The sequence below is a fragment of the Haematobia irritans genome, chromosome 1 (assembly GCF_050003625.1).
Source record: "Haematobia irritans isolate KBUSLIRL chromosome 1, ASM5000362v1, whole genome shotgun sequence".
Lineage (NCBI taxonomy): Eukaryota > Metazoa > Arthropoda > Insecta > Diptera > Muscidae > Haematobia > Haematobia irritans.
Genome location: NC_134397.1, coordinates 163,129,148 through 163,273,326, shown reverse-complemented (window position 1 = coordinate 163,273,326; position 144,179 = coordinate 163,129,148). Strand labels below are relative to the sequence as shown.

General features: G+C 35.3%; 1 protein-coding gene across 1 annotated transcript; it reads left to right on the top strand.

Annotated features, from left to right (window-relative positions):
* The first annotated feature begins 77,921 nt into the window (after positions 1-77,921).
* LOC142232956 (uncharacterized) lies at positions 77,922-117,912 on the top strand. Its single transcript, XM_075303684.1, has 4 exons — positions 77,922-79,311; positions 79,401-83,143; positions 101,692-101,865; positions 117,904-117,912. Exons 1-4 carry the CDS (start codon positions 77,922-77,924, stop codon positions 117,910-117,912), a joined length of 5,316 nt encoding a protein of 1,771 aa, XP_075159799.1.
* The last annotated feature ends 26,267 nt before the right edge of the window (positions 117,913-144,179 follow it).

Genomic DNA, 144,179 nt, shown 5'->3' with positions numbered 1-144,179 from the left:
CATTTTGACGAAATTTTCTATAAAAAACAACTTTAAAAAAATGTTCTGTCAATATTCCACATATGTTATGTATATGGCCTTAAAATAAAATTAAAAAAAAAAACAAGTGTATACGGCCGTAAGTTCGGCCAGGCCGAAACTTATGTACCCTCCATCATGGATTGCGTAGAAACTTCTTCTAAACACTGCCATCCACAATCGAATTACTTAAGTTGCGGTAACGCTTGCCGATGGCAAGGTATCTTACAACCTCCTAACACCATCTTCTAAATTGTATGTAAGTCCATACGTGGTATATATTAAATCAAAAAAGATCGATCCAATACGTATATAATTCAGTTTGACAAAATAGACATACAATTTTGACAAAATTTTCTACAGAAATACAATTTTAATAAAATTGTCTATAGAATAAAATTTTCACAAAATTTTCTATAGAAATAAAAATTTTCCCAAAATTTTCTATAGAAAGAAAATGTTCACAAAATTTCTACAAAAATAAAATTTTGACAAAAATTTCTATAGAAATAAACTTTTGACAAAATTTTCTATAGAAATAAAATCTTGGTAGATTATTTTTGGATTGAGTAGCAACCATGATTATGAACCGAATAAAATTTGAAAAAAAATTCTATAGAAATAAAATTTTGACAAAATTTTCTATAGAAATAAAATTTTGGTAGATTATTTTTGGCTCTAGTGGCAACCATGATTATGAACCGATATGGACCATTTTGTGTTTGATTGGACCTATTTTGGTATGGTTGTTAGTGACCATATACTTACACCACGTTCCTAATTTGAACCGGATCGAATGAATTTTGCTCCTCCAAGAGGCTCCGTAGGTCAAATCTGGAGAACGTTTTATATGGGGGCTATATATAATTATAGACCGATATGGACCAATTCTGGCACGGTTGTTAAATATCATATACTAACACCATGTTCCAAATTACAACCGGATTGGATGAAATTTGCTTCTCTTGGAGACTTCGCAAGCCAAATCTGGGGATCGGTTTATATGGGGGCTATATATAATTATGAACCGATGTGGACAAATTTTGCATGGTTGTTAGAGACCATATACCAACATCATGTACCAAATTTCAGCCTGATCGGATGAAATTTGCTTCTCTTTGAGGCTCCGCAAGCCAAATCTGAGGATCGGTTTATATGGGGGCTATTATAATTATAGACCGATGTGGACCAATTTTTGCATGATTGTTAGAGACCATATACCAACACCATGTACCAAATTTCAGCCTGATCGGATGAAATTTGCTTCTCTTTGAGGCTCCGCAAGCCAAATCTGGGGATCGGTTTATATGGGGGCTATATATAATTATAGACCGATGTGGACCAATTTTTGCGTGATTGTTAGAGACCATATACCAACACCATGTACCAAATTTCAGCCTGATCGGATGAAATTTGCTTCTCTTTGAGGCTCCGCAAGCCAAATCTGGGGATCGGTTTATATGGGGGCTATATATAATTATAGACCGATGTGGACCAATTTTTGCATGATTGTTAGAGACCATATACCAACACCATGTACCAAATTTCATCCGGATTGGATGAAATATGCTTCTCTTAGAGGCTCCACAAGCCAAATCTGGGAATCGGTTTATATGGGGGCTATATATAATTAAAAACCGATATGGACCAATTTTTGCATGGTTGTTGGAGACCATATACCAACACCATGTACCAAATTTCAGCCGGATCGGATGAAATTTACTTCTCTTTTAGGCTTCGCAAGCCAAATCTGGGGATCGGTTTATAAGGGGGCTATATATAATTATGGACCGATGTGGACCAATTTTTGCATGGTTGTTAGAGACCATATACCAACACCATGTACCAAATTTCAGCCGGATCGGATGAAATTTACTTCTCTTTTAGGCTTCGCAAGCCAAATCTGTGGATCGGTTTATATGGGGGCTATATATAATTACGGACCGATGTGGACCAATTTTTGCATGGTTGTTAGAGACCATATACCAACACCATATACCAAATTTCAGCCGGATCGGATGAAATATGCTTCTGTTAGAGGCTCCACAAGCCAAATCTGAGGGTCCCTTTATATGGGGGCTATACGTAAAAGTGGACCGATATGGCCCATTTTCAATACCATCCGACCTACATCGATAACAACTACTTGTGCCAAGTTTCAAGTCGATAGCTTGTTTCGTTCGGAAGTTAGCGTGATTTCAACAGACGGACGGACGGACGGACGGACGGACGGACATGCTTAGATCGACTCAGAATTTCACCACGACCCAGAATATATATACTTTATGGGGTCTTAGAGCAATATTTCGATGTGTTACAAACGGAATGACAAAGTTAATATACCCCCATCCTATGATGGAGGGTATAAAAATAATTTCAATTGTTCGAAATATTTCAAATAAATTGATATGGGCATTAAAGTGGATCGATCCAGCCCATCTGCTAGTCTAACATTCTAGGAAACATAAAAAGATAGCCGTAATTGGAAGTTGATTTTCATTTACAATCATGCTGTACATTGATCGAATGAATAACGCAATGGAAACTAATTTGCGTAAAAACTTGCTTAGTTACAAAAATGTGAAGTGTTTTAAAAAATTTGGTTTAGCCGGAGTCAGAGTCGAGCAAAATGTTTACGACTCCGACTCCAGCAAAATCTTCAGACTCCGACTCCGGCTCCGGCTCCGGCTCCATAGCTCTGCCCTTGACTGTATGAGTTAATGAATACATGCAGCCAAGCAAGAAAAGAATAAACAAAGTCAAATTTGGTTGTTGATGAGTATAAATAAGAGCTAAGTAGCCCAGTGGATAGTGTGTTTAGTTAGAAAACTGATGGTACGCGGTTCGATCCTCCGTCCGGACAAAAGGTAAAATTTTATAAAATGATAAAAATAAAATCTAATAAATGGTTCTAAAGGACTTCTACTACAGAAGAGTAAGTGGTTTGTACTTAATATAATATCGATGCCTCCATTCCAAAGTACGCTAAGTATAACAAGTAAGTAAAGTCTAAAGTCGGGCGGGGCCGACTATATTATATCCTTCACCACTATGAAGACCAATATTTGTGTAACCATCTCAACTACTTCAAGTTTGCTGGGAGCTATATAACGATTTGCATTTCCAGATACAAATACTGATAATGGAGACAATTTTTGTACTTCTACAAAATTTCTAGAATTAAAATTTAAAACGGCTAACGTCCTGGGATGAAACAATATGGGAAATATAAAGCGAGAGAAATTTTAATGCAATTGTACAAAAGAGCATTTATGATTTATAAGGCGATACATATGTATTCGAGGTATAGGACAATTTGAGTAATATTTACAATTTGTGCTACTCACCAGTGGCGATTTTACAAGGATATTGGTTAGATCTCGCCAAGATATGTGGTCAAGTGTGGGTTGTGATATATTATTTGGTCAAGTCGGGCGACTTGGAGCCTTATTTAAAACTCAACCGTTCTGTGGAAAGACTGGCATTACAGTGTGTAGGATGTGACTAAGATATGGGGAAATCATCACAGAATTTTGTGTAAAGTCTGGGAATTTTAGCCATATTTGTATAAACCGGAAAAACGAATATATGGAGGCTTTATCTAAATCTGAACCAAATTAGATCAAACTTGACACACTTAAATATTATATTAAATATATTCTCTGTGGAAACTATCCATTCAATTGCAAGAAAATTCCATTGAAAATGGGTCTAAAATATAGAATAGTCTACCATATTTCCCCAACTCTGGTGTACATATATATGGGAGCTATATATAATCTGAACCGATTTTGACTAAATTTGAAATGCATAGTTAGAATAATAATTCTGCTGTCTCTGCAAAATTTCACGTAAATTGGAGTATAACTTTGGCCCCCGTAGTCATATGAGTGTAAACCGGGCGAAAGATATATATGGGAGCTATATCTAAATCTGAACCGATTTTAACAAAATTTGGCACACATAACGAAAAGTATGTCTCGTGCAAAATTTGAAGCAAGTCAGTTCAAAACTCTGGCTTTTGAGGCCATATAAGTGCAAAGCGGACGAAAGATATATATGGGAGCTATATCTAAATCTGAACTGATTTGGCTGATATTTTGCAAATTTTTCGAGACTCATAAAATATTCGGATGTACGGAATGTGAAGCAAATCGGTTGATAAACACGCCAATTATGACAAGATCGGGGATAAATATATATGACAGCTATATCTAAATCTGAACCGATTTTTTCCAAAATCAATAGTGATTGTCCTTGTCCCAAAAAACGCCACTATGCCAAATTTGAGGACGATCGGACTTAAACTGCGACTTGTACTATGTGGAATTATATATAAATATATCTAATTCTGTCCCACCATATCTGGGTAAATCTGCTTAGATCTAAAGTAGCCAATTTTCAGATCTATTCATATCGAATTAGATCCTCCAATTTTTACACATTTTTATACAACAAAAATAATATTAAAAACTTGTAAAATCATATCCAATTTCATTGTCTCATTTAAAAATGTATCAAGCTAAATAAAATTTATGTCAAAGATTTTAATTGTATGTGACTCTATTCATGGATGAATAATTTTCTCGAACAAATGCAATATGTTCTCAATCGAGGTCAAATTGAACGGAAGTCCATAATGTGATGTTAACAATGAGCTATGTGACAACGAAAGCCTGGTAAATGCTGGGAAAAAATACGTGATTCAACAGCACAACAGTTGAACACTTTGCGTGTTGACTTGAATATGTTTGCATATATGTTCACTTATTGTAATTATATCATATACACAGTGAGAAAATATATTTGTGAGTTCAAGGATTTATTTGGTCTAGGATACAGTCCCATTTTCGCACAAGTCCAAAACGTTTTTCAGCGGTGGAATATCCCTTCTCAGTAATGCTGAGAACATTTCTGAGTGTTTCCAGGTTTCTCAGTAATTTCATCTCAATGTAAAACATATTCAAACAACTTTATAATTTAAAATATTTTAGTGATAGTTTTTTTCTGTGTACTCAAATATGCTACTGGGGAAGGTTATTTCGTCACATACATTGAAGTACAATGTACAATGTATGTGCGACAGTGTTTGCCAGTCAATATGTCTCCCACCGTCGCTTTCTATTGCAGATAATAAATAAAAAACGGAAACGGATGTAGCGCCATTGTACGAATGAATATACCCACACACGGGCACATAAACCTTTGCCTTTGTCTCTCCGTAATGCATATTTATTCTCTGCACCCATAAGCAAAAGCATTCAAAAAAAAAAAAAAATGCGTTAAACATAATTTAGTTCAACACAAGGGAAATTTGCTGCTTGGTCCACAATTAAATTTCTATACATAAACAGCTATAACATACGAGTAAATTCAATGCGATAGATACATTAAAAAAAAAAGTATTGACCCAACACTAGAGAGAAACTGGGAGTGTTGCATCGCGTTCAAGACGTAGAGTATATACAGAATTAATCTTAGAAAGTCATCCTTATTATACCCTCCACCATTGGATGGAGGGTATATTAACTTTGTCATTCCGTGGTGAAATTCTGAGTCGATCTGAACATGTCCGTCCGTCCGTCTGTTGAAATCACGCTAACTTCCGAACGAAACAAGCTATCGACTTAAACTTGGCACAAGTAGTTGTTATTGATGTAGGTCAGATGGTATTGCAAATGGATCATATCGGTCTACTCTTACGTATAGCCCCCATATAAACGAACCCCCAGATTTGGCTTGTGGAGCCTCTAAGAGTAGCATATTTCATCCGATCTGGCTGAAATTTGGTACATGGTGTTAGTATATGGTCTCTAACAAACACGCAAGAATTGGTCCATATCGGTCCATAATTATATATAGCCGATCCCCAGACTTGGTTTGCGGAGCCTCCAAGAGAAGCAAATTTCATCCGATCCGTTTGAAATTTGGTACGTGGTGTTAGTATATGGTGTCTAACAACCATGCAACAATTGGTGCATATCGGGCCATAAGTATATATAGCCCCCATATAAACCGATCCCCAGATTTGACCTCCGGAGCATCTAAGAGAAGCAAATTTCATTGGATCCGTTTGAAATTTGGTACGTGGTGTTAGTATATGGTCTCTAACAACAATGCAAGAATTGGTCCATATCGGTCCATAATTATATAAAGCCCCATATAAACCGATCCCCAGATTTGAAGACCGGAGCCTCTTAGAGGAGCAAAATTCATCCGATCCGTTTGAAATTTGGTACGTGGTGTTAGTATATGGTCTCTAACAATCATGCAAAAATTGGTCTATATCGGCCCATAATTATATATAGCCCCCATATAAACCGATCCCCAGATTTGACCTCCGGAATCTCTTGGAGGAGCAAAATTCATCCGATTCTAACAACTATGCAAAAATTTGTCCAAATTTCTATAGAAAATTTTGTCACAATTTTATTTCTATAGAAAATTTTGTAAAAATTTTATTTCTATAGAAAATTTTGTCAAAATTTTATTTCTATAGAAAACTTTGTAAAAATTTTATTTTTATAGAAAATCTTGTCAAAATTTTACTTCTATAGAAACTTTTGTTAAAATTTTATTTCTATAGAAAAATTTGTCAAACTTAATTATATACGCATTTAATCGGCCTTTTTATACCCTCCAGCATAGGATGGGGGTATATTAACTTTGTCATTCCGTTTGTAACACATCGAAATATTGCTCCAAGACCCCATAAAGTATATATATATATATATATATTCTGGGTCGTGGTGAAATTCTGAGTCGATCTGAACATGTCCGTCCGTCCGTCCATCCGTCCGTCTGTTGAAATCACGATAACTTCCGAACGAAACGAAAAATGTAGGTCGGATGGTATTTCAAATGGGCCATATCGGTCCACTTTTACGTATAGCCCCCATATAAACGGACCCCCAAATTTGGCTTGCGATTGCTCTAAGAGAAGCAAATTTCATCCGATCCGGCTGAAATTTGGAACATGGTGTTAGTATATGGTTTCTAAAAACCGTGCAAAAATTGGTCCGCATCGGTCCACTTTTACGTATAGCCCCCATATAAACGGACCTCCTAATTTGGCTTGCGGAGCCTCAAAGAGAATCAAATTTCATCCGATACGGCTGAAATTTGGTAGATGGTATAAGTATATGGTCCTTAACAACCATGCAAAAATTGATCCATATCGGTCCATAATTATATATAGCCCCCATATAAACCGATCCCCAGATTTGAACTCCGGAGCCTCGTAGAGGAGCAAAATTCATCCGATCCGGTTGAAATTTGGTACGTGGTGTTAGTATATGGTCTCTAACAACCGTGCAAAAATTGGTTCATATCGGTCCATAAATATATATAGCCCCCATATAAACCGATTCCCAGATTTGGTTTGCAGATCCTCTAAGAGAAGCAAATTCATCCGATCCGGCTGAAATTTGGTACATGGTATTAGTATATAGTCTCTAAGAACCATTCAAAAATTGGTCCATATCAGTCCATAATTATATATAGCCCCTATATAAACCGATCCCCAGATTCGTACTCCGGCGCCACTTGGACGAGCAAAATTCATTCGCTTCGGTTGATGTTTGCAACGTGGTGTTAATATATGGCCGCCAATAACCATGCCAAAATTGGTCCATATCGGTTCATAATCATGCTTGCCACTCGAGCAAAAATAATCTAGCAAAATTTTATTTCTATAGAAAATGTTGTCAAAATTTTATTTCTATGGAAAATTTTGTCGAAATTTTATTCCTATAAGAAATTTTGTCAAATTTTATTTCTATAGAAAATTTTGTTAAAATCGTATTTCTATAGAAAATATTGTCAAAATTTTAATACTATAGAGAATGTTGTCAAAATTTTATTTTGTCAAAATTTTATTTCTATAGAAAATTTTGTCGAACTTAATTATATACGTATTTAATCGGCCATTTTAAGTTTAGTATATACCACGTATGAACTACGTAGTATATATAACGGTATTAGGAAGTTTTAAGATACCTTGTCATCGGCAAAAGTTACCGCAACCCAATTAATTCGATTGTGGATGACAGTCTTCAGTAGAAGTTTCTACGCAATCCATGGTGGAGGGTACATAAGCTTCGGCCTGGCCGAACTTACGGCCGTATATGCTTTTTTTTACAACAGGTTGGCTGATAATTTCCCGGTCTGACACATAGATGGCGTCGCTAGTATTAAATGCAAATTATTTTTATAAAGTACCAACCTTCAAATGATTCGTGTCAAAATTTGACGTCTGTAAGTCAGTTTGTGAGATAGAGCGTCTTTTGTTAAAAAAAAGGAATTTCGTGTTTTAATAAAATACTGTTTTCTGAAGGGGAAAAATACTGTGGAAGCAAAAACTTGGCTTGATAATGAGTTTCCGGACTCTGCACCAGGGAAATCAACAATAATTGATTGGTATGCAAAATTCAAGCGTGGTGAAATGAGCACGGATGACGGTGAACGCAGTGGACGCCCGAAAGAGTGGTTACCGACGAAAACATCAAAAAAATCCACAAAATGATTTTGAATGACCGTAAAATGAAGTTGATCGAGATAGCAGAGACCTTAAAGATATCAAACGAACGTGTTGGTCATATCATTCATCAATATTTGGATATGCGGAAGCTCTATGCAAAATGGGTGCCGCGCGAGCTCTCATTTGACCAAAAACAACAACGTGTTGATGATTCTGAGCGGTGTTTGCAGCTGTTAACTCGTAATACACCCGAGTTTTTCCGTCGATATGTGACAATGGATGAAACATGGCTCCATCACTACACTCCTGAGTCCAATCGACAGTCGGCTGAGTGGACAGCGACCGGTGAACCGTCTCCGAAGCGTGGAAAGGCTCAAAAGTCCGCTGGCAAAGTAATGGCCTCTGTTTTTTGGGATGCGCATGGAATAATTTTTATCGATTATCTTGAGAAGGGAAAACCCACCAACAGTGACTATTATATGGCGTTATTGGAGCGTTTGAAGGTCGAAATCGCGGCAAAACGGCCCCATATGAAGAAGAAAAAAGTGTTGTTCCACCAAGACAACGCACCGTGCCACAAGTCATTGAGAACGATGGCAAAAATTCATGAATTGGGCTTCGAATTGCTTCCCCACCCATCGTATTCTCCAGATCTGGCCCCAGCGACTTTTTCTTGTTCTCAGACCTCAAAAGGATGCTCGCAGGGAAAGAAATTGGCTGCAATGTAGAGGTGATCGCCGAAACTGAGGCCTATTTTGAGGCAAAACCGAAGGAGTACTACCAAATTGGTATCAAAAAATTGGAAGGTCGTTACAATCGTTGTATCGCTCTTGAAGGGAACTATGTTGAATAATAAAAACGAATTTTGACAAAAAAAAAATGTGTTTTTCTTTGTTAAACCGGGGACTTATCGGCCAACCTGTTAGACTAACGTCATCCTTCCTCGTTTTGACTACGGCTTAGGGTTAGCAAAAATGAGAACCAAAATTTATTTTCTTATTCAATTTGTTTTTAATTAGTACAAAACAAAAGTTCATATATTGGTTAAATTAGTATAATTTAAATTGATTATTTGCCAATCGACTAAAATGCATTTTAGATCGAAAATGAGATTATACGTCGTCATTTTGACGAAGGATGACTGTCAAGGGTTAAGATCGGTCTGGTCGCCATAGCGTGTTACTTGCAAATTTATAGAATTTCAGGTGGATTTAATGACAGATACTTTTTGAATGACAGCCAAAATATGGAAAGATATATAAAATCTTCGGCACACATCTTTGTGAACTTGTCATAGGACGGATGTACACCATTTCAACAGCCGACACACTGAATTCAATATTTTGGATGTAAATTAAAAATTCTGTGATATTTTGTCAAATAAATAATTTTTATAGTTTTTTATAATTTTTAATGGATTCTTACGCTTGTCTGAAACGTTTGACCTCAAATATTTTCAAAAATTCACAATTTTTTCAGATTGGATTTAGCAGTTTTTTCTACAAAATTTAAATAATTTGTACCATTTTATGAATTCTCAAACTGTTTTTAACCAATTTGAAACAAAAAAGTTAAAATTACCCATTAAAAGTATGCAAAAAAAAAAAACAAGTTATAAACATGTATATACGGCCGTAAGTTCGGCCAGACCGAAGCTTATGTACCCTCCACCATGGCTTAAAGGTTTTATAGAAATAAAATTTTGATAAAATTAAATTTTGACAACATTTTCTATACAATTAAAATTTGTAAAAAAAATTTTCTATAGAAATAAAATTTGGATAAAATTTTCTATAGAAATAAAATTCTGACAAAATTGTCTATAGAAATAAAATTTTGACAAAATTTTCTATAGAAATAAAATTTTGACAAAATGTTCTACAGAAATAAAATTTTGACAAAATTTTCTATAGAAATAAAATTTTGACAAAATTTTCTATAGAAATAACATTTTGACAATGTTTTCTATAAAAATAAAATTTTGGTAGATTATTTTTGGCTCGAGTGGCAACCATGATTATGAACTGATAAGGACCAATTTTTGTGTGATTGGGATCGCCTATATATAACTATAGACCGATATGGACCAATTTTGGCATGGTTATTAGCGGCCTTATACTAACACCACGTTGCAAATTTCAACCGGATCGGATGAATTTTGCTGCTCTAAGAGGCTCCGGAGATCAAATCTGGGGAACGGTTTATATGGGGGCTATATATACTTATGGACCGATATGGACCAATTCTTGCGTGTTTGTTGGACACCTAGAATGTGGTCTCCAACAAACACGCAAGAACACCACGTTCCAAATTTCAACCGGATCGGATGAATTTTGCTCCTCCAAGAAGCTCCTCCAAGAAGCGGAGGACAAATCTGGGGATCGATTTATATGGGGGCTATATATAATTATTGACCGATATGGACCAATCCTTGCATGGTTGTTAGAGACCATATACTAACACCACGTACAAAATTTCAACCCGATCGGATGAATTTTGCTCCTCTAAGAGGCTCCGGAGGTCAAATCTTGGGATTGGCTTATATGGGGGCTATATATAATTATGGACCGATATGGACCAATTTTGGCGTGGTTGTTAGAGACAATATACTAACACCACGGACCAAATTTCAATCGGACCGGATGACTTTTGCTCCTCTAAGAGGCTCCGGAGGTCAAATCTGGGGATCGGTTTATATGGGGCTATATATATTTGTGGGCCGATGTGGACCAATTTTTGCATGGTCATTAGAGAACATATACCAACACCATGTACCAAATTTCCGATATGGCCCATTTTCAATACCATCCGACCTACATCAATAACAACTAATTGTGCCAAGTTTCAAGTCGATAGCTTGTTTCTTTCGGAAGTTAGCGTGATTTCAACAGACGGACGGACATGCTCAGATCGACTCAGAATTTCACCACGACCCACGATATATATACTTTATGGGGTCTTAGAACAATATTTCGATGTGTTACAAACGGAATGACAAAGTTAATATACCCCCTTCCTATGGTGGAGGGTATAAAAATTGAATGAAAAGAACTTCCTGTGTAGTTAAAATAAAGAACACCATTGGGAGTACATCAGCTGGAAGTGCTTTTAAAGTTGTGCCTTTGGAAGAACTTCCAATTTTTTTTGTTGGGTGGACGGGTAATCTTGTAGGTAATCCTAATCAAAAAGTAATAACCACTCATAGATTAGCATTGCACCGGATTACATTTACATACATTTGTCCTAGGAGGGCAAACGTATGTATCTTCGACCATGATATAAGTTGTAATCATTTATTCGTAGATATACCAAAGATTGAAAAATAACCACTTATGGTCTCAGGTAACCAAATCTCGAAAATAATTACTTCTCCCACCGATTACAATGGATCAAAATATGACGACTAATTAACTCATTGCAATGCTTTAAGTTGAATACAACATGAATATGTACGAATATTGCAGAAAATATAATATATTCATCTAAATTAATTTCGATTCGTGAATTGCTTTATAATATTAGGTATTAAATAAATCATATATTTAATATATAATATGGTAAGGTAGTTAGTTTAAAACACATATTTGTTAAGAATATTCCTTTACTACTGGTAATGCAAATGGTAATGAGATGTTTTAATCTCAATTCACCAATGAATTATGTACAATCTTTTTGTGGGTTACCAAAATAAAATCGACAATTATCCTTTGGTCACTCGTCTTCATGTGAAACAACAAATTAATCAAAGGATATGCAACATTATGGATACCTGTAACCATGTTTCAGGTATTGACTATGACAACTAAGTATCTGCATGGTCCTCGTATGTATTAATATTTAGACTTGCGGTGCAATTAACGATCAAACCGCATTGTGGTTTTGTACAAACATTTTCGCTTGATTTCTACTGAATTTGAATTGTGTCTGTGTGTGTAATCATGTAAAAGGGAGTGAGAGAGCGAGAGAGTTTGTGTAAAACAATTAATAAATTTTAAGTGATTTCCATTGTTAGTGGTTATCTATTGTTATAAACTGCGTTAATGGAACTATTGTTGTCCGAACATGAACACATTCGCCACTTTATCGATACACACAAAATCCAAAAAGTTTACAAAACCACCACATGTTTGGTCAAACTAGTGTATGGGTGAACATTAGGGTTTTGGTTTGATTTTATTTTTATTTTCTCCATAACCTCAGATATTGCTTAAAAGAATTCACTAAAATTTACGAGAAAACAACACAGACAAAATAATTTACACCAGAGTAAAGTAAAGCATTAGTTTTTAAACTGAGTATGTGGACCATTTTTGTCGCAAAGTTATTGTTTTTCCCCAAACATATACGTGATTGTCACAATCAGTTGTGGCAAATATGTTACATGTTCTTCGTGAAAAAGTAATATTATGCTTTTGAAACATGTTTGAGGTAATCAAAGTCCACGCTCTGGGTATAATCGCACCATCCACAATTTTTAACAACCAAAACTTTTTCTTTCGGAATTAACGAAATTAATTGATCGAATTACTTTTTTAATTGAAATGTCTTCAATCACGAAAATGATGGTATCAATCATTGGTTATAAAAATTTCTTGATTAAAAATTTAATTGATTTTATTACCAAATTACAGTTATTTTTTAATTGATTCGATTAAAAATTTTATTGATATTTTCTGCAAAACTCAATTAATTTTTTAATTGAAAAAGCTTCCATCAACTTTTTTATTTGATATTCATTATTGAACTGCAATTATTATTCGATATGGGTTTTATATGGGATGTTGATAGAATCAATAAATACAGAGTATTTATTGATTCTCTCAACATTTAGCCCATTTATTTGTGGATGGGCTAAATGATTGAAAATTTTTCATTAAAAAATTAAATAATACAATTAACTTTGTAATCAATGTAGGAAGACTTAATCAGTTAAAAAAGATTCATTTTCTTTTAATTTTTAATAAAATAATTGATTTAAAAAAAAACGAGTATATATATGGCCGTAAGTTCGGCCAGGCCGAATCTTATGTACATGGATTGCATAGAAACTTGTACTAAAGACTATCATCCACAATCGAATTACTTGGGTTGCGGTAACACTTGCTGAGGTATCTTAAAACTTCTTAACACTGCGATCTCAATTGTAAGTTATTCCATACGGGGTATATATTAAACAAAAAAAAAAAAAAACGATTAAATACGTATATAATTCAGTTTGACAAATATTTTTTAGAAATAAAATTTTGACAAAAATTTCTATAACAATAAAATTTTGACAAAATTTTCTATAGAAAAAAAATCTTGACAAAATTTTGTATAGTAATAAAATTTTGACAAATTTTTCTATAGGAATGAAATTTTAACAACATTTTGACAAAATTGTCTATAGAAATAAAATTTTGGCAAAATTTTCTATAGCAACAAAATTTTGACAAAATTTTCTATAGAAATAAAATCTTGACAAAATTTTGTATAGTAATAAAATTTTGACAAATTTTTCTATAGAAATGAAATTTTGGAAAACTTTCTATAGCAATAAAATTTTGACAAAATTGTCTACAGAAATATAATTTTGACACAATTTTATTTTGACCAAATTTTCTATAGAAATAAAATTTTGACAAAATTTTCTATAGCAATAAAATTTTGACAAAATTTTCTATAGAAATAAAATTTTGGTAGATTATTTTTGGGGATCGACTATATATAACAATGTACCAAATTTCACCACGTACAAAATTTCAACCAGATTGGATGAATTTTGCTCCTCCAAGAGCTCCGGAGGTCAAATCTGGGGATCGGTTTAAATGGGGGCTACATAGAATTATGGACCGCTATGGACCAATTCTTGTATGGTTGTTAGAGACCATATACTAATACCACGTACCAAATTTCAACTGAATCAGATGAATTTTGGTCTTCCAAGAGGTTCCGGAGGTCAAATCTGGGATCGGATGAAATTTGCTTCTTTTAGAGGCTTCGCAAGACAAATCGGGGGATCGGTTTAAATGTTGCTATTTTCAAAAAATTTATGAATTTTAAGCTTTTTTTGGTCGAAAATGGGGTTAAGTTGCATGGATGGTGTAAAAGAACAAATGGTCCGATTTTAGCCAAGTTAAACATTTTGATAGTGGTTTTTGAAGCAAACCCATAAAAAAATAAATTTGAGCAAATTAAAATTTGCCAATTTTTAAAATTTTTGGGTTTTTTCTACCCAAAAAGGATAATTTACAAAAGACGCCAAAAAAAATTATATCTCTCTCAATTTTGTTCTCACACTATTTTGTGGGTTTATTATAGCCCAGCGGGAAAATTGCGAAGTACCGCAAAAATCATGCCTTCTTAACCCATGATTTTGGGATCCTTAACACCTTCCCATATGCCTTCTCCTATCATGCATGCTAAAATGCCTTGCACTTCCTTTCTAAAAAATGCCCGCAAACATTATTCTGTGCCTTCTTTGGGAATTGGAAAAAGAAGGACCTACATTGTTGTTATAAGAACGAAAATTCAGTTTTTTATATAATCATCAAACAAACATTTGTATCAATATTTTTAACAGGACACGGTTTTAAACCGATTTGAGCATGTAATGCGCTATTCTCATCCATTTGCCAGAAATTTGGAAATTAGTATCCCTCCCCGCCTTCCAGTGTATTTAAAATATAATATATTTTTATACCCTCCACCACAGGAACAAAAAAGCAGTAAAAAGTGAAGTTTTGTATTCGAAACAGCGTTTCTGGCGATGTCTTAAAATTTACGTATTTTTGGGATTAAGTTGGACCTATAGTTAGTTGTAGATCAATTTACCCACATATTTTCCATTGGTTTTACTGTATACGTTTGTTTTGATCGTGATATTTTTATTTGTCTTCTATATTGGTTGTTGTTATTATTATACAGTTTTGTAATGTTTGTTGTTGTGAGAGCATACACACAGAAAAATTTATTTTACTTCAAATCTTTTGACCTTTCCTTAAGGATTTCGTTATTGAATCTGAGATATTGTTTTTTATACCCTCCACCATATTAACTTTGTCATTCCGTTTGTAACACATCGAAATATTGCTCTAAGACCCCATAAAGTATATATATTCTGGGTCGTGGTGACATTCTGAGTCGATCTGAGCATGTCCGTCCGTCCGTCCGTCTGTTCAAATCACGCTAGCTTCCGAACGAAACATGCTATCGACTTGAAACTTGGCACAAGTAGTATTGATGTAGGTTGGATGGTATTGCAAATGGTATTGCAATAGCCCCCATATAAACAGACCCCCAAATTTGGCTTGCGAGGCCTCTAAGAGAAGCAAATTTCATCCGATCCGGCTGAAATTTGGTACATGGTGTTAGTATATAGTCTCTAACAACCATGCAAAAATTGGTCCATATCAGTCCATAATTATATATAGCCCCCATATAAACCGATCCCCAGATTTGGCTTGCGGGGCCTCTAAGAGAAGCAAATTTCATCCGATCCGGCTGAAATTTGGTACATAGTGTTAGTATATGGTCTCTAACAACCATGCAAAAATTGGTTTACATCGGTCCATAATTATATATAGCCCCCATATAAACCGATCCCCCGATTTGGCTTGCGGAGCCTCTAAAAGAAGCAAATTTCATTCGATCCGGCTGAAATTTGGTACATGGTGTTAGTATATGGTCTCTAACAACCATGCAAAAATTTGTCTATATCGGTCCATAATTATATATAGCCCCCATATAAACCGATCACCAGATTTGACCTCCGGAGCCTCTTGGAAGACCAAAATTCATCTGATTCAGTTGAAATTCGGTACGTGATGTTAATATATGGCCTCAAACACCTATGCATAAATTGGTCGATATCGGTTCATAATTATATATAGGCCCCATATAAACCGATCCCCAGATTTGACCTCCGGAGCACCTTGGAAGACCAAATTCTTCCCATTCGGTTGAAATTTGGTACGTGATGTTAGTATAGGGTATCCAACAACCATGCAGGAATTGGTTCCTATCAGTCCATAATAATATATAGCTCCCATATAAACCGATCCCCAGATTTGTCCCCCGGTGCCTTTTGGAGAAGCAAAATTCATCCCATCTGGATGAAATTTGGTACGTGGTGGTAGTATATGATATTTAACAACCATGTGAGTTGAAATTTGTGGATGACAGTCTTTCGTAGAAGTTTCTACGCAATCCATGGTGGAGGGTACATAAGATTCGGCCTGGCCGAACTTACGGCCGTACATACTTGTTTTAATATAAAGTCACTTTTTTGGAAGCTAACTACCTATAGATCTAGGCTCTGTGAATTTAAAGCTAGGATACAGGTCTCATTTATTGAATTTTCGTTCACGATTTGCGATATATCAACACAAGTAATAAAGCTATAAATAAATGTCGAATAAAAATCCAAATTGTAAAATACACATTAATGCAACAAATGTTTTCTTATTTTCAAATAAATTTTTAACCAAAAATGCAAAATCTTCTAAATAAGTATTAGCCCATTTTGAAGTTTTTTTATCTTTAATACAAGGGTTCAATATCACAGTTAAGTAAAAGATTATTCACTTAAATTATTTTATTTCTTCTTTATATTAAGTGAAATTGGCCTTACTTTTAGGTCCTATTTGATAGAGGCACGAACATTTCAAAGACTCGTGTACTAAATTTAAATAAAATAGATTTTAATTTAAGATTATGAACTTTTTTCAATTATTTTTTGTTTGTATATGTGCAGTTTTATCTCTACATGGTTACTATAGTTTGTTCTCCCTTGCTTTTGAAAAATGAAATTTAAAAAAAAAATTAAAAAGTATAGCACTTATTGTATTACATATCAGTCACCCTGTACATATGGGGAGGTATATATAACTCCGATCAGGTTTGAACTAAATATAGTAAAAGTGCTTGCCACTCAAAAAAAATGTTTGTTCAAAATTTCAAAAAATTAGCTGAGTAATATGGGATATAAACTCAAATCGGACGATTATATATACGGGCACTATATATATACCTGGCACGATCTCTTTGAAAATTGACAGAGATACTACTATTAACAAGAGCAAACGTTTTGCCAAATTTCATGTAAATCGGGTGTTCCCTTGAATTAATACCAGTTTGGGGATCAAATACCCCACTGTGCGACGGGATACTTTGTACCAGTAGCTACTATTTATGTAGGTCGGATGGTATTGCAAATGAGCTATATCGGACCACATTTAGGCGTAGCCCACGACCCTCTTGGAGGAGACAATTTTATCACATCCGGTGGAAATTTGATACGTGGCCTGTAACAACCAGGCAAAAATTAGTCCAAACCGATCCCCCGATTTTATTTCCTGCGCTTTCTGGAGGTGAAAAATTCATTCGATCCAGTTGAAATGTGATACGTGGTGTTAGTAACTGGCCTCTAACAACGATGCAAAAGTGGCCCATATCGTTCCAAACATATATGTAGCCTCCATAAAAAGCAATTTCCATTATTTATTTATTATTTAATTTATTATAAATAATTACAAATTACAACAAACTTATTTATACGGGCACTAGCAACTAGAGGTTATCGGCCTAAGCAATTTCCATATTTGGTTTCCTGCGCTTCTGCAGGGACATATTTCATACGATCCAATCGAAATTGGAAATTTTTATGTTAACCGACCAAGATTTAGCTTATATAGGTATTTAATCTACCTCCATGTACATGAAGGAAATGTTAAGAGGTTTTAAGATACCTTGTCTTTAGTATAACTTTCTTCGTAATACATGGTGGATGGCCCATAACACTCGGCCTGCCTGACATTACGGTCGTATTTACTTATTTTTATACTGCGGTTAAATAAATAAACATAAATCTTTCTAAATAATTAATAATTAAATTAATAATAACAAAAATCTATAACTTTGCCTATGGTAGAATCTGTTCGAACCCACCAATGATCCCATACTCATTCTTTGTTGGCTGCCAAGCTATTAATTTGCTTATGTCTAGTTACTCCTAACTTTGGCCTTCTAGAAGACATTCTCTGTAACATATAAAAGATCCGATACCCATTATACGTTCACTTCCAACAGAAGGGAACGGGGAATGACCTCACGTGTAGCTTAACTTTACCTTTTGGCGCCCACATCACATAAATGTGTCGTAGGCCAGTGGATGAGTGTAGGACTACCAATAACGAGGACCCCGGTTCAAATCCCGACGGAGCAGAAAAATAAAAATACACTTCAGGTAATATTAAAATCACAAAAATAAGATAAACTGTATAGGAAAAGTAAGTCAAATTAAATTCTAACGTAAACGGTATGAGGGCAAATGTTCAGTTCATAGACAACCTTGCCTTCAAAATATTTATTTTTACACGCTTTCTTTTATGCCTTCCTGTCCAGGCCTTTTTGAGGGCCTTCTTGGGAAGGCATGATTTTTGTACTAAGTATGAAGGCCTGATAACATGGCATCGACGACACCACCTCTAGAAGGCATACGAATAGAAGCGAGAGGCAAGGCCTTGGTCTCCAATCCAATCCAATGTTATTTTGAAATGAACACGTAATGCAGCGCCCAGGCCTTATAGCTACCCGGACAGCACTTCCATCATCGATTCCACGTCGCTTCCATTTCCCGCTGGGAGAGTATATTATTGAATAACAAGTATATACGGCCGTAAGTTCGGCCAGGCCGAAGCTTATTTACCCTCCACCATGGATTGCGTAGAAACTTCTACTGAAGACTGTCATCCACAATAGAATTACTTGGGTTGCAGTAACACTTGCCGATGGCAAGGTATCTTAAAACTTGCTAACACCGTAATATATACCACATAGTCCATACGTGGTATATATTAAACTAAAAAGGCCGATTAAATACGTATATAATTAAGTTTAAAGTTTCTATAGAACTTTGACAAAATAAAATTTTGACAACATTTTCTATAGAAGTAAAATTTTGACAACATTTTCTATAGAAGTAAAATTTGGAAAAAATTTTCTATAGAAATAAAATTTGGAAAAAAATTTCTATAGAAATAAAATGTTTTAAAAATATTTTTGAGTGTTGTTGACCTATTTTATGTTTATTCTGATTATTAATTTTGTTCGGCTTGAGGTCATAGAAACAATCGATTATTGATTTGTTTTAATATTTATTTCCAATATTTCGGTTAGTGCCACTAACCATCTTCTGGGATTTTGTATCTACATAAATTACAAAAATTAAATTACTTTTTAATGTTCACAAATCACAATATTATTTTAGATATGTGGTGCTGTTCGTTCTGCAAGTCACCGTACACTAAGCTTCGTTTGTGTCGATGCTTGTTTATGATGTGTCGATACATTCTCGCACATTCTTCCGTGTCTTTTTTGAAATTCATTCTCTTGTCAGGAGAGAGATCTATTATATTAAGCATCTCAAGAGTGTATCTACGCCTATGATTATTCTCTTGAGCAAGTATCTCGACGTCTGTGAAGTTGGGCTTGTGTCCTGTTGTTGCACAGTGAGCTGCAAGTGCTGTTTTTTTTGCTCTACTGATTTGTCTACAGCTTTAAGGTCTGATTGTAGTGCCAACATATGCCATTGGGCATATGTTGGACTTGTCTCCATTACATTTAATTTTGTACACTATATTACTCCTGTCCTCATTCTTTATTTTTGACTTTGTGTTGCTGAATAATTCCTTTGCTGTTCTCGATGTGCGTGAAGCAATTTGAATCTTGTCCTTGTTATATACGTCCGATTTGAAAAAACGCTCTGAGAATCCTTCAACGTAAGTCATGGGTTTGTATGACTTATCCTTATAACGGTCCGGCTCTTCAATAGTCTTAGTTTTAATGTTTTCGTCAAGTGTTTTATTTTTAACACGATTTATTAGTCTGCTTATTATTCTATTTGGAAAATCGTTTGTGGTCAATATTTGTCTTATCTTTATTTCATTCTCCTTGTGGAATTCCGCATCACTTATTCTTAAGATTCGATCTATAAAATTGATTGCTGTCATATGGATTATACTTTTATTGTGTTTTGAATTATAATTTATTAGTCGTCCAGTTGCTGTTGGTTTTTGATACCAATTCAGCCTCAAACAGTTATCATCTCTCAGTATGTTACAGTCTAAATATGGTAGCTTGTTAACCTTCTCTAACTCCATTGTAAATTGTATTTGACTGTGGAATGAGTTTAATGCGTCAAGAGTACTTTCCACGTCGGTTTTCTTTACTATCGCAAATATGTCGTCCACATATTTTGTTATAATTCGAGGTTTCGGTATCTTGCTTAAGGACACGTCTAGTAGCTCTTCCATGATGATGTCAGCAATTATTGGAGATGCTGGAGATCCCATTGGCATTCCTTTTAATTGTTCATATGTCTTATCTTCATATTTGAAGTACCTACTGTCTTTGATACAAAATAGTGCTAGTTCCTTGAAAATATCACGAGGTATTTTTGTATGATTTTTGATTAAGTCCCATTTCTTCTCAATCATTGCAATGGCTAGGTTTACCGGGAAACAGTGATACAACATCAAACGATATCAGGATTTCATCATCTGTTAGCCTTACATTCTTAATCTTCGTTTTAAAGTCAATCGCGTCTTTTACATTGTATTTTGAATCTTTGGTGACGTTCTTTAAGATACTAGATATATATCTGCACATCTTATACGATGGTGCATTGATCGATGAGCAAATTGGTCTCAATGGTGTTCCTTCCTTGTGTACCTTCGGAAGGCCGTAAATCCTTGGGGCTATAGCAGTTTTACTCGTCAATTTATTCTTTTCCTCGATTTTGACAAAATTTTCTATAGAAATAAAATTTTGACAAAATTTTCTATAGAAATAAAATTTTGACAAAATTTTCTATAGAAATAAAGTTTTGACAAAATTTCCTATAGAAATAACATTTTGGCAATGTTTTCTATAAAAATAAAATTTTGGTAAATTATTTTTGGCTCGAGTGGCAACCATGATTATGAACCGATATGGACCAATTTTTGTGTGATTGGGGATCGGCTATATATAACTATAGACCGATACGGACCAATTTTCGCATGGTTGTTAGCGGCCTTATACTAGCACCACGTTGCAAATTTCACCCGGATCGGATGAATTTTGCTCCTCCAAGAGGCTCCGGAGATCAAATCTGGGGAACGGTTTATATGGGGGCTATATATAATTATGGACCGATATGGACCAATTCTTGCGTGTTTCTTAGAGACCACATTCTAACACCATGTTCCAAATTTCAACCGGATCGGATGAATTTTGCTCCTCCAAGAGGCTCCGGAGGACAAATCTGGGGATCGATTTATATAGGGGCTATATATAATTATGGACCGATATGGACCAATTCTTGCATGGTTGTTAGAGACCATATACTAACACCACTTACCAAATTTCAACTGAATCCGATGAAATTTGCTTCTCTTAGAGGCTCCGAAAGTCAAATCTGGGAATCGGCTTATATGGGGGCTATATATAATTATGGACCGATGTGAACCAATTTTTGCATGGTTATTAGAGACCATATACTTACGCAATGTACCAAATTTCAACTGAATCAGATGAATTTTGGTCTTCCAAGAGGCTCCGGAGGTCAAATATGGTGATCGTTTTATATGGGGGCTATATGTAATTATGGACCGATATGAACCAATTTTTGCATGGTTGTTAGAGACCATATACTAACTCCATATACCAAATTTCAGCCGGATCGGATGAAATTTGCTTCTCTTAGAGCAATCGCAAGCCAAATTTGAGGGTCCGTTTATATGGGGGCTATACGTAAAAGTGGACCGATATGGCTCATTTGCAATACCATCCGACCTACATCAATAACAACTGCTAGTGCCAAGTTTCAAATCGATAGCTTGTTTCGTTCGGAATTTAGCGTGATTTCAACAGACGGAAGGACGGACGGACATGCTCAGATCGACTCAGAATTTCACCACGACCTAAAATATATATACTTTATGGGGTCTTAGAGCAATATTTCGATGTGTTACAAACGGAATGACAAAGTTAATATACCCCCATCCTATGGTAGAGGGTATAAAAAATAAAATTCCCTTCTTTTATAAGAACGAAGGGATTTTTGATGAACGAGTTTTTATCATGTATTGCGTACCATGCTAATTTTATTTGGTTTGAATTTCATGTCTTGTTTGTTTTGTTTTATAATTGTCGTGAGTTTTCTATTCAAAACATACAATTTTCCTAATTTTGAAAAAGTAGCGTCTTTTTGGACTTGTTTCAAAAAAATATATCTACGAATTTAATTTCTTTTTTGAGTAACCGACATTTTGCTATTTGCAATCAGTCCCTTCACAGTTTCGCTTTCCTACCATGCCTCCTTCCAGTTTTGTCCATTCGTTGTATAGGATCGAATCACTATCGGACGTAGCTAGATCGACTCAGAATTTCACCACGACCCAGAGTATATATACTTTATGGGATCTTGGAGCAATACTTAGATGTGTTACAAACGGAATGACAAAGCTAATATACCTCCCATCCTAGCGTATAAAAACTGAAACTTTTTAGAAAAAAGGGTGTCCCCATGTGGGGACATTGGCCAGAATAAAATCATTTTCTTTCACCTTTGGTATATAATTGTGGACCGATATGGACCAATTTATGCATGGTGTTTAAGGGCATATATTAACAACAAGTACCAAATTTCAACTGCCGCGGATGAAATTTGCTGTTCCAAGAGGCCCGCCATACAAATCTGGGGGCAACTACTTGTGCAAGTTACAAGTCGATAGCTGGTTTCGTTCCACTCAAAATTTCTCTACGACCCAGAATATATATGTTACTCTATGGGGTCTGAGCTATGGCAAAGTTTGTATACCCCCTCATCATATGGTGTACGAATTGTGTATCAAAATAGTTTTTGCCTTCCCTAATAAACGTAGAGAAATATGTAAACAGTATGTGTGTGCATAAATTACAACATTTCCGTTAATTGTTTTTAAATTTGTTTAATTACTGAAAATTACAGTTTTGCGGCTACGCGAATTTATATTTGTATGAGTCTGTATGAATAATTGAATAAATTGATACAATATACGGCAACAAACTGCATCATGATGTTTTTTGCTGTTGTTGTTGTTGAGATTTTTCATTTTATTCTCCTTCGGGACAATATTTACATTTACAATTGTGTGAGTGAGTGTGTGTGTGTTTGTAATCTAGTGTTTGTATGAGCTACAAAGCCATCAGTTAATTCTCTTTTTTCTTTACATAAAACTTCCGGTTTGCTTGATTTCCGCCCACTCAAAACTTGTGATGTGAAAAAATAGTGTTTTTAACTAGTATTGTTTGTTCATCAAATATCAGGACCAGCAGCAGGAGCTTGCAACAGCAGCAGCAACATCATCAGTAGTAGTTGTAGTTGCATCATCATCTATAAAACCTGAAAAAGTGTTAAGTAAACGTACACCGGCACCGAAGCAAAGGAACAATGAATGGTCAACGTGAAACGAGTGAAGTACGTAAACCCTTAAAATATGAACGTGTCTAAAATACCTTAAGCTAAGGGCAGTTACTCATCTGACTAATCCTTAATAAATCAACAAGGATCCATTTGTGCAAAAATAAGCACGAAAGCAAAAACAAAAACAAACTGGGGTAGGGAGGACAAAAGGGATAACACAGACACAAAAACAAAAACACAATGTTGAAGGAGTACCCGTTCGACATAAAGTGCCGAAGTATATTTTATGTTTTTCCTTCCATTCTTGTTTGTGACCTGCAAAACACCAGGTCTGTACTTAGGAGCTAGCAAGCGTAGTATATTAGCCAGAGGGAAATAAATGACAAAATAACTAAGCAAATAATATTGGCAGGATCAACCGGCTTTTGTGCACCCTCTTGACAGTAATGAGCTATGAAAATCTATACTATAGACTAACACTGGCCAAATATTTGACAGAAATCAAAAGAAGTCAAACCAACAAATATATTAATCTCATATTGGATATATTACATTACAATAAGAACATTTTCCGCAAATAGTATCTAAATATTTCCAAAGTGCTCCAAGAAAAATTTATGACACTCATTTTAGGCAAAAGCTTGTCTGGTTCCAAAGATTTTGTATTTACATTAATGATTTTGTTATTGGTCCTGAGCCAGAATTGTATTAGTGTAATAACAAACCGAAATCAAACAAGTTAATACGGGCGAAAGTTCGACCACCCCAAATCTTATTTACCCAAGACCATGGATTGCATACAAAATTCTACTAAAGACTGTCATCCGCAATCGTATTACTGGGGATGTGGTTGCCGATATTCCAAGAGGCTCCGGAAGCACGGTTGCCACATTTGGTCGAATTCTACCAAAAATGGCCAAATTTTTACTGTTTGGTAGATTGGTAGAATTCTTGCACGCAAAGAAAAAACACGTGTGGAAAACGTGTACCGAAAACATTTTTCTGTTGTTAGACTTTTTTGAATTCCTTCAAAAATTTTAAACTTTTATAACCAAAAAAATCGTTTGTTACAAAATTTTTATTTTTTCAATAAAAACAAGTACATACATTAGATAGGGTCACGGCCTAGGTTAGGTTAAAGTGGCAGCCCGATTAAATTTCAGGCTCACTTAGACTATTCAGTCCATTGTGATACCATATTTAACTAAAAGTACCTATTACATATGGGCACTTCTATTCTTAACCACTGAACCTTCTCTATTATTTATTTTTGTGGAACCAACCAGGTTGCTCCAAAAAATTTACAAACTGCTTAAGTTAACGTTTTCCAGGTCAGCCAGTAATCTAAAGCTATATGCTCCTAAAATTCGCTTACGCCTTACACAAAAAGCAGGACACTCACACAAGAGGTGTTTAATTGATTCCTTTTCCTCCACGTCATGACAGCTTATCCACGTCATGACAGCTTATACACTACAATAGCCTATCAGGTAGCGACCCGTTATAGCAGATATTAGGAGTGCTATCTGACGCCTTGAGAACACTAGCATATCTAGTGTGCGGTTTAAGTTTAAATGGGGCCATATTTGCTTGGTGTCGTTACAACCCTTGCAATTTTCCCATCGAATATTGGCCATCATAACAGCCTTCTCAAGCAGTAAGAGCTTGCAGGTGGCCAGAGGCATACCAACAGATTCTAGTTCCCCTGGAATATGTAAGGTAGTTCCTAGCCTTGCTAACACATCTGCTTCACAGTTCCCCGGTATGTTCCTATGACCAGGCACCCATATTAGGTGAATATTGTACTGCTCAGCCATCTCGTTGAGAGATTTGCGGCAGTCTATGGCCGTTTTTGAGTTAAGGAACACAGAGTCCAAGGATTTTATTGCAGGTTGACTGTCTGAGTATATATTAATGCCAATATTTGTTGGAACATTACTTCTCAGCCAATTCACCACCTCTCTTATTGCCAATATTTCAGCCTGAAAAACACTACAGTGATTAGGTAATCTTTTCGCTATTCGAATTTCCAGATCTTTAGAATATACTCCGAACCCCACTTGTCCATTCAATTTGGAGCCATCAGTATAGAAATCTATATATCTTTTATTCCCCGGGGTCTGTGTACACCACGCCTCACTGTTGGGAATTAGAGTTTCAAACTTTTTGTCGAAAAGTGGTTTTGCCAGGGTGTAATCCACTACGTTAGGCACATCTGGCATTACTTTGAGGACCGAACTATGACCGTACATTTTTTCCGACCACAGCGATAGCTCGCGCAACCGCACAGCCGTTGTTGCAGCTGACTGTTTGGCCAAAATGTCTAAAGGCAATAGATGTAGCATGACATTAAGGGAGTCTGTTCCTGTCTTACTAAATGCGCCTGAGATACATAAGCTCGCCATACGCTGAACTTTATCTAAACAAGTCGGTTTCTGAAGTGCCGGCCACCAGACTACAACACCATATAGCATTATAGGTCTAACCACTGCCGTGTATAGTCAACGTTACGTCCAAAACCTCTTGTCTGTTCCTGGTGACGAAGGTTGGTGCATCTCCCTTATTGCAAACTACCAGGTTAGTACGCAAAATAAACTCTATTAGCGACTCTCCCCTTGCATTAGTATCACTACTTCCCCAAATACTATGATGTGCATTTGCATCGCATCCCATAATGAGTTTTGTCTTTGTTTTTAGTGACTCCTCAACTAAGGTCTTAACGGCACAGGGTGGCATCTCCCTATCATGTCCCATGTAGACCGAAGATACCCAATATTTGCATGTGGATATCTCTAGACTGGCTACGACAGTGTCTGCATTGCTCAATGAAGGAAGCAGAAACAAGTTTAGTTCGTTTTTAGCAATTAAACATGCTCGATTTATATCGTTACCGGTATTATGCAAAAGTTTGAAACCCGGAGTGCTTAATTCACAGATCTTGTTCTTATATATGTATGGTTCTTGAATAAGAACTATATCTATGTCTCCTTTCATCAGGAGAACTTTTAAGGCAGCACAAGCGGCCTTACAATGGTGAAGATTTATCTGGAGGAACCGTAGAACCATCCAAATTTTCAACCACCGTCACATCAGCCGCTTCAATTGAGTCATCAAGGGCTTCCTCTTCACAGATCTCGGTGACTCTCGCAACAATCCGCGGTTCAGCTTTGGTGAGGCTTGAGCCTGTAGAAACTTTCCGCCTATGATTTTCGCCATAGTCTGCAGGTTTTATGTCTCCTTCGGCTTCGCTAGGAGATTTTTTCACTGCTGACTCTACCAGAGGCTTGTCCGTTTCGGTATCCTTTGGCTGATCGCTTTTGTATACCTTCATATGGATATCATGAAAGCCATAACTTACGCGTCCTTGGGTCTGGGCTAGATGTGGCAGCGACTCTATATTTAATATAAACACCGCATGTCGTCTTGGTCCATCCACCTCATCCAAACGACCAACCTTCCAATCGGCAGTTGGAAGATCTGGGTTACATTCTTTTAGTCTCTCTAGTATTGACTCAGGATCAGGAGGGTTTGCCGGTATCCATGCATGTGCTCTAGGTTTAGCCGGTATGTCTTTTTTATCGACTAACTCCAAAGCGGCTCTTTCCCAAACTTCACCAATTAGCATCAATGCAGCTTTAAAGCAATCCATAGACCTCTGGTCTGCAAAAGCTATTAACTTATATCGTCCTTGATACCATCCAGCATCTTGCTGTCGAGGACTTGGTCCGGGAAACTTTTTTCGCACCTCTGAGTAGACACCAGACATCGCGTTCTCAATTTCCCCCCATTTTTGCCTTGGAATCATACCGTCCAATGCTCCTTTATTAATAATAGCCATCACAAGGCTGTCTTTTGCAACTGAGGCAAACGATCTTTGATCCCGTTTAGAGGATGGTAGCTCATCCGGTGATCGTTCCCTTTTTCCAGCTTCAAGAATTCCTTGAGCCCATTTTAAGGAATCGCTTTGCTTAGCCGACAACGTGCTTGGGTCGACTGATCCTAATTTCTTTAGGATAAACAAAGCATTTATTCGTTCCTTGAATCTCTTTCGAGAGGGATTGCTTTGCTTAGCCGACAACGTGCTTGGGTCGACTGATCCTAATTTCTTTAGGATAAACAAAGCATTTATTCGTTCCTTGAATCTCTTTCGAGAGGGATTGCCTCCTTTTGATGTCGTCACCTTAGAAAAGGTTCGACTTGCCAAAGTGTCACCGCCAGTCGACCCGTCTACAGGTCGACTAATTGGGCCTGACTCTTGGTCGCTGCCCAAATTTATAACTTCAGTCGTTACCCGTCCACTGGGCCCTGAAGTTAGCAACGCAGTGGATGACTTTGAATTTCGCTGCATGGTGGTTTATTATTTCCACCACACGTGAAATTCGTAATAAGTACTTATTACGATGAAATACTCCGCTATTAGAGAACACGTCCGTTCAGTTCGACTGTTGAATAAGGGAAAAAAATTGATGCGGCCACCCCCCAGTTTTGTAGCATATTCGAAGACAATTTCAGAACACCAAAACTTTTTTTTCGTGCACCCTACGACCCCCCGAAATACAATTTATTGTGCTGTGTTGTCATTTGACATCCGATCGAAAAGAAACGCATATCGTTGTTCGTGGTTGATCAGGGGCTATATTTCGTCCATTGGTCATTTTTGACTTCGACGTCAAATTTGATTTTTAATTTTTTTATTTCACTTCGTATATGATGCCCATTTCTGATAACCATTATAGAAAATTTGAAACTATTGCTTTGGAAGAATTCACTTATATTCATAAACAAAAAAGTTACAGAGATTTTAAAAAGTCAATAGGTCACAAAAATATGGAGCGAAAGTGATTGTTAGAATTTTAAAACAGTAGGCTCTCAAATTGTTCTAGCAAAAACACATGCACTTTGCATAACGCAGAAAATGCCGTAGTGCAAACAACGAGTATGTATACAAAGGTACCGTTAGAAATTTACAGATAAACAGGTTTTGTGTTCTAAATGCCTTATAAATTAATTTCGTAGATATGAATAACGATGTGTAGGGTGACCTATTGACTTTTTAAAATCTCTGTAACTTTTTGTTTATAAATATAAGTAAATACTTCAAAAGCAAAAGTTTCATATTTTGTTAAGATCTTTATAATGGTTATCAGAAATGGGCATCTTAAGGGTATACGAAGCGAAATAAAAAAATTAAAAATCAAATTTGAAGTCGGAGTCAAAAATGACCAATGCACAAAATATATCCCCCGATCAACCACAAACAACGATATGCGTTTCTTTTCGATCGGACTTCAAATGACGACACAGCACAATAAATTCTATTTCGGGGGGTCGTAGGGTGCAAGAAAAAAAGTTTTTTGTGTTCTGAAATTGTCTTCGAATATCCTACAAAACTGGGGGTGACCGCATCAACTTTTTTTCGTGACCCTATCTAATATACATACGGCCGTAAGTTCGGCCTGGCCGAATCTTATGTACCCCCCACCATGGATTGCATAGAAACTTATACTAAAGACTGTCATCCACAATCGAATTACTTGGTCTGCGTTCTCAATTGTAATTTAGTCCATACGGGGTATATATTAAACAAAAAAGGCCGATTAAATACGTAAATAATTCACTTTGACAAAATTTTCTATAGAAATAAAGTTTTGACAAAACTTTCTGAAGAAATAAAGTTTTGACAAAACTTTCTGTAGAAATAAAATTTTGACAAAATTTTCTATAGTAATAACATTTTGACAAAATTTTCTATGGTAATAAAATTTTGACAAAATTTTCTATAGTAATAAAATTTTGACAAAATTTTCTATACAAATAAAATTTCGGTAGATTATTTTTGGGAATCGGCTATATATAACTATGGACCAATTTATATAACTGTGGACCTATATAGTTACAGCATGTACAAAATTTCTGCCGGATCGGATGAGATTTGCTTCTCTTAGAGGCTCCGCAAGCCAAATCTGGGGATCGGTTTATATGGGGGCTATATATGATTATGGTCCGATGTGGACCAATTTTTGCATATTTGTTAAAGACCATATACTAATACCATGTACCAAATTTCAGCCGGATGGGATGAAATTTGCTTCTCTTAGAGGCTCCGCAAGCCAAATCGGGGGATCGGTTTATATGGGGGCTATATATGATTATGGTCCGATGTGGACCAATTTTTTCATATTTGTTAAAGATCATATACTAGTACCAAATTTCAGCCGGATCGGATGAGATTTGCTTCTCTCAGAGGCTCCGCAAGCCACACGCAAAAAAATAATTCTTTTCTCCCAAACGAAATTTTAGACAAACAAAGTTCGTTTCTCATTTGCTTTTCGCTGTAAGTAAGTGTATTTGGGAGAAAAGTATATACTTTTTGTGATAAACGTTTATTCTTTTCTAGGATGTAAAAACAATTTCATAAGGACAAAGTAAAAAAAAAACATTGTTTTCTTGCTAATTACATTTTCCCTCACATCTTTCTCACATCCACGATGTTTTTTTAGTTCTTAACACCTTTTCCTGTAATACCAACAATGTAGAAGAAATTATACGATTTTATAAATTTTTAAAATTTTTTTACCTTTCGCCTGGACGGAGAATCGAACCGCGGACCATGCACTTTGTAAGCCAACACACTAACCACTGAGCTATGTACCTGTTGTGGTCATCAATAGATAAATTTCCATATAAGTTATATTTATATAGCATAGCTTGCGGCGCCCACGAACCGTATAAACGAAGTTTATTTAACAGAAACAAACATTTAGTTTGGCACGGTGGAGCAGTGGTTGCTACGTCCGACTTGCATGCCAAGGGTCGTGGGTTCGATCCCTGCTTCGACCAAAGTTTTTTTGTTTTTGTTTTTTTTTTACATATATTTTTTTACATATATTGTTTCAAAAATAACTTTTTTTATTGAAAAAAAAAAAAATTTTGTAACAAACGAATTTTTTTGGTGATAAAAGTTTGAAATTTTCGAAGCAATTCAAAAAACTCTAACAAAAGAAAAACGTTTTCGGTACACGTTTTCCAAACGTTTTTTTTTTTCTTTGTGTGCAAATCTGAGCGTCTGTTTTAATGGGGGCTATACGTAAAAGTGGTCCGATATGGCCCATTTACAATATCATCCGACCTACATCAATAGCAACTACTTGTGCGAAGTTTCAAGTCGATAGCTTGTTTCGTTCGGAAGTTAGCGTGATTTCAACAGACGGACGGACGGAAATGCTTATATCGACTCATAATTTCACCACGACCCAGAATATATATACTTTATGGGGTCTTAGAGCAATATTTCGATGTGTTACAAACGGAATGGTGGAGGGTATAAAAAAATGTTTTCAATAAAATTTCTTTATAAGACTATAAGGGTACACAGAAAAAAAAATTCACGAAAAATTTTCCAATTAAAATCTTAATTGAGTTTTAAAAAATATTCAATTAAAAATTTAATTGATTCAACAAATTTTTTAATTGAAATAAGAATCAATCACACAAATTAATAGTATCAATTAAATATTTAATTGGATCAATTAATTTTTTTAATTGACTGTCAATTAATTTTTTAATTGATACTATCATTTCTGTGATTGAAGACATTTCAATTAAAAAATTAATTGGATCAATCAATTTCGTGATTGAATCAGAAACAAATTTTTTTGTGTGTGTGGTCACACTAGACAAATATTTGACCACAATGAGTGTCAAACATTTTTCCAGAATCATTTTCCAAATATCTTGATACGGTTTTTGGAAAATAATCCCATCATGATGTTATATATCTAATATGAGCTAAATATGTTTTCTGGTTTGGCTGTGGCGACGGATTCTTTTTTGATTAGTGTCAAATATTTGCCCAGTGTGACCATAGCTTAACATAAATTTACACGTTGCACATATAATGTTTTTACGGGGGTAGGTTAGGTTAGGTGGCAGCCCGATGCATCAGGCCCACTTAGACTATTCAGTCCATTGTGATACGACATTGGTGAACTTCTCTCTCATCGCTGAGTGCTGGCCGATTCCATGTTAAGCTCAATGACAAGGGACCTACTTTTTATAGCCGAGTCCGAACGGCGTTCCACATTGCAGTAAAACCACTTGGAGAAGCTTTGAAACCCTCACCAGCATTACTCAGGTGGGATAATCCACCGCTGAAAAACTTTTTGGTGTTAGGTCGAAGCAGGAACCTACGACCTTGTGTATGCAAGGCGGGCATGCTAACCATTGCACCACGGTGGCTCCCTTTACGGGGGTACATAGTGGTGCAGGGTATAATATAGTCGGCCCGCCCGACTTTAGACTTTCCTTACTTGTTTTTAATTAATTCGATGATTGATACTATAATTTTCGTAATTTCAATTAAAAAATTAACTTGCAGGATTAAATTCGTAATTGAAACCAAAAAATTTACTGTGTTTATAAATACATGCAATAAACAAAGCCTCTTTGTTGTATTGGCATGCTATGGTATTTTTATTTATTGTCTAAGTCTAAGCCAGAATTTTGTAGACATGAACTGCAAGTAAGTCTACAATAAACCTGCAGCTGAGTAAGTTGTTACTAATACCTTCCTCAACTTCGCATAAATAGTCTTTGTGTCTCCAGGAAAAATTCTTATATGCGACCGTTGCTGGAGGTTATTGAAGATTCATTGTGGCCAAAACTTTCTGCGTATACACTGCACTTGCTTATTTAATTTCGTCAAATTAAATTATACGAAAATTTCCTAACTTTTAAACTTCACAAAAGCATTCCTTGAATGGGCCATTCAAACAACACATTCCCATTATGTAGAATGTAGGGCACAATGGAAAACAATGAAAGGGTAATGGAAGGGCATCATTGGCAAACAACGACAACAACAAGAAGAAGAACACAAAATCCTCGTCTAAGATTTTGTCATTGCACCGCAAGATAAATGAGCCAAGTTAAGGTGCAACAAACAGCCGCCCTCTATTGCCTTGTGTACACCCCTCCTCCTTAAATATGGACCAAATACTGGACAATATGAAATCGTCCGTGTCGTTCGTTACCTGCCCTCAACTCTGTCGACAATTGTTACCTTTACTAAAGCTGAAGGCGACATTCTAAGAGTGACTAAAGACCAAATGTATTAAGGGACCAGCAGAGTAGATTTTTTCATCATCGTCATTGCCATCTTCTTGTGGAGCGTTATTTTTGCTGTGACGTTGTTGACAATATATCCTCCAGTTTGGTTTTTGGTAGGTGGGTTAATGATGGCTCATGTCTGAAATTGTAAAACTGCTGTTAGATGGGTGGATATTTGCTGTTACAATGCAAACGGGGCGACAGCAACAAAGTTGTTGAAAAATGGTAGCAACATTTTACAAAGTATACCAAAATCTGAGATTAACAACAGAAACTCATAGTCAAACAGCAGAGTATTCAGTTGAAACTAAAGGACATGCTGTTGCTGCTCCGATGGCCACTTTGGTACTGGTAATGATGGCTTTGTTGTTCTCATTCTTATTTTCAAATTTTTTTTTTTTTATGTGGGATGCACAGGATTTACTTACCAGAGGTATCATTTCTGAGGCATTTTAGTTAGGAGGCCTTAAGTAAAGGGTGATTTGTTAAGAGCTTGATAACTTTTTTTTTTAAAAAAACGCATAAAATTTGCAAAATCTCATCGGTTCTTTATTTGAAACGTTAGATTGGTCCATGACATTTACTTTTTGAAGATAATTTCATTTAAATGTTGACCGCGGCTGCGTCTTAGGTGGTCCATTCGGAAAGTCCAATTTTGGGCAACTTTTTCGAGCATTTCGGCCGGAATAGCCCGAATTTCTTCGGAAATGTTGTCTTCCAAAGCTGGAATAGTTGCTGGCTTATTTCTGTAGACTTTAGACTTGACGTAGCCCCACAAAAAATAGTCTAAAGGCGTCAAATCGCATGATCTTGGTGGCCAACTTACCGGTCCATTTCTTGAGATGAATTGTTCTCCGAAGTTTTCCCTCAAAATGGCCATAGAATCGCGAGCTGTGTGGCATGTAGCGCCATCTTGTTGAAACCACATGTCAACCAAGTTCAGTTCTTCCATTTTTGGCAACAAAAAGTTTGTTAGCATCGAACGATAGCGATCGCCATTCACCGTAACGTTGCGTCCAACAGCATCTTTGAAAAAATACGGTCCAATGATTCCACCAGCGTACAAACCACACCAAACAGTGCATTTTTCGGGATGCATGGGCAGTTCTTGAACGGCTTCTGGTTGCTCTTCACTCCAAATGCGGCAATTTTGCTTATTTACGTAGCCATTCAACCAGAAATGAGCCTCATCGCTGAACAAAATTTGTCGATAAAAAAGCGGATTTTCTGCCAACTTTTCTAGGGCCCATTCACTGAAAATTCGACGTTGTGGCTCGTTAGTAAGTCTATTCATGATGAAATGTCAAAGCATACTGAGCATCTTTCTCTTTGACACCATGTCTGAAATCCCACGTGATCTGTCAAATACTAATGCATGAAAATCCTAACCTCAAAAGAATCACCCTTTAGATGTGGCAGTCCAATATTTCAGGCTCTCTTAGGTTATTCAGTCCATTGTGATACCACAGTGGTGGTCTTCTCTCTTTTCCGTGAGTGCTGCCCGACCTTCTTTTATAGCCGAGTCCGAACGGTGGTTGCACAGAAGGTTTGAAACTCCTAGTAATGCTGGTGACATTACTGAAAGGGCTAATCCGCCACTGAAAAACATTTTGTGGTTGGTCGATGTTTTATCGATGCACTGTTGTTGAGTTAATCCACCTCGAAAGTTGTAAAAAATAATCACACGAAAATGTTCACAATTTAATTCCATTGTTGGTGAGATGAATCCTTTATGTTGATGTAGCAGGTTGGCTGATAAGTCCCCGGTCTAACAAAGAAAAACACATTTTTCCGTCAAAATTCGTTTTTATTATTCAACATAGTTCCCTTCAAGAGCGATACAACGATTATAACGACCTTCCAATTTTTTGATACCATTTTGGTAGTACTCCTTCGGTTTTGCCTCAAAATAGGCCTCAGTTTCGGCGATCACCTCTTCATTGCTGCCAATTTTTTTCCCTGCGAGCATCCTTTTGAGGTCTGAGAACAAGAAAAGGTCGCTGGGGGCCAGATCTAGAGAATACGGTCGGTGGGGAAGCAATTCATAAATTTTTGCCAACGTTCTCAATGACTTGTGGCACGGTGCGTTGTCTTGGTGGAACAACACTTTTTCTTCTTCATATGGGGCCGTTTTGCCGCGATTTCGACCTTCAAACGCTTCAATAACGCCATATAATAGTCACTATTGATGGTTTTTCCCTTCTCAAGATAATCGATCGTAAAAATTATTCCATGCGCATCCCAAAAAACAGAGGCCATCACTTTGCCAGCGGACTTTTGAGTCTTTCCACGCTTCGGAGACGGTTCACCGGTCGCTGTCCACTCAGCCGACTGTCGATTGGACTCAGGAGTGTAGTGATGGAGCCATGTTTCATCCATTGTCACATATCGACGGAAAAACTCGGGTGTATTACGAGTTAACAGCTGCAAACACCGCTCAGAATCATCAACACGTTGTTGTTTTTGGTCAAATGTGAGATCGCGCGGCACCCATTTTGCACAGAGCTTCCGCATATCCAAATATTGATGAATGATATGACCAACACGTTCCTCTGATATCTTTAAGGCCTCTGCTATCTCGATCAACTTCATTTTACGGTCATTCAAAATCATTTTGTTGATTTTTTTGATGTTTTCGTCGGTAACCACCTCTTTCGGGCGTCCACTGTGTTCTCCGTCCTACGTGCTCATTTCACCACGCTTGCATTTTGCATACCAATCATCCGGAAACTCATTATCAAGTTTTTGCCACCGTATTTTTTCCCTTCAGAAAACAGTATTTTATCAAAACACGAAATTACCATGCAAAAATTGGTCCATATCGGTTCATAATTATATATAGCTCCCATATAAACCGATCTCCAGATTTGAACTCCGAAGCCTCTTAGAGGAGCAAAATTCATCCGATCCCCAATCACACAAAAATTGGTCCATATCTGTTCATAATCATGCTTGCCACTCGAGCAAAAATAATCTAGTAAAATTTTATTTCTATAGAAAATTTTGTCAAAATTTTAATTCTATAGAGATATTGTCAAGATTTTAAATCTTTTGAAAATTTTGTAAAAATGTTATTTCTATAGAAAATTTTGTCAAAATGTGAATTCTATAGAAAATTTTGTTAAAATCGTATTTCTATAGAAAATTTTGTCCAAATTTTACTTCTATAGAAAATGTTGTCAAAGTTTTATTTTTCAAAATTTTATTTCTATAGAAAATTTTGTCAAACTTAATTATATAGGTATTTAATGGGCCATTTTAAGTTTAATATATACCACGTATGGACAAGTGTCATCGGCAAAAGTTACCGCAACCCAAGTATTTCGATTGTGGATGACAGTCTCCAGTAGAAGTTTCTACGCAATCCATGGTGGAGGGTACATAAGCTTCGGCCTGGCCGAACTTACGGCCGTATATACTTGTTTTCCATTTTTTTCACAATAACAAAAGTTGCTTCACAAAAGACGCTCTATCTCACAAACCAATTTATTTACAGACGTCAAATTTTGGCACGAATCATTTGAAGGTTGGTACTATATAAAAGTAATATGCATTTAATACTAGCGACGCCATCTATGTGTCAGACCGGGGACTTATCAGCCAACCTGTTATTCTGGGTCGTGGTGAAATTTTGAGTCGATCTGAGCATGTCCGTCCGTCTGTTGAAATCACGCTAACTTCCGAACGAATCAAGCTATGGACTTGAAACTTGGCACAAGTAGTTGTTATTGATGTAGGTCGGATGGTATTGCAAATAGGCCATATCAGTCCACTTTTACGTATAGCCCCCATATAAACGGACCCCCAAATTTGGCTTGCGGAGCCTCTAAGAGAAGCAAATTTCATCCGATCCGGCTGAAATTTTGTACATGATGTAAGTATATGGTCTCTAACTACCATGCAAAAATTGGTCCACAGGGGTCCATAATTATGTATAGCCCCCATATAAACCGATCCCCAGATTTGGTTTGCGGAGCCTCTAAGAGAAGCAAATTTCATCCGATCTGGCTGAAACTTGGTACATGGTGTTAGTATATGGCCTCTAACTACCACGCAAAAATTGGTCCACATCGGTTCATAATTATATATAGTCCCCATATAAACCGATCACCAGATTTGACCTCCGGAGCCTCTTGGAAGACCAAAATTCATCTGATTCAGTTGAAATTTGGTACGTGGTGCTAATATATGCCCTCAAACACCCATGCAAAAATTGGTCCACATCGGTCGATAATTATATATATGCCCCATATAAACCGATCCCCAGATTTGACCTCCGGAGCCCCTTGGAAGAGCAAAATTCATCCGATTCGGTTGAAATTTGGGTCGTGATGTTAGTATATGGTATCCAACAACCATGTATGAATTGGTTCATATCAGCCCATAATTATATATAGCCCCCATATAAACCGATCCCCAGATTTGACCTCCGGTGCCTTTTGGAAGAGCAAAATTCATCCGATCTGGTTGAAATTTGGTACGTGGGGGTAGTATATGATATTTGACAACCATGCTGGAATTGGTTCATATCAGTCCGTAATCATATATAGCCCTCATATAAACCGATCCCGAGATTTGGTTTTGGAGCCTCTTGGAGGAGAAAATTTCATCCGAGTCAGTTGAAATTTGGTACATTGTGCTAGTATATGGTCGTTAACAACCATGCCTAACTAGGTCCATATCGGTCCATATAGTTATATATAGCCCTCAGATAAATCGATCCCCAATCACGCAAAAATTGGTCCATATCAAGTTCATAATTGTATATAGCCCCCATATAAGCGACCCCCATATTTGAATTCTGGCTCTCTACGTATCGTGCAAAAAGTCCATATCGATTCGTAATTATTTGTAGACTTACCTATACATAACTTTTTTGTCTAATATATACCACGTATGGACTAACTCACAATTTAGAAAACGATGTTAAGAAGTTTTAAGATACCACAACCCAAGTAATTCGATTGTGGATGACAGTTTTTTGTAGAAGTTCTACGTCTTACATTTGAGAAGACGGTGTTAAGAAGTTTAAAGATACCTTTCCATCTGCAAATGTTACCGCGACCCAAATAATTCGATTGTGGATGACAGTCTTTAGTACAAGTTGCAAGTATGCTATCCATGGTGGAGGGTACATAAGATTCGGCCTGGCCGAACTTACGGCCGTATATGCTTGTTTCGATTAAAATTTCAATTGGAAGATATAGGTGTTATTTTCGTTCAATTAAAAGTTCATCAATTAGCTTAGTGCTTGAAGACAAAATTTATTTTTGTATTTTGTGTATAATGGTCGTTTTTTTAAGTATACCAATATTTCAAACAATTTCAATTTTAAACAAATCAAATTTGTAATATTTGTTTCGTCATTGAACTAGTAATATTTCTTTTTTTTTCTTTTTTCAGGAAACATCATTGCTAGTTTCAAATACTGAAGGTAGGTCTTTTCTGCAAAACATATAATATTTGAATTTTTCTAAGAATTTAAAAACCATCGATAAAATTTAAAAAAAAAACGATTTTTAATTGTTAGAAAACACATGATGAAAAAGCGATAGGAAACAATTTGAGCCTTGGATCTAGATTCTTGTGCCCATATGATTCCTCTTTTCGCAAATGGTCAATTGTTTCGCTTTCCTCTAGGTGCATTACTGATTATGATAATGTGTGTGTGTGTGTGTCTGTGTGTTAGTATCTTCTCAAGTCATGCACCAACCAACTATATATGAGTTTGTTTTTCCAGAGATCCTGGCTACAACATCCTTAGAATACAAGAGAGCTTCGCATATACAGTTACAAGAACATTAACGTTGTTTACACTCATGCCACTGCAAGGACATTATCCGGTTTAAGGATATACGAATGACCGAGCAATGACAATCATCCAACTCATGATTTTTCTGTGGACAGCACAGTGGAATTAAGAACAACATAAATGCAATTGAAATTATACAAAAAAAAAAATTAGAAATAAAATTTTGCAAGAATTTTCTATAGAAATAAAATCTTGTAAAATATTTCTATAGAAATAAAAATTTGACAAAACGTTCTTTGGAAATAAAATGTTGACAACATTTTTTCTAGATATAAAATTTTGACATTCTCTATAAAAATAGAACTTTGACAAAACTTTCTATTGAAACAAAATTTTGCCAAAATTTCTATAGTAATAAAAATTTGTAAAAATTTGTTATAGAAATAAAATAAAGCAAAAATTTACTATAGAAATTAAATCTTTACAAATTTTTCTATGGAAATAAAATTTTGACAAAATTTTCTATAGAAATCAAATCTTTACAAAATTTTCAATAGAAATAAAATTTTGACAAAATTTTCAATAGAAATAAAATTTTGACAAAATTTTCTATAAAAATAAAACCTTGACAAAATTTTCTATAGAAATAAAATTTTGACAAAATTTTCTATAGCAATAAAATTTTGACAAAATTTTCTATAGAAATAAAATTTTGACAAAATTTTCTTAGAAATAAAATTTTGACAAAATTTTCTAAAGAAATAAAATTTTGAAAAAATTTTCTATAGAAATAAAATTTTGACAAATTTTTTTATAGAAATAAAATTTTGCCAAAAGTTTCTATAGAAATGAAATTAGGACAAAATTTTCTATAAAAATAAAATTAGAACAAAATTTTCTATAGAAATAACATTTTGACAAAATTTTCTATAGAAATAAAATTTTGACAAAATTTTCTATAGAAATAAAATTTTGACAAAATTTTGTATAGAAATAAAATTTTGACAACATTTTGTATAGAAATAAAATTTTGACAAAATTTTGTATAGAAATAAAATTTTGACAAAATTTTGTATAGAAATAAAATTTTGACAAAATTTTGTATAGAAATAAAATTTTGACAAAATTTTGTATAAAAATAAAATTTTGACAAAATTTTCTACAGAAGTAAAATTTTGACAAAATTTACTATAGAAGTACAATTTTGACAAAATTTTCTATAGAAGTAAAATTTTGACAAAATTATCTATAGAAATAAAATTTTTGACGAAATTTTCTATAGATATAAAATTTTGACAAAATTTTCTATATAAATAACATTTTGACAAAATTTTCTATAGAAATAAAATTGTGACAAAATTTTCTATAGGAATAAAATGTTGACAAAATTTTCTATAGAAATAAAATTTTGACAAACTTTCTATAGTAATAAAAATTTGCAAACATTTGTTATAGAAATAAAATTAAGGAAAAATTTGCTATAGAAATTAAATCTTTACAAAATTTTCTATAGAAATAAAATCTTTACAAAATTTTCAATAGAAATAAAATTTTGACAAAATTTTCTATAGAAATAAAACCTTGACAAAATTTTCTATAGAAATAAAATTTTGACAAAATTTTCTATATTGACAAAATTTTGTATAGAAATAAAATTTTGACAAAATTTTCTATAGAAATAAAATTTTGACAAAATTTTCTATAGAAATAAAATTTTGACAAAATTTTCTACAGAAATAAAATTTTGACAAAATTTTCTATAGAAATAAAATTTTGCCAAACTTTCTATAGTAATAAAAATTTGCAAACATTTGTTATAGAAATAAAATTAAGCAAAAATTTACTATAGAAATTAAATCTTTACAAAATTTTCGATAGAAATAAAATTTTGACAAAATTTTCCTTAGAAATAAAATTATGACAAAATTTTCTATAGAAATAAAATTTTGACAAAATTTTCTATAGAAAAAAAATTTTGACAAAATTTTCTATAGAAATAAAATTTTGACAAAATTTTCTATAGAAATAAAATTTTGACAAAATTTTCTATAGAAATAAAATTTTGCCAAAATTTCTCTAGTAATAAAAATTTGCAAACATTTGTTATAGAAATAAAATTAAGCAAAAATTTACTATAGAAATTAAATCTTTACAAAATTTTCTATAGATATAGAAATTTTTTATATAGAAATAAAATTTTGACAAACTTTTCTATAGAAATAAAATATTGACAAAATTTTCTATAGAAATAAAATTTTGACAAAATTTTCTATAGAAATAAAATTTTGACAAAATTTTCTATAGAAATAAAATTTTGACAAAATTCTATAGAAATAAAATTTTGCCGAAATTTTCTATAGAAATAAAATTATGACAAAATGTTTTATAAAGGGTGATTCTTTTGAGGTTAGGATTTTCATGCATTAGTATTTGACAGATCACGTGGGATTTCAGACATGGTGTCAAAGAGAAAGATGCTCAGTATGCTTTGACATTTCATCATGAATAGACTTACTAACGAGCCACAACGTCGAATTTTCAGTGAATGGGCCCTAGAAAAGTTGGCAGAAAATCCGCTTTTTTATCGACAAATTTTGTTCAGCGATGAGGCTCATTTCTGGTTGAATGGCTACGTAAATAAGCAAAATTGCCGCATTTGGAGTGAAGAGCAACCAGAAGCCGTTCAAGAACTGCCCATGCATCCCGAAAAATGCACTGTTTGGTGTGGTTTGTACGCTGGTGGAATCATTGGACCGTATTTTTTCAAAGATGCTGTTGGACGCAACGTTACGGTGAATGGCGATCGCTATCGTTCGATGCTAACAAACTTTTTGTTGCCAAAAATGGAAGAACTGAACTTGGTTGACATGTGGTTTCAACAAGATGGCGCTACATGCCACACAGCTCGCGATTCTATGGCCATTTTGAGGGAAAACTTCGGAGAACAATTCATCTCAAGAAATGGACCGGTAAGTTGGCCACCAAGATCATGCGATTTGACGCCTTTAGACTATTTTTTGTGGGGCTACGTCAAGTCTAAAGTCTACAGAAATAAGCCAGCAACTATTCCAGCTTTGGAAGACAACATTTCCGAAGAAATTCGGGCTATTCCGGCCGAAATGCTCGAAAAAGTTGCCCAAAATTGGACTTTCCGAATGGACCATCTAAGACGCAGCCGCGGTCAACATTTAAATGAAATTATCTTCAAAAAGTAAATGTCATGGACCAATCTAACGTTTCAAATAAAGAACCGATGAGATTTTGCAAATTTTATGCGTTTTTTTTTAAAAAAAATTTATCAAGCTCTTAACAAATCACCCTTTAGAAATAAAATTTTCTATAAAAATAAAGCTTTCACAAAATTTTCTATAGAAATGAAGTTTTGACAACATTTTCTAAAGAAATAAAAATTTGCACAACATTTTTATAGAAATGAAATTATGCAAGATTTACTATAGAAATAAAATCTTTACAAAATTTTCTATAGAAATAACCTTTTTACACAATTTTCTATAGAAATAAAATTAAACAAAAATTTATTACAGAAATACAATTTGGCAAAAAATTCTATAGAAATAAAATTTTGCCGAAATTTTCTATAGAAATTAAAAAATTTTTATAGAAATGAAATTATGCAAAATTTACGATAGAAATAAAATCTTTACAAAATTTTCTATAGAAATAAACTTTTTACACAATTTTTTATAGAAATAAAATTAAACAAAAATTTATTACAGAAATACAATTTTGCAAAAAATTCTATAGAAATAAAATTTTGCCGAAATTTTCTATAGAAATTAAGATTTCACAAAATTTTCTATAGAAATAAAATTATACAAAAATTTACTATAGAAATAAAATTTTGCAAAAAATACTATTGAAGTAAAATTTTACAAAAATATTCTATAGAAATACAATATTTCAAAAAATTTCTATAGAAATAAAGTTTTGTAAAAATTTTCAATTGACAAAGTTTTCTATAGGAATAAAATTTTGACAAAATTTTCTATAGAAATAAAATTTTGATAAAATTTTCTATAAAAATAAAATTTTGACAAAATTTTCTATGGAATTCTCCTTTATCACTGTGGCATAATGCAGATGATGCACTCCACTGTGGGGCACCTCGACAATTCATTCCAAAGTACTTTTACCAAAAGCGAAAAGAACTGCAAAGGCGAACCAGCATGATACGTGCAAAGGACACAAACAAAGCATACAACTTAACGACACTAAAAGCAAATCTGGTTATCGTCTTTTTACGCTTGCTCTGTTAGTCCCAAAGAGCCAGGCAACAACACATCCACTTACGATGCATCAAAGACTATGCGTATGTGTGTGTGAGAGAGTTTTGTTTCAAAAAGGACTTCAAACGAACCAAGTAACCAAACAACCTTCATATCTTTCACCTTCCATTATGACTTTTACTGTTGTTTGTTGCCATTGTGGAGGAGCACATACCGAATTCTCGGGCTAAAGGTTATTCTAAACTAAAAGAATTAAGTTTTTCTTCATTACCAAAAAAAAAAACAAAAAGGATTCTCTATTTGAAGTTAAAACAATAACATCCAATAACAAAGGACAAAAACTAAAGAAAGTTGAACCAAGTGGGTGGGGCGTGCTCCTCATAGAAGTGGGACAAGGTTATCGATATCATAGGTAATGAACTTTGATTCATGGATTTGTATGTGACAATGAGTTGGCTAAATCGTGATTATACAAAACGTGTAAAACAGGGATATTATCCTTAAACGAATATGTCAAGGACATTAAATTGGACAACATGCAGTTTCAATAAAGCACAGACTATGAACGATAGCTGGAGGGAACCATTAAATCGAGTTTACGAGTCTTTTAAACTTAAACATGGGAAATTGTGCTTGTTTATTGTGATGATTACCATAAAAAAAGGATTAAACACGTACACCCCAACGACATCGAAATATTCGACTATCTTCTTGGATTTACACGAAAGGCAATGGGGAAGCTTCCCCTCAGGATTGTTCTGCAAGTTACTTTTCGCCTTACAGGTGGAAAACTATGAACGCAATTTGTTACCATGCAAGCAAAGGAAATCTTTCTTATTTGCAAGAAGAAATGTTTGACATCCAAATAAATCTTTTATTATAAATTGTCATGTAGTATTCTATTGAATGATCAAATGGCATGAAAGCCCACTAAAATAAGTTTAAAAATTTGCCACAAATTCGCCAAGATTTTCCTATCACTTGTTGCTAAAAATTGCGAGTTGTTTAAAAGCAAATGATTATGTTAAAAATTTTGAGGAAATTCTAAAAATTACCTACAGAAAATTTTAACAAAATTTTCTACAGAAATAAGATTTTGACAAACTTTTCTACAGAAATAAAATTTTGACAAAATTTTCTATAGGAATAAAATTTTGACAAAAATTTCTATAAGAATTAACATGTGACCTACTTTTCTATAGAAATAAAAATTTAAAAAAAATTTCTATAGGAATAAAATTTTGACAAAAATCTCTATAGAAACAAAATTTGGACAAAATTTTCTATTGAAATAAAATTTCATACAGAAATAAAATTGGGACAAAATTTTCTATAGAAATAAAACTTGGACAAAAATTTGTACAGAAATAAAATTTGAACAAAATTTTCTACAGAAATAAAATATGGACAAATTTATCTATAGACATAAAATTTGTACAAAATTGTCTATATGTTAGAAACAAAATTTGAACAAATTATCTATAGAAATCAAATTTTGACAAAATTTGTTATAGACATTTTTTAACTAAACTTTTTATATAAAAACAATTTTGACCAAATTTTCTATACAAACAAAATGTTGACAACATTTTCTATAGAAATAAAATTTACAGAAAAAATATTTGAACAAATGTTTTTCTATAAAACTAAAATTTGGCAAAATCTTCATTAGAAATAAAATGTTGACCAAATTTTCTATAGAAATCAAATGTGGATCAAATTTTCTATAGAAACAAAATTTCCTACATAAATAAAGTTAGCATAAAAGTTTCTACAGAAATAAAATTTTGACAAAATTTTCTATAAAAAGAAAGAGTTGACTAAATTGTCTATACAAACAAACTTCAGACTAAATTTTCAATAGAAATAAAATTTTGACCAAATTTTTTATAGAAATAAAATTTGGACAAAATTTTCTTAAGAAATAAAATTTTGACATAATTTTCTATAGAAATAAAATTTTGACAAAATTTTATACAGAAATAAAATTTGGACAAAATTTTATATAGAAATAAAATTTTGACAAAATGTTTGTATAGAAATAAAATTTTGACAAGATTTTCTATAGAAATAAAATTTTGCAAGATTTTCTATAGAAATAAAATTTTGACAAAATTTTCTATAGAAATAAAATTTTGACAAAATTTTCCATAGAAATAAAATTTGGACAAAATTCTCTATAGAAATAAAAATTCCTATAGAAATAAAATTCGGAAAAAATTTCGGTGAAATTTTCTATATGAAAAAAATTATGAGCAATTTTTCTATAGAAATAAAATATTGCCCAAATTTGCTATAGAAATAAAATTTTGGCAAAATTTCCTATAGAAATAAACTTTTGGCAAATTTTCTATAGAAATTTCCTACAGAAATAAAAATTTAACAAAATTTTCAATAGAAATAAAATTTTGCACAAATTTTTAAAAATAAAATTTTGCAAAAATTTTAAAAATAAAATTTTGCAAAAATTTTCCATAGAGATGAGGTTTTGCAAAAATTTTCTATAAAAATGAAATTTTGCAAAAATTTTCTACAAAAATTAAATTTTGCAAAAATTTTCTATAAAGATGAAATTTTGCAAACATTTTCTATAGAAATAAATTTTTGATCAAAAACTTCAATAAAACTTGTTTACCAAATAAAATTTTTTCATGTAAAGGGTGGTTAAAATTTCAAGGGCCGATGTTGATTTTGAATAAAACACAAACTATTTAGGAAATTATTGTAATTTTATTTTATTATGATATATTGGTATTAGTCAATTATGTATGGAACAAAATATCGGCCAAATGGGCGCGCCGACCACGGTGGCACACCTTCATCCGATTGTCCAAATTTTCGATTACGCTGAGGCATAATGGAGGTTTTTTGCCGTTAATGCGCCGAATTATCTCATCCTTTAGCTCTTGAATTGTTGCTGGCTTATCGACGTACACCTTTTCTTTCAAATAACCCCAAAGAAAAAACTCCAACGGTGTCAAATCACATGATCTTGGCGGCCAATTGACATCGCCATTACGTGAGATAACACGGCCATTGAATTTGTTGCGCAAAAGAGCCATTGTTTCGTTAGATGTGTGGCAAGTGGCACCGTCCTGCTGAAACCACATATCGTCCACATCCATATCTTCCAATTCGGGCCATAAAAAGTTCGTTATCATCTCACGATAGCGAACACCATTCACAGTAACTGCCTGACCGGCCTCATTTTGGAAAAAATACGGCCCGATGATGCCGCCAGCCTATAAACCGCACCAAACAGTCACTCTTTGTGGGTGCATTGGTTTTTCGACAATCACTCTTGGATTCTCATTCGCCCAAATGCGGCAATTCTGTTAATTGACGAATCCACTGAGGTGAAAATGTGCCTCATCACTGAAGATGATTTTCTTCGAAAATTGATTATCCACTGTTGCCATTTCTTGGAACCATTCTGCCCATTCACGATGTCCATGGTTCAAATTGAGTAAGTCTGAAGTAGAGACATGTCAAATAAAATTCGGAAAAAATTGGCGTTTAGGTGTTGTTCACATTCAACATCGGCCCTTACAATTTAACCACCCTTTACATTTGATGAGATGTGACTTTTTTATGTGATCAGCTGAATTCGAAAAAAAAATTATGGAACAGGTTTTGAAATATCCGGTTATTTTTAGTTTTTTCGCTCTTTTTTTCACTAAACAAATTATATCTCGAGTTAGGAATGTCCGCTTATATCGTTCTTGAAACTGTTCCATAAATTTTTTTAAACATTTTTTTTCGAATTCAGCAGATCAAAATCCATAAGAAAGTCAACTCTCATCAAATGTACATTTTCAGTGTAACTAACATACACTAGTAATAAATAAAATTTTGCAAAAAATTTTAGAAATAAAATTTTGCAAAAATTTTCTATAATAATGAAATTTTGCAAAAATTTTCCAAAAAAAAATTAAATTTTGCAAAAATTTTCTATTAAAATTAAATTTTGTTCAAAAACTTCCACACTGTGGAACAGGGTATTATAAGTTAGTGCATATATTTGCAACACCCAGAAGGAGACGAGATAGACACATGGTGTCTTTGGCAATAATGCTCAGGGTGGGTCCCTGAGTCGATCTAGCCATGTCCGTCTGTCTGTGAACACATTTTTGTGATCAAAGTCTAGGTCGAAGTTTACGTCTAATCGCCTTCAAATTTGGCACAAGTTCCTGTTTTGGGTCAGAATAGAACCCTATTGATTTTGGAAGAAATTTGGATATAGCTCCCATATATATCTTTCGGCCGATATGCACTTATATGGACCCAGAAGCCAGAGTTTTACTCTGATTTGTTTGAAATTTTGCACAAACATAACACGTGGTCGTATAGTCAAGTAATTGAAATCGGTTCAGATTTAGCTATAGCTAAACCTAACCTAACCTAGCAATAGCTCCCATATATATCTTTCGCCCGATATGGATTTATGTGGCCCCAGAAGCCAGAGTTTTACCCTAATTTGCTTGAAATTTTGCACCAGGAGAACAATAAGTACTCAGTACTCAGGTGTGCCAAATTTGATTGAAATTGGTTCAGATTGAGATATAGCTTTCATATATATCTTTCGCCCGATATGGACTTTTATGGCCGCAGAAGCCAGAGTTATACCCTAATTTGCTTGAAATTTTCCACTAGGAATACAATTAGTAGTTTTGTCAAGTGTGCTAAATTTTATTGAAATCGGTTCGGATTTAGATATAGCTCCCATATATATCTTTCGCCGATTTTCCGTCATATGACCACAGAGGTCAAAGTTGTTGTCCGATTTACGTGAAATTTTGCACAGGGAGTAGAATTAAAATACTAAATATGCATGTCAAGTTTATATATATTTCCGATTTGGGCAAAAATTTCGCCCGATTTTCCGTCATTTGACCACAGAGGTCAAAGTTGTTGTCCGATTTACGTGAAATTTTGCACAGGGAGTAGAATTAAAATACTAAGTATGCATGTCAAGTTTATATATATTTCCGATTTGGGCAAAAATGATCAAAATACCCACATTTTCCTTATAAAATCGCCACTGCTATGATGAAAACATGTAAAAGTGACTCAAATTTTCCTTTATTTCTAACACATATCTATCGACCGATAAATGCTTCTTCTTTAGACTTTCCTTACTTGTTTTTTTCGATTTGGTAGATTTTTGGTAAAATTTTCTTTAAATTTTGGTAGAATATTTTTGGCACAAGTTCAAGTCGTGTATTCTACCCATATTATCCCCATCGTAAAAACATATATAAGGGCTATATCTAAATTTTAACATATATGAGAAAGATATATCTAAATATGAACCGATTTTATGGCAATTTTAGCACACTTGAAGACACTATCAATTGTGTACTTCTTGTGCAAAATTTTAAGCAAATCAGAATAAAATTCTAGATCATGGGCCCATATAAGTTCATAACGGACGAAAAATATATATGGGAGCTATATCTATAAAATAGGGTTCTATTCTGACCCCCAATTATATGTGTGCCAAATTTGGAGTCGATTGGATAATTGGACAAAAACAGCGACCTAGATTTGATTCCAAAACTGTGTTCACAGACAGATGGACGAACGGACAGTCGTACATGATTAGATCAATTCAAAGGCCAGTCTAAGCAATATTGTCAAAGACACCATCTATCTATCTCGTATCTTTCAGAGTGTTGCCAATATGCACAGAAAAAAATTTCCGTAGTTAAACTAACGCTAAATTTAACTTATTTTTATTGGAAAAAATTTATTTGCTTGTATTTTGAATTTTATTATTTTTATCGAAATTTTCCACAGCATAATGAAATCTTACTTTTTTTAAGTATGTCTCAAAAATTTTATGAACTAAACGTGTGCATAAAGTTCAATGGCCGTACACATAAGTTGAATATGAACTAAAGCAAAAGAAGATTTTCGTACGATTTCCAAAAATAGTAAGAATGAACTACTTTATGGTTAAAACGGTCATGATTTGGCGCCAATGATTTTCTTCTTTACTTTTAGTTAATTTTTATACCCTGCGCCACACTGTGGAACAGGGTATTATAAGTTAGTGCACCCAGAAGGAGACGAGATAGACACATGGTGTCTTTGGCAAAAATGCTCAGGTTGGCCTCCTGAGTCGATATAGCCATGTCCGTCTATCCGTGAACACATTTTTGCAATCAAAGTCTAGGTCGCAGTTTTAGTCCAATCGACTTCAAATTTGGCACAAGTATGTGTTTTGGCTCAGAATAGAACCCAATTGATTTTTGAAGAAATCGGTTCAGATTTAGATATAGCTCCCATATATATCTTTCGCCCGATATGGACTTATATGGCCCCAGAAGCCAGAGTTTTACCCTAACTTGGTTGAAATTTTGCACCAAGAGAACAATCAGTACTATAGTTAGGTATGCCAAATTTTATTGAAATCGGTTCAGATTTAGATATAGCTCCCATATATATCGTTCGCCCGATTTACACTCATATGACCACAGTGGCCAATCTTTTACTCCGGTTTAATTGAAATTTTACACAGGGAGTAGAATTAGCATTGTAGCTATGCGTGCCAAATTTGTTTGAAATCGGTTCAGATTTAGATATAGCTCCCATATATAGCTTTCGCCCGATTTACACTCAAATGAAAACAGTGGCCAATCTTTTACTCCGATTTAATTGAAATTTTGCACAGGGAGTAGAATTAGCATTGTAGCCATGCGTGCCAAATTTGGTTGAAATCGGTTCAGATTTAGATATAGAAACTATATAAATGTTTTTCTGATTTCTACAAAAATGGTCAAAATACCAACATTTTCCTTGTAAAATCGCCACTGCTTAGTCGAAAAGTTGTAAAAATGACTCTAATTTTCCTAAACTTCTAATGCATATATATCGAGCGATAAATCATAAATAAACTTTTGCGAAGTTTCCTTAAAATTGCTTCAGATTTAAATGTTTCCCCTATTTATACCCTTCACCACTACTGTGGTACAGGGTATAATAAGTTTGTGCATTTGTATGTAACGCCAAGAAGGAGTAATCATAGACCAACCTTTTAGTATACGGATCGGCTTAGAATTAAATTCTGAGTCGATGTAGCGATGTCCGTCTGTCTGTCTGTTGATGTATTTTTGTGTGCAAAGTACAGCTCGCAGTTTTAGTCCGATTGTCCTAAAATTTGGTATAGGGTTCTGTTTCGGCTCAAAGACGATCCCTATTGATTTTGGAAAAATCGGTTCAGATTTAGATATAGCTGCCATATATATTTTTCACCGATCTGGTCATAATTGGCGTGTATATCAACCGATCTTCCTCAAATTCCGTACATCCGAATATTTTATGAGTCTCGAAAAACTTGCAAAATATCAGCAAAATCGGTTCAGATTTAGATATAGCTCCCATATATAGCTTTCGCCCGATTTACACTCATTTGCCCACAGAGGCCAATTTTTTGCTCCGATTTAGTTGACATTTTGCATAGGGAGTAGAATTAGCGTTGTAACTATGCGCGCCAAATTTGCTTGAAATCGGTTCAGATTTGGATATATCTCCCATATAAAGCTTTCGCCCGATTTACACTCATATGACCACAGAGGCCAATTTTTAACTCCGATTTAGTTGAAATTTTGCACAGGGAGTAGAATTAGCATTGTAGCTATGCGTGCCAAATTTGGTTGAAATCGGTTCAGATTTAGATATAGCTCCCATATATATGTTTTTCTGATTTCGACAAAAATGGTCAAAATACCAACATTTTACTAGTAAAATCGCCACTGCTTAGTCGAAAAGTTGTAAAAATGACTCTAATTTTCCTAAACTTCTAATACATATATATCGAGCGATAAATCATAAATAAACTTTTTCGAAGTTTCCTTAAAATTGCTTCAGATTTAAACGTTTCCCATATTTTTTTACTAACATTGTGTTCCACCCTAGTGCATTAGCCGACTTAAATTTTGAGTCTATAGATTTTCTAGATGTCTATCAAATTCTGTCCAGATCGAGTGATATTCAAATGTATGTATTTGGGACAAACCTTTATATATGGCCCCCAACACATTTGACGGATGTGATATGGTATCGAAACTTTAAATCTACAAAGTGGTGCAGGGTATAATATAGTCGGCCCCTCCCGACTTTAGACTTTCCTTACTTGTTTCTTCTATGAGATGATGTAATTTCGTGAACTGCAGTTAAAAAGTACATCAGGGCATTACAATTTCTTTTTTTTACAACGCTTTGTGGAAATCTCAAAATACGGAGTAAAATTTTGTTCAATTTTCGTGCGAGGTAGTTCATTCTTCCTAAAAACAGTTCACTTTTAATTCGGTGTGTGAACTATCTTAAAATACCTAATTTATAATTATACTCATCTTGGCTAAAATATTTTCCTACGACTGTGAAATCGTTCCGTAAGGACTCAGGCATAAATGTGGCCCCTTCGTCAGTGTTCAGTAAAACCGTAATATACAATATTGTTGACTAATAGCGGTCATCGGGAAATTTTATATGTTCGCCCCCGAAGATGAGCGCAATCACCTTATTGCATTCTTCGAATATGACTAGGGCAATCATGCTGCTTCTCTATATGATTCTTTCCAACATATATGTCCCTACTCCAATGAACAATTCTACATGTCATATAATTCAATGCAAAAACTCCTTCTACATTAGATGCATTAACACAAAATTGGAACCGACGTAACTAATAAGAAGCACATGTCTTTGTGTCGAAGACCGTAAAGCCTTTTGAAGACTACGAGAAACCCTTCAATCGTCCAGGCATATGTTTTGCCTTGCGACTTAGGCTTAACATTGGAAAAAGAAGACATGCAAAAGGTTTGCTTAGAATTTATATAACGAGTTATACCGTCCATACAACAACAACACAAAAACTCTAGCAATCAAAGTCATTTTACATTGTTGTGAATTGAAGTTTGTTTTTATGACTTCATATTACTTAAGTTCTTGGGCGAGCTCAAAAAAAAAAACGGACGGACCAAAATGAAATCCAAAGTGTAAAACGTGCAATATGGGTTAAGAAGAAAGCTAGTTCACATTTATACTTGCTGTTTAATAAATGCAGAAGGGTGGATTGAAAATTTGCGAACTTGCTATAATTAAAGTCTTATTCAAATCGCGTTATATTAAGGGCGGTTGATATACAGTGGGGAACAAAAAAGAGTGTATGTTTCTGCTTATTGCAATCTGTATTAAATAGAAAATGTGTGGTTAGGCCCACAAGGAGTCGACTGTTGATGACTAGAAATAAGTTATATGGTCAGATGAACTAAAAATAAATCGCTTTCCATCCGATGCAAAAGAACATTACAGGTAATGAACTCAGAATATTGCTGGTAATAACCTGGTAACGACAAAGTCTCCAAAAACACCACGTCAATCAAATCGTTAAACATGGAGGGGAAAGCCTTATGGTAAGGGGATGGTGGCACATTTGGCCGCTGGTTAATAATAAGGCTTCATGTCTGTGAACACATTTTTGTAATCAACGTCTAAGTCGCAGTTTTCGTCCAACTGACTTCAAGTTCAAGCACAAGTGTTTGTTTTGGCTCAGAATAGAAAACTATTGATTTTGGAAAAACTCGGTTCAAGTTTATATATAGGTCTTTTACCAGATATGCACTTATATAGACCCAGAAACCATAATTTTACAACTTCCATATATACAGTGGGAAGCAAAACCAAGTGCATGTTTACCACTTTCGAGTATGCTTTATATGCCTAATAAAAAACGTCAATTGGGTCCAATGGCTACAAATTAACAGGTTCACACAAAAAAATTTTTTTCTGATTCAATCACGAAATTAATTGATCCAATTAATTTTTTAATTGAAATGTCTTCAATCACGAAAATGATAGTATCAATCACAGTTTTAATTGGGCATAGAAAAAATCTTGATTAAAAAATTAATTGATTTCATTACCAAATTTCAATTAATTTTTTAATTGATTCAATTAAAAATTTAATTGATGTTGATTGCAAAACTCAATCAATTTATTAATTAAAAAAAGGTAACTATTTTCAATTACCTTTTGAATTGGCTTAGAATTTTTATTTTGATAAACAATTGATTGTTTGAAAAAAAAATTTAATTAAAAATTTAAAAAAATGTTAATCACTTTTTTAACTGACTTAGTCTTCCGAATATGATTAAAAGTTTATTGTATCAATTAACTTTTTAATTAAAAATTTTAAAATTTTCAATCATTGACTTAATTAACTTAATGTTTCTATTGGCTGATTAGTCCCCGGGCTAACAAAGAAAACGCATTTTTTTTGTCTTGGTGGAACAACACTTTTTTATACCCTCCACCATAGGATGGGGGTATATTAACTTTGTCATTCCGTTTGTAACACATCGAAATATTGCTCTAAGACCTCATAAAGTATATATATTCTGGGTCGTGGTGAAATTCTGAGTCGATCTGAGCATGTCCGTCCGTCCGTCTGTGGAAATCACGCTAACGAAACAAGCTATCGACTTGAAACTTGGCACAAGTAGTTGTTATTGATATAGGTCGGATGGTATTGCAAATGGGCCATATCGGTCCACTTTTACGTATTGCCCCCATATAAACGGATCCCCAAATTTGGCTTGCGATTGCTCTAAGAGAAGCAAATTTCATCCGATCCGGCTGAAATTTGGAACATGGTCCCTAATATGGTCCCTAACAACCATGCAAAAATTGGTCCATAATTACATATAGCCCCCATATAAAATGATCCCCCAATTTGGCTTGCGGAGCCTCTAAGAGAACCAAATTTCATCCGATCCGGCAGAAATTTGGTACATGGTGTTGGTATATGTTCTCTAATGACCATGCAAAAATTGGTCCACATTGGCCCATAATTATATATAGCCCCCATATAAATCGATCCCCAGATTTGTCCTCCGTAGCCTCTTGGAGGAGCAAAATTCACCCGATCCGTTTGAAATTTGTAAAATGGTGTTAGAATGTGGTCTCTAACAAACACTCAAGAATTGGTCCATATCGGTCCATAATTACATAAAGCCCCCATATAAACCGTTCCCAGATTTGATCTCCGGAGCCTCTTGGAGGAGCAAAATTCATCCGGTTAAAATTTGCAACGTGGTGTTAGTATAAGGCCGCTAATAACCATGCCAAAATTGGTCCATATAGGTCTATAGTTATATATAGCCGATCCCAAACCACACAAAAATTGGTCCATATCGGTTCATAATCATGGTTGCCACTCGAGCCAAAAATAATCTACAAAAATTTTATTTTTATAGAAAACATTGTCAAAATATTATTTCTATAGAAATTTTTGTCAAAATTTTATTTCTATAGAAAATTTTGTCAAAATTTTATTTCTTTAGAAAATTTTGTCAAAATTTTATTTCTATAGAAAATTTTCTCAAAATTTTATTTCTATAGCAAATTTTCTCAAAATTTTATTTCTATAGAACATTTTTTCCAAATTGTAGTTCTTTAGAATTTTTTTTCCAAATTTTACTGCTATAGAAAATGTTGTCAACATTTTATTTCTATAGAAACTTTAAACTTAATTATATACGTATTTAGTCGGCCTTTTTATACCCTCCACCATTAACTTTGTCATTCCGTTTGTAGCACATCGAAATATTGATCTAAGACCCCATAAAGTATATATATTCTTGGTCGTGGTGAAATTCTGAGTCAATCTGAGCATGTCCGTGCGTCCGTCCGTCTGTTGAAATCACGCTAACTTCCGAACGAAAAAAGCAATCGACTTGAAACTTGGCACAAGCATTTGTTATTGCTGTAGGTCAGATGGTATTGCAAATGGGTCATATCGGTCCACTTTTACGTATAGCCCCCATATAAACGTACCCCCACATTTGGCTTGCCGATCCTCTAAGAGAAGCAAATTTCATCCGATCCGGCTGAAATTTGGTACATAGTGTTGGTATATGGTATCTAACAACCACGCAAAAATTGGTCCACATCGGTACATAATTATATATAGCCCCCATATACACCGATCCCCCGATTTGGCTTGCGGAGCCTCTATCCGGCTGAAATTTGGTACATGATGTTAGTATATGGTCTCTAACAACCATGCAAAAATTGGTCCATATCGGTCCATAATTATATAAAGCCCCCATATAAACCCATTCCCAGATTTGGCTTGCGGAGCCTCTAAGAGAAGCAAATTTCATCCGATCCGGCTGAAATTTGGTACATGGTGTTGGTATATGGTCGTTAACAACTATGCACACAATGGACTGAATAGTCTAAGTGAGCCTGAATGTTAATCGGGCTGCCACTTTAACCTAACAACTATGAAAAATTGGTCCACATCGGTCAATAATTATATATAGCCCCCATATAAACCGATCCCCCGATTTGGTTTGCGGAGCCTCTAAGAGAAGCAAATTTCATCCGATCCGGCATGGTACATGGTGTTAGTATATGGTCTCTAATGACCATGCAAAAATTGGTCCAAATCGGTCCATAATTATATATAGCCCCCATATAAACCAATCCCCAGATTTGACCTCCGGAGCCCCTTGGAAGAGCAAAATTTATCCGATTCGGTTGAAATTTGGTACGTGATGTTAGTATATGGTATCCAATAACAATGCAGGAATTTGTTCAGATCAGACCACAATTATATATAGCCCCCATATAAACCCATCCGCAGATTTGACCTCCTGTGCCTTTTGGAGAAGCAAAATTCATCCGATTTGGTTGAAATTTGGTACGTGGTGGTAGTATATGATATCCAACAACCATGCATGAATTGGTTCATATCAGTCCATAATTATATATAGGCCCCCATTTGACCTCCGGTGCCTTGTGGAGAAGCAAGGTTCATCCGATCTGATTGAAATTTGGTACGTGGTTTTACTATATGATATTTAACAACCATGCCAAAAGTGGTCCATATCAGTCCATATATATCAGTTGAAATTTGGTACATTGTGTTAGTATATGGTCGTTAACACTTGTTATACCCTGCGCCACACTGTGGAACAGGGTATTGTAAGTTAGTTCATATGTTTGTAATACGGCGTTCTCACCAATCATGTTTTGGAGTTTGAAATGTTTTCCCTTTATAAGCATTTCAAAACGAGTCGTTTTCCCCATATAGAAATCATGTCCAAAACACAAGTTTTCTTCAAAATCACGTCAATTTTAGAATGTGAACCCACCTAATTTGGAATATACCTCTAATAACATACCCTTTTCAAATAAATATGTCAAAATATTGAAATATTTTTTTAAAGAAAAAGGAATAAACAAAGGCTTTGAAGAACATGGACATGTGAAAATAACTTGAAAATTTTTTCCCTTTGCGCTCGCGGTAAGTATTTGAAGATATATTGCATATATGTGAATTTCGAGTAAATGTGAATTTCTAGTTTCCATGGTAACTGTCAATCTAAAACATCTAAAGTCGGTGTGAACGGTGAAATGTTTTGGAAAAACGAATGAGGAAAACGGCTCAGTGGGAACATAGCATAACACCCAGAAGGAGACGAGATAGTATCTTTGGCAATAATGCTAAGGGTGGGTCCCTGAGTCGATATAACCATGTCCGTCTGTCCGTCCGTCCGTCTGTCTGTGAACACATTTTTGTGATCAAAGTCTAGGTCGCAAATTTGGCACATGTTCCTAATTTGGGTTAGAATAGAAACCTATTGATTTTGGAAGAAATCGGTTCAGATTTAGATATAGCTCCAATATATATCTTTCTCCCGATATGCACTAATATGGACCCAGCAGCCAGAGTTTTATACCGATTTGCTTGAAATTTTGTACAAACATAGCACTTAGTCGTATAGTCAAGTGTGCAAAATTTGAATGAAATCGGTTCAGATTTAGATATATCTCCCATATATATCTTTCGCCCGATATGGACTTATGTGGCCCCAGAAGCTAGATTTTTGGCCGAATTTGGATGAAATTTTTCACTAGGACTACAATTAGTAGTATAGTCAAGTGTGCAAATTTTGATTGAAATCGGTTCAGATTTAGATATAGCTCCCATATATATTTTTCGCCCGATTTTTTTGATTTCGACAAAAATGGCCAAAATACCAACATTTTCCTTGTCAAATCACCACTGCATAGTCGAAAAGTTATAAAAATTACTCTAATTTTCCTAAACTTCTAATACATATATATATATCGAGCGATAAATCATAAATAAACTTTTACGAAGTTTCCTTAAATTTGCTTCAGATTTAAATGTTTCCCATACTTTTTTACTAAAATTGTGTTCCACCCTAGTGCATTAGCCAGCTTAAATTTTGAGTCTATAGATTTTGTAAAAGTCTATCAAATTCTGTCCAAATCGAGTGATATTTGAATGTATGTAATTGGGGACAAACCTTTATATATAGCGCCCAACACATTTGACGGATGTGATATGGTATCGAAAATTTAGATCTACAAAGTGGTGCAGGGTATAATATAGTCGGTCCCGCCTGACTTTAGACGGTCCTTACTTCTTTTTAATTAAAAAATTAGCATTTTAATCAAACTCGGAAGACCAAGAAAAAAAGGTGATAGATTTTTTTTAATTTTTAATTAAAACTTTATTGCAAACAATCAATCTCTTAATCAAGCTAAAAACACAAAGCCAGTTAAGAAAGTAATTGAAAGTAGTTAAGTTTTTAATTAAAAAATTTATTGAGTTTTGCAATCAACATCAATTATATTTTTAATTGAATCAATTAAAATATTAATTGAAATTTACTCATGACATCAATTAATTTTTTAATCAAGTATTTTTTATGCCCAATTAAAACTGTGATTGATACCATCATTTTTGTGATTGAAGACATTTCAATTAAAACAAGTATATACGGCCGTAAGCTTATGTACCCTCCATCATGGATTGCGTAGAAACTTCTACTGAAGACTGTCATCCACAATCGAATTACTTGGGTTGCGGTAACACTTGCCGATGGCAAGGTATCTTACAACTTCCTAATACCGTAATATATAAAGGGTGATTTGTTAAGAGCTTGATAACTTTAAAAAAAAAAAAAACGCATAAAATTTGCAAAATCTCATCGGTTCTTTATTTGAAACGTTAGATTGGTCCATGACATTTACTTTTTGAAGATAATTTCATTTAAATGTTGACCGCGGCTGCGTCTTAGGTGGTCCATTCGGAAAGTCCAATTTTGGGCAACTTTTTCGAGCATTTCGGCCGGAATAGCCCGAATTTCTTCGGAAATGTTGTCTTCCAAAGCTGGAATAGTTGCTGGCTTATTTCTGTAGACTTTAGACTTGACGTAGCCCCACAAAAAATAGTCTAAATAAATAGTCTTGGTGGCCAACTTACCGGTCCATTTCTTGAGATGAATTGTTCTCCGAAGTTTTCCCTCAAAATGGCCATAGAATCGCGAGCTGTGTGGCATGTAGCGCCATCTTGTTGAAACCACATGTCAACCAAGTTCAGTTCTTCCATTTTTGGCAACAAAAAGTTTGTTAGCATCGAACGATAGCGATCGCCATTCACCGTAACGTTGCGTCCAACAGCATCTTTGAAAAAATACGGTCCAATGATTCCACCAGCGTACAAACCACACCAAACAGTGCATTTTTCGGGATGCATGGGCAGTTCTTGAACGGCTTCTGGTTGCTCTTCACTCCAAATGCGGCAATTTTGCTTATTTACGTAGCCATTCAACCAGAAATGAGCCTCATCGCTGAACAAAATTTGTCGATAAAAAAGCGGATTTTCTGCCAACTTTTCTAGGGCCCATTCACTGAAAATTCGACGTTGTGGCAGATCGTTCGGCTTCAGTTCTTGCACGAGCTGTATTTTATACGGTTTTACACCAAGATCTTTGCGTAAAATCTTCCATGTGGTCGAATAACACAAACCCAATTGCTGCGAACGGCGACGAATCGACATTTCACGGTCTTCAGCAACACTCTCAGAAACAGACGCAATATTCTCTTCTGTACGCACTGTACGCATTCGTGTGGTTGGTTTAATGTCCAATAAAGTAAACTGAGTGCGAAACTTGGTCACAATCGCATTAATTGTTTGCTCACTTGGTCAATTATGTAGACCATAAATCGGACGTAAAGCGCGAAACACATTTCGAACCGAACACTGATTTTGGTAATAAAATTCAATGATTTGCAAGCGTTGCTCGTTAGTAAGTCTATTCATGATGAAATGTCAAAGCATACTGAGCATCTTTCTCTTTGACACCATGTCTGAAATCCCACGTGATCTGTCAAATACTAATGCATGAAAATCCTAACCTCAAAAGAATCACCCTTTACAACGTAGTCCATACGTGGTATATATTAAACTTAAAAAGGCCGATTAAATACGTATATAATTAACTTTGACAAAATTTTCTATAGAAATAAAATTTTGACAACATTTTCTATAGAAGTAAAATTTTCTATAGAAATACGATTTTAACAAAATTTTCTATAAAAATAAAATTTTGCCAAAATTTTTTATAGAAATTAAATTTTATTTCTATAGAAATAAAATTTTGACAACATTCTCTATAGAATTAAAATTTTGACAACATTTTCTATAGAAAAAACATTTTTCCAAAATTTTCTATAAAAATAAAATTTGACAAAATTTTCTATAGGAATAAAATTTTAACAAAATTTTCTATAGAAATAAAATTTTGCTAGATTATTTTTGGCCCGAGTGGCAACCATGATTATGAACCGATATTTGCCAATTTTTGTGTGATTGGGGATCGGCTATATAACTATAGACCGATATGGACCAATTTTGGCATGGTTATTAGCGGCCATATACTAACACCAAGTACCAAATTTCAACCGGATCGGATGAATTTTGCTCCTCTAAGAGGCTCCGGAGTTCAAATCTGGGGATCGGTTGTTAAGGACCATATACCAAGTTCAGCCGGATCGGATGAAATTTGCTTCTCTTTGAGGCTCAACAAGCCAAATCGGGGGATCGGTTTATATGGGGGCTATATATAATTATTGACCGATATGGACCAATTTTTGCATGGGTGTTAGAGATCATATACTTACACCATGTACCAAATTTTAGCCACATCGGATGAAATATGCTTCACTTATAGGCTCTGCAAGCCAAATTTGGGGGTCCGTTTATGTGGGGGCTATACGTAAAAGTGGACCAATATGGCTCATTTGCAATACCATCCGACCTACATCAATAACAACTATTTGTGCCAAGTTCCAAGTCGATAGTTTGTTTCGGACGGACATGCTCAGATCGATTCAGAATTTCACCACGACCCAGAATATATATACTTTATGGGGTCTTAGAGTAATAGTTCGATGTGTTACAAACGGAATGACAAAGTTAATATACCCCCATCCTATGGTGGAGGGTATAAAAATAATTGCATCCATTAATTTCGTGATTGAATCAGACGATATTTTGATGTGTATGTAAAATCGGTTCAGATTTAGATTTAGCTCGCATATCTATCTTTCACCCGATATGCACTTAATTGTTTTCAGAGACCAGAGTTTCAACTTGATTTCCTTCAAATAGTTTACTTCGTTCTGATACCAAGTTCCATACATAGAAAAAAATTTCACGACGATTTTTCCAATTAAAGTCTTAATTAAGTTTCAAGAATATTCAATTAAAAATTTCATTGATTCAACAAATTTTTTAATTGAAACAAAATTCAGTCACAAAAATTAATAATATCAATTAATTTTTTAATGAGACCAATTAAGTTTTTAATTGACTTTCAATTAATTTTTTAATTGATACTATCATTTCTGTGATTGAAGACATTTCAATTAAGAATTAATTGGATCAATTAATTTCGTGATTGAAAACAAAAAACAAATTTTTTGTGTGTAAAGCAACGAAAATTGTCTGTGTTAAAGAAATTCTAGACAACGATATGTATAATATTGATCGTTCAAAACACATAAAATAACATTATAATTTTTGAACTTACAATGAATTGTTGTTAAAGAAAATTTTTAAGTTCAACAAAATTTTTGTCAATTTACTAAAATTGGTTGCTAATGTGACAAAATATTACTAAAATCGTAGTTATATTTACAAATTACGTTGTTAGCTCAAATTTAAACATAGTTTTAATTGTATTGACAAGAAAATTCATTGATTTTTTTTTGTATGAATAAAAACACTGACTCCACCCCATTAAATGTAGACATGTCGTAAGGTATAGGATTTAATAGAGAAAGGCCCATTTTATTTCTGGAGATTGTTTTCATTTTGTTTTTTGTTTTTTTACAATATGGTTTTCTGCCATTCTTTCATGTAGCATTCTGGTGTTTGGTGGATACTTCTATGGAACACATAGTGTTTCATTGAAGGATTTCATTAGTGGAGTAGCGCCTTTGTTTTGTATGTGGACTTCCTTGTACTAGGTCTCGTCTGTAGGATTTGTTATGTGTGTGAATGAGTTTTTTAGTTTTTTGTTTTTATTTTTATTTTTCTTCATGTATGCCCTCTTGTCATGGACGGACATTGTCCTTGTTATTTCTGCTGATGGCTCTTTGAATTGTATTGTGCTGTAGTTGTTTTCGAAAAGTATTTATCGCTTAATATGTCTCACACGTTCCAATTACAAGTAAAATAATGGCGTGCAAAAGAGCCACTTAAGCGTACAACGGAAGTGATTGAAGTTATGACCGTACACATACATATGGATAAGTGTGTGTGTGTGTGAGTGTGTTGTGTATTTGAGTATAATGGTAAGAGCATGGTAGAACTTTAGTGAAGTACTGGCTTGCATATCCTTCTTTGTATAACAACACATTGATTTCATTGTATTTGTGTGTATACACACACACACACACATTTCCATCCATCAACAAACGTGCAATGCCATTTTGCACGTATGTGTATTTATTGACATATGAACAATGTAAATGTGCTATTAGCCAACAAAACTCAATACGAGAAGTCAGCAGAATTTTTAGACACACACACACATACACACCAACCATACCTATAGATGTATATGAATTAGCTGGTATATGGACATTTTCAGTTTTTGCACTTTACTCTCAAGAGTCCTTTTCACACCCTCTCCAACAGCGAACTAGTTTCTCGTATTGTATTGTATTTAGTAGTTATACATCATAGACCAGGGAGACCAATAACTCACAGTGGTTTGGGGACCTTCAATCATATTGACCATCAGGCAATAGAATTCTTAGCGTAATTTAAACTACGATTAGTTCTTATCAATTGGAAACTCAATTATTTCTAATGACTTAATGTATGGTGGTCACGAGTGATAAAGAAACCATTTTCCAAAAGCCATCAACGGGACAAAACGCTTTCACTTAAGGATATGTGAAAAAGTTTAATTAACAATCAATTCCATTCACAGAGAAGATTTAAATAATCTGTATTCAAATTGATTGATATGTGAACGAGGACACGATTATCACACGTGTTACAAATGATCTACCAAATATTTAATAAAATATAATTGGAAGTTTTGAATTTTGTGCTCAAACTCTATTTCCCACTTAGTCTCGATTTATTTCTCGATGTTATTTTAACGTTTCACTGCAGACGGCAATTCAGTTCTTGATCTGTTTATATAGAAGAGTTTATAAATAATTATGAACCGATATGAACCAATTTGCGCACGATAATTGGAGCCAAATTTCAATCGGATCGGACCAAAATCCTTCCTTCTTGGTGGGGTCACTGTTTTTATACCCTCCACCATAGGAGAGGGGTATAATAACTTTGTCATTCCGTTTGTAACACATCGAAGACCCCATAAAGTGTATATATTCTGGGTCGTGGTGAAATTCTGAGTCGATCTAAGCATGTCCGTCTGTCCGCCCGTCTGTTGATATCACGCTAACTTCCGAACGAAACAAGCTATCGTCTTCAAAATTGGCATAAAGTAGTTGTTATTGATGTAGATCGGATGGTATTGCAAATGGACCATATTGGACCACTTTTACGTATAGCCCCCATATAAACCGACCCCCAGATTTGGCACTTAGAGAAGAAAATTTCATCCGATCCGGTTGAAATTTGTTACGTGGTTTTAGTCTATGGTCTCTACACGCAAAAAAAAACGTTTGGAAAACGTGTACCGAAAACGTTTTTCTTTTGTTAGAGTTTTTTGACTTGCTTCGAACATTTTAAACTTTTATCACCAAAAAAAATCGTTTGTTACAAAATTTTTATTTTTTCAATAAAAAAAGCTATTTTTGAAACAACAACACAGTCCATTTCGTTTATATCAAACACTGTTCTTTTCGGACTTTAGGTCTTTAATAAGAAACATTTTACAGTTCAAAATTTAATATACTACAATGTAATGTTGAACATTTTTTCGGAATCTTCCGAACATATCTGGAATATATGTAAAAAAAAAAACAAAAAAAAAAACTTTTGTCGAAGCAGGGATCGAACCCACGACCCTTGGCATGCAAGTCGGACGTAGCAACCACTGCTCCACGGTGCCAAACTAAGTGTTTGTTTCTGTTAAATAAACTTTGTTTATTCGGTTCGTGGGCGCCGCAAGCTATGCTATATAAATATAACTTATATGGATATTTAACTATTGATTACCATAACAGGTACATAGGTTAGGTTAGGTTAAAGTGGCAGCCCGATTAAGATTCAGGCTCACTTAGACTATTCAGTCCATTGTGATACCACATTAACTAAAAGTACCTATTACATATGGGCACTTCTAGTTTTAACCGCTGAACCTTCTTGATTATTTTTCTTTGTTGAACCAACCAGATTGTTCCAAAAACATTAGCAGACTGCTTAAGTTAACGTTTTCCAGATCCGCCAGTAATCTGAAGCTATATGCTCCTAAAAGTTGCTTGCGCTTTACACAAAATGCAGGAAACTCACACAAGAGGTGTTTAAGTGATTCTTTTTCCTCCGCATCATGACAGCTCATACAATAGTCATTGTACTTTGCGCCAATATTTTTTACAAAATCGCCTATAAGGCAGCGACCCGTTATAGCAGATATCAGGAGTGATATCTGACGTCTCGAGAACATTAGCATATCTAGTGTGCGGTTTAAGTTGAAATGGGGCCATATTTGCTTGGTGTCGTTACAACCCTTGCAATTCTCCCATCGAACATTTGCCATCATAACAGCCTTCTCACGCAGCATGAGCTTGCAGGTAGCTAGGGGCATACCAACAAATTCCAGTTCCCCTGGAATATGTAAGGTAGTCCCTAGCCTTGCCAACTCATCCGCTTCGCAGTTCCCCGGTATGTTCCTATGGCCAGGCACCCATATTAGGTGAATATTGTACTGCTCAGCCATCTCATTGAGAGATTTGCGGCAGTCGATGGCCGTTTTCGAGTTGAGGAACACAGAGTCCAAGGATTTTATTGCAGGTTGACTGTCTGAGTATATATTAATGCCCACAATTTTTGGAACATTACTTCTCAGCCAATTCGCCACCTCTCTTATTGCTAATATTTCAGCCTGAAAAACACTACAGTGATTAGGTAATCTTTTCGCTATTCGAAGTTCCAGATCATTAGAATATACTCCGAACCCCACTTGAGCCATCAGTGTAGAAATCTATATATTCTTTATTCCCCGGGGTCTGTGTGCACCACGCCTCACTGTTGGGGATTAGAGTCTCAAACTTTTTGTCGAAAAGTGGACTCGCCAAAGTGTAATCCACTACGTTAGGCACATCTGGCATTATTTTTAGGACAGAACTGTGACCGTAACCCTTTTCCGACCACACCGATAGTTCGCGCAACCGCACAGCCGTTGTTGCAGCTGACTGTTTGGCCAAAATGTCTAAAGGCAATAGATGCAGCATGACATTAAGGGAATTTGTTCCTGTCTTGCTGAATGCGCCTGAAATACACAAACACTCCATACGCTGAACTTTATCTAAACAAGTCGGTTTCTGAAGTGCCGGCCACCAGACTACAACACCATATAGCATTATAGGTCTAACCACTGCCGTGTATAGCCAATGCACAATTTTTGGTTTTAGTCCCCACTTTTTTCCTATTGCCTTTTTGCACGAGTACAAAGCTACAGTTGCCTTCCTCGCCCTTTCTTCAATATTAAGCTTAAAGTTCAGCTTCCTGTCCAAAATAACGCCAAGGTATTTTGCACAATCACCAAAGGGAATTTCAATACCCCCTAAGGAAATAGGCCTAACCGTGGGAGTTTTGCGATCTTTGCAGTACATGACTAATTCTGTCTTTGCAGGAATTACCCCAAGACCATTGTCTTTCGCCCATTTCTCAGTCATCCGGAGAGCTCTCTGTATAATATCTCTGATTGTGGATGGGAATTTTCCCCTGACTGCTAGCGCCACATCATCTGCGTATGCCACCACTTTTATCCTTTCTTTTTCTAGAGTAACCAGAAGGCTATTTATAGCAACATTCCAAAGAAGAGGCGATAGAACTCCTCCTTGGGGAGTGCCTCTGTTCACATACCTTTGTAAGTTTGCTTGTCCTAGTGTGGCTGAAATACGTCTCTTCATTAGCAGTTCGTCTAACAGCCTGAGTATACATGGATCAACATTCAGAGTTGTCAGTCCATTTAATATCGAGCTCGGATGGACATTATTGAACGCCCCTTCAATGTCTAGAAACGCCACGATTGTGTATTCTTTGACAGATAGTGAGCTTTCAATAAAGCTGACTAGTTCATGTAGTGCGGTCTCAGTAGACCTGCCCTTCGAGTATGCATGCTGTCGTTTCGAGAACAAACTTGAATCGATGCTAGTTCTAAGATAAATATCTATCATCCTCTCCAGAGTCTTAAGTAGGAATGAGGATAAACTGATTGGTCGGAAATCCTTCGCCCTCGAGTGAGAGGCTTTTCCCGCTTTAGGTATGAAAACGATTTTTGTTTGCCTCCACTTTCCTGGGATATATGATAAGTTGATACATCCTCTATATATCACCGACAACCAGGGGATAATTTTGTCAGTTACAGCTTGTAACTCCGCCGGAGTAATTCCATCAGGTCCGGGGGATTTGAATGGTCCAAAGCTATTTAGCGCCCATCTTATTCTAGTTTCCGGTACAATTTCCTCGACAGGAAACGACCGCTGAGCAACTGTGGCACCGCCAGTACATGGTTCAACAGTCTGATTTCCAGGAAAATGTGTGTCCAATAGTACCTCCAGCGTCTCCTCACTGGACGTTGTCCAATTGCCCTCCGATGTTTTAATGAAACCTGGAGCGGAGTTGGTGGATGCTAGAACCTTCCGTAGTCTGGAAGTATTCGGATGTATTCTCAATACTGCTGCAGTAATCATTCCAAGAGTTATGCTGAGCCTTTCTCAGTTCTCGCTTGTATCCTCTCAGATTCTTCTTGTAAGCGTCCCAGTCCTCAGGGACTCTGGTGGACTTTGCCTTGTTAAAGAGCTTCCTGCAGGATTTCCTCATATTACTTAATTCTGTAGACCACCATGGTGGTCGATGTTTCCCCCTTGGCTTTCCTCTAGGGCATGCAGCTTTCAGTGAGATGTTGAAGGCCTTAGTAATCCGCTCCACTGCGTGTTCGATATCTTGCACATTTCTCATATTTGTCTCTGTTATTTCCGGTATCATCATATTGAACGATTCCCTATACCTATTCCAGTCAGCTTTCAGCAACAGGTACATAGCTCAGTGGTTAGTGTGTTGGCTTACAAAGTGCATGGTCCGCGATTCGATTCTCCGTCCAGGCGAAAGGTAAAAAAATTTTAAAAATTTATAAAATCATATAATTTCTTCTACATTGTTGGCATTACAGGAAAAGGTGTTAAAGAACTAAAAAACGTTGTGGATGTTAGAAAGATGTGAGGGAAAATGCAATTAGCAAGAAAACTATTTTTTTTTTTTTTTTTTTTGAGTTTGTCTTTATGAAATTTTTTTTAAAGAATAAACGTTTATCCCAAAATGTATATACTTTTCTTCCAAATACACTTCCTTACAGCGAAAAGCAAACGAGAAACGAACTTTGTTTGTTTAAAATTTCGTTTGGGAGGAAACAATTATTTTTTTGCGTGTAAGAACCATGCAAAAATTGCCACATATCGGTTTATAATTATATATAGCCCCCATATAAACCGATCCCCAGATTTTACCTCCGGAGCCTCTTGGAGGAGCGATATTCCTCCGATCCGGTTGAAATTTGGTACGAGCTGTAAGTATATGGTATCCAACAACCATGCACAAATTGGTCCATCTCGATCCATAATTATATATAGCCCCCATATAAACCGATCCCCAGATTTGACCTCCGGAGCATCTTGGAGCAGCAAAATTCACCTGATCCGGTTGAAATTTGGTTCGTGGTCTTAATATATGGTCTCTATCATGCAAAAATTGGTCCATATCGGTCCATAATTATATATAACATTTTATTTCTATAGAAAATTTTGTCAACATTTTATTTCTACAGAAAATTTTGTCAAACTGAATTAAATACGTATCTAATCGGCCTTTTTGTTTAATACGAGGGCAGTTCGGAAACAAAAAGCGCGGTATAAACAGAAAAAAGTTAAGTGTTTTGGAAACTTCCATCTCTGTTATGAACACATGTTAAATTTGGTGTCGATCTGGCAACTCCTTCATATAGAAACAGGTGTTCAAAAAAGACGCATCCGCAATTTTTTTACAATGGAAAACTTAGAAATGCGTGCTGTCATTAAATATTTACATAAAAAAGGTTTATCGGGACAAGAAATTCATAATGATATGGTGAATGTGTTAGGTGAAAGTGATCCTTCATATGCAACAGTAAAAAGTTGGGTTGCTGAATTTAAACGTGAAGATGAACCACGTAGTGGACGTCCAAAAACAGCAACAACAACAGAAATTGTAGCCAAAGTGCATGATATGGTATTAAATGATCGACGAATAAAAGTGCGTGAAATTGCTAATATCATTGGCATCTCAAATGATCGAGTCCATTTAATTTTGCATGAAGAACTACAGATGAAAACGCTTTCTGCAAGATGGGGCCGCATTTGTTAACACTCGATCAAACACGCATAAGAATGAACATTTCTCAAGCGAAATAAAATTGATTTTAAGCGTCGTTTAGTAACTGTCGATGAGGCATGGATCCACCACTATACTCCAGAGACAGAGGAACATTCCAAACAATGGACTGAACCTGGAGGAAGTGCCCCAAAGAAGGCAAAAACAATCCAATCGGCTGGTAAGGTTATGGCAACGGTCTTTTGGGACTTCCAAGGTATTTTATTGATTGACTATCTGCAAAAGGGTAAAACAATAAATCCAGAGTACTATTGCAACCTTTTGGATCAATTAAATGTACAAATTCGAGAAAAACGTCCTGGCTTACAACACAAAAAAATTATTTTTCATCAAGACAACGCACCAGCGCACAACAGTGTTTAACAATGGCTAAAATCAACGAAATAAAGTACGTGTAGCTTGACCATCCACCTTATTCTCCTGATTTAGCTCCCAGTGATTTTTACTTGTTCCCAAATCTAAAATAATTCCTTGCTGGCAAGCGTTTTACCTCAAATGAAGATACAATTACAGTTTTAAACCACTATTTTGAAGACCTTGAGGAAAACTATTTTAATCAAGGGATAGAATTGCTCTTTCAATGATAGGCTAAGAAGTTTCCGAACCGCTCCCGTATATACCCCGTATTTAAAAGACGGTGTTAAGAAGTTTTAAGATACCTTGGAACCGGCAAGTGTTACCGCAACCAAAGTAAATCGATTGTGGATCACAGTCTGTAGTAGAAGTTTCTACGCAATCCATAATTGAGGGTACATAAGATTGATCATGGCCGAACTTACGGCCGTATATAGAAGTATTTTCGGACCATAAATAGGTATGCCAAAAATTGTGAGTATCGGTCCATGTTTTGGTATAGCCCCCATAAAGGGTGATACGGTCAAAATTTGGTCAAGGGAAAACGCGTGTAAATCGGTGAAATCGTTTATTTAAAAAATCTAATTAAATTTCTTTTTCAAGTTCAATTAGTATAAAATTCAGGAAAAATATTCAGTTAGGCTTTCGCTTTTCCAAATCCGAATTGTCGGGCCTCACGCTTGACACCTGCCATCAGATTTTGTACAGCCACCTTGTCCACCTTCTTCGCCGCAGAAAGCCACTTTGCCTTGAACTGCTGCTCGTCCTTAGCAGTTTTTTTGGTCTTCTTTAGGTTCCGCTTGACAATATCCCAGTATTTCTCAATTGGGCGGAGCTCTGGCGTGTTGGGAGGGTTCTTGTCCTTGGGAACCACCTGCACGTTGTTGGCGGCGTACCACTCCATGGCCTTTTTACCGTAATGGCAAGATGCCAAATCCGGCCAAAACAGTACGGAACAACCGTGTTTCTTCAGGAAAGGCAGCAGACGTTTATTCAAACACTCTTTCACGTAAATTTCTTGGTTGACAGTCCCGGAAGCTATGAAAATGCTGCTTTTCACGCCACAGGTACAGATGGCTTGCCAAACTAGATATTTCTTTGCGAACTTTGACAGTTTTATGTGCTTGAAAATATCTGCTACCTTTCCCCTTCTTTTTGCCGTATAAAACTCCTGTCCCAGAAGCTGCTTGTAGTCGGCTTTGAAGTAGGTTTCGTCGTCCATTACCACGCAGTCAAACTTCGTCAGCATCGTCGTGTACAGCCTCCGGGATCGCGCTTTGGCCGTCGCATTTTGTTTATCATCGCGATTTGGAGTCACTACCTTCTTGTAAATCGATAGTCCGGCTCGTTTTTTGGCTCGATGCGCTGTTGTAGACGATACACCCAGCTTATTTGCGGCATCACGGAGAGAAAGGTTAGGGTTTCGCTTGCAACTACCGGCAACTCTCTTTGTCGTCTCAGCGGCTTCCGGTTTTCGATTTCCCCCCGATCCAGACTTCCTGGCTGTCGACAAACGTTCCCCAAACACTTTAATTACATTTGTAACGGTTGATTTGGCAACTTTTAGCGATTTTGCCAGCTTTGCGTGCGAGTAGCTCGGATTTTCGCGATGCGCGAGTAAAATTTTGATACGCTGCTCTTCTTGCTTGGACGGCATTTTGACAACTGAAGAGTAAATTCCAAAATCAAAATAGGAGCAACATTCTACACACACACACCTTCAAAATGAGGGGTGTTCAGGTTTTTTAAATGCAAAATTGAAAGAAATACGTCAAGTTTATATTGACCAAATTTTGACCGTATCACCCTTTATGTATCCGCCGATTTGCCCGAATTTGATATATCTGGATATATCCAGAAGCTATTTGTAATATCGACATGTTTAATATAGTTTTACTAGAATTTTCTAAAATTTTGTTCGTGTTGCGTTTACTTATTTTAGTTTCTAGCTTTTTTGACTCGGAATCAGTATCAAAGTTATCTGTGCAAAGATAAAAATCTGGTAGTCAAGTTTTTTTCAGTGTATCAAGTAGAAAATTGCCAGTATACACATACACACACTAAACTTAAAAACAGCAAACCCTTAATGTTCGAATGAGTGTTTGCTCTTTATATTCGTTGGACATCTTAGTCGTCACCGTAGTGCTTCTTTTATTCTATCAACAGCAAAGTGCTAAACAGTGTTGATGGACTATGTTCATTCGCTACAGCTACAGAGCACAGCAAGGTTCGACGGCTCTCAACACACTCAAGCTCAATCTTCTTTTGTCCCCGAGTCCTGGCTTTTGTATGCATTTAATAGCTCTATAATGGGTCACTAGGATCACAAGAGTTTACCTGAGTTTCAAAGAAAAGAAACAAAAACACCAACCATCAGTTACACATAGCCAAACATCCACGTGCTCCCTATATAAAGGGTGATTCTTTTGAGGTTAGGATTTTCATGCATTAGTATTTGACAGATCACGTGGGATTTCAGACATGGATGCTCAGTATGCTTTGACATTTCATCATGAATAGACTTACTAACGAGCAACGCTTGCAAATCATTGAATTTTATTACCAAAATCAGTGGCAGAAAATCCGCTTTTTTATCGACAAATTTTGTTCAGCGATGAGGCTCATTTCTGGTTGAATGGCTACGTAAATAAGCAAAATTGCCGCATTTGGAGTGAAGAGCAACCAGAAGCCGTTCAAGAACTGCCCATGCATCCCGAAAAATGCACTGTTTGGTGTGGTTTGTACGCTGGTGGAATCATTGGACCGTATTTTTTCAAAGATGCTGTTGGACGCAACGTTACGGTGAATGGCGATCGCTATCGTTCGATGCTAACAAACTTTTTGTTGCCAAAAATGGAAGAACTGAACTTGGTTGACATGTGGTTTGAACAAGATGGCGCTACATGCCACACAGCTCGCGATTCTATGGCCATTTTGAGGGAAAACTTCGGAGAACAATTCATCTCAAGAAATGGACCGGTAAGTTGGCCACCAAGATCATGCGATTTGACGCCTTTAGACTATTTTTTGTGGGGCTACGTCAAGTCTAAAGTCTACAGAAATAAGCCAGCAACTATTCCAGCTTTGGAAGACAACATTTCCGAAGAAATTCGGGCTATTCCGGCCGAAATGCTCGAAAAAGTTGCCCAAAATTGGACTTTCCGAATGGACCACCTAAGACGTAGCCGCGGTCAACATTTAAATGAAATTATCTTCAAAAAGTAAATGTCATGGACCAATCTAACGTTTCAAATAAAGAACCGATGAGATTTTGCAAATTTTATGCGTTTTAAAAAAAAAAAAAGTTATCAATCTCTTAACAAATCACCCTTTACAATACTATAAGTATGTAGCCACACACACACACCTAAATCATGAGAAAAATGGTTACAACTTTCATGTCCTTTCAATGGCCTGTTTCAATATTCTAAAGTTTAAATTTTGCTCACCATGTCCTTCGGTCGTGTTGCTGTGGGTTTGAGGGTAATGGCCGACAAATGTTTTCAATTAGCAGCTCGTGAATTTTTAACGAAAAGTTCACCTTAATAAATATTGAACATACCAATGGATGAATGGACACACAAATGACTGGATAGATGGCAGGGTGAATGGCGGTACGGGACAGCTGAATGTGAATATTTACAAAAAAAAAAAAAACAAAACAATGGACAGTTTACCAAATGACTCCCATCTCAAAATCCCAACTCTCTCTCTATCAAAGTACCATAACAGTCAGTGTTGCCAGTTTGGTCCGATCGAAATAAAATTGGTACAACAATTTATTAAATTTTAAATTTGGTCCGATAGTCGGACCAAATGGAATTTGGTTGATTTTGGTCCATTTTCATCAATCGGTAATTTTTCCAAATATTTAAATTTAAATTTAATTTTAAAATTTGGTCAAAAATTTCTATAGAAATAAAATTTAAATAAAACTTTCTATACAAATAAAATTTTGCCAAAATTTTTTACAGAAATAAAATTAAAAAAAAAATGCATAGATACAAAATTATGCAAAAATTTTGTAAAAATTTTATATAGAGTTTGACAAAATTTTCTATAGAAATGGAATTTCCTTAATAAATTAAATTTTGAGAAAAATTTCTGTAAGAATAACATTTTGATAAAATTTTCTATAGAAATAAATTTTGCAAAAACTTTCTATAGAAATAAAATTTTGCCAAAATTTTCTAAAGAAATAAAATATTGACAAAATTTTCTATAGAAGTAAAACATTGACAAAATTTTCTATAGAAATAAAATTTTTAAAAATTTTTCTATAGAAATAAAATTTTTAAATAATTTTCTATAGAAATAAAAGTTTAACAAAATTTTCTATAGAAATTAAATTTTAACAAAATTTCCTATAGAAATAAAATTTTCACAACATTTCCTATAGAAATAAAATTTTGACAAAATTTTCTATAGAAATAACATTTTGACAAAATTTTCGATAGAAATAAAATATTGACAAAATTTTCTATAAAAGTAAAATTTTGACAAAATTTTCTATAGAAATTAAATTTTGACAAAATTTTCCTATAGCAATAAAATTTTGACAAAATTTCCTATAGAAATAAAATTTTGACAAAATTTTTCTATATAGAACTAAATTTTGCAAAAACTTTCTATAGAAAAAAAAATGTTGACAAAATTTCCTATAGAAATAAAATTTTTAAATAATTTTCTATAGAAATTAAAGTTTAACAAAATTTTCTATAGAAATAAAATTTTGACAAAATTTTCTATAGAAATAAAATTTTCTATAGAAATAAAATTTTGACAAAATTTTCTATAGAAATAAAAATTTGACAAAATTTTCTATAGTAATAAAATATTGATAAAATTTTCTATAGTAAAAAATTATTGACAAAATTTTCATATATAGAAATAAATTTTGCAAAAACTTTCTATAGAAATTAAATTTTGACAAAATTTCCTATAGAAATAAAATTGTTAAATAATTTTCTATAGAAATGAAAGTTTAACAAAATTTTCTATAGAAATAAAATTTTGACAAAATTTTTTAAAGAAATAAATTTTTTGAATAATTTTCTATAGAAATGAAAGTTTAACAAAATTTTCTATAGAAATAAAATTTTGACAAAATTTTCCTATATAGAAATAAATTTTGCAAAAACTTTCTATAGAAATAAAATATTGACAAAATTTTCTATAGAAATAAAATTTTTAAATAATTTTCTATAGAAATGAAAGTTTAACAAAATTTTCTATAGAAATAAAATTTTGACAAAATTTTTCTATATAGAAAAAAATTTTTTTCAAAAACTTTCTATAGAAATAAAATATTGTCAAAATTTTCTATAGAAATAAAATTTTGACAAAATTTTCTATAGAAATAAAATTTTGACAAAATTTTCTATAGAAATAAAATTTTGACAAAATTTTCTATAGAAATAAAATTTTTAAATAATTTTCTATAGAAATAAAAGTTTAACAAAATTTTCTATTGAAATAAAATTTTGACAAAATTTTCTATAGAAATAAAATTTTAACAAAATTTTCTATAGAAATAAAATTTTGACAAAATTTTCTATAGAAATAAAATTTTGACCAAATTTTCTATAGAAATAAAATTTTGACAAAATTTTCTATAGAAATAAAATTTTGACAAAATTTTCTATAGAAATAAAATTTTGACAAAATTTTCTAAAGAAATAAAATTTTGACAAAATTTTCTATAGTAATAAAATATTGACAAAATTTTCTATGGAAATAAAATTTTTGAATAATTTTCTATAGAAATGAAAGTATAACAAAATTTTCTATAGAAATAAAATATTGACAAAATTTTCTATAGAAATAAAATTTTTAACTAATTTTCTATAGAAATGAAAGTTTAACAAAATTTTCTATAGAAATAAAATTTTGACAAAATTTTCTATAGAAATAAAATTTTGACAAAATTTCCTATAGAAATAAAATTTTGACAAAATTTCCTATAGAAATAAAATTTTTACAACATTTTTCTATATAGAAATAAAATTTTTTTGACAAAATTTTCTATACAAATAAAATATTGACAAAATTTTCTATAGAAATAAAATTTGGACAAAAATTTCCATAGAAATAAAATTTTTACAAAATTTTCTATAGAAATAAAATTTTTAAATAATTTTCTATAGAAATAAAAGTTTAACAAAATTTTCTATTGAAATAAAATTTTACAAAATTTTCTATAGAAATAAAATTTTAACAAAATTTTCTAGAGAAATAAAATTTTGACAAAATTTTCTATAGAAATAAAATTTTGATAAAATTTTCTATAGAAATAAAATTTTGACAAAATTTTCTATAGAAATAAAATTTTGACAAAATTTTCTATAGTAATAAAATATTGACAAAATTTTCTATAGAAATAAAATGTTTAAATAATTTTCTATAGAAATAAAAGTTTAACAAAATTTTCTATAGAAATAAAAGTTTAACAAAATTTTCTATAGAAATTAAATTTTGACAAAATTTCCTATAGAAATAAAATGTTGACAAAATTTTCTATAGAAATTAAATTTTGACAAAACTTGCTATAGAAATAAAATTTTGACAAAATTTCCTATAGAAATAAAATTTTGACAACATTTTTCTATATAGAAATAAATTTTGCAAAAACTTTCTATAGAAAAAAAATTTTGACAAAATTTTCTATAGAAATAAAATATTGACAAAATTTTCTATAGAAATAAAATTTGGACAAAATTTTCCATAGAAATAAAATTTTGACAAAATTTTCTATAGAAATAAAATATTGACAAAATTTTCTATAGAAATTTTGACAAAATTTTCTATAGAAATAAAATTTTGACAAAATTTTCTAAAAAAAAAATTTTGACAAAATTTTCTATAGAAAAATATTCCATCGATGTAAAATGTTGAAAAAATATTAACTTTCAAATTATATTAATTTAATTTGGATAAATGGTCCGCTGGTACGAATTTTGGTCCATTTTTGGAAAAACGTTGGTCCAAAATAAAACTTGATTATGGCAACGCTGATAACAGTAGTTGTGTTGAATGAATGAATTGTATACAAAAAGAAAAAAAAAACAGACAACAAAAACAACAAATCAGAGGTGAGACAGAGCGAGAATGTTTCGTAACTGTGAAAATGTCACATTGTTGATATTGGCATTTTTAAAAATAGCACAAATTACATGTGTAAATGAATTTTAATCTCGATTTAATAGTTTGGGGAATTCACTATTGTTTAAGGGACTAAATACTACTCTAAATGGCCATTTGAACGGTCATACATTATTTACGTGATTTAAGTGACCATTTAAAGATGACGTTGACATGCCATGATGATGCTGTTGCTCTTTTACATGTTGCCCAATGAGCCCATACACAGGTAATTAAGTGAATTTTGTAAATGCCATAGAGGATTTAAGATTCCATGGTAGTTGTGAACAATTAATTTTTAACAAACAAGCATACGGGAAAGTGGTAGTGGGGCATTTAGCTATTAAATGCAGGGTGGCTGATATGTAACGCAAAAAAGTAAAGCGCTATATTTGTATACCCTAAACCACATAGTGGTCAGGGTATAATCACTTTGACCTGCCAAAAAAGGTGCCTACCAGAAATATTGATTTTAGACCCCATAAAATATATACCGATCGACTAGAATGTATGTATGTCCGTCCGTCCATGTATTTGTTGTTCGCAGGATTCCGGTCGCAATTATTGACCGATTTTGATGAAATTTGGTATATGGCGTTTTTTTGACCCAATGACGAACGCTATTAAAATCGGATCAAATTTAGATATAGCTCCCATACATACAGTCAGCAAAAAAAAGTTGAACACCAAGCAAGGTGAAATAAATTGTGAAACGATTCGGAAAATATCAAGTAAATATATACCATATATAAATTAAAGCAGCTATAAAATAAAAAGAAAAATTATTCAGATTTATTTCGATTTAGGGAAAACAACAACAAAAACAAAAAACGTTAATTTCGCATAGCAAAAAAAAATCTTGTACACCACAAATAATAGAAAATTATTGGTTTCAATACTTAATATTGCAAGTTTTTATACCCACCGTCATAGAATGGTGACGGGGGTATAATAAGTTTGTCATTCCGTTTGTAACACATCGAAATATCGATTTCGAATATATAAAGTATATATATTTTTAATCAGGGAGAAATTCTAAGACAATATAAGCATGTCCGTCTGTCTGTCTGTTGCAATCACGCTGCAGCCTTCAATAATGGCGCTATCGTCCTGAAATTTGGCACAGGTTCGTCTTTTTTGCAGGTAGGCCAAGTTCGAAGACGGGCTATATCGGTCCAAGTTATGATATAGTCCCCACATAAACCGGCCTCCCGATTTGGGGTCTTGGGTTTATAAAAACCGTATCCGTATCCAATTTGCTGAAATTGGAAATCTAGAGGTATTTTAGGACAATCAAAAAGTGTACCGGAAATGGTGCCTATCGGTGCATGTTTTGGTATAGCCCCCATATGGACCGATTTTGCTTCTTGGGCGTCTAGAAAGTGTATTTACTATCCGATTTGCCTGAAATTTAAAATCTAGAGTTATTTGAAGACCAAAACTTTTTGTGTCGAATATGGGGGGTATCTGTCCATGTTTTGGTATAGCTCCCATATAGACCGATCTCCCGATTTTATTTCTTCGGCTTCTAGAATCCGTAGATTTTACCTAATTTGCCTGAAATTGGAAATCTAGAGGTACTCTTGGATCCTAAAGACGTGCGCCGAAAATGGTGAGTACCGGTCCATATTTTGATAAAGCCACCTGGTGGTGAACGTACTTTTAATCCACACTGTGCTCGCTTCAAATTTATTATTATTTACTTCATTCATGTTTAGCTGTCTATTTGTTATATTATATATTTCTCGTTGTGTATAACACATTGCTCTCATTCATAAATATAACACTGTGTTCTCATTCATAATTATACTCATTGCTCTTGTCACTTTAATAATCTCACGTAGAATGATTCTCAATGAGTATTGTTATTGTTGTTTTTTATATTACTTTACTAATATGAATATGTTGTTGTTGCTTTCAAAAACTGTTAATATCAATGAATGTAAACCGATGAATGAAAAAGAGTAAGCTTAAGCAATACTTTATACGTATGTAGAAAATATGAATGACTTTGAAATATCATTGATAAAATAATGAATGAAGTACCGCTTTAAATTTGGTACACTAGAATTGAACAATGAAATCAAAAATCACTTTAGCTTCGCCCATTGATTGAAACAAGTGAACAGCTCGCGAATAAAGTCTTCAACAGAATTTTTAATAAATCTACCTTATGGTGTAATAAAATTCAAACTCAACATTTGTTTTATTCCTCACCATAAGTGTTGGTCCTTCTGGAACCGGATCTTCCAGTCATTTAATAAAATCTGGAATTCCACAACTATCAAAATCGAAGAACGTATCAATTTTATTTAAAAAATAAAAAAATCGATCTCGTTCTGATCAAGTTTTGGACGCAAATTTTGATTGCACTATACTTGTCTTAAGGAAGTTCTTGTGCAAATTAAAGTAAAAAATAACACATCATGTCGGAAGAAATGAATTCCTTGACGATGACCAGAGGTCGCTTGAAAGGCTCAATTACTCGTACTTTGGCGTTTGCTCAGGTTCCATCCGCAGAAACAACTTACGATGATGTGGTTAGCCGCTTGGAGCGTTTGGAAGAGGTTTGGCAAGCGTTTGTAAAATTAACAGACGATTTATACAAATTCAAAGATGTGGAAACTTTTGCGGACCCGGAGGCTGATTTTGCAAGCTACGAAGAGAAATACCTTTCAGCGCGTGGTAAACTGTGTGCTTTAAAATCACAATATGCTCCTGCTTTGAATGAAAGTACAGCCAACTCGGGAGCAATAGCAAAGTTGGCAGATCAACAGGCTGCATTTTTGGAAAAACTTTCAACGACTAGCCATCCTAAAGAAAATGATTTACCTCGCATAAATATTCCATTTTTTACAGGGACATACAAAGATTGGCCAAGTTTTAAAGATCTTTTTGAGAGCGCTATAGGATCAAAAGGAATATCAAATATTCAAAAGTTTCATTACCTGAAGTCGCTACTCAAAGAAGATGCCGCAAGATTAATACAACATATTCCGGTTACCGAAACTGCTTTTCAAACAACTTGGACAAGGCTCAATGATAGGTATGATCGCCCTAAGCAAATTGTTACTTCTTTCATAGAAGCATTTATGGCCCTACCATCAATATCGACGGAAAATGCTGCAACCATGAGAAAAATATCTGACGGGGCAAATGAAATAATTCGTGGTCTTGATGCTATAGGTAAAGATGAAAGAGATTGGTGGTTAATCTATTTATTGTTATCTAAACTTGATCCTGAATCAAAGAGCAAGTGGATTCGTGAGAGTCGAGATAATCCACTTCCTACCATTAACGATTTTTTTGAATTCTTAGACAATCGCTGCGAAGAGGTTGAATTGTGTGCAAAGAAACAGGCCCATCAATCCAAGCACAGTCATTCAGGCAAGTCACAAGGTAACCATACAAAATGTCTGGTGAGTACTAAAGCAAAACCCAGCTGTTTATTGTGCAAGTGTCCCGACCATTCAATCTTTACATGTCCCACATTTCTGCAAAAAGATATTAATGAGCGCCGTCACTTCGTAAAAGAATCTGCACTATGTTATAATTGTCTCAGACAGGGTCATGTGGTTTCCAACTGTGCATCAAAAGGTAGATGCAAGCAATGTCATCGAAGACATCATTCACTCCTACATCTTCCGAGTAATGAACATGAACCTACATATTTACCCGGTCAAGTTTCGGAGTCTTCACCCCCTGAATCACCGTCTTCTTCTAATAATACAGCTAGTGCCAATATTCAGTGGTCCACTACCGCTAACATTGCATGTCCCATTTCGTTACCTTCACTTCCATCTAGTAGTAAACATTGTACGTCAGACAAAGAATTTATCATGCCACTGCTTCTATTTATGTCAGAGATCGCTTTGGAAAGTTTATAACATGTCGAGCTTTATTAGATACCGCTTCAAAGCTGTCTTTTATCACTGAGAGTTGTGCTCAACGTCTAGGCCTTCAAAGATATCCCTCAAAAATAATTGTAAATGGTATTTCATCAATTAAAGCCGAGACAACTCGGGGTTTATGTCAAATATTCGTACGTTCACGCATATCTGAGCAATCGATTAACGCCAAGGTACATGTTCTGCCTAAAATAACTACATCTCTTCCTGGCTACAGCTTTGAAAATAAGATCAAAAATCAACTTATGGATTTGCCTCTTGCTGACCCCACATACAACATTTCGTCACAGATTGATATTTTATTTGGCCTAGAACATATTTGGAACATTTTCACATTCAACAAACGTATTGATTCACAGGGCAATACTATTGCAATTTCAACAATTTTTGGATGGGTTGTAACTTGTGCTGAGACAGAGCAAATTTACAACCAAACTACTACACTTGTTACCACCGTGGATATTGATCGTTGCCTTCGAAGCTTTTGGGAACTAGAAGAAACTGAACACCATACTAAAGCCGATCCAGATAACATTTTTGTAGAGACGCACTTTCAAACCACTCACTCGCGTGCAAGTGATGGTAAGTACGTAGTTCAGTTGCCCTTTAAAAATGAAAAACCAATATTTGGAAATACACTAAATGGTGCGCTATCTCGATTCTATGCTGTCGAAAGAAGGCTTCAACGAAATCCAGCAATTCGAGATAAGTATATTGGTTTTATGCGAGATTATGAAAAATTGGGACATATGCGTAAACTCAAACCTCATGAGATTAATGTTACTGATGGTAGAGTTTTTTATCTACCCCATCATCCAGTTTTGGGAGAAAAAATTAGAGTCGTGTTTGATGGCTCATTTCAAGATTCCAACGGTGTATCGCTTAATAATAACTTGCACATTGGGCCAAGTATACAACGGGACTTATTTGCTGTTTGTTTGAGATTTCGTTTCCACAGGTATGTTTTCTCAGCCGATATAGTAAAAATGTTCAGACAAATATGGATATCTGAACATCACAAAAATTATCAACGTATTGTATGGAGAGAGTCGCCGTTACACGAGGTACAACATTACATTTTATGCACGGTTACATATGGCACATCTTGTGCGCCATATCTTTCAGTACGAGTGTTGGAGCAGTTAGCCTATGATTATAAATCCAAGTTCCCCATTGCATCGAAGGTGGTAATGGAGGACTTTTATGTAGATGATGTTATTACCGGGGCACAAACGGAAGAAGAAATCGTTTTCATACGTGACAATTTGGTAAATCTACTAGCCCAAGCAGGCCTGGAACTAAGGAAATGGGTTTCAAATTGCGTGAGTATATCAGATAGTACACAAGATCAATTGTTTTTTGCAGCTCCCGAAAAGGATGTAAAAAAGGTGCTCGGTATTTTTTGGAGACCATCGTCAGATCAACTGGGGTATCATATAGAACTCAACAAAAATCCAGTCGCAACAAAAAGGCAGGTACTATCTGATGTATCACGTATATTTGATCCCATGGGTTTATTATCTCCTGTGGTAATACAATTTAAAATTCTACTAAGAGAACTATGGTCACACAAGCTATCGTGGGATGAACCACTTCCTGAAAATCTTACACGTCAATGGACTACATTTCGACAAGATTTAATTTCTATTCAAGATTTTACACTTCCACGATACATTTTGAATGATGTTACAAAATTGGAGCTGCAAGGTTTCTCGGATGCTTCCATACACGCATACTCTGCCGCAGTTTATTGTCGATTCGTAGACGACACTGGTCATACTCATGTCAAACTCATTGCTGCTAAAACAAGGGTAGCTCCCATCAAACAAAAATCGTTGCCGTGTCTTGAATTATGCGGAGCTCTTATTTTATCTCGTCTACTCAAAAGAATAAAAGAAGCCTTGCCACACAAATCAATTGATATACGAGCTTGGTGTGATTCAACAATTGTTTTGTGTTGGCTATCTCAACCACCCATTAAGTTAAAGACATTCGAAGCCAACAGAACATCAGAAATATTGGAAATATTGCCACGTAAGTTTTGGAATCATGTTGCCTCTAAAGAAAATCCGGCAGACTGTGCCTCAAGAGGGATGCCTGTATCAACACTTCGTTGCTTTGATCTTTGGTGGAAGGGCCCACAATGGCTGAGGGACCCATTCCAAATCAGTAATATGAATAACTGTTCTAATTCATTTGATGTAGTTACAGATCCTGACGCCCTTTCTGCTTTTAAACTTTCTTCAAAAGTTCTGGTCTCAACAGTGAATGACTATAATCCACTACATGAATTGGTACACCGCATTTCGAAATGGAATAAACTCATACGTGTCGTAGCCTACATCTTCAAGTTCATCAATGCCACTAGATATCCACACCAAATAAAATCGCCGAATATTTCGTTCAACAACTTTAAACACGCCGAACTGATTCTGACAAAGTATGCCCAAGATGCCTTTAGCGAAGAGCGCACGCTATTACAAAGTAAACGCCTAGTAAGTACAACATCTTCATTAGCAAAACTACACCCCTTCATAGACGGCAGCGGCTTGTTACGGGTAGGTGGGCGCCTACGTAACTCAGAACTAGACAATGCTTCAAAATATCCAATAATCTTGCCAAAATGTAGCCGAATAACCAAATTGATTTTACAAAACCTTCATGAGAAAAATCTGCATCCCGGAGTATCGGCCTTATTTGTTATTGCCCGTCAAACCTATTGGATTATTGGTGCAAGAAATCTGATTCGAAATCTGACTCATAATTGCCTCAAATGTTTTCGACAACGACAAATTAATACACAACAGTTAATGGCAGATTTACCATCCATCCGGGTACGTCAAGCGTTTCCCTTTGAAAATACTGGTTGCGACTATGCAGGCCCAATAATTTTAAAACAATACTCAATACGAAATGCAAAGAAATCTAAAGGGTATATCTGTTTATTTGTATGCCTAGTCACCTCCGCCATACATTTGGAACTCGCCACTGATTTAAGCACCGATTGTTTTATTGCCGCTTTAAAAAGATTTATATCGCGAAGAGGAAAATGTAAAAAAATCTTTAGTGACAATGGAAGAAATTTTCTTGGGGCATCTCGAGAATTAAACGAGATGCACAAAGTAATTTTGTCGCAAACTCATAACGAAATTGTCTCCGCATCTTTAGCCGAAGACGGTATACAATGGACGTTTATTCCTCCATTTGCACCCCACTGGGGTGGAATGTGGGAGTCGGCGGTTCGATCGGTTAAGTTGCATCTTAAACGAGTTATTGGAAATACAGAATTAACATTCGAGCAGATGCACACTCTATTGGCTCAGGTGGAAGCCGTAGTTAATTCAAGACCCTTAGGCACTGTTCCAGATACAGATTGCGAATACCTTTCGCCGGCTCATTTTCTTATTGGCAGGCCTTATACAACTGTCCCCGAAGGAGATCTGGTCAACCTCACACCAAACAGACTTGGATATTGGCAGCATGTAAAAAATATGTTTCAAGGTTTCTGGCGACGTTGGCATCAAGAATATTTAACTTCTCTGCAACAGCGACCAAAATGGAATAGACCTCAACCAAATCTAGCAGTTGGAGATGTTGTTGTAGTCAAAGAAAAGAATTTACCTCCCTCCAAATTTCTACTGGCAAAAGTGATCGAAACATATCCCGGTATAGATGGCAATGTAAGAGCTGTAAAACTTAAAACGCAATGCGGAGAAATGACACGTCCTATTTCTACCTTGGTAAAACTTCCCATAATCTGAAACTACGTTTCAGGGGGGCCGGGATGGTGGTGAACGTACTTTTAATCCACACTGTGCTCGCTTCAAATTTATTATTATTTACTTCATTCATGTTTAGCTGTCTATTTGTTATATTATATATTTCTCGTTGTGTATAACACATTGCTCTCATTCATAAATATAACACTGTGTTCTCATTCATAATTATACTCATTGCTCTTGTCACTTTAATAATCTCACGTAGAATGATTCTCAATGAGTATTGTTATTGTTGTTTTTTATATTACTTTACTAATATGAATATGTTGTTGTTGCTTTCAAAAACTGTTAATATCAATGAATGTAAACCGATGAATGAAAAAGAGTAAGCTTAAGCAATACTTTATACGTATGTAGAAAATATGAATGACTTTGAAATATCATTGATAAAATAATGAATGAAGTACCGCTTTAAATTTGGTACACTAGAATTGAACAATGAAATCAAAAATCACTTTAGCTTCGCCCATTGATTGAAACAAGTGAACAGCTCGCGAATAAAGTCTTCAACAGAATTTTTAATAAATCTACCTTATGGTGTAATAAAATTCAAACTCAACATTTGTTTTATTCCTCACCACCACCATATAGACCGATCTCCCGATTTTACTTCTTGGTCTTCTAGAATCCGTAATTTTTACCCAATTTGCCTCAAATCGAAAATCTAGAGGTATTCTAGGACCATAAAGAGGTGTGCCGAAAATGGTGAGTATCGGTCCATGTTTTGATATAGCCCCCATATAGACCGATCTCCCGATTTTACTCTTGGGCTTCTAGAATCCGTAGTTTTTATCCAATTTGCCTGAAATTTGAAATCTAGAGATATTCTAGGACCATAAAGACGTGTGTCGAAAATGGTGAGTACTGGTTCATGTTTTGGTATAGCTCCCATATAGACCGATCTCCCGATTTTACTTCTTCGGCTTTTAGAATCCGTAGATTTTACCCAATTTGCCTGAAATTGGAAATCTTGAGGTACTCTAAGACCCTAAAGACGTATGCCGAAATTGGTGAGTACCGGTCCATGTTTTGATATAGCCCCCATATAGACCGATCTCCCCATTTTACTTCTTGGTCTTCTAGAATCCGTAATTTTTACCCAATTTGCCTCAAATCGGAAATTTAGAGGTATTCTAGGACCATAAAGACGTGTGTCGAAAATGGTGAGTACTGGTTCATGTTTTGATATAGCCACCATATAGACCGATCTCCCGATTTTACTTCTTGGGCGTCTAGAATCCGTAGTTTTTACCCAATTTGCCTGAAATGGGAAATCTAGAGGTATTCTAGGAAAATAAAGAGATGTGCCGAAAAGGGTGATTATCGGACCATGTTTCGATATAGCCCCCATATAGACCGATATCCCGATTTTATTTCTTGCGCTTCTAAAATCCGTAGTTTTTATCCAATTTGCCTGAAATTGGAAATCTAGAGGTATTCTAAGACCATAAAGAGGTGTGCCGAATATATTGCCGGTACAGTTTTTGATATAGCCCCCTTATAAACCGGCCCTCCGATTTGGGGTCTAGATTATAGAACTATAATTAGATGTGCAAAATACTGTGTGTTTTGGTATAGCCCCCTTTTCGCCGAACTCCCGATTTAACTCCTAAGGTTTCTATACATTGTAGTTTTTATCCGATTTACCACAAATTGAAGATCTACTGGCATTTTAGACCCATAGCAATGTGTATATGATTTAGTTTTATCGGTCCATTTGGTAAGGCCTCCATATAGACCGATTTCGCTTATTGAGGGTATAGAAGGCGCACTGATCATGAAAATTGCTTGAAACTGAATGCAAAATTTCCAGATTTTACTTCTCGTAATTATTTAAATAATTGGGATGAAAATCTACAGATTTTAGGTTTCAAATCAAGGCGTTATTTCATCATTTTCTTACGCACTTACAAGAGATGTTTATGATACCTCTAAAACTCAAACAAAAAATGGTTCTTATAAATTCAGAATTTGATCTAGTCTTCATAGGTAAAATCTTTACATTTATCTGTGGGAAGCGTACTGGTTGAACTGATCTGCTTGGGAAAATATCTGTCATCAAACCCCCCTGAAATTTTGAAAGGAAACTAGTATATTTGATTCATGGTGGTGGGTATTTAAGATTCGACCGAACTTACTACTGTATATACTTGTTTTGCTGACTGGATGTATTGCCGATTTCGATAAATGGGGTCAGATTGCGTTCATTTACTAACTGGTCGGCGTCAAATCTACAACAAAGTAATTTAGTTCACCACTTTTTAAGTGCGCCAAATTTAATCGAAATCGGTTCCGATTTAGATACGGCTCCCACATATACGAGTATGTATCACCCGATTTTTCCAAATTTGGCCATAAGTCCTTTATTTATCAAACGATCTTACTCAAAGTTGGAAAATTCTAATTTTCTATAGTACTTACTACATGTGTAAAAAATCATCAGAATCGGTTCATATTTAGATATAGCTCCCATATATATGTATCGCTCGATTTTCCCAAATTTGGCCATAAGAATCTTATTTATTAACTAATCCCAGCAAAAAAAATTGGAAGTTCTTCCAGAGGAACAACTTTAAAAGCACTTCCAGAAGATGTACTCCCAATGATGTTCTCCATTTTAACTACACAGGAAGTTCTTTTAATTCAATTTTTTATAATTTGCTTTTTTCATATTTTTAATGGGTAATGTTAACTTTTTTTATTTCAAATAGGTTAAAAACAGAGTAAGAATTCATAAAATGGTACAAATTATTTAAATTTTTTCGAAAAAAATGCTAAATCCAATCTGAAAAAATTGTGAATTTATGAAAAAATTATAAAAAATATTTATTTGACAAAATATCACAGACATTTTTAATTTACATACAAAACATTGAATTCGGATCACACCTAAAAAAGTGATGCAAATTCAGTGCAACAGCTGTTGAAATGGAGGACTTCTGTCCTATGACAAGCCCATGTTAAATTCATCGCTTCTGCGTCAATTTTGCACCACTTCCGGATCCAAAAAGAACATTTTCATTACTTTTTGTAATGAAACTTATTGTACCCCCATCACCATTCTATGGTGATGGGGGTAACACATCGAAATATCGTGTGTAACACATCGAAATATCGAACTCCGACTACATAAAGTATATATATTCTTGATCAGGGAGAAATTCTAAGACGATATAAGCATGTCCGTCTGTCTGTCTGTTGTAATCACGCTACAGCCTTCAATGATTGCGCTATCATCCTGAAATTTGGCACAGATTCGTTTTTTGGTTGCAGGCAGGTCAAGTTCGAAGATGGGCTATATCGGTCCAAGTTTTGATATAGTCCCCATATAAACCGATTTCTCGATTTGGGGTCTTGGGCTTATAAAAAAAACGTAGTTTTTGTCCAATTAGCCTGAAATTGAAAATGTAGAGGTACTTGGGGACCTTAAAGAGGTGTGTCGAAAATGGTCCGTATCGGTCCATGTTTTGGTATAGCCCCCATTTAGACCGATCTCCCGATTTCGTTTCTTGGGCGTCTATAAACTGTATTTTCTATCCGATTTTCCTCAAATTGAAAATCTAGAGGTATTTTCGGACCATAAAGAGGTGTGTCGAAAATGGTCCGTATCGGTCCATGTTTTGGTATAGTCGCCATATAGACCGATCTCCCGATTTTTATTCTTTGGCTTCTATAAACTGTATTTACTATCCGATTTGCCTGAAATTGGAAATCTAGAGATATTTTGGGACCCCAAATATGTTTGCCGACATTGAGGTGTATCGGTCCATTTTTTGGTATAACCCCCATATAGACCGATCTCTCTGTTTTACCAATTCGTGGTTTTCACCAATTCGTCTGAAAGTGGAATTCTAGAGGTATTTGAGGAACATTACCATGTTTTGGTATAGGCCCCATATAGACCTAAGTCCCGAATTTATTTATAGGACTTCAAATCAAGGCGTTATTTCATCATATACATGATTTCTCTAAACTCAAACAAAATTGGTTCTTATAAATCCAGAATCTGAGCTGGTCTTCATATGTAGAATCTTTAACTTTTTTCTTCGGGAAGCGTACTGGTTGAACTGATTTGCTTGAGAGAAGATTTGTCACCGAACCCCCTAAAATGCTATATATTATCAAGTAACCCGCTACGACGATGAGTTTTCAAAGTAAACTATTATATTTGATTCATGGTGGTGTGTATTTAAGATTCGACCCGGCCGCACTTACTGCTGTATATACTTGTTTTGTAATTTTATTTCAAAATAAAAAAAATATATATTTACAATTCATATAATTGCTTGGCAATTTTGAGGCTATCTAACAACGTATTTCAAGAAGAACATACATCTGACAGACAAGTTACAATATTAATTTGACAAAAAAATCCTAAATACCCACCACCATGAATCAAAGATTTCATGTCCTTAAAATACGAATGCAAATTTTGTTTAGCGTAGAAGACGCATTTCTCTAATATAACGTTTTTTTTCTTTGTCCAAAAGTCGATAAACTTTTCAATGAATTCGTATTGTCTTAATAATTAAGTGATTTGACTTCAAAATGGATATCATAACATGAAAGAAAAAAATTTTGGGCTAAGGTCAACTTGACTTTAATAATTCATAAAAATTCTTTAAAGTTAGTGAAATTGTCTTTGAATTTGTTGTTTTTTGCATTTAGACTACAAAGCAAAAAATCATTCAAAAATAGCACATGTTTTTCAACACCTTAGTTTAAAGAAGTTTTTTACTTGAAACTTAGCATAATTTCTACTGGATGTCGAGTTTGAATTTGGAAAATAAAGTTGTCGTTAACTCGTTTTTATAGGACTTTGATAGCATATGAAGAAAAAAGCTGAAACAACGAAAAATTAAAATTTGCTTCCTAGAAGCAAGTAAAACAGGTTGGTCTAACAAAGAAAAACACATTTTTTGTCAAAATTCATTTTTATTATTCAACATAGTTCCCTTCAAGAGCGATACAACGCTTATAACGACCTTCAAATTTTTTGATACCATTTTGGTAGTACTCCTTCGGTTTTGCCTCAAAATAGGCCTCAGTTTCGGCGATCACCTCTTCATTGTAGCCAAATTTTTTCCCTGCGAGCATCCTTTTGAGGTCTGAGAACAAGAAAAAGTCGCTGGGGGCCAGATCTGGAGAATACGGTGGGTGGGGAAGCAATTCGAAGCCCAATTTATGAATTTTTGCCATCGTTCTCAATGACTTGTGCCACGGTGCGTTATCTTGGTGGAACAACACTTTTTTCTTCTTCATATGGGGCCGTTTTGCCGCGATTTCGACCTTCAAATGCTCCAATAACGCCATATAATAGTCACTGTTGATGGTTTTCCCTTCTTTTTATACCCTCCACCATAACATGAGGTTTGTAACACATCGAAATATTGCTCTAAGACCCCATAAAGGTTAGTGAGATTTTAGATCTCGGCATTTTTTTCGATTCTAAATTATCATTTAATGCTCATATTGATTACATAATGCCAAAAGCCTATGCCCTTTTAGCTTTGATCAGACGACATAGTACAGAGTTTCAAGATCCTTATGTTCGCAAGACTTTGTACACTGCGCTTGTAAGGACAAAGTTAGAATATGCACAAATTGTTTGGAGCCCGTCGTGTAGTACGCATATCAATCGTATTGAACGTCTTCAGAAAAAATTTGTGAAGTTTTGCTTAAGTTCACTCAATTTTACTGAGCCAATTCCACTCTATGAGCATCGATGTAAATTGATACATTTGCCTACATTAAAAGATCGAAGACTTCTGCAATGCATTCTATTCTTATATAAAGTTATATGTGGCATTTTAGATTGTCCTTATATTCTTAGTAAAATAGGATTTCATGTACCATCCCGAAGATTAAGAAATTTTCATTTTCCTTGTCATAGAACTAGCTACGCTATGAATGAGCCCATCACTAGATTTCTTACAGAATGTAATAGAATAAGTTTGCTATACGACGTAGACTTTTCTTTGAATATTAATCAATTTAAGAACTTGTTAAACACAATTTATTATTAAGCATTAGTCTGTAAGGAATATTTTCCCTAGACGAAATAAATAAATAAATAAATAAAGTACATATATTCTGGGTCGTGGTGAAATTATGAGTCGATCTGAGCATGTCCGTCCGACCGTCCGTCTGTTGAAATCACGCTAACTTCCGAACGAAACAAGCTATCGACTTGAAACTTGGCACAAGTAGTTGTTATTGATGTAGGTCGGATGGCATTGCAAATGGGCCATATCGGTCCACTTTTACGTATAGCCTCCATATAAACCGATCCCCCGATTTGGCTTGCGGAGCCTCTAAGAGAACCAAATTTCATCCGAAATTTGGTACATGGTGTTAGTATATGGTCTTTAACAACCATGAAAAATTGGTCCACATCGGTCCATAATTATATATAGCCCCCATATAAACCGATCCCCCGATTTGGCTTGCTGAGCCTCTTAGAGGAGCAACAATCATCCGATCCGATTGAAATTTGGTACGTGGTGTTAGTATATTGTCTCTAACAACCAAGCCAAAATTGGTCCATATCGGTAAAATTCATCCGATCCGGTTGAATTTTGGTACGTGGTGTTAGTATATGGTCTCTAACAACCATGCCAAAATTGGTCCATATCGGTTTATAATTACATATAGCCCCCATATAAACCGATCCCCCGATTTGGCTTGCGGAGCCTCTTGGAGGAGCAAAATTCATCCGATCCGGTTGAAATTTGCAACGTGGTGTTAGTATAAGGCCGCTAATAACCATGCCAAAATTGGTCCGTATCGGTCTATAACTACACTGTATATAACTACAGCCGATCCCCAATCACACAAAAATTGGTCCATATTGGTTCATAATCATGTTTGCCACTCGAGCCAAAAATAATCTACCAAAATTTTATTTTTATAGAAAACATTGTCAAAATGTTATTTCTATAGAAAATTTTGTCACAATTTTATTTCTACCGTAATATATACCACATAGTCCACGTATGGACTATGTGCTAACACCGTAATATAGTGTTAGCAAGTTTTAAGATACCTTGCCATCGGCAAGTGTTACCGCAACCCAAGTAATTCGATTGTGGATGACAGTCTTCAGTAGAAGTTTCTACGCAATCCTTGGTGGAGGGTAAATAAGCTTCGGCCTGGCCGAACTTACGGCCGTATATAAAGGGTGATTCTTTTGAGGTTAGGATTTTCATGCATTAGTATTTGACAGATCACGTGGGATTTCAGACATGGTGTCAAAGAGAAAGATGCTCAGTATGCTTTGACATTTCATCATGAATAGACTTACTAACGAGCCACAACGTCGAATTTTCAGTGAATGGGCCCTAGAAAAGTTGGCAGAAAATCCGCATTTTTATCGACAAATTTTGTTCAGCGATGAGGCTCATTTCTGGTTGAATGGCTACGTAAATAAGCAAAATTGCCGCATTTGGAGTGAAGAGCAACCAGAAGCCGTTCAAGAACTGCCCATGCATCCCGAAAAATGCACTGTTTGGTGTGGTTTGTACGCTGGTGGAATCATTGGACCGTATTTTTGCAAAGATGCTGTTGGACGCAACGTTACGGTGAATGGCGATCGCTATCGTTCGATGCTAACAAACTTTTTGTTGCCAAAAATGGAAGAACTGAACTTGGTTGACATGTGGTTTCAACAAGATGGCGCTACATGCCACACAGCTCGCGATTCTATGGCCATTTTGAGGGAAAACTTCGGAGAACAATTCATCTCAAGAAATGGACCGGTAAGTTGGCCACCAAGATCATGCGATTTGACGCCTTTAGACTATTTTTTGTGGGGCTACGTCAAGTCCAAAGTCTACAGCAACTATTCCAGCTTTGGAAGACAACATTTCCGAAGAAATTCGGGCTATTCCGGCCGAAATGCTCGAAAAAGTTGCCCAAAATTGGACTTTCCGAATGGACCACCTAAGACGCACCCGCGGTCAACATTTAAATGAAATTATCTTCAAAAAGTAAATGTCATGGACCAATCTAACGTTTCAAATAAAGAACCGATGAGATTTTGCAAATTTTATGCGTTTTTTTTTTTTTAAAAAGTTATCAAGCTCTTAACAAATCACCCTTTACTTGTTTTTTTTCAGTGCAGTATAAGGCCCCACACAACCTTGCAAAAATTGATACATAGAAATGCAAAATTATATATAACCCCCATTTAAAACGAACCCCATGATTTAACTTCTGAAGCATCATGGAGGAGCAAATTTCAGCGCTGACAGAATTCTTTCACCAAAAAACTTTAGAATTACCCAATTATTTATTAGCTATGATTGAAAATATTCGACTTATTCGACAATTTTATTCAAATGCTCGTCACCTGACAGACTTCTTTTGATGTCCTTGCCAATTATACAAAACTCGATAGTCTCTCTTTTGTAAAAATCTGACAACCATGATCAGACCAACACTACTTTTAGTCGTCTTTCCTTGTTTAAATTATAATATTTATTTGACTTTAACACAGAATAGAGTTAAAATAAATGTTCCTATAACACTTTTGTCTATCCTTTAACTTGTCTCGCACAAACTCAATAAATTACCAAAGGGGCGTTTACAGCAAACACACACTTTCCCTATACGAAAATGTAGGTTTACATGTCTTAATAGCAATAAGACGTCGCTTATAAAATACCTGATTATTATTTGAGTGGCGTGTGAAAGGAAATCCAACTTAAACAATAACAATTTCAAAGGAAATTACATTTAAATTTTATTGCCAACAAATATCAAAAGAAGTAAAGCCAAAAGGATTTCTCCAATCGCCTTCGGGCACATCGGTGGCCATACATACCTCCTTTGCCGATAGAACAATCGACAAACTTAGTATGAAGACTTCAAGCATATCTAGCAACTGGCATCTGTTAACCCATATTTCAAAAAGCATAACAAAATGTTTTACACCTTTTGCAAGCATAAATTTTTGAAGAAGACAAAAAGGGATTACCACATGGTGAATTGTTGCAAAAAATGACAAATGGCCCAAATAGAAACTTACACATCGTTACTATTGCTAATGCATTTTATGATTGTCACCTACCTACGTTGTCAGTTACCAACCGACCACCTTGCCGCAGTAACCTACCTATGGGACAGAGGTGCTTTCAAAAGGATATTCGACGTTTCTTCGCCTCAACAACGATTTGCATAGCCAATTCAACTGATGGCTTACAGTCGTCGGTGAATATATGGAAGAGGTGAGATTGAACCCGTATAAATTTTAAAAGAGTTCACATGTTTTCAACGTGTAAAAGTCTTTTACTATATATTTATATATACCATAAGGGAAATTCGTGCAAATTGCCACTGCCCGGTGGTCCCGTTTTTCGCAATTTTTAAATTTTTATATAGTTTTTTATACCCACCACCATAGAATGGTGACGGGGGTATAATAAGTTTGTCATTCCGTTTGTAACACATCGAAATATCGGTTTCCGACTATAAAAAGTATATATATTCTTGATCAGGGAGAAATTCTAAGGCGATATAACCATGTCCGTCTGTCTGTCTGTCTCAATAATGAAGCAATCGTGCTGAAATTTTGCACAAACTCGTCTTTTGTCTGCAGGCAGGTCAAGTTCGAAGATGGGCTATATCGGTCCAGGTTTTGATATAGTCCCCATATAAACCAACTTCCGGATTTGGGGTCTTGGCACAGAAGGTGACCTTGTGCTAAATTTGAGTAAGTTCAGTCAAAAAATGTGGCCTCTATGGTCACACATAAGGTTATTAATTTTTATTATTCAAAACCGGGCGATACAATGTATGGGAGCTATATCTACATCTGAACCGATTTCGATGAAATTTTACACATACAGTTAGTACTATAGAGGACTGGATTTAGCCAACTTTGAGTACGGTCAGTTAATAAATAAGGGTTCTATGGCCAAATTTGGGAAAATCGGGCTATACATTTATTGTACCCTCCATCATAGGATGGGGGGTATATTAACTTTGTCATTCCGTTTGTAACACATCGAAATATTGATCTAAGACACCATAAAGTATATATATTCTGGGTCGTGGTGAAATTCTGAGTCGATCTGAGCATGTCCGTCCGTCCGTCCGTCTGTTGAAATCACGCTAACTTCCGAACGAAACAAGCTATCGACTTGAAACTTGGCACAAGTAGTTATTATTGATGTAGGTCGGACGGCATTGCAAATGGGCCATATCGGTCCACTTTTACATATAGCCCCATATAAACGGACCCCCAAATTTGGCTTGCCGATCCTCTAAGAGAACCAAATTTCATCCGATCCGGCTGAAATTTTGTACATGGTATTAGTATATGGTCTCTAACAACCATGCAAAAACTGGTCCACATCGGTCCATAATTATATATAGCCCACATATAAACCGATCCCCCGATTTGGCTTGCCGATCCTCTAAGAGAGGCAAATTTCATCCGATCCGGCTGAAATTTTGTACATGGTATTATTATATGGTCTCTAACAACCATGCAAAAACTGGTCCATATCGGTCCATAATTATATATAGCCCCCATATAAACCGATCTCCAGATTTGGCTTGGGGAGCCTATAAGAGAAGCAAATTTCATCCGATCGGGCTGAAATTTGGTACATGGTGTTAGTATATGGTCTCTAACAACCATGCAAAAATTGGTCCACATCGGTCCATAATTATATATAGCCCCCATATGAACCGATCACCAGATTTGACCTCCGGAGCCTCTTGGAAGACCAAAATACATCTGATTCAGTTGAAATTTGGTACGTGGTGTTAATATATGGCCTCAAACTCCAATGCAAAAATTTGTCGAAATCGGTCCATAATTATATATAGGCCCCATATAAACCGATCCCCAGATTTGACCTCCAGAGCCCCTTGGAAGAGCAAAATTCTTCCCATTCAGTTGAAATTTGGTACGTGATGTTAGTATAGGGTATCCAACAACCATGCAGGAATTGGTTCCTATCAGTCCATAATAATATATAGCTCCAATATAAACCGATCCCCAGATTTGACCTCTGGTGTTTTTTGGAGAAGCAAAATTCATCCGATCTGGTTGAAATTTGGTACTTGGTGGTAGTATATGATATTTAACAACCATGAGATTTGAAATTTGTGGATGACATTCTTTTCTAGAAATTTCTACGCAATCCATGGTGGAGGGTACATAAGATTCGGCCTGGCCGAATTTACGGCCGTATATACTTGTATAGAAGATTACATTTAGCCAACTTTGAGTACTATCGGTTGTTAAATAAGGGTTTTATAGCCAAATTTAGAAAAACCAGGCGGTACATATATACGGCAGCTATAGCTAAATCTGGACCGATTTCCATGATTTTTTGCACATATTGTTAGTACTATAAAAGATTATAGTAAGCCAACTTTGAATAAGATCGGTAGATAAATAAGGGTTTTATGGCCAAATTTGGGAAAATCGGGCGATATATATAAGCTATATTTAAACCTGAGCCGATTTGGATGAAATTTTGCAGACTTAAAGGACGATGAAAAAGATTACTTTTTGCCAAATTTGTCGAAATCGGGCGATACATATAAATGGTAGCTATATCTAAATTTGACCCGATTTCTTTCCAAATTAAATAGCGTTGTGCCAAAAAAAACAACCTGTACCAAATTTCATCAAAATCGGTTAATAATTGCGACCGGAATCCTGTGAACAACAAATACATGGACAGACAGACGGACACCAAGCGCTAGATCGACTCAGGAGGTGATTCTGAGTCGATCGGTATATATTTTATGGGGTCTAAAATCAATATTTCTGGTATGCACATTTTTTGGCTGATTAAAGTTATTATACCCTGACCATTGTGTGGTTTAGGGTATAAAAAAGACTCAATAACTACAAATTACAATAAAAAATTTGTTTAATCGGCTCGTGTGCGCCGAAAACTATGCTATATAAATATAACTGTTTGACTGTTTGCGTTGCTTGTGCGTTGGTGGCTATAGCGATAATTGTCTGCTTATGACAATAACAGGTACGTAGCCCGCGGTTCGATTCTCCGTTAAGGCGAAAGGACAAAATTTTAAAAAAATTATAAAATCGAATAATTTCTTCTTCATTGTTTGTATTACAGAAAAATGTGCTAGGAACCACAAAAACCTCGTGGAGGCGAGAAAGATGTGAGGAAAAATACAATTAGCCAGAAAAAGTTTTTATACCCTTCTCCACTACTGTGGTACAGGGTATAACAAGTTTGTGCATTTGTATGTAACGCCAAGAAGGAGTAATCATAGACCAACCTTTTAGTATACGGATCGGCTTAGAATTAAATTCTGAGTCGATTTAGCGATGTCCGTCTGTATGTCTGTCTGTCTGTTGATGTATTTTTGTGTGCAACGTACAGCTCGCAGTTTTAGTCCGATTGTCCTAAAATTTGGTATAGGGTCCTGTTTCGGCTCAAAGACGATCCCTATTGATTTTGGAAAAAATCGGTTCAGATTTAGATATAGCTGCCATATATATTTTTAACCGATCTGGTCATAATTGGCGTGTATATCAACCGATCTTCCTCAAATTCCGTACATCCGAATATTTTATGAGTCTCGAAAAACTTGCAAAATATCAGCAAAATCGGTTCAGATTTAGATATAGCTCCCATATATAGCTTTCGCCCGATTTACACTCATTTGCCCACAGAGGCAAATTTTTTTGCTCCGATTTAGTTGAAATTTTGCATAGGGAGTAGAATTAGCGTTGTAACTATGCGTGCCAAATTTGCTTGAAATCGGTTCAGATTTGGAAATATCTCCCATATATAGCTTTCGCCCGATTTACACTCATATGAGCACAGAGGTCAATTTTTAACTCCGATGTAGTTGAAATTTTGCACAGGGAGTAGAATTAGCATTGTAGCTATGCGTGCTAAATTTGGTTGAAATCGGTTCAGATTTAGATATAGCTCCCATATATATGTTTTTCTGATTTCGACAAAAATGGTCAAAATACCAACATTTTCCTTGTAAAATCGCCACTGCTTAGTCGAAAAGTTGTAAAAATGGCTCTAATTTTCCTAAACTTCTAATACATTTATATCGAGCGATAAATCATAAATAAACTTTTGCGAAGTTTCCTTAAAATTGCTTCAGATTAAAATTAAATTTTAAGTCTATAGATTTGTAGAAGTCTATCAAATTCTGTCCAGATCGAGTGATATTTAAATGTATGTATTTGGGACAAACCTTTATATATAGCCCCCAACACATTTGACGAATGTGATATGGTATCGAAAATTTAGATCTACAAAGTGGTGCAGGGTATATTAGACTTTCCTTACTGTTTTTTTTTTTTGAGTTATCACAAAAAGGATATACTTTTCTTCCAAATAAACTTCCTTACAGCACATGAGAAACGATCTTTGTTTGTCTAAAATTTCGTTTGGGAGGAAAGAATTAATTTTTGCGTTGTTGCTTTGTTTGTTGTTTTTGTAAAAGTCCACAGATATATACATACACTGTTAGAAAAATATGTTTTTCATATGTTCCGATATAAACAAAATGTGTTTCGGGCACAATTTTTAAACACAATATATTTAAGTGCAAACATATAATGTTCCTAAACTAACACTAAATGTTTGGGACACATATGTTAATATGTTAGAACATATTATGTTTGGCTCATGAATGTTTCATAAAAATAATATGTGTGAATGTAAACATATATACATTTACAAATTTCGAGTAAACATATATATGTTGTAATATTTTATTTAGAGAGCAACAGAGAGAGTATAGAGAAAGAAATAGAGATGGAAACCGGGAGGGTTGACGAAAGAAATCAACATAACACATCGAGATAATCAAAAGGCCAAAAATTTGATATGCTTAAGTCTAAATATTATTTAATTTGAATATCAGAATGACTACTCGCAGTAAAGAGAAAATTGTAAATGTATTTAAAATAGTGTTAAATGCTAGTAAAAAATTGTTCACTCCTAAATAAATTTATGTGTATGTTTATTATAAAATTATTTATATATTTATGTTTGTGCTCGACTCCACGTTCTTCTTTCGTTAGAGTTTTTGAATTCCTTTCAAAATTTCAAACTTTTATATAAAACAGTTTTTTGTTACAAAATTGTTATTTATGCAATAAAAAATAATATTTTATCCAAAAACTCAGTCCATTTCGTTTATATCAAGCACTGTTTCTGACTGTAAATCTTTAATAACCCACATTTCGAAGTTTCATTATAAAAATTTAATATAGTATAAATATAAATGTGTAAATTAAAAAAAAAAATTGGTTCGGTCGGAGCAGGGATTGAACCCACGACCCTTTGCATGCAAGTCAGACATGCGAACCACTGTTCCACGTGGCCAACAAATGTATATTTCTTGTAAATAATGTTATGTTTGCATGGTCTCGTGGGCGCTGCAAACTATGCTATATAAATGTAACTCATAACGATAATTGTCTACTGGTGACTGTAACAGCCACGTAGCCCAGTGGTAGTGTGTTGGCTTACAAATTCCATGGTTCCCGGTTGTTATTTATGCAATAAAAAATAATATTTTATTCAAAAGCTCAGTCCATTTCGTTTATATCAAGCACTGTTTCTGACTGTAAATCTTTAATAACCCACATTTCGAAGTTTCATTATAAAAATTTAATATAGTATAAATATAAATGTGTAAATTAAAAAAAAGTGTTCGGTCGGAGCAGGGATTGAACCCACGACCCTTGGCATGCAAAGCGGATATGCTAACCACTGCTCCTGGTGGCCAACAAATATATGTTTCTGTTGAATAATGTTTTGTTTGCTTCGGCTCGTGGGCGCTGCAAACTATGCTATACAAATATAACTTATAACGATAATTGTCTTTTGACGGCAATAACAGCTACGTAGCCCAGTGGATAGTGTGTTGGCTTACAAATTGCATGGTCGGCGGTTCGATTCTCCGTCAAGGCGAAAGGTAAAATTTTAAAAAATTATAAAATTGAATAATTTCTTCAACATTATTTGTATCACAGAAAAAGGTGCCAAGAACTAAAAAATTTCGTGGAAGTGAAAATTATGTGAGAGAATGACCACAATATTCTTGGGGAGAAAATTCTTCCAAGCATATAATATTTTTGGGCTCAAAACGCTTCCAAACATATAATATGTTCACATGAAACAAACATATTAATGTTTCGGCAGTATCCAATAATATATGTGCTTCCTGCAAAATATGTTTGGAACACATGTTAGAGAAGCGATTTTTTTTGAGGGTGTATCGACTCAGAATCACCTCCTGAGTCGATGTAGCCCTTGGTGTCCGTCCGGCACAACGTAATCTAATTCACTACACTTTAAATGTGCAACACTTCATCGAAATCGGTTTAAATTCCGGAGAACCTGATGATCCACAAGCATGAATTTACTTTAATTCACATTCTCTTGCGAGGTTTCCAATGAAACCGGCATAGTACTGTAATTGAAAACTAAAACCACAGTACACACCTTTGTCTGCCTCAAGTTACAAATGGTGTATGATAAAAATGGTTGGAATGCACAAAAAACACGACATTTGCTTAAGAGTTTATGAGAAATATAAGCAAAGTTTTTTGTGAATTTCTATTTGAACACTTTTCTTTTTTTATACCCACCACCATAGAATGGTGACGGGGGTATAATAAGTTTGTCATTCCGTTTGTAACACATCGAAATATCGATTTCCGACTATATAAAGTATATATATTCTTGATCAGGGAGAAATTCTAAGACGATATAACGATGTCCGTCTGTCCGTCTGTCTGTCTGTCTGTCTGTTGTAATCACGCTACAGTCTTCAATAATGAAGTAATCGTGCTGAAATTTTGCACAAACTCGTCTTTTGTCTGCAGGCAGGTCAAGTTCGAAGATGGGCTATATCGGTCCAGGTTTTGATATAGTCCCCATATAAACCGACATCCCGATTTGGGGTCTTGAGCTTATAGAAATCGTAGTTTTTATCCAATTTGCCTGAAATTTGAAATCTGGAGGTATTTTATGACCATAAAGAGATGTGCCAAAAATGGTGAGTATCGGTTCATGTTTTGGTATAGCCCCCATATAGACCGATCCCCCGATTTTACTTCTTGGGCTTATAGAAACCGCAATTTTTATTCAATTTACCTGAAATTGGAAATCTAGAGGTATTGTTGGACCACAAATACGTGTGCCAAAAATTGTGAGTATCGGTCCATGTTTTGGTATGGTTCCCATATAAAACGACCTCCCGATTTGGGGTCTTGGGCTTATAGAAACCGTAGTTTTTATCCGATTTGTCTGAAATTGGAAATCTACACGCTCACAAAAAATCGCTTCTGTAACATATACTCCCAAACATATTTTGCTTCAATCATATACATTTTTGGGTATTGCCCAAACATTTATATGTTTGATCTCTTCCAATATATAATATGTTTGAAAGCATATTGGTCTAAACAATATATGTTTGGGTAGTCTAAGTTCCAAACATTTTGTATTTTTGCATCAAAATTCAATAATGTTGTCTTCCAAAAAACAATATGTTATTATGTGAACATATAATATGTTTGGAAGCATTTTGCACCCAAAAATATTATATGCTTAAAAAAATTCTCCCAAACAATATTGTGCTCAAAATTTTATTTATTTATTTATTTATATATTTACAATCATAATGAATTATGAAAAAAAACAGGTAATATAGGTGCTAACAACATAGGTTTTCGACCCGAATGCTCAAAATTTTGTTTCTGCCCAATTGTATATTCCCCCACATCTTTCTCACTTCCACGAGATTTTTTAGTTCTTAGCACCTTTTTCTGTAATACAAACATTGTAGAAGAAATTATCCAATTGTATGATTTTTTTTATTTTAATTTTACCTTTTGCCGGACGGGGATTCGAACAGCGGACCACACAGTTTGTAAGGATCAAAGAAGTAGCTGATCAATTGCCCAAGGAAAAATAAAATTTTAATTGTGTAATAACAAGCAACAACCACCAACTTAATTCAATATCGCTCCCTGTTAAATAGCGCTCCAAGCTACTAAACACATATATGTTTATAGGCTATTTTTAAATTATTATATGTTTGCATGCAAGCATATTATATTTACAAACATTTTATGTCCCAAACATAATATGTTCTAACATATTAACATATATGTCCCAAACATGTTATGCTAGTTTATGAACATTATATGCTTGCACTCAAAAATATTGTGTTTAAAAAATTGTGTTCCAAACATATAATGTTTATAGCCAAACATATGAAAAACAGTCTTTTTCATCCGTGTAGAGGTATTTTAGGACCATAAAGAGGTGCGCCGAAAATGGTGAGTATCGGTCCATATTTTGGTATAGCCCCCATATAGACCGATTTCCCGATTTTACATCTTGGGTTTATAGAATCCGTAGTTTACATACAATTTGCCTGAAATTGGAAATTTATAGTTATTTTAGGACCATAAAGAGGTGTGCCTGAAATGGTGAGTATCGGTCCATGTTTTGGTATAGTCCCCATATAGACCGATATCCCGATTTTACTTCTTGGGCTTCTAGAATCCGAAGTTTTTATTCAATTTCCCTGAAATTGGAAATCTAGAGGTATTTTCGGGCCATAAAGAGATGTGTCGAAAACGGTGAGTATCGATCCATATTTTAGTATAGCCCTCATAAGAACGATCTCCCGATTTAACTCCTTGGGTTTCTAGAAACCGTAGTTTTTATCCGATTTTGTAAATATTCTGGTATTTTAGGCTCACAAAAACGTGTATCGGATTAAGTTTTTATCGGTCCTTTTGGTAATGCCTCCATATAGACCGACTTCACTTCTTGAGGGTATAGAAGGCGCACTGATCATGAAACTTGCTTGAAACTCAATGTAAAATTTCCAGATTTTACTTCTCGGGTGAAAATCTACTGATTTAAAATTTCAAATCAAGACGTTATTTTATAATTTTCTTGCACACTTACAAGAGATGTTAATGATTCTTCTAAAACTCAAACAAAAATGGTTCTTATAAATCCAGAATCTGATATAGTCCTCATAGGTGAAATCTTTAAATTTATCTTCGGGAAGTGTCCTCAAGTACTCAAGCCCTTCTGATATTTCAAAGGAAACCCTAATATTTGATTCATGGTGGTGGGTATTTAAGATTCGGCCTGGCCGAACTTACGGCCGTATATACTTGTTTTTTTGTTTGTTTTTAGTTTCGTTTCAAAATCTTTTGGTTAGGATATGTATGGGTGTTAGTGTGTTCGTATGTTGGTGGTGGTTCGTATGTTGGTGGTGTGTTCATTTGTGTTATTACTACCTATAGTACACATTGAGCATGATTGCCACAAGAACTTTGAACTTTTTTGCCGTTTGCACTTCGAGACAAAAATGACCAGTCACAAGTTCGAAACAATGACAGAAGAGGCTAATCGAGGAAGTTTTTTTAGGCAAACAAAAAACAAAAAAAAAAAACAGAAATCTAACAACATCCGCCACAAGAACATCAACAATTCCATTGGCAATAGTTGCAGCAACTATGCCATTTTAACAGTTTAATGTTGACAGTAATACAACAAGCAAATGAAATGGACAACAACAACAATGCAACAAAGGCCTTAATGCGATATCTGAATGTAACGCCAGAATACTTTAGAAGAATGACAATAGGAATGGATTTTGTGAAGACAACCGGTGGTCTAGTTAGTCGAAAATATCAATCAAAGAGGCGATACACAGGGTGACGGATATGTATTGCAACAAAGTAATTTAATTTTTTTGTAACCTAAACCACATAGTGATCAGGGTAAAATAACTTTGATCTGCCAAAAAAATGTGCCTACTAGAAATATTGATTTTGAGCTCCATAAAATATATACCTATCGACTCAGAATCACCTCCTTGATATAGTCCTTGGTGTCCATCCGTCCGTCCATGTATTTGGTGCTCGCTCCTGCGGTCGTATTTATTAACCGATTCGGATGAAATTTGGTATAGATATATATAGATATATGTATCGGGCGATGTCCGATACATAGACGGACATGGTTATATCGACTCAGGGCACCACCCCGAGCATTATTACCAAAGACACCATGTGTCTATCTCGTCTCCTTCTGGGTGTTACAAACATATGCACTAACTTATAATACCATGTTCCACAGTGTGGCGCAGGGTATAAATATTGTAGGGGAAATTGTAGGGTATTTTTTTTTTTTTGGTTTTTGGGAATGTAGGATAATGTAGAGAACTTTTTATACCCTGCTCCACACTGTGGAACAGGGTATTATAAGTTAGTGCATTTGTTTGCAACACCCAGAAGGAGACGAGATAGACACATGGTGTCTTTGGCGAAAATGCTCAGGGTGGGCTCTTGAGTCGATATAACGATGTCCGTCTGTCCGTCTGTCCGTCCGTTCGTCCGTCTGTGAACACATTTTTGTGATCAAAGTCTAGGTCGCAATTTAAGTCCAATCGCCTTCAAATTTGGCACATGTTCCTAATTTGGGTCAGAATAGAACCCTATTGATTTTGGAAGAAATCGGTTCAGATTTAGATATAACTCCCATATATATCTTTCGCCCGATATGCACTAATATGGACCCAGCAGCCAGAGTTTTATACCGATTTGCTTGAAATTTTGTACAAACATAACACTTAGTTGTATAGTCTAGTGTGCAAAATTTGATTGAAATCGGTTCAGATTTAGATATAGCTCCCATATATATCTTTCGCCCGATATGGACTAATATGGTCCTAAAAGCCAGATTTTTGGCCGAATTTTGTTGAAATTTTGCACTAGGAGTACAATTAGTAGTATAGTCAAGTGTGCAAAATTTGATTGAAACCGGTTCAGATTTAGATATAGCTCCCATATATATCTTTCGCCCGATGTGGACTAATATGGTCCTAAAAGCCAGAGTTTTGGCTCAATTTGATTGAAATTTTGCACTAGGAGTACAACTAATAGTGTAGTGAAGTGTGCCAAATTTGATTGAAATCGGTTCAGATTTATATATAGCTCCCATATATAGCTTTCGCCCGATTTACACTCATATGACCACAGAGGCCAATTTTTTACTCCGATTTAGTTGAAATTTTGCACAGGGAGTATACTAAGCATTGTTGCTATACGTGCCAAATTTTATTGAAATCGGTTCAGATTTAGGTATAGCTCCCATATATATGTTTTTCTGATTTCGACAAAAATGGTCAAAATACGAACATTTCCCTTTTAAAATCGCCTCTGCTTAGTCGAAAAGTTGTAAAAACTACTCTAATTTTTCTCTACTTCTAATACATATATATCGAGCGATAAGTCATTAATAAAAGTTTGTGAAGTTTCCTTAAAATTGCTTCATATTTAAATCTTTCCCATATTTTTTTACTATCATTGTGTTTCACCCTAGTGCATTAGCCGACTTAAATTTTGAGTCTATAGAATTAGTAGAAGTCTATCAAATTCTGTCCAGATCGAGTGATATCTAAATGTATGCATTTGGGACAAACCTCTATATGTTCAGCGCCCAACACATTTGACGGATGTGATATGGTATCGGAAATTTAGATCTACAAAGTGGTGCAGGGTATAGTATAGTCGGCACCGCCCGACTTTAGACTTTCCTTACTTGTTTTTGTTATTGTAGGGTAAACCGAAAATTTTACCTGACGACACTGTTCAAATTTCAAATTTAGATGTATTAGCCGATCGTATTTAGACTTATGTACATATAGCTCGTACTTAAACATATTTTCCTATTTTCACAAATTTGGATTTATTACCCACACTAACATAACTGAGCGATTTCCTCGTTTTTAATAATGGAATAAATATTAGTCCAATATTAGTAAATAAAGTAACCTTTCTTTTTCGAACCCGGTGAATACGACATTAAAAAATATCTTGTAATGTTTCACAGTTAAAGCGTTTAACGATTTTTGATTTACATCGGAGTTCTTAGACAAGCCAATGTCATTGTTGGCAAAGTAAACTTACAATCAGAGCTGCAAATGGTAGCAATCGCCTCTCTCCCCCAACAAACTCCAGGACAAAATCCTTGCAAAAAAACTAAAAATTTATGCCAATGCTTTAGTGTCATTGTGGACAGGCACTAGCGTATGTTGTTGTTCGTATGCCCATAGAAGAATTCGAGTAAATGGATAAGTAGATGTGGCGTATGTTCTTTCAAACACCTGCAGCAATTTCAAAATTGCACCAATAGACTATGTGAAATGAAGCAAATACCTATCGTACAATGCCTGTACTAGCAACTTGTTTGTTTGGATCACACTGGCGGCTAATTATTTCATAGAAAACTGTAAAGACATTTTTGAAAAATAGATGATAAAGATAGACCATGTAATTCATAAAGGGTGATACGGTCAAAATTTGGTCAAGGGAAAACGCGTGTAAATCGGTGAAATCTTTTATTTAAAAAATCAAATTAATTTGTTTTTCAAGTTCAATTAGTATAAAATTCAGGAAAAATATTCAGTTAAGCTTTCGCTTTTCCAAATCCGAATTGCAGGGCCTCACGCTTGACACCTGCCATAAGATTTTGTACAGCCACCTTGTCCACCTTCTTCGCCGCAGAAAGCCAATTTGCCTTGAACTGCTGCTCGTCCTTAGCAGTTTTTTTGGTCTTCTTTAGGTTCCGCTTGACAATAGCATAGTATTTCACAATTGGGCGGAGCTCTGGCGTGTTGGGAGGGTTCTTGTCCTTGGGAACCACCTGCACGTTGTTGGCGGCGTACCACTTTTTACCGTAATGGCAAGAATCCAAATCCGGCCAAAACAGTACGGAACAACCGTGTTTCTTCAGGAAAGGCAGCAGACGTTTATTCAAACACTCTTTCACGGAAATTTCTTGGGTGACAGTCCCGGAAGCTATGAAAATGCTGCTTTTCAAGCCACAGGTACAGACGGCTTGCCAAACCAGATATTTCTTTGCGAACTTTGACAGTTTTATGTGCTTGAAAATATCTGCTACCTTTCCCCTTACTTTTGCCGTATAAAACTCCTGTCCCGGAAGCTACTTGTAGTCGGCTTTGACGTAGGTTTCGTCGTCCATTACCACGCAGTCAAACTTCGTCAGCATCGTCGTGTACAGCCTCCGGGATCGCGCTTTGGCCGTCGTATTTTGTTTATCATCGCGATTTGGAGTCACTACCTTCTTGTAAGTCGATAGTCCGGCTCGTTTTTTGGCTCGATGCACGGTTGTAGACGATACACCCAGCTTATTTGCGGCATCTCGGAGAGAGATGTTAGGGTTTCGCTTGAAACTACCGGCAACTCTCTTTGTCGTCTCAGCGGCTTCAGGTTTTCGATTTCCCCCCGATCCAGACTTCCTGGCTGTCGACAAACGTTCCCCAAACACTTTAATAACATTTGTAACGGTTAATTTGGCAACTTTTAGCGATTTTGCCAGCTTTGCGTGCGAGTAGCTCGGATTTTCGCGATGCGCGAGCAAAATTTTGATACGCTGCTCTTCTTGCTTGGACGGCATTTTGACAACTGAAGAGTGAATTCCAAAATCGAAATAGGAGCAACATTCTACACACACACACCTTCAAAATGAGGGGTGTTCAGGTTTTTTAAATGCAAAATTGAAAGAAATACGTCAAGTTTATATTGACCAAATTTTGACCGTATCACCCTTTACAAACAATTTTTTTAAAACGATTTTTCGTAAAATCTTCAAGGAGTGGTTTGATGGACCATAGATCGCCTCAAGATGATGGTTCCAGATGATATGGCTTTCTACATAAAATTAGGAATATTTGACATTAAATTTTGGGCAAGACGGACGAAAGTGACTGGGCTGGGCCCAAAAAGGGAGATCGGAGCAATATCATAAGCGTAGGAAGGCTTCTGCGGAGGGGGCTTAGACCCTCCAGACAAATTTTAGCCCCCCCCCCCCCCCCCCAGAATTTGAAAACCTATTTACGATTTTCCATTGTTTTTATATACACAGCAAAAAAAGCGTTACCAAAAAAGTTGTGAAAATGTTATATTTGGATCCGGAAGTGATGGAAAATTGGCAGAAGTGATGAATTTAACATAGGCTTGTCCTAGGACGGGTGTCCACCATTTCAACAGCCATCGCACTGAATTTGAATCACTTTTTAGGGTGTGATCTGAATTCAGTGTTTTGAATGTGAATTAAAAATTTGTGTGATATTTTTCCAAATAAATAATTTTTATTTTTTGTTTTTAATGCATTCTTACACCGAAACGTTTGATCTCGAACATTTCCAAAAATTATCGATATTTCTAGAATAGATTAGGCTTTTTTATCCTTTTTTAACGTATTTAAAAAGTACCCATTATAAATATGGAAAAAAGAGTTATAAAAATTGAATTTAAAAACTTCCTGTGTAGCTAAAACAATTAGAATCTTAATGCGGACATTTTTGGAAGTGCTTTTACCATAAAGTTGTGTCGTTAGAACAACTTCCAATTTCTTGCAGGGAAAAATTATGGAGCTACTTTTAGTTGCTTTATTATAAATTAATTGTGTAGTTATGTTGAAGCAATGTTACCGTTGGAAATTTTGAAAAAGTCGCATACTCAAAAGAAGGTCGCACAAAATGTAGCATAATGATAAAAAAAGTCGCAGACATTTGTGAAGTATTTTTATTACAAAAAATCTTCTATAAATCAACACAAAAACAATAAAGGAACACTACCTTTAACATCAAGAGATATTTTAGCAACTTATTGTATCATAAAATCCAGTAAAACGTAAACTTGCAATAAATAAAAAATTGAGTTTCTTCTCCTTCCTAAAATTAGCAAAAATGTAAGAGAACGCCATCAATTGCCAATTAAAAAAAACAAAAATATTTTTTTTATACTACACTCCTAATTGACTCTGTGAAAGATTTTACTGGGAAAAAATTCCTAGCAAAAACTTGCAACTTATCTATTCCTCAAATTTCGAATTTGATCTCACTCTGGCTCTCTTTTGTTGGCTTTTTGGAGTAAACGAAAGACTCCAGTAAAAGTTTGAGATAATTATCAAAAATTAGTGGGTACTCGAACGGAGCTAGTGGTTTAAATGATATGCAACAAAACAACGACTTAACAAACCAGAACACCGTATAGGGTAGGTATCGTAGGTTAGATGTCCATTGTGATACTATACGTGATTTACTTCTTTCTTAGTTATGAGTGCTTCTGTGTTTAGCTCAATGACAACTTGTCATTGAAAAGTGAACTTTTTTTATAGCCGAGTTCTGGCGTCTAACATTGTGGTGGAGAAGCTTTGAAACATTCAGCATCCACCGCAGACACACATTTTGCTCTTTGGTCGAAACTGGGTTTGAATCCATTACCCTTTGTATACAAGGCGGGCCATTGCGGTGGCTTCGTGTAAGGCGCGCCGCGATGAATTCCCACTTATAAAAATTGCTTAAAATTTAAGCCCTTCTCTTTTGTGCGACTTTTACATATTTTAAAAAAGTCGCACAAAAAATCGCATGACGTCAAAAAGGTTGCACAATGCGACTAAAGTTGCGCAATGGTAACACTGTGTTGAAGTCTGACTTTTTATTCATTTTTATACCCTCCACCATAGGATTGGGCTATATTCTTCGTCATTCCGTTTGTAACACATCGAAATATTGCTCTAAGACCCCATAAAGTATAATATTCTGGGTCGTGGTGAAATTCTGAGTCGATCTAAACATTTCCGTCCGTCCGTCTGTTGAAATCACGCTAACTTCCGAACAAAACAAGCTATCGACTTGAAACTTGGCACAAGTAGTTGTTATTGATGTAGGTCGGATGGTATTGCAAATGGGCCGTATCGGTCCACTTTTACGTATAGCTCCCATAAAAACGTACCCTCGGATTTGGTTTGCGAAGCCTCTAAGAGAAGCAAATTTTATCCGATCCGGCCGAAATTTGGTACATGGTGTTAGCATATGATCTTTAACAACAATGCAAAAATTGGTCCACATCGGTCCATAATTATATATAGCCCCCGTATAAACCGATCCCCAGATTTGGCTTGCGGAGCCTCTATGAGAAGAAAATTTCATCCGATTCGGCTGAAATTTGGTACATGGTGTAAGTATATGGTTTCTAATAACCATGCAAAAATTGGTCCACATCGGTCCATAATTATATATAGCCCCCATATAAACCGATCCCCAGATTTGACCTCCGGAGCCTCCTGGAAGACCAAAATTCATCTGATTCAGTTGAAATTTGATACGTGGTTTTAACATAGGCCTCAAATTGGTCGAAATCGGTCCATAATTATATATAGACCCCATATAAACCGATCTACAGATTTGACCTCCGGAGCTCCTTGGAAGAGCAAAATTCATCCGATTCGTTTGAAATTTGGTACGTAATGTTAGTATATGGTATCCAACAACCATGCAGGAATTGGTTCATATCACTCCATAATTACCCAGCAAAAAAAGCGTCGCCAAAAAAGTGATGAAAATGTTCTTTTTAGATCCGGAAGTGGTGCAAAATTGACGCAGAAGTGATGAATTTAACATGGGCTTGTCATAGGACGGAAGTCCTCCATTTCAACAGCCGTTGCACTGAATTTGCATCACTTCTCTATGTGTGATCCGAATTCAATATTTTGGATGTAAATTAAAAAATTCTGTGATATTTTGTCACATAAATAATTTTTATAATTTTTAACGGTTTCTAACGCTTGTTGAAACGTTTGGCATCAAATATTTTCAAAAATTCACAATTTTTCAGATTGGATTTAGCATTTTTTTTTCGAACAAAATTAATGATTTGTACCATTTTATGAAGTCTTACTCTGTTTTTAAACTATTTGAAACAAAAAAGTTAAAATTATTCATTAAAAGTATGAAAAAACCAAAAACCAAAAATTGAATTAAAAGCACTTCCTGGGTAGTTAAAATAAAGAACATCGATGGGAGTGCATCTTCTCGAAGTGCTTTTAAAGTTGTTCCTTTGGAAGAACTTCCAAATTTTTTTGCTGGGTATATATAGCCCCCATATAAACCGATGCCCAGATTTGACCTCCGGTACCTTTTGGAGAGACAAAATTCATCCGATTCGGCTGAAATTTAGTACGTGGTGTTAGTATATGATATTTAACAACCATGCCAAAAGTTGTCCATATCAGTCCATAATCATATATAGCCCCCATATAAACCGATCCAAAGATTTAGTTTTGGAGCCAAATAGAGCAGTTTGAGAATAAACAAAAATGATTACTCGATTACTTGTCAAGGAGATCCGCTGAAAATTTAATTTGGACATCCGAGCTTAAGCGCCGCCGACGGTAATGTGGTCATTTTCGAATATTGTTGGGAAAATGTCTTAAAGGCAGTATTGAAGCATACATACATTTCGGCCACAGACCATGTCTAAAAAAGAATGCCTTAAAATAAAAGCTCCTCTCTTCATGATACCCACCACCATAGAATGGTGATGGGGGGTATAATAAGTTTGTCATTCCATTTGTAACACATGGAAATATCGATTTCCGACTATATAAAGTATATATATTCTTGATCAGGGAGAAATTCCAAGACGATATAAGAAAGTCCGTCTGCCCGCCTGCCTGTCTATTGTAATCACGCTACAGTCTACAATAATGGCGCTATCGTCCTGAAATTTGGCACAGATTCGTCTTCTGTCTGCACATAGGCCATGTTCGAAGAAACCGTAGTTTTTATTCGATTTGCCTGAAATTGTAAATCTAGAGGTATTTTAGAACCACAAATAGGTGTAGCGATAGTGGTGTGTATCGGTCCATGTTTTGGCATAGCCATAAAGTCCAATCTCCTGATTTGACTTCTAGGGCTTCTAGATACCGATAGGACTTGTTAGATACCGCAGTTTTTATCCGATTTGCATGAAATTCAAAATCGGGGAATCCACTCATAAGTACGCCGAATATGGTGTGTATCGGTCCATGTTTTGGTATTTACCTCATATAGACCGATTTCCAGATTTGACCTCTTAAGTGTTTGTTTTATCTATAAACCAAAGAGTCAATATCTTATATAATTTTAGGATTATTTGTTTTAATCTAAAATATTTTCCTTTGTTTAAGGAAAAGGTGTGTGTTAAATTTTTATGAAATTCATTCTAGACTCAAATGTTAAATCTCCCCACTGTTGATGCAAACATTATAGCAGATGCAGTGCTTGAAAATTGAGTTTGCTGCATTGACTTTGACATCCGTTTTGGGAAACATTTTATGACGCCTAAAGCTAATATGCCCAATTCGATATGAATATTTCGTCTTAGTTGGCTTTAATTGAAGGAACTAATCCAGGATATATAAGTAAAGAAAATTAACAAATTTATTTAAGAGCCATGGTATAATTTTCTAAACACTTCAATGAAATAGGATTAGACATTTTAAAGCAACTTGAAACAACATCTCATACACTTAAAAAACAAATGGGACCTCTATTTCACTAAAGCCCAATTAACTTTATTTTAGTTCGTGGAATTTTTATGTTTGGAGCAATTTTGCTCTATTCTAATAATTTTTTCGTATTTATTTCGTAAATTAACTAAAAAAAATATACACAAATGAAGCAAAGATTTACTAAATTCGTGTCTCCAATATATGCTTCATATGACACTAAATTCAGTCTTGCAATTTTGATCTCCAATCTTTTCCTTCAAACTACAAAATTTTCTTTAACAAATTAAACAAGTATATACGGCCGTAAGTTTGGCCAGGGCGAATCTTATGTACCCTCCACCATGGATTGCGTAGAAACTTCTACGAAATCCACAATCGAATTATTTGGGTTGTGGTTTCTAGACAAAAAAGGTAAGTCTACAAATAATTACGAATCGATATGGACTTTTGCACGGTACGTAGAGAGCCAGAATTGAAATATGGGGTCGCTTATATGGGGCTATATACAAAAAATGAACTTGATAAGGACCAATTTTTGTGTGATTGGATCGATTTATCTGAGGGCTATATATAACTATAAACCGATATGAACCTAGCTAGGCATGGTTGTTAACGGTCATATATTAGCACAATGTACCAAATTTCAACTGACTCGGATGAAATTTGCTCCTCCAAGAGCAAATCTCGGCATCGGCTTATATGGGGTCTATATATGATTATGGCCTGATATGGACCACTTTTGGCATGGTTGTTAAATATCATATACTACCACCACGTACCAAATTTCAACCAGATCGGATGAAGTTTGCTTCTCCAAAAGGCACCGGAGGTCAAATCTGGGCATAGGTTTATATGGAGGCTATATATAATTATGGACTGATATGAACCAATTCCTGCATGGTCGTTGGATACCATATACTAACATCACGTACCAAATTTCAACCGAATCTGTTGAATTTTGCTCTTCCAAGAGGCTCCGAAGGTCAAATCTGGTGATCGGTTTATATGGGGCTATATACAATTATTGACCGATGTGGACCAATTTTTGCATAGTTGCTAGAGACCATGTACTAATGTACCATGTACCAAATTTCAGCCAGATCTGATGGAATTTGCTTCTCCTAGAGGCTCCGCAAGCCAAATTGGTGGATCGGTTTATATGGGGGCTATATATAATTATTGACCGATGTGGACCAATGTTTGCATAGTTGCTAGAGACCATGTACTTACACCAAGTACCAAATTTCAGCCCGATTGAATAAAATTTGCCTCTCAGAGGCTCCGCAAGCCAAATCGGGGGATCGGTTTATATGGGGGCTATATATAATTATGGACCGCTTTTTGCATGGTTGTTAGAGATCATATGCTGACACCATGTACCAAATTTCAGCCGGATCGGATGAAAATTCTTCGTCAGATTACTTGAATCAGGTGGATTTGATGACAGATGCTCTGCCAAGCAAACATATATACCAACATGGAAAATTAACACATGGGAGCTATGCCAAAACATGGACCGATCCGCGCCATAGTCGCTACACCTATTTACAGACCGAAAATACCTCTAAATTTTAAATTTTCGGCAAATCCGATCAAAATTGCGTGGTCTCGCAGTCAAATCGGGAGGTCGGTCTCAATGAGGGGCATATCAAAATCAATCGATACACCCCATATTCGGCTTAATTATGTGTGGACCCAAAATTCCTCTCGATTTTGAAATTCAGGCAAATCGCATAAATATTGTGATAAGTGGTTAAATCTGGAGATCGGTCTATATGAGTTAATACCAAAACATGAACCGATACACACCATATTCGGCGTACTTATACGTAGACCCAAATTATCTCAAGATTTTGAATTTCAGGTAGATCGGATAAAAATTGCGGTGTCTAGAAGCCCAAGAAGTCAAAACGGGAGATCGGCCTATATTGGTGCTACACCAAACCGTGGACCGATACACACTACATTCAGCACACATATTATTGAACCCAAAATACCTCTAGATTTCCTATTTTAGGCAAATCGTATAAAAACTACGGTTTTTAAAAGTCCAAGAAGTAAAATCGGGAGATAGGTCTATATGGGGGCTCTACCAAAACATGGACCGATACACACCATTTTCGACACTCCACTTTGTGGTCCTAAAATACCTCTATTTTTCCAATTTCAGACAAATCGGATAAAAACTACGGTTTCTATAAGTCCAAGACCCCAAATTGGGAGGTCGGTTTATATGGGGACTACATCAAAACCTGGACCGATATAGCCCATCTTCGAACTTAACCTGCCTGCAAACAAAAGACGAGTTTGTGCAAAATTTCAGCACGATTGCTTCGTTATTGAAGACTGTAGCGTGATTACAACAGACAGACAGACAGCCAGACAGGCAGGCAGACAGACAGACGGACATGGTCATTTCGTTTTAGAATTTCTCCCTGATCAAGAATATATATACTTTATATATATACTTTATATAGACGTCGGAATGACAAACTTATTATACCCCCGTCACCATTCTATGGTAGTGGGTATAAAAACGTATTATATCTGTAATTTGCTGAAACACCATTACTCCTCCACCAATGTCATTTAGGTTGGACACTTCAGCCTACTATTGTTGAAACGGATGAAGGGAGTCTCACGAACATACACACACACTTCGACACATGCGTCCATCGATACATGCATACATGCAAAGACATCATAGTCACCATGTAAAAGTTATTTTGTTTTCCTATTCTGGATACTTGTAAATAGTTTGGTGCAATTGCAACAAAAACAAAAAACTGCAAACTGCAGTCCCAACAACTACAAAACATTAGACGTGCCAACAACAAACCATGTACCGGAAATTCATTCGAATGTTAGCTGTTTCCGTTTTCCTTTTAATGACCGGAAACGGTTTTTACAACCTCTGATCTCGTTGGTGTTTTTTGTTTTGTTCTTTTTTCTATCGTCTCTTTATTTCTAACTTTCTTTTGCTTTAGTTGTTGTTGTTGGTTTTATTGTAACCAACAATATCCTTTATGTTCAGAAGAGGCACATTTTAGCAAAAACAACAAACTATTACAAAAGCTCAAAAAGGACCCTCGAATACAACTAGCAATGGTTGGATTTAAGTGTCAATAGACTAAAAACAACCAGGCTACAAGTGTATATTTTGTATAACCTAAATTTTAAACATTCAATCGGGCCACCTCTGCCCACTTTTTTCCACGGATCGATTCGCAATGAACAGTGGAACCGAAAATCGTATTAATGGTACACCACATTGAAAGCATGTCCGGTTCCAAAGATTTTGTCTTAACACTAATGATTTAGGTAAGAATACTTTTAAGGTAGAATTCTCTTTTAAATTTAAGTTTTTCGTACTTGATTCTAGGTAACAATTTCTACTTTATCCGTTTTTTTCTTTATGTGCTATTAAAGTCCTGTAAGAGTTTGTTAACGACATCTCAAATTTTCAAATTCAGACTCGACTTCAAGCAGAAATTATTTTATGTTTCAAGTAAAAATTGTCTTTAAAATAAAATGTTGAAAAACATCTACTATTTTTATACCCTAAACCACATAGTGGTCAGGGTATAATAACTTTGATCTGCCAAAAAAATGTGCCTGCCAGAAATATTGATTTTGGACCCCATAAAATATATACCGATCGACTCAGAATCACCTCCTGAGTCGATGTCCGCCTGTCCATGTATTTGTTGTTCACAGGGACGAACAAAAGACGAACGCTATTGAATTTGGAAGAAATCGGATCAAATTTGGATCTAGCTCCCATATATATGTATCGCCCGATTTCAACAAATTGGGTTACATTGCACTTTACTAACCGATTGTCGTCAAATTTGGCACAAAGTAATATTTTTCATCACCCATAAAGTCTGCAAAATTTCATCGAAATCGGTTCAGATTTAGATATAGCTCCCATATATATATCATACTAGCGTAACCCGGCCGGTTCGCTGCGCCTTCCGAAGCGTATTTGTAGGAACATTTTGCGTTAACTTAGTCAACCATATTCTTCGTGCTGAAAACAAATTCGAAAAGATTTGAATTCTTTCAAACAAATCGGACTACTTGCTCTTTCGTTTATAGGTACAAATACGGGGGATATGCATATGTAAAATGGTTCGTCTTAAAAAATGTTCTGTATTCAAGTAGTTGGACAAACTTCTACATTTCTTGTGAATTTTAAGTGTGGTTTGTCAATGAAAGGTATCCTTCTCCTCAACATATCTGAAAATTAAGCACTATATTATAATGACATACAAAGAATTACTGTTTCCCATCTAATAAATCGGAAAAAGCAAAAGTAGTAAACAATTTTACCACATTAACATTTGCTAAAATGTTGGAAAATGATGCACCCTCTGCCAATTTCATGTAAATTTAAGTTCTTTACTAAAAAGAAGTCTGGCAGAAGCCTGTGCAAAAATCATAAAATTCCCATTTACGGACAACCCTCTACTTTCAAATTAAGAAAAAATACGGACAAAAGGGAACCCTCTCCCCACCTTCGCTCCACTCTGACCTGATATCGGACTATCACGTACAATATATTAACATAATTTCATAACTACTCAATGGTCCCTATAAATTCTATCGAAGTAAATCGACAAAGTTTATTTCAATTTTCCCCTTCCCCAACCAGATATCGAAAAATCATATACTAATTTAAAAATCATGTATAAATGTAATCACCTCCTCCCACGTTCCCTGTAAATTTCAAGTAGATCGGAGATGTTTAAATTTTGCTCTATTGTTTTAAAGGGACGTCACTTTCCCCGATACAATATGGACAAACACCGTAGTGAATAGCACCACCTAACCTTCCCTGAAAATTCTTGAAACTTTCCTTCGTTCATAACCTTCCTCCACTGCCTTTGTAAATTTCAAGAAAACTTAAGAATTTTTGTTTTTTTTTTTAGCAGTTTTAGAGGAGGACCTACTCCCCGACTAAATATCGAAAAGTGATGTAGCGTATCTTTTGTAAACGTCCCAGAAAATGTCAAGCAAATTATAAGCCTAAAGGGGCGGCCTCTCTTCCGTCCAAATATCACAAAATCAGGTATCAACTATTAATATCGTAACCTCTCCCCAGTCCTCTGTAAATTTCAAGTAACTCGGTAAAGTTTAATTGTTTCCCTGTATGTAGTTACTTAAGAGAAGCGGATGTCTCCCTATGTCCTTTTATTTCTATTAAAAAATTAGGAACCTGATATAAAAATCATAACCTCACTAATTTTTCCGTAAAATTTCAGTCGTGGGAGTTAAGTTTTGTTTTCACTGTACTTAAAAAAAAGTTGGGCAAAGGGGTGGTCCCCCTCCCCGACCAAATATCGAACAATAATGTAGCGGATTTTTTTCTAGATGCCAACCCCAACATTCAATGAAAATTTCAAGCAAATCGCATAATTTTGTTTCAAGTTTACAAAAGTAGGGCAAGGGGGAGGTCCCCCTCCCCATCCACATATGAAACCATCAGGTACCCCATATTAATTCCATAACCTCACCGCATTTTCTCTGTAAATCTCAGATAATTTAGACAATTTTAGTATTTTCACTGTACTTTAAAAAAAAAGTCGAACAAAGGGGAGGTCCCCCTCCGCCACCAAATATCGAAATATAAAGTAGCGGATCTTTGTCTAGATACCAAACCCAACCTTCAATGAAAATTTCAAGCAAATCGGTCAACTTTGGTCCAATTTTCAAAAAGTCCGACAAAGCGGAGGTCCCCCTCCGCGACCAGGTGTGAAAAAATGAAGTACCCTATTTTCACCACATGAACGCCCCCTACGATCTCTGAAAGTTTCAAGTAAATCGGTTCAGTCGTTTCGGAGCCAACTTGGAACATACAAACAAACAAACAAAAAACATAGATTGAATTTTATATATATATAGATATAACAGGTTGGCAGTCTAACAAAGAAAAACATATTTTTTTTTTGTCAAAATTCGTTTTTATTATTCAACATAGTTCCCTTCAAGAGCGATACAACGATTATAACGACCTTCCAATTTTTTGATACCAGTTTGGTAGTACTCCTTCGGTTTTGCCCCTGCGAGCATCCTTTTGAGGTCTGAGAACAAGAAAAAGTCGCTGGGGGTCAGATCTGGAGAATACGGTGGGTGGGGAAGCAATTCGAAGCCCAATTCATGAATTTTTGCCATCGTTCTCAATGACTTGTGGTTGTCTTGGTGGAACAACACTTCTTCATATGGGGCCGTTTTGCCGCGATTTCGACCTTCAAACGCTCCAATGGCGCCATATAATAGTCACTGTTAATGCCTTTTCCCTTCTCAAGATAATCGATAAAAATTATTCCATCGGCATTCCAAAATACAGAGGCCATTACTTTGCCAGCGGACTTTTGTGTCTATCCACGCTTCGGAGACGGTTCACCGGTCGCTGTCCACTCAGCCGACTGTCGATTGGAATCAGGAGTGTAGTGATGGAGCCATGTTTCATCCATTGTCACATATCGATGGAAAAACTCGGGTGTATTACGAGTTAACTGCTGCAAACACCTCTCAGAATCATCAACACGTTGTTGTTTTTGGTCAAATATGAGATCGCGCGGCACCCATTTTGCACAGATCAACAGATCAATCTCGATCAACTTCATTTTACGGTCATTCAAAATCATTTTGTGGATTTTTTTGATGTTTTCGTCGGTAACCACCTCTTTCGGGCGTCCACTGCGTTCACCGTCCTTCACCACGCTTGAATTTTGCATACCAATCAATTATTGTTGATTTCCCTGCGGCAGAGTCCGGAAACTCATTATCAAGACAAGTTTTTGCTTCTACCGTATTTTTCCCCTTCAGAAAACAGTATTTTATCAAAACACGAAATTCCTTTTTTCCATTTTTTTCACAATAACAAAAGTTGTTTCACAAAAGACGCTCTATCTCACAAACTAATTGTCTTACAGACGTCAAATTTTGACATGAATCATTTGAAGGTTGGTACTATATAAAAATAATATGCATTTAATACTAGCGACGGCATCTAAGTCTCAGACCGGGGACTTATCACCCAAACTGCTATTCTGCAAGTCAAAAAAATGGAAGTAACCAATTGGCGCCTTAAAACATATCCACACAAAGAAAATTTAATTAAAAGTTTTTTCTAGTTTGAACAATACATACCATATGTTGTTTGGACCAATCCTGAAAATACAATACAATGCTTGAAGCAGATGTGATTGTTTTTTTTTAGAGTGTAGAGAACTTCGACTGTAGTCCTCAAATATTAGGTTAATAACTTTTTAATTTTAATATATAAAATGATACATAGTCATATAATTATTTTTTACTGATAACAATTATATATTTCTTTTTCAGGTAAGATGACATGGCATGCCATAATACGAGTATATGATTGAATGATCCTTCTCGACTTTGCATACGAAATGATTTTAGCAACTTTACCAACACTTAATGGCTGTTATACACTGTGCTCTCGTTTCTCACCTTTCTACTACAATGTTGTGAAAACACTTGAAATGCAACTTCAAAAGTGAGACAAGAAAAATGGCTGATGTATCAGTTTTCAACCAAATAGGGTGGAGCAACAACAACAACAACAGAAAATAACAGACACCAGAGTTATGGATGTTATAAATGTCCATTTTACATGCATTTTCCTCATTATTGTGCTACTTTTGTTGTTGCTGTCATCATTTAACCTCATTTTCGGAGTAAGTACAAAGCCCCGACCATCACACACTCAAATCAGCTCCTTAAAAACAAAGAGGAGTTGCCAAGAAGAAAACGATTGAAAATTAAGTTTGTTTACCTTAAAACATGATTTACCTTCTGGATATCATTGACGTGAGCACGTGTGTGTGTCTTCTTCATCAAATTAAAATTACTCTACCAAAGACACGTACCACAAAACCACATTGCTTTACTCCTACCACAATTCATTCCACCTACAGCAGCATAAGGAAATTTAACCTATTCAGTTAAAGAGAGTGAGAGAGAGCCACATGAGATTTCCTTCCAATGTTTTTGTTGTCGAAGCCTTCATCATATTTTCGTATGAAAATATTCATTCGGCATATTCAGGCATTTAATATTGGAAAGTAATTGATCGAAAACAATTTTTCACTCAAGAGTTTTTCCATGATCTGGGGGAAGTTTCGACTTGACCTCAGTATCAAGACTACAATTGAATGGAAATACTTCATAAAATTCTTAATATATATTTTTAATCCATTTCATGATACAGAAAAAATTGTCTATATGGAGTCCCTATTTGATCTTGAATATTTCCATTTAATCTTCCGAAACGTTATATTTTATTGTCAGATACACATCGAACTCCAAATTTTAAATATACATTTTTTGTTAAATTTTATTGTAATTTGGTCAGTACCTAAAATATATATGTACAATAAAATTTATTTTGAAAAATTAATTAATTGGGACTTCTCGAGCATTTTGAAGACAAACGGGATATTTTAAATTGTACCAAATAGGCCATTGTAGTACCATTGTACTTTTGAGAAGCGGAATGTACCAAATTTAGTACAATTGTACCAACACTGATACACAGCAACCAATATATACAATATGTACATACTATTTTTATGAGACGTTTCATATGAATGAAAGATGAATTGTTTAGCCATCTAGTTGTGGTTTATGCGGCAATGCATCATTTTTATACCCACCACCATAGGAATTATATTAACTTTGTCATTCCGTTTGTAACACATCGAAATATTGCTCTAAGACCCCATAAAGTATATATATTCTGGGTCGTGGTGAAATTCTGAGTCGATCTGAGCGTGTCCGTCCGTCCGTCTGTTGAAATCACGCTAACTTCCGAACGAAACAAGCTATCGACTTGAAACTTGGCACAAGTAGTTGTTATTGATGTAGGTCGGATGGTATTGCAAATGGGCCATATCGGTCCACTTTTACGTATAGCCCCCATATAAACGGACCCCCAAATTTGGCTTGCGAATCCTCTAAGAGAAGCAAATTTCATCCGATCCTGCTGAAGTTTAGTACATGGTGTTAGTATATGGTATCTAATAACCACGCAAAAATTGGTCCATATCGGTCTATAATTATATATAGCCCCCATATAAACCGATCCCCTGATTTGGCTTGCGGAGCCTCTCAGAGAAGCAAATTTCATCCGATCCGGCTGAAATTTGGTACGTGGTGTTAGCATATGGTCTCTAACAACCATGCCAAAATTGTGTAGTGAGTTTAGATTTTTGTTTTTGGTTTGATGTAAAGTGTTGTTGTTGAATTTTATTCTTTTTATACACTCCACCATAGGATGAGGGTATATTAACTTTGTCATTCTGTTTGTAACACATCGAAATATTGCTCTAAGACCCCATAAAGTATATATTATATTCTGGGTCGTGGTGAAATTCTGAGTCGATCTAAGCATGTCCGTCCGTCCGTCTGTTGAAATCACGCTAGCTTCCGAACGAAACAAGCTATCGACTTCAAACTTGGCACAAGTAGTTGTTATTGATGTAGGTCGGATGATATTGCAAATGGGCAATATCGGTCCACTTTTACGTATAGCCCCCTTGCATGTCCGTCCGTCCATCTGTTGAAATCACGCTAACTTCCGAACGAAACAAGCTATCGACTTCAAACTTGGCACAAGTAGTTGTTATTGATGTAGGTCGGATGGTATTGCAAATGGGCCATATCGGTCCACTTTTACGTATAGCCCCCATATAAACGGACCCCCAGATTTGGCTTGCGGAGCCTTTAAGAGCATATTTCATCCGATCTAGCTGAAATTTGGTACGTGGTGTTAGTATATGTTCTCTAACAACCATGCCAAAATTGGTCCATATCGGTCCATAATTATATATAGCCCCCATATAAACCGATCCCCAAATTTGACCTCCGGAGCCCCTTAGAGGAGCAAAATTCATCCGATCTGGTTGAAATTTGGTACGTGGTGTTAGTATATGGTCTCTAACACCAATGCAAAAATTGGTCGAAATCGGTTCACAATTATATGTAGCCCCCATATAAACCGACCCCCAAATTTGACCTACGAAGCCCTTTGGAAGAGCAAAATTCATCCGATTAGGTTGAAATTTGGACGTGGTGTTAGTATATGGTCTCTGACAACCATGCAGGAATTGATCCATATCGGTCCATAATTATATACATTATATATACCTCCGGTGCCTTTTGGAGATGTAACGGCGAAAGTCGTTACACTCGTTTTCACCTCACCATTTTCTTTTTTTATTAATACCCAAGACTGAAGTCATTTGTTAAGTTTTCTTTTGTTCAATGAATTGTTTTTATTTCTTCCTTGAAATACATTTTTTTGAGTTATACATAAGTTTTAAGCTTTATTCTCTCTCATGCGAGATAAAAGATGTCGACTGGGTAAGCATACGAATTGTTGCTGGGCACATGAGTGGTAAACAAGGTACCGTTACCGGTTTGAAACAACACAACACCCACTTGCAAAACAGGTATGAATCGCAAAGAGACAAAGCTATATAAGAAGAATATAATTGGAACCGGTCTCTTTTTTGACGACACGTGGACGAAGCAACACAGGTGAGTAGAGTGAAAAATCAGTGTTAGAATAAAGAAGTGAAGTGAACTAATACCCAGTGAAAACGGTTGGGAATTTTGCAAGGTGACCGGGAGTTAACATTGTGATACCGCGAGATGAACAAGCAACTCTATTCTTACTCCGTTTATTTTTTTTTTCGCCGTTGCCTAATTACGCGTGACCGTCCAAGGTTATCTACAACTTGAATCACGGTTTGTGCTCCGAACGCGGTCACAACCTCCTTTTGTGAAAGTGATCTTCCCTCTGACTTGTGTTCCGAATCCGGTCACAGTCATATCCCTTCGTCAGACACGTTATCAAAGTTCAAGGTCACGGTCAAGGGCAATCGCGGATAACACGTGTTTGGTCTTCGCTACCATCGACATTTCCGTTAACCGTCCGTTACCCCGTATGTTCACGTTCTGTGTTCCGACCGCAGTCACAGTCACGTCACTTCCCTTGCTCCACTCACGTTACAACGACTTGTGTTCCGAACGCGGTCACGGTCACGCTTTCCGGTTTCTCGAAGATTATTCTTACTTGGATTAGTGTTCCGAACACGGTCAAAGTCATATTCCATCGCCAATTACCACGTCACGCTAGGGACACGTTCAAGGTCATCCGTGAGTGACACGTGTTTCCACCTCTGTCTTCCTCGATACTTACCTTGGCCGCCAACTACTCACGACTGCCGTGCTCTGTGTGCCGAACTCGGTCACAGCTCTGACTCTACCCTATTCGTAGCGTCACAGGTCAAGGACGTCATCAAGGTCATTCGCCAAAAGCTGTTTTCTAGCCGACCATTAACCAAAACTGTGTTCCGAACGCGGTCACAGCCACGTGTCCCCAATTATCGCCTTCACGGCCCCATAACCTCGTGTTCCGAGTCTGGTCACATATTGGGCACCAACACCACCGTCATCGCGCTGAATAAGTGTTCCGACCCCGGTCACGGCCTCGCCTGTCCTCTCCAGCCCCACGCCTTCGGACCTCCAGCTGTGTCAACCAGCAAGCAAACCAGCAGCACAGTTTCGTGATATAGTTCACCAAACACGAATAAACCAAAAACTTAAAACAAAACAAAACATTGCCGTTTTGTTCCGCTGTCACTTTCCCTTATAAATTTCTGTGACGGACCCTTCCCCCGCGAGCTAACCACAGCAGACGGAGGAAACTCGTCGTTACAGAGAAGCAAAATTCATCCGATCTGGTTTAAATTTGTACGTGGTGGTAGTATATATGATATTTAACAACCATGCCAAAAGTGGTCCATATTAGTCCATAATCATATATAGCCCCCATATAAACCGATCCCAAGATTTGGTTTTGGAGTCTCTTGGAGGAGAAATTTCATCCGAGTCAGTTGAAATTTGGTACATTGTGGTAGTATATGGCCGTTAACAACCATGCCTAACTAGATCCATGTCGGTCTATATTTATATAGCCCTCAGATAAATCGATCCCCAATCACACAAAAATTGGTCCATATCAAGTTCATAATTGTATATAGCCCCCATATAAGCGATCCCCATATTTCAATTCTGGCTCCCTACGTACCGTGCAAAAGTCCATATCGATTCGTAATTATTTGTAGACTTACCTACACATACCTCTTTTGTCTAATATATACCATGGACTAACTCACAATTTAGAAAACGATTTAAGATACCACAACCCAAGTAATTCGATTTTGGATGACAGACTTTCGTAGAAGTTTCTACGCAATCCATGTTGGAGTGTACATAAGATTCGGCCTGGCCGAACTTACGTCCATATATACTTGTTTCAATTACACTTTCGTTTTTGTGTTCACATAAAACCACGTGCCACTTCTGAATAAATAAATTAACACGAAACACAGTAAATCCGCATTCTCCGTCCAAAACAATCAACACACGACTGACGCGCAAAATGAAAATCGTGTGTACCTGCTCAATGTTTTTATAAAATTCTTTTCGCTGCAAAAAAGTTAAAAAATTAAATGGTCACGAAAAAAATCTAAATGGCTTTTATGGCCATGTAATGGTTCTAGACATGTCTATACTTAACCTATAAAACTACTTTTTTCCCTGTAAACAAGTAAAAAAATTGAATGGTCAGGTACATGATTTTCCTGACCATTTAATGGTATCAAATTCTATCATTTAAATAATGGAACATGTTTGCGGTATTTGGGAACCATTCAAATGCTTATTGCGCCCATAAATTTTTCTCCGCTCGAAAACTATTTTTACAAAGACAAAATACATGGTTTTCGCGGCAATTACATGCTATATATAAGCATTAAGTGGATGCGGCAACCATGTCCAAACATGGTTTTTTGTGCGGGTAGCGAAGAAAATCATTGGCGCCAAATCATGACCATTTTAACCGTACAGTAATTCATTTTTACTATTTTTGGGAATCGTACGAAAATTTTCTTTTGCTTTAGTTAATATTAAACTTATGTGTACAGTCATTGAACTTTATACCCGCGTTTAGTTCATAAAATATTTGAGGCATAAATACACAGAAAATAAGTAAACTGTTTTATACCAATAATGAACTACGATGTGCGAAAATTGAACTAAATTTAAGATTTCAACAAAGTGTTGCTGAAACCAGGGCTGTGGAGTCGAGCCAATTTTGCTCGACTCCGACTCCAGCGTTTTTCATCAGCTCAACTCCGACTCCGGAGTCGACTCCGGGTAATATAACTAAATCTCATTTTAATACCACTAATTTGTAGTTCTATTGTGGGGGTACCGTAAGTGGATCGATATAAAGTATCATATTTATTTATGTGTGCAAAAAAGGTCTTAATTTCACATTAGATGCCAATTGAACTCTATATTTCAAATTTAGGGCAATGTTTAATAAATAAAATAATAATATAAATACCCATCATAATATGAGAAGATACCAACAGTATATGTATTTGTGGACCAAAATTATTGATACTATCTCAAATCCTTTAAATTCGTTGCGAGCTATATAAGGTTTAAATTCCCATATGCATGAATTTGAATCTGAATCAATTTAGACAAAATTGTATATACTTCTACAAAATCTTAACAAAAAATAAAAATGCAAGGAAAGTGTAAAGTCGGGTGGGCCGATTATAATATACTCTGCACAACTTTGTATATAGATCTACATTTTGATAAAATCTCAAATAAAACTTCTACAAAATCTCGGGCAATATTTGGGAAATATTTATAATTGTTTAGACAATTTCGCAAAAATGCATTTATGATTCATTCATTGAAAAGTTTTAAAATTTGAGTAATTTCTACAAGTTTTCGACTTAGCAGTGACTACACGCAAAGAACAAAAAAAACGTTTGGAAAACGTGTACCGAAAACGTTTTTCTTTTGTTAGAGTTTTTTGAATTGCTTCGAAAATTTTAAACTTTTATCACCAAAAAAATTCGTTTGTTACAAAATTTTTATTTTTTCAATAAAAAAAGTTATTTTTGAAACAACAACACAGTCCATTTCGTTTATATCAAACACTGTTCTTTTCCGACTTTAAGTCTTTAATAAGACACAGTTTACAGTTCAAAATTTAATATACTACAATGTAATGTTGAACATTTTTTCGGAATCTTCCGAACATATCTGGAATATATGTAAAAAAAAAAAAAACAAAAAAAACTTTGGTCGAAGCGGGGATCGAACCCACGACCCTTGGCATGCAAGTCGGACGTAGCAACCACTGCTCCACGGTGCCAAACTAAATGTTTGTTTCTGTTAAATAAACTTTGTTTATTCGGTTCGTGGGCGCCGCAAGCTATGCTATATAAATATAACTTATATGGATATTTATCTATTGATGACCATAACAGGTACATAGCTCAGTGGTTAGTATGTTGGCTTACAAAGTGCATGGTCCGCGGTTCGATTCTCCGTCCAGGCGAAAGGTAAAAAAATTTTAAAAATTTATAAAATCGTATAATTTCTTCTACATTGTTGGTATTACAGAAAAAGGTGCTAAGAACTAAAAAACTTCGTGGAAGTGAGAAAGATGTGAGGGAAAATGCAATTAGCCAGAAAAAATTTTTTTGAGTTAGTCTTTATGAAATTGTTTTTACATCCTGGAAAAGAATAAACGTTTATCACAAAAAGTATATACTTTTCTTCCAAATGCACTTCCTTTCAACGAAAAGCAAATGAGAAACGAACTTTGTTTGTCTAAAATTTCGTTTGGGAGGAAAGAATTATTTTTTTGCGTGTATCAGAGAGCATACAACATTGGAAAAAATTTTTCTAGTAAATAAAATTTTGACTAAATTTTCTATAGAAATAAAATTTTGGCAAAATTTTCTATAGAAATAAAATTTTGGCCAAATATATAGAAATAAAATTTTGAATAAAATTTTTATAGAAATAAAAGTTTGTAAAATTTTTTATAGAAATAAAAGTTTGAAAAAATTATCAATAGAAATACAATTAAAAATAAAATTGTGTAGCAAACAAAATTTTGCAAAATTTTCTATAGAAATAAAATTTTGCAAAATATTCTATAGAAACAAAATTTTGACTAAATTTTCTATAGAAATAAAATTTTGACTAAATTTTATATAGACAAAAATATTTCTATAGTAATAAAATTTTGAATACATTTTTTATATCAGTGAGTATCAGTGAGCATCAGTAAAAAAAAAATTGAAAAATTTTGCTATAGAAATAAAATTTGACAATTTTTTCTTATAGAAATAAAATTTTGAAAAAATTATCAATAAAAATACAATTTTTGTAAATTTTTTGTGTAGTAAATAAAATTCTTCAAAATATTCTACAGGAACAAAATTTTGACAAACTTTTCTATAGAAATAAAATTTTGACAAAATTTTCTATAGAAATAAAATTTTGACAAAATTTTCTAATAAAAAAATCTATTACTATAAAATTTAGGCAAAATTTTGTATAGAAATAAAATGTTGACAAAATTTTCTAATAAAAAAATATATTACTATAAAATTTTCTATAGAAATACAATTTTGACTTAAATTTTATAAAAATAAAATTATGAATAGAAATAAAATTTTGAAAAAATTTTTGTGTAACAAACAAAATTTTGCAAAATATTCTATAGAAACAAAATTTTGACTCAATTTTCTATAGAAATAAAAATTTTGACTAAATATTCTTTAGAAAAAAAATTTCTATAGTAATAAAATTTTGAATAAATGTTTTATAGAAAAACTTTGAAAAAATTTTCTGCCAATATTCCACATATGTATATGGCCTTAAAATAAAATTAAAAAAAATAATTTCGATTGTTCGAAATATTTCATATAAATTGATATGGGCATTAAAATGGATCGATCCAGCCCATCTGCTAGTCTAACATTCTAGGAAACATAAAAAAGATAGCCGTAATTGGAAGTTGGTTTTCATTTACAATCATGCTGTACATTGATCGAATGAATAACGCAATGGAAACTAATCTGCGTAAAAATTTGCTTAGTTACAAAAATTTGAAGTGTTTTAAAAAATTTGGTTTAGCCGGAGTCGGAGTCGAGCAAAATTTTTACGACTCCGACTCCAGCAAAATCTTCAGACTCCAACTCCAAGACTCCGACTCCGGTTCCACAGCCCTGGTTGAAACCAGGAAAATTTAATTCCCTGGTGTACTTTTTAACTACATAGAAGAAAAAATTAACTAAAAGTAAAAAAGAAAATCATTGACGCCAAATCATGACCATTTTAAACATACTGTAGTTCATTCTTACTATTTTTAAGATTCGTACGAAAATTTTCATTTGCTGTAGTTCATATTGAACTTATGTGTACGGTCATTGAACTTTATAACCACATTTAGTTCATAAAATGTTTGAGACATACTAAAAAAAGGAAAATTTCATTGGTCTGGAAAATTTCGAAAAAAATTAAACTTAGTAATATTTTTTTTGCAACAAAAATAAGTTATATTTAGTGTTCGTTTATGTATGTCCTAAAAAAAGAATTCCCTCCAGTTAATAGTAACAAACCAAAATCGCCCCTGAATGGGGCTTATATGAAAAGTCAAAAATGTACATATATGTGTGAATTTATTTTAGAAAACTGTGATTACCCAAGTAATGTATAGGATTTAAAAGGATAAACCATTGAGCATTTGATATGATGTGGTAGTGTGTCTGTCTTACATATTACATATATAGCATCAGTGTTGCCAATTTGGTGCTTTTAGCACCAAATTTAGTGCTTTTTGATTTCTAAAAAGCACCAAATTGCATTTTTGGTGCCTTTTCACAAAAAGCACCAACTTGGTGCTTTCTGGCATTTTCATTTAGTGCTTTTGGTGCTTTTTTATTTTGAACAGTATTAAGTTTAATTGATACAAAAATTTTGATTAGACTTTCAAGAGCCGAAGAAACTCAAATTTATTGCCAAATATAGAATTTGATTGTTATGAAGTTGGTATTGATTATTTTTTAATTAATATTGTTATTTAGGGTATTCTGTAGGAAAGTCGAGCGATGAGTGTCGAATTTTTTAATTTGGTAAAGATGTCATTAAAAACGTTTGTATTAAATCCACAAAAGCACGCACAACTGAAATAAGCAATAGACTCCTTCCACATGTTAATATTTTTAAAGTTGAACAATATCACTGATCAAAATGAATTGGACGAAAGTATTAAAACTGATCAAGGTATATACTTGAATAGCGGTGCATAATGGTGAGTACTAAGTTAGAGTTTTGCCGCTAAAGTGAAAACTATATCAGTAAAAATGGGCATAAAATTATGCATATTTGCTGCAAAGTTTATTATAACTTGATGGGGAAAAGCCAAAAGCTAATTTTCACAAAGTTTGTATTCCTTAAAATGATTAATTAATGAAAAGTAATTGTGAAAAAAATGACTATTTTAGCTCGAAAATTCATTCATTCATTCATTGAAATTCAATTCACAAAAGTTCTATAATCCATCTTCGGAAGTTTTTTTTTTTTTTTTTTTTTTTTTTTTTTTTTTTTTTTTTTTTTAGTAGAACATGGAATTTATAATATTTTTTTTGGTGCTTTTTGGCCTTGGGGAGTTGGCAACACTGTATAGCATTATGGTTTCTCATTTCATCACGTTTTGAAATAGAAGTCAGTATGAAGAATATTTGTGTGACTGTGTTTGTCCGTACAACCGTTTCTTGTTATTTACGAGTATACAAATGTGGGAGTATTGGTAAATAAATGAAAATATAACAAAATTAAATAAATCGCTTATTGCAATGGATATGTCATGATTTGCTTTAGTCTGTCCATATTCTGCTACTGGATAATAAATCTGTAAGATTTTTTTCCAGAAAAACTCTGGGGAGCATTTATCCTGGAAACCTTTTAAATATGAGAAACATTTAGAGAATATCTAAAATTGCTTGCTAACGCATATAACAGTCACGAACACAAAAATTATTTTTTTTTGCTATGGGTGTTAGGTGTTAACAAGTAATTGTATGTTATCGTTTCAGGCATTTCTGAATTCAAAATTCTATTATTTTCAAAATCCTTCATATTTGTTGGATACTAGGTCTAAAGATATATTTTAAAACTGACCTGATCTTTCCAAACTCTGGTTATGGAATCTCGATTTTAATCTCTATACAGTAACAGGGTTGCCTTTTTTTGGCGTTACAGTGTTGTTGCAATCTGCCAACTGACAACTGTATCGTAAAGCTTGATATTTTTGAGGTTCGTACTCAGAGCGTTTTTGAAATTGACACAACCTTAGGACCAGCATACATTCAATATTCCATTAACATTTAATCGTCAAAAAATTTGGCCGCGTCGTATCCCACACAATTTATCAAATGCTCAAGAAAAGTCTCCTGTTGGTTGGTCGAAAGAAATGCTCCAAAAATACGATCGCCAGCAAGTAAACAACAGCTAAATCCAACAAAAGATCATCGCGCATGAAGCACCTCCAAGCAATTGGTTGCCTGTTTTTCGGAAAAACTAGACATGTCACAACACGAAAATAACATAGAGCAGTCACGATTACTATCGATTTGATGGCTCATCCGCCATATAGTCCTGTCTTGGCACAGAATGACTTCTTTTTGTACCTGAAGACGTTGTTGATGCGTTCAGAATCTATGTTTTGTAGATACCTTAATCACAGGTATGTGGGATGGTGTTTTTCGATAGCTAATGTATGGTTTTGTTCTCTAATCGCGAAATATGAAAGAAAACCATCGTACCTACCATCGAATTTCTACTAAAGACTGACCTCTACAATCGTAACGACTTTTTTCTTTAATGTATTTAATATATAAAATACATACATAACAGATTGGCTGATAAGTCCCCGGTCTGACACATAGATGGCGTCGCTAGTATTAAATGCATATTATTTTTATATAGTACCAACCTTCAAATGATTCGTGTCAAAATTTGACGTCTGTAAGTCAATTAGTTTGTGATATAGAGCGTCTTTTGTGAAGCAACTTTTGTTATTGTGAAACAAAAAAATGGAAACAAGTATATACGGCCGTAAGTTCGGCCAGGCCGAAGCTTATGTACCCTCCATCGTGGATTGCGTAGAAACTTCTTCTAAACACTGCCATCCAGAATCGAATTACTTAAGTTGCGGTAACGCTTGCCGATGGCAAGGTATCTTAAAACCTCCTAACACCATCTTCTAAATTGTATGTAAGTCCATACGTGGTATATATTAAATCACAAAAGATCGATCCAATACGTATATAATTCAGTTTGACAAAGTAGTAAATTTTGACAAAATTTTCTACAGAAATAAAATTTTAACAAAATTTTCTATAAAAATAAAATTTTCACAAAGCTTTCTATAGAAACAAAAATTTGACAAAAATTTCTACAGAAATAAAATTTTAACAAAATTTTCTATAGAAATAAACTTTTGACAAAATTTTCTATAGAAATAAAATCTTGGTAGATTATTTTTGGCTCGAGTGGCAACCATGATTATGAACCGAATAAAATTTGAACAAAATTTTCTATAGAAATAAAATTTTGACAAAATTTTCTATAGAAATAAAATTTTGGTAGATTATTTTTGGCTCTAGTGGCAACCATGATTATGAATCGATATGGACCAATTTTTGTGTGATTGGACCAATTTTGGTATGGTTGTTAGCGGGGATCGGTTTATATGGGGGCTATATATAATTATGAACCGATGTGGACCAATTTTTGCATGGTTGTTAGAGACCATATACCAAAATCATGTACCAAATTTCAGGCGGATCGGATGAAATTGGCTTCTCTTTGAGGCTCCACAACCCAAATCTGGGGATCGGTTTATATGGGTGCTATATATAATTATGGACCGATGTGGACCAATTTTTGCACGGTTGTTAGAGACCATATACCAATACCATGTACCAAATTTCAGCCGGATCGGAAGCAATTTGCTTCTCTTTGAGGCTTCGCAAGCCAAATCTGGAGATCGGTTTATATGGGGTCTATATATAATTATGGACCGATGTGGACCAATTTTTGCATGGTTGTTAGAGACCATATACCAACATCATGTGCCAAATTTCAGCCGGATCGGATGAAATTTGCTTCTCTTTGAGGCTCCACAAGCCAAATCTGGGGATCGGTTTATATGGGGGATATATATTATTATGGACCGATGTGGACCAATTTGTGCACGGTTGTTAGAGACAATATACCAACACCATATACCACATTTCAGCCGGATCGGATGAAATATGCTTCTGTTAGAGGCTCCACAAGCCAAATCTGAGGGCCCCTTTATATGGGGGCTATACGTAAAAATGGACCGATATGTCCCATTTTCAATACCATCCGACCTACATCGATAACAACTACTTGTGCCAAGTTTCAAATCGATAGCTTGTTTCGTTCGGAAGTTAGCGTGATTTCAACAGACGGACGGACGGACGGACGGACGGACATGCTTAGATCGACTCAGAATTTCACCACGACCCAGAATATATATACTTTATGGGGTCTTAGAGCAATATTTCGATGTGTTACAAATGGAATGACAAAGTTAATACACCCCCATCCTATGATGGAGGGTATAAAAAAGGAATTTCGTGTTTTGATAAAATACTGTTTTCTGAAGGGAAAAGTACGGTGGAAGCAAAAACTTGACTTGATAATGAGTTTCCGGACTCTGCCCCAGGGAAATCAACAATAATTGATTGGTATGCAAAATTCAAGCGTGGTTTCACCATGGGAGCACGGAGGACGGTGAACGCAGTGGACGCCCGAAAGAGGTGGTTACCGACGAAAACATAAAAAAAATCCACAAAATGATTTTGAATGACCGTAAAATGAAGTTGATCGAGATAGCAGAGGCCTTACAGATATCAAAGGAACGTGTTGGTCATAACATTAATCAATATTAGGATATGTGGGAGCTCTATGCAAAATGGGTGCCGCGTGAGCTCACATTTGACCAAAAACAACAACGTGTTGATGATTCTGGGCGGTGTTTGCAGCTGGTAACTCGTAATACACCCGAGTTTTTCCGTCGATATGTGGCAATGGATGAAACATGGCTCCGTCACTACACTCCTGAGTCCAATCGACAGTCGGCTGAGTGGACAGCGACCGGTGAACCGTCTCCGAAGCGTGGAAGGACTCAAAAGTCCGCTGGCAGAGTAATGGCCTCTGTTTTTTGGGATGCACATGGAATAATTTTTATCGCTTCTCTTGAGAAGGGGAAAACGAACAACAGTGACTATTATATGGTGTTATTGGAGCGTTTGAAGGTCGAAATCGCGGCAAAACGACCCCATATGAAGAAGAAAAAAAGTGTTGTTCCACCAAGACAACGCACCGTGCCACAAGTCATTGAGAACGATGGCAAAAATTCATGAATTGGGCTTCTCCACCCACCGTATTCTCCAGATCTGGCCCCCAGCGACTTTTTCTTGTTCTCAGACCTCAAAAGGATGCTCGCAGGGGAAAAATTTGGCTGCTATGAAGAGGTGATCGCCGAAACTGAGGCCTATTTTGAGGCATAACCGAAGGAGTACTACCAAGATGGTATCAAAAAATTGGAAGGTCGTTATATTCGTTGTATCGCTCTTGAAGGGAACTATGTTGAATAATAAAAACGAATTTTGACAAAAAAATTTGTTTTTATACTCTGCGCCACACTGTGGAACAGGGTATTATATGTTAGTGCATATGTTTGTAACACCCAGAAGGAGACGAGATAGACACTTGGTGTCTTTGGCAATAATGCTCAGGGTGGCTCCCTGTGTCGATATAACCATGTCCGTCTGTCCGTCCGTCTGTCTGTGAACACATTTTTGTGATCAAAGTCTAGGTCGCAATTTAAGTCCAATCGCCGTCAAATTTGGCACATGTTCCTAATTTGGGTCAGAATAGAACCCTATTGATTTTGGAAGAAATCGGTTCAGATTTAGAAATAGCTCCCATATATATCTTTCGCCCGATATGCACTAATATGGACTCAGCAGCCAGAGTTTTATACCGATTTGCTTGAAATTATGTACAAATATAACACTTAGTCGTATAGTCGAGTGCGCAAAATTTGATTGAAATCGGTTCAGATTTAGATATAGGTTAGGTTAGGTTAGGTTAAAGTGGCAGCCCGATTAAATTTCAGGCTCACTTAGACTATTCAGTCCATTGTGATACCACATTTAACTAAAAGTACCTATTACATATGGGCACTTCTAGTCTTAACCACTGAACCTTCTCTATTATTTACTTTTGTGGAACCAACCAGATTGCTCCAAAAACATTAACAAACTGCTTAAGTTAACGTTTTCCAGGTCAGCCAGTAATCTAAAGCTATATGCTCCTAAAATTCGCTTACGCCTTACACAAAAAGCAGGACACTCACACAAGAGGTGTTTAATTGATTCCTTTTCCTCCACGTCATGACAGCTTATACAATAGTCATTTAACTTCGCACCTATAGTTTTTGCAAATTCGCCTATCAGGCAGCGACCCGTTATAGCAGATATTAGGAGTGCTATCTGACGCCTTGAGAACACTAGCATATCTAGTGTGCGGTTTAAGTTTAAATGGGGCCATATTTGCTTGGTGTCGTTACAACCCTTGCAATTTTCCCATCGAATATTGGCCATCATAACAGCCTTCTCTCGCAGTAAGAGCTTGCAGGTGGCCAGAGGCATACCAACAGATTCTAGTTCCCCTGGAATATGTAAGGTAGTTCCTAGCCTTGCTAACACATCTGCTTCACAGTTCCCCGCTATGTTCCTATGACCAGGCACCCATATTAGGTAAATATTGTACTGCTCAGCCATCTCGTTGAGAGATTTGCGGCAGTCTATGGCCGTTTTTGAGTTAAGGAACACAGAGTCCAAGGATTTTATTGCAGGTTGACTGTCTGAGTATATATTAATGCCAATATTTGTTGGAACATTACTTCTCAGCCAATTCACCACCTCTCTTATTGCCAATATTTCAGTCTGAAAAACACTACAGTGACTAGGTAATCTTTTCGCTATTCGAATTTCCAGATCTTTAGAATATACTCCAAACCCCACTTGTCCGTTCAATTTGGAGCCATCAGTATAGAAATCTATATATCTTTTATTCCCCGGGGTCTGTGTATACCACGCCTCACTGTTGGGAATTAGTTTCAAACTTTTTGTCGAAAAGTGGTTTTGCCAGGGTGTAATCCACTACGTTAGGCACATCTGGCATTACTTTGAGGACCGAACTATGACCGTACATTTTTTCCGACCACAGCGATAGCTCGCGCAACCGCACAGCCGTTGTTGCAGCTGACTGTTTGGCCAAAATGTCTAAAGGCAATAGATGTAGCATGACATTAAGGGAGTCTGTTCCTGTCTTACTAAATGCGCCTGAGATACATAAGCTCGCCATACGCTGAACTTTATCTAAACAAGTCGGTTTCTGAAGTGCCGGCCACCAGACTACAACACCATATAGCATTATAGGTCTAACCACTGCCGTGTATAGCCAATGCACAATTTTTGGTCTTAGTCCCCACTTTTTCCCTATTGCCTTTTTGCACGAGTACAAAGCTACCGTGGCTTTTCTCGCCCTCTCTTCAATATTAAGCCTAAAATTCAGCTTCCTGTCCAAAATAACGCCAAGGTATTTTGCACACTCACCAAAGGGAATTTCAGTACCCCCTAAGGAAATGGGCCTAACCGTGGGAGTTTTGCGATCTTTGCAGTACATGACTATTTCTGTCTTTGCTGGATTTACACCAAGACCATTATCTTTCGCCCATTTCTCAGTCATCCGGAGAGCTCTCTGTATAATATCTCTGATTGTGGATGGGAATTTTCCCCTGACTGCTAGCGCCACATCATCTGCGTATGCCACCACTTTTATCCTTTCTTTTTCTAGAGAAACCAGAAGGTTGTTTATAGCAACATTCCAAAGAAGAGGTGATAGAACTCCTCCTTGGGGAGTGCCTCTGTTCACATACCTTTGTATGTTTGCTTGCCCTAGTGCGGCTGAAATACGTCTCTTTATTAGAAGTTCGTCTAACAGCCTAAGTATACCTGGATCAACATTGAGAGTTGTCAGTCCATTTAATATCGAGCTCGGATGGACATTATTGAACGCCCCTTCGATGTCTAGAAACGCCACGATTGTGTATTCTTTGACAGATAGTGAGCTTTCAATAAAGCTGACCAGTTCATGCAATGCGGTCTCAGTAGACCTGCCCTTCGAGTATGCATGCTGTCGTTTCGAGAGCAAACTTGAATCCACGCTAGTTCTAAGATACATGTCTATCATCCTCTCCAGGGTCTTAAGTAGGAATGAGGATAAGCTGATTGGTCGGAAATCCTTCGCACTCGAGTGAGAGGCTTTTCCTGCTTTAGGTATGAAGACGACTTTTGTTTCCCTCCACTTTTCTGGAATATATGCTAAGTTTACACATTGTTTATATATCACCGTCAACCAGGGGATAATTCTTTCAGCCACTGCCTGTAACTCCGCCGGAGTAATTCCATCAGGTCCGGGGGATTTGAATGGTCCAAAGCTATTTAAAGCCCATTTTATTCTAGATTCCGACACAATTTCCTCGATAGGAAGTGATCGCCGAGCCTCTGTTACACCGCCGGAACATGGTTCAACCGTCTGATTTCCAGGGAAGTGTGTGTCCAAAAGTACCTCCAACGTCTCCTCACTGGACGTTGTCCAATTTCCCTCCGATGTTTTAATGAAACCTGGAGCGGTGTTAGTGGATGCTAGTACCTTCCGTAGTCTGGAAGCCTCTGACGTATTCTCAATACTGCTACAGTAATCATCCCAAGAGTTTTGTTGAGACCTTCTCAGTTCTCGTTTATATTCTCTCAGATTCATCTTGTAAGTGTCCCAATTCTCCGGAGCTCTTGTGGACTTTGCTTTGTTAAAGAGCTTCCTGCAGGATTTCCTCATATTACTTAACTCCGTAGTCCACCATGGCGGCCGATTTTTTCCCCTTGGCTTTCCCCTAGGGCAAGCAGCTTTCAGTGAAATGTTGAAGGCCTTCGTAATCCGCTCCACTGCTTGTTCGATATCTTGCACAGTGCTCATATTTGTCTCCGGCATTTCCGGTATCATCATCGGCATTTCCGGTATCATCATCGGAGCTATATTTAGATATAGCTCCCACATATATCTTTCACCCGATATGGACTTATATGGCCCCAGAAGCCAGATTTTTGGCCGAATTTGGTTGAAATTTTGCACTAGGAGTACAATTAGTAATATAGTCATGTATGCCAAATTTGATTGAAATCGGTTCAGATTTAGATATAGCTCCCATATTTATCTTTCGCCCGATGTGGTCCAATATGGTCCTAAAGGGTGATACGGTCAAAATTTGGTCACTATAAAATTGACGTATTTCTTTCAATTTTGCATTTAAAAAACCTGAACACCCCTCATTTTGAAGGTGTGTGTGTGTAGAATGTTGCTCCTATTTTGATTTTGGAATTCACTCTTCAGTTGTCAAAATGCCGTCCAAGCAAGAAGAGCAGCGTATCAAAATTTTGCTCGCACATCGCGAAAATCCGAGCTACTCACACGCAAAGCTGGCAAAATCGCTAAAAGTTGCCAAATCAACCGTTACAAATGTAATTAAAGTGTTTGGGGAACGTTTGTCTACAGCCAAGAAGTCTGGATCGGGGGAAATCGAAAACCGGAAGCCGCTGAGACGACAAATAGAGTTGCCGGTAGTTTCAAGCGAAACCCTAACCTCTCTCTCCGAGATGCCGCAAATAAGCTGGGTGTATCGTCTACAACCGTGCATCGAGCCAAAAACGAGCCGGACTATCGACTTACAAGAAGGTAGTGACTCCAAATCGCGATGATAAACAAAATACGACGGCCAAAGCGCGATCCCGGAGGCTGTACACGACCATGCTGACGAAGTTTGACTGCATGGTAATGGACGACGAAACCTACGTCAAAGTCGACTACAAGCAGCTTCCGGGACAGGAGTTTTATACGGCAAAAGGAAGGGGAAAGGTAGCAGATATTTTCAAGCACATAAAACTGTCAAAGTTCGCAAAGAAATATCTGGTTTGGCAAGCCATCTATACCTGTGGCTTGAAAAGCAGCATTTTCATAGCTTCCGGGACTGTCAACCAAGAAATTTACGTGAAAGAGTGTTTGAATAAACGTCTGCTGCCTTTCCTGAAGAAACACGGTTGTTCCGTACTGTTTTGGCCGGATTTGGCATCTTGCCAATACGGTAAAAAGGCCATGGACAAGAACCCTTCCAACACGCCAGAGCTCCGCCCAATTGAGAAATACTGGGCTATTGTCAAGCGGAACTTAAAGAAGACCAAAAAATCTGCTAAGGACGAGCAGCAGTTCAAGGCAAACTGGCTTTCTGCGGTGAAGAAGGTGGACAAGGTGGCTGTACAAAATTTGATGGCAGGTGTCAAGCGTGAGGCCCGGCAATTCGGATTTGGAAAAGCGAAAGCCTAACTGAATATTTTTCCTGAATTTTATACTAATTGAACTTGAAACAGAAATTTAATTTGATTTTTTAAATAAACGATTTCACCGATTTACACGCGTTTTCCCTTGACCAAATTTTGACCGTATCACCCTTTAAAAGCCTGAGTTTTGGCCCAATTTGGTTGAAATTTTGCACAGAGAGTAGATTTAGCATTGTAGCTATGCGTGCTAAATTTGGTTGAAATCGATTCAGATTTAGATATAGCTCCCATATATATCTTTCGCCCGATATGCACTTATATGGACCCAGAAGCCAGAGTTTTATCCCGATTAGCTTGATTGCAAATTTTGATTGAAATCGGTTCAGATTTAGATATAGCTCCCATATATATCTTTCGCCCGATATGGACTAATATGGTCCTAAAAGCCAGAGTTTTGGCCCAATTTGGTTGAAATTTTGCACAGGGAGTAGATTTAGCATTGTAGCTATGCGTGCCAAATTTGGTTGAAATCGATTTAGATTTAGATATAGCTCCCATATATATCTTTCACCCGATATGCACTTATATGGACCCAGAAGCCAGAGTTTTATCCCGATAAGCTTGAATTTTTGCACAAGGAGTACAGATGGTAGTATAGTCATGTGTGACTATACTATATATCATGTGAAATCGGTTCAGATGTGTGCTTCCAGAAGCCAGAGTTTTGGCCCAATTTGGTTGAAATTTTGCACTAGGAGTACAATTAGTAATATAGTCATGTGTGCCAAATTTAATTGAAATCGGTTCAGATTTAGATATAGCTCCCATATATATGTTTTTCTGATTTCGACAAAAATGGTCAAAATACCAACATTTTCATTGTTAAATCGCCACTGCTTAGTCGAAAAGTTTTAAAAATGACACAAATTTTCCTAAACTTCTAATACATATATATCGAGCGATAAATCATAAATAAACTTTTTCGAAGTTTCTTTAAAATTGCTTCAGATTTAAATGTTTCCCATATTTTTTTTACTAAAATTGTGTTCCACCCTAGTGCATTAACCAACTTAAATTTTGAGTCTATAGATTTTGTAAAAGTCTATCAAATTCTTTCCAGATGGAGTGATATTTAAATGTATGTATTTGGGACAAACCTTTATATATAGCCCCCAACACATTTGACGGATGTGATATGGTAACGAAAATTTAGATCTACAAAGTGGTGCAGGGTATAATATAGTCGGCCCCGCCCGACTTTAGACTTTCCGTACTTGTTTTTACTAAAATTGTGTTCCACCCTAGTGCATTAGCTAACTTAAATTTTGAGTCTATAGATTTTGTAAAAGTCTATCAAATTCTGTCCAAATCAAGTGGTATTTAAATGTATGTATTTGGGACAAACCTTTATATATAGCATCAAACACATTCGACGGATGTGATATGGTATCGAAAATTTAGATCTACAAAGTGGTGCAGGGTATAATATAGTCGGCCCCGCCCGACTTTAGACTTTCCTTACTTGTTCTTTGTTATGCGAAAAACGAATATCTTCATCTATCTCTGTAAATAGGGACTCAAACCCAGGGATCTTAACTTATTTATGCGAAATAATATTCCTGCCTATTTTTTCGTGCGAAAAATCCAGGGTTGTACAAACAAGTTGCTTGAAAATGCTCAAACAATGATTTCGCATTTATTCCGCGCTATAGTTTTTATATGGAATATAACAGTTTTTCGTGCGAAAACGTGATCTTAGTACTAGGCTTTAGACCGGGGACTTATCAGCCAACCTGTTATACCTCATTTTTTCATCTTATAATTTTCTAAAAGTTATTTTCAAGTTATTCACTAAATTCTCTGCCCCATCGCAGGCACTGCATACCTCAAGTTGTTTGCTGTGAGATTTGGAAAGCTTTTGTATGTCTCTTACGCATCTAATGAGAGAAGAATGCCGAATTAACAAAAATTAATAATGCTAAAACATATTATACTTACCAATGCTTCACAAATTAGGTTTTTGGTCGTCACGTTTTCCAAGAAATATTGTAATTTACTCGCCTACTTTCTTTATGTGAAGAAAATAAACTACCAAGGCGACCAATTAGTTTTTAGCAACGGCGACATATCATATGTTATTGGGATGTGATAGTTAATACCATAATAATACCGGATGTAAATGATTTGATATAATGTGGTATCAAAATTAAAAGGTAACGTGAACTTAACTATTAATACCAAACGGTAATGGTCACGTACCGCCTTTTTTCTACCAGTGTAAGTAATTTATTTATATATCTTTTAAAAAACTACCAATTTTCTTTCTTGTTTAATTTGCAGATGTATCCAGGAAAATGTTACTCATTGATTATAGTCCGTTTCAATGGCATAGCCTCGACCGGCTTAATAAGAAATTCCGCGCAAAGTAGTCAATGCAGTTCCTTAAATCACTTCAAATATATATTCCTAAATGTAAACATTTTAAGTATTTTGTTCGCAACACTAATATCTATATTATTTTGTATTATAATTATCTATATTGTGTTGTAATAAAATATGTTAAAAACAAACTTAAACAGTATAGAAAACCTTCGAAAGCGGAATGATATCGAATACGAAAACGAATTCGAAATAGATTCGTTAACGATCAATTATAGATATCGCGAAACCTTCTTTAACGAATCACTAGCAAGCCTTCGAAAACGAAGAGTTTGCTGGCAGTAACAGCACGACAGATGAACGCTTTTCGACATTTTTTTTTTCGAACCATTCTCGATATAGTTTTCGATAGTTTTCTTCGAGAAAAAACCAAGAATATTTCTATATCGAATACGATAACGAACGTTGTGGTCAGGTGGGAACGGTGTTCTTTGCATACTTCTTTTAGCATTCGCACATATTCTCAGCGATGTGCGCGTAACCAGCCTTGTATTTTTGTTTTTATGAAAACAAAAACAAAACAAAACAAGTAAGGAAAGTCTAAAGTCGGGCGGGGCCGACTATATTATACCCTGCACCACTTTGTAGATCTAAATTTTCGATACCATATCACATCCGTCAAATGTGTTGGGGGCTATATATAAAGGTTTGTCCCAAATACATACATTTAAATATCACTCGATCTGGACCGAATTAGATAGACTTCTACAAAATCTATAGACTCAAAATTTAAGTCGGCTAATGCACTAGGGTGCAACACAATGTTAGTAAAAAAAATATGGGAAACATTTAAATCTGAAGCAATTTTAAGGAAACTTTGCAAAAGTTTATTTATGATTTATCGCTCGATATATATGTATTAGAAGTTTAGGAAAATTAGAGTCATTTTTACAACTTTTCAACTAAGCAGTGGCGATTTTACAAGGAAAATGTTGGTATTTTGACCATTTTTGTCGAAATCAGAAAAACATATATATGGGGGCTAAATCTAAATCTGAACCGATTTCAACCAAATTTGGCACGCATAGCTACAATGCTAATTCTACTCTCTGTGCAAAATTTCAACTAAATAGGAGTTAAAAATTGGCCTCTGTGGTCATATGAGTGTAAATCGGGCGAAAGCTATATATGGGAGATATATCCAAATCTGAACCGATTTCAACCAAATTTGGCACGCATAGTTCAATGCTAATTCTACTCCCTGTGCAAAATTTCAACTAAATCGGAGTTAAAAATTGGCCTCTGTGGGCAAATGAGTGTAAATCGGGCGAAAGCTATATATGGGAGCTATATCTAAATCTGAACCGATTTGGCTGATATTTTGCAAGTTTTTCGAGACCAATAAAATATTCGGATGTACGGAATTTGAGGAAGATCGGTTAATATACACGCCAATTATGACCAGATCGGTGAAAAACATATATGGCAGCTATATCTAAATCTGAACCGATTTTTTCCAAAATCAATTTGAGCCGAAACAGGACCCTACACCAAATTTTAGGACAATCGGACTAAAACTGCGAGCTGTACTTTGCACACAAAAATACATCAACAGACAGACAGACAGGCGACTCAGAATTTAATTCTAAGATGATCGGTATACTAAACGATGGGTCTCAGACTTTTCCTTCTTGGCGTTACATACAAATGCACAAACTTATTATACCCTGTACCACAGTAGTGGTGAAGGGTATAAACATCGATAGCAGTCAACTAATTTCGCAACAAAACAATTTGTTGCAAATTCAGAATATTTCTATTATTTCCTCTGTCAAGCATTTACAAACACATTTCAACAACAAATGTCTCATATTCAATTGAAAAGTTTGTTGAGCATCAGCAGATTTTACACACAAATAAAGTTGTTAATATTTATTTGCAGTTATTTTTTGTATGTAGAAATAAAATTTTTTAAAAATTTTCTATAGATATAAAATTTTGACAAAATTGCTATATATAACTATAGACCGATATGGACCAATTTTTGCATGGCTGTTAGCGGCCCTAACTAGCGCACGGTACCAAATTTCAACCGAATCGGATGAATTTTACTCCTCCAAGAGGTTCTGGAGGTCAAATCTGGAGATCGATTTATATGGGGGCTATATATAATTATGGACCGATATGGACCAATTTCTGTACCGTTGTTAGATACCATATATAGAGAGCACGTACCAAATTTCAACCGGATCGGATGAATTTTGGTACTCCAAGAGGCTCCGGAGGTCAAATCTGGGGATCGGTTTAAATGGGGGCTATATATAATTATGGACCGATATGGACCATTTTTGCATGGTTGTTAGAGACAATATACCAGGGCTGTGGAGCCGGAGTCGGAGTCTGTAGATTTTGCTGGAGTCGTAAAAATTTTGCTCGACTCCGACTCCGGCTAAACCAAATTTTTTAAAACATTTCACATTTTTGTAACTAAGCACGTTTTTACGCAAAATAGTTTCCATTGCGTTATTCATTCGATCAATGTACAGCATGATTGTAAATGAAAATCAACTTCCAATTACGGCTATCTTTTCATATTTCCTAGATTGTTAGAATAGCAGATGGGCTGGATCGATCCATTTTAAAGCCCATATCAATTTATATGAAATATTTCGAACAATCGAAATTATTTTTTTTTTCATTTTATTTTAAGGCCAAATAAATTTCGTGTTGTTGCGTTACTATGTAACAAAACGAAATAAAAATAAGATTAAGGGACTTGTAAGTTATATGAAAAGATGATGTACAGTGGGAGAAAAGATGATTCAATTTGTAAGAGGAAATTTCCCAAATGTTTTCTCCATAAGGAGTTAGCATAAAGGGCCCAAAATTGAGTTATCTCTCCCAGCCAGATCTATACTAAAGGCTGTGGAAAGGTTCATTCGCCCGAACCGAAACATGTACAGTCCAGGCGTGTATAGATTTGTATCTGGCGTTTTCTTTTCAATGGCTCTATTAACCATGTTCCTTAATCTATATCTGTCCATAAAGCTCGAATAATAATTGTATAATTAGATATAATGCATTTGGACGTCAATTGCCTGTTTCGGTATCAGGCTAACATGTAATATAATAGAAAATTTAGTCAAAATTTTGTTTCTGTAGAATATTTTGCAGAATTTCATTTACTACACAAAAAAATTGTCTAAAATTGTATTTTTATTGATAATTTTTTCAAAATTTTATTTCTATAAGGAAAAAGTGTCAAATTTTATTTCAATAGCAAGTTTTCTCAATTTTTTTTTTCTTACTGATGCTCACTGATACTCACTGCTATAAAAAATGTATTCAAAATTTTATTACTATAGAAATATTTTTTTTCTATATAAAATTTAGTCAAAATTTTATTGCTATAGAAAATTTAGTCAAAATTTTGTTTCTATAGAATATTTTGCAAAATTTTGTTTGCTACACAAGTTTTTTTATTGATAATTTTTTCAAACTTTTATTTCTATAAAAAATTTTGCAAAATTTTATTTCTATATATTTGGCCAAAATTTGAGTCTTATTTGAGATTTTATCAAAATGTATATCTAAATACAAAGCTGTGCAGAGTATATTATAATCGGTCCACCCGACTTTAGACTGTCCTTGCATTTTTATTTTTTGTTAAAATTGTGTTACGTCCCATAACGTTAGATTTAAATTTTAAGTACATAGATTTTGTAGAAGTATATACAATTTTGTCTAAATCGATATAAACCTTTATATAGCTCGCAACAAATATAAAGGATTTGAGATAGAATCAATAATTTTGGTCCACAAATACATATACTGTTGGTATCTTCTCATATTATGATGGGTATTTATATCATTATTTTATTTATTAAATATTGCCCTAAATTTGAAATATAGAGTTCAATTGGCATCTAATGTGAAATTAAACCTTTTTTCTGCACACATAAATAAATACGATACTTTATATCGATCCACTTACGGTACCCCCACAATAGAACTACAAATTAGTGGTATTAAAATGAGATTTAGTTATATTACCCGGAGTCGACTCCGGAGTCGGAGTCGAGCTGATGAAAAATGCTGGAGTCGGAGTCGAGCACAATTGGCTCGACTCCATAGCCCTGCAATATACTAGCACAACGTACGAAATTTCAACCGGATCGCCTTCAAGAGGCTCCGCAAGCCACATCTGGGATCGGTTTATATGGGAGCTATACGTAAAAGTGGTCCGATATGGTCCATTTGCAATACCATCTGTTTAAGCGACTTCTCTTAAACCGCTAAATGCACTCAACGTCAAATCAAACTAAACACACCAAATGTATTACTGTGAATGAAAGCAAACAGGTGATTTCATGTCAGTAGAACCGTAGTTGTCATTAGATTCAACAATAACACCAAAAAATAAAGAAAAATTTGCGCAAAGATATTTACGAGTTTTATATACATGAGGTGTAAACCTCGAGTGCCATGGAGATGCACCAAGGAAATATAACAAACCTTCAATAACCTGAGTTGAATAAATACAGTCCACTAAAAAATTATCTCAGCGTTATTCACCATCCGACCAACATAAATAACAACTAGTTTTGCCAAGTTTCAAGTCGATAGCTTGTTTCGTTCGGAAGTTAACGTGATGCCAACAGACGGGCGGACATGCTTAGATCGACTCAGAATTTCACCACGACTCAGAATATATATACTTTATGGGGTCTTAGAGCAATATTTCGATGTGTTACAAACGGAATGACAAACTCAATATACCCCTATGGTGGAGGGTATAAAAAATATTTGCAGAATGTTATTTCTACTCTC

Bases quoted from the DNA above. Each gene is read 5' to 3' on its own strand.
- LOC142232956 (XM_075303684.1), top strand. From the start codon at position 77,922: ATGTCGGAAGAAATGAATTCCTTGACGATGACCAGAGGTCGCTTGAAA. The intron at 79,312-79,400 runs GTACGTCAGACA...GAGCTTTATTAG, and splicing joins TCCATCTAGTAGTAAACATT to ATACCGCTTCAAAGCTGTCT. The intron at 83,144-101,691 runs GTAAAACTTCCC...CATTGGCAATAG, and splicing joins CACGTCCTATTTCTACCTTG to TTGCAGCAACTATGCCATTT.